The 144,179-nt window shown below is 42.1% G+C and overlaps 1 protein-coding gene across 1 annotated transcript; it reads left to right on the top strand.

Moving 5' to 3' along the window:
* The first annotated feature begins 61,649 nt into the window (after nucleotides 1-61,649).
* MACC1 (MET transcriptional regulator MACC1) lies at nucleotides 61,650-128,913 on the top strand. Its single transcript, XM_030201616.1, has 5 exons — nucleotides 61,650-61,764; nucleotides 82,406-82,528; nucleotides 93,326-95,355; nucleotides 105,780-105,968; nucleotides 125,551-128,913. Exons 2-5 carry the CDS (start codon nucleotides 82,414-82,416, stop codon nucleotides 125,761-125,763), a joined length of 2,547 nt encoding a protein of 848 aa, XP_030057476.1. The 5' UTR covers nucleotides 61,650-61,764; nucleotides 82,406-82,413; the 3' UTR covers nucleotides 125,764-128,913.
* Nucleotides 128,914-144,179: the final 15,266 nt, after the last annotated feature.

Raw genomic sequence — 144,179 nt, 5'->3', positions numbered from 1 at the left:
CACTCACCAAGGTCTCATGTCCATTTGATATTTACTCTCTCTCCATGTCCACTATCCATCTTCTTCCATCTCTGTACCTCTGTCTTCCTCCATATTTAGTATCTCCCTTTCTCTGTGTCACTATATTTCTCTGTCCAGCTTCTCCCCTCTCTTCATCCCCAGGGCCAATATATCTCTACCCTCTCTGACCCTACCCCATCCAGCTTCTCTCCCTCTCACTCCCTCCCCTTTCCATCATCTGGTTTGGTTGCTTGATTCCATGCCTTCCCACCCACCCCGCCCTCCCTCATGCTGTAGGTTTAGTATTTGTTCCCTTTTCCTTCATCTCCTTGGTCTGGTATCTCTGTTTCCCTTCCCTCCCTCCTTGTGCTGTACCTTGTGCTCCTTTCCCTCCATTTCTCCTCCCCCTCCTCCTCCCACATCCAGCAGCTCTCTCCCTTCCATCTAGATCCCCTCCTCCTCTTCCTCCAGCAGCTGTCTCCCTTCCATCCAGTCCCCTCCTCCTCTTCCTCCCATGCCCAGCAGCTCTCTCCCTTCCCTCCAGTCCCTTCTTCCTCTTCCTCCATTGTCCAGCAGCTCTCCAGCCCCTTCCTCCCATGTCCATCAGCTCTCTCCCCTCCATCCAGATCCCCTCCTCCTTTTCATCCCACCTCCAGCAACTCTCTCCCTTCCATTCAGATCCCCTTCTCCTCTTCCTCCCACATCCAGCAACACTCTCCCTTCCCTCCAATCCCCTTCCTCCCACAAGTCCGGCAGCACTATCCCTTCCCCCCAGCCCCCGTCCTCCCCCCACAAGCCCAGCACTTAGTCCTGCCTTCCTGATCCTGCCTCAACCCAACATCCCTCGCTGTCGCTGCCTTTTCTCTCATGGCTCCAGGTACGGCCATCCGGGAGAGTTCAGTGTTGCCTGCGTGCCTGAAATTCTTCTACTCCCTGCTGCTGTTTCCATCCAGTGTCGCCCCTTTCCCCTTCCATCCAGCATCTCCCTCCTCTCCCCTTTTGCAGCATCTCCCATCTCCCTCATTCATCCCCTTCCATCCAGTGTCTCCCCTTCCCTCCAGCATCTTCCCCTTCTATTGTGTTCCCTTTTCCTTCCAGTGTCTACCCTCCCCCTTCCATACAGCATCTTGTCCTCTCTCCCTCTTTAAGGCATCTCCCATCACTCTTGTTCATCCCCTTCCATCCATTGTCTCCCCTTTTCTCCAGCATCTTCCCCTCTATCTCCCTGCCATTGCCTCTTCTCTCTCTCTCTATCTTCTTCCATTTAATGTCTCTCCCTTCCGTCTAGAATCTCCTTTCTCACTCCCCTTTCCTTGCTACAGCCAAACAGGATTTCTTGTCCCCCACCTCGCCTCTTGCTCACTCTCTCCAGCCCATTCCCCGTCTCTCACTCACTCACTCTCTCCACCCCCTCTCACGGGCAGGGGCAAGGACATTGATATCCAGCCCAACCACCACTAGCTTCTCCTCCTGGCCACTGCTGTGGTGGTCTTGAGGAATCGCGAGCTTCCATGCTCTGCTCTGCCCTTCCCTTCCCTGCCTCTCTCTCTCCACCACCCCTGTGTCCCACCGTGGCTGGGGAAAAAAAAACAAAATGAAAAATGTGCGCAGGGCTGTAACCCTGCATGCTACCCTTGGTCCCTGCAGCATTCTTTTCTTCACCCGTCGCCGGCCATCTGGCCCTCTCTGATGCACTTCCTATTTACGTAGGGCCAGATGGACGCAGCAGAGGAGCTGCCTGTGTGAATGAATGGCAGTGCTGCCGGTGACGGGTGAAGAAAAGAATGATACAGGGACCGAGGCAGTGCCGGCTGGGAGGACATGCGAGGGGATGTTGGGTGGCCGACCTGAAGGGAAAGTGGCTGGGCCTGGGCCCATCCAGGCCCGCCCGTGGCTACGCCCCTGGTACCCAGCTGAGTTGTTGTTGCTGCTGCTGAATACAGCAGCTTGCTGATGGGCCACCAGAGAGGTGCTGTAGCTTGAGAAGAGCTCCTGCTACGGTATGCTGAGCCGTAATCTTTGCTCTTTTCTAGCTAACATGAACATGGCAAAAAGGATACCATCTGGTAAATAGTTCAAATAGGACAAGCACTGCAATTTGCACAATAATACTTATTGTGGGTATGAAAATGGACTGGAGGAGTGGCCTAGTGGTTAGGGTGGTGGACTTTGGTCCTGGGGAACTGAGGAGCTGAGTTTGATTCCCACTTCAGGCACAGGCAGCTCCTTGTGACTCTGGGCAAGTCACTTAACCCTCCATTGTCCCATGTAAGCCGCATTGAGCCTGCCATGAGTGGGAAAGCATGGGGTATAAATGTAACAAAAAAAAAAAAAAAGCCAGACAACCATTTGCATTTCTGGTATTAAGTGCTACAAAGTTTCTGTGTGTGTAGGAAACACCTACTAAAGGGCACTGCTAACATTAACAGCAACCACTAATATGTGATACCAAACACAAATTATCAAAGAAGCACATTATTATGAGGTGTTCTAACTTTCCAACGTCCCCCCCCCCCCAAAAAAAAAAACAGTGGAAGTTGTTACTGTTTTTCTGTATATGATGTGTGGAGAAGGGGTGAGTAGTCAAAGTCTGATAACACACTAAGAATACATAAGATCCATCGAATACATAAGATCTATCTATCTATATATGGCTCTGTATAGGAAGAACATAAATGAAAGTCTGTACTTCTGGGTCATCATAGAAACACACAACATAATAGCAGAAAAAAAAGACTGTATGGCTTAACTAGCCTAACCCTAGAGAAAAAGTACATACAGTCACGGAAAGAAATATGTGTGCGATGGAAAGATAATGTACACGTGTGAAAACTGTTATAAAATTGTTCCATTAGCAGCCATTATGTCTAATGTGAGCAGATTAAGTAGTAAACAGAGGAACATCTATCTCACCCAAGTGTAAATATCAAACCTCATCAGGTTAACCAGGGGAAAGTATAATGAAATCCCACTGTACGTAAAACCTGCCCTGACATAAAATATTCTCAGTCATCTGAGTCATCTTCATCAAGACAGGAATACTAAAAATAAGTGTATGAGAGAATTCACTGCTCACAGAGTACTTCATAGCATGCACTGTTAATTCTTCTTAGGCCTTCCCTCCTTTGGCAGGGAGTGAAGTTAAGCAGCAACTTACTGAACATTTGACTTGAAAGTTGGTTCATGGCAAAAGAAAATGTCTTGTCGCTCTCATATTGGACTTCAAAAGCATGCTGGATATTTGCAGCATCTTCTTTTGATATAAGACAGAATTGGGTTATAATCTTGAAGTAAAACATAACAGGTGAATATATATATTTTTTAAATTTTATATTTATTGAATATTTTCTCATCAAATCACAATATAGAATTTGAATGGCAAAGTGATAACAGAAAATCTCAAAAAGGCAAACTAAAACATATGCAAATAAAATATACAATTGCCCACTAGGAACTGAAATTAATGGAAGAAGATCCAACTAGAAAAAGGTGATTTATAAAAGTATACTTAAATCATAATTCCTGAAAAAGCCGGGGTTCCTCTACCTCAACAAACCAACCCTCTAAATAATCTGCAATCCCCCCATGGGATCAGTTAAGACTTCTCTGGCTCCATAACTACGTATATAGACCTCATTTTACTTTCAACAAACTTCTGAAATTGTGGTAGATCAAAAAAAGATATCTGTTTTTCAAAGGTAACAATACGTTTACAAGGAAACCGGAGAAAAACCTGCATATCTAAGTTACATGCTTTTTGGGCAGCAGCAATTTTTTTATGCCTATGCTGTGTAATTTTACACAAATCAGGAAAAACCCACGATTTCTGACATAGAATATTGGAGTATGATAATGATGTAGTGCGAACTGCTGCGAGAGGTCAGGGCAGCCATTTTAGAGAGGTCCCTGCAAGGGGCAGGAGCGAGAGGGCTGTGCTCCTGCCCCCAACAACCCCGCTGGACCACCAGGGATACAGGTAGGCCCAGGGGGAGCCTACTTGCATGGCTGGGGAGCGGGGGTCTTGATGCAGGCTGGAGGAGGGGGAAGGAAAGAGAGGACACTGGCAGGGGGGCAGAGGAGGCTCTGGGGCTTTGTTATTTTTAAAGGAAAAAAAAGTTATGTGGGCCTGGTCTGATATTCAACAGGGGCCGCATAAATCTTATACGGGTCTGGCAGAATATCATCCGGGCCCACATAAATGCCAGTGCCCAGCCTGCCCCTAGTGGGGATGGGACGACTTTCCTATGAAGAGAGGCTGAGAAGGCTAGGGCTTTTCAGCTTGGAGAAGAGACGGCTGAGGGGAGATATGATAGAAGTGTATAAAATAATGAGTGGAATGGATCGGGTGGATGTGAAGCGACTGTTCACGCTATCCAAAAATACTAGGACTAGAGGGCATGAGTTGAAGCTACAGTGTGGTAAATTTAAAACGAATCGGAGAAAATTTTTCTTCACCCAACGTGTAATTAGACTCTGGAATTCATTACCGGAGAACGTGGTACGGGCGGTTAGCTTGACGGAGTTTAAAAAGGGGTTAGATAGATTCCTAAAGGACAAGTCCATAGACCGCTATTAAATGGACTTGGAAAAATTCCGCATTTTTAGGTATAACTTGTCTGGAATGTTTTTACGTTTGGGGAGCGTGCCAGGTGCCCTTGACCTGGATTGGCCACTGTCGGTGACAGGATGCTGGGCTAGATGGACCTTTGGTCTTTCCCAGTATGGCACTACTTATGTACTTATGTACTTATGCCAAAAATTATCCTCCGATATTCAGTGCCAGTACCCAGACATGGCCTGGCATTGAATATGAGCGGGATACTTTAGCCAGCGACGATCAGCGTTTAAAAAAAAATGCTGACCACCATCAGCTGAATATCAAGGGGTTAGTGCACAAGCTGCATAGTGCAAAAATGCAGGAGGACATACACAGGGGGAGGTGCATGGGTGGGACATGGGAATGTCAAATATTTATGCCTGTAGATTATAGAATTCGTCATATACGTGTTAAAGTGTTATTTTTAGGTGTGCACATATACACCTGCTATTGACATGGGCCCAGATTCTATATATGGCGCAGTGAGTTACGCACATTAAATTGGGCACATGCCCAATTTATGCACATAACTTAATTAAGCAATGAGCCAATCAGTGCCGATAATTGGGTGATAGCAACCAATTATCAGCACTAATTGGCAATAATTAGGATTTACACACATATCGTATTCTATAATGATGTGCTCATAAATTCTAACATGTAAATGTTTGAGGGTGTGGCTAGGGGGTGTTTCTGGGGTGTTCCATGGATATTCTCAAATTTTACACACTGTAAGGAGGTTGGAGGGTCTAAGCAGGTCAGGAGGAGGTATGGGGCCAGACTACATTCCCCACAAGTCCCTGAGAGAAGGGATCGGGGGGGGGGGGGGTTAGGTCCCAAAACCTGGTATAGCCCCCATGTGGAAGGGAGGGGAAAAAGGACTGGAAAGAGCAGCTGCTATGGCAGACGAGGGCCAGAAGGGGGAGCAGGGATGACAAAGCTCAATTCCCTTGGTTTAGAAATCAGTACAAGATTCCTTCCACCTGGGAGGGGGAGGAGGTCTCCCACCAACAGCCTAGCAGAGAAGCAGAGTTAATGGAGTGCTTGGAGGAAGGAGAGTCTGGAGGGACCAGCACACCAGGTTTGGAGGAGCCAGTTGACATGGACTGTAATTGTACTTTGGGGCAGAGTTGCAGGGACTGAAGGCAGTGGGTGGTCACAGGAGTCAATTAGCTGTGTTGTGGGCGGTGTACTGCCATTCTGTAACCACCCAAGCGGAAAGACTTTTAAAACTGAAACCCAGGCTGTTGAACTGGGGAGAACTTGGATTTAAAGGGAAGTTTTTTTCTTGTTGCTTTGTTTTGGAAACTGAATGGGACTTTAACCCCCTTGAACTGAGATTTGTGGAGGAGGGGAAATAAACTGTTTGGAACTAAAAGCTGTGTTGTCTGGAAGGACTTTATTTGTGGACTGCTGAAGGGAGCTTACCACCCCCTGAAGGTTTGCTACCGGGATTACAGTTATTACAACACGTAGCTATAGAATATGGCCAACCCGTGCATAATATAAGCACCGGCATTATAGCAGGCCTAATTGCAAGCCTGATTCTGTAAAAAAGCGCATTAAATTTTCGGTGCTGATTTTTAGGCACTACTTATAGAATGTACGCCATGGGGTAAGTGGGCATGCTTAAATGTTACTGTGCAAATGGCAACTTATACTAGTATTCTATAACAAAATCTGGATGGCCAGAACCCGATATAGAATTTGTGTTCAGCATGCTGCATTTTGATGCCTAAATTTTAGTGCACTTTATAGAATTGATCCCATAGCACCTGATGTGATACCATAAAGATAATGCCAGGACAAGGATAGGCTGGAGCAAGGGTGGACTGTTCAACTATACAGAGAGTGATAATCTTCAGCCACTATTCATATACCTAATTGGTTTAATTTAGGCCAGAAAAAAAAGCTGTCCTAAATTAAATTACATAGCTATATGGATAGTAGCTGTACATCACTGCTATCCCTTAGATTCTGTATAGGTTGCCAATCTCAAAACCGTGCAAAAACTAATCAATTAGGCGCTAACAATCAGTTGTTAGACTTACCAAGCACTTAATTGGCAGTAATTAAGAGTTATGTACAGATCTGCCCTGCACCCTATTCTATGACATGGCACACCTAAATTTCATAGCATGCAACTCAAAAGGGGACATAGACAGATCAGAAACATTCCCAGAATTTAGGCATGATGTTATAGAATAATGTCATGTATGCGCCCAACTACCATTAGTTAGGCACTAGCATTTACACCAGCTTTTGTCAGGTTTAAGTGCTCACACACAAAGTTAAGTGCGAGATACACAGCAAGATAGTGTTCTGTAAAAGGCTCTCAGAGCGCCCTTTACAGAAAACTATCTTAGGGGGTCTTTTACTAAAGCTTAGCTTGACTTAACTGCAGCAGGGGCCATAAGAAAAATAAGACGGGCCCTGCTGCAGATAACTTGAGCTAAGCTTTAGTAAAAGACCCCATTAGTGTGGATCATTATAGCGCCTAACTTTGGGCACCATTTACTGAATCTGGCCCTCTCTATATATATTGCAGGTGGCAGTGACCATCTTATAAATATATTCATTGCCTCCATCTATTCATATAGTGGTGATGATTATCCCCCGGATTCTACATAGTGTGGCTTAAGTTGCGCAGGCAAATTCAGTCATATCCTAGATTTGCGTGCACAAATTAATTAGTTAACAAGCCAATCAGCAATGATAGTGTCAATTACTTGTTAATTAGCAATTAATTGGCATTAATTAGAATTTACACGCAGAACTGTCTAAGTGTATTCTGTAATGTAATACACGTAAATTCTAAGTCGCATAGTTGAAAAGGTGGCATGGCCATGAGCATGGAATGGGTGGGTCATGGGCGTTTCTAAAATCTGTGTGGCAAATCTTATCAAAATCTGTGAAAATCCATTGCAGATTTGTGGAAATCTATGTATCCACTGTGGATTTTGCTAGTTAGCCTCAAAGATAAGCACCTGCTCCTCCTCCTCCTCCTCCTCCTCCTCAATTGCTTCAGAACATCAGTGTTACCAATACTGCACTCGACTAGTTCTCCTCTTATCTGGAAAACAGACAATATGTAGTTCATTCAAATAATGCATCATCTCATCCTTTCACTCTTGCTTCTGGAGACTCCAAAGCTCAATACTTTCCCCACACTATTCAATATTTTCCTTGTGCCCCTCCTTACTTTAGCTCAATCTCTCGGCCTCTCTATGTTTATCTACGCGGATGATATCTAGATCATTTGTCCACTGGACCTTGTTGGCCTCCCAAGGGATCTCCACCATAAATTCTAAACTTATGCCTATTACAGCTTGGCTCAAATCCACAAACTTGTCCCAAATCCAAATAAATATAAGACTCTTCAATTCACCGACTGTGACCAATAACCCTTTCCTTCTCCATCCTCCCTAATGATATCCCTATTACCCAAGTACATACAACTCCTCAGAGTTATTCTAGATGCTAAATTTATTCTTCACAATCAAGTAACTCAGGTCGCACACGCTCTTTTTACAAACTACACCTGATCAGATCCATTTAACTGCTCCTACACCCTCCTACGCTAAATATTTTTATTCACTCTCTGGTGATCAGTCAGTTAGCCTATTGCAACTCTCTATACATGGGCCTCCAGATCAAAGACCATTACTGGCTAGAAATAATACAATACACAGCAATTAAACTCATTAATCATCTTAAAAAATTTGATCATGCGACACCCTATCTTAAAAACATTTATGAGAGAGATTTGCCTGCAGTGGAGGCAGTTTATGCAGTTTATAATATTGTATAAGCTACGTGTGTACCTGGGACAAATGCCATGGCCCCACCATGCTCTGTCTACATGTATGCTCCCCTTATAGTGAGGTGCAATGGCACAAAGGCACTGCTTTATAGATCAGTACCTAGTACATATAGGTGCCTACCTGCCAATGAATAGTACCTTGTGTACCTCTTGGTACCGCCATATAGAATTGCTCCCTAAGTACAAAAGAGAGTGCAGTCTTCTTAAAGAGTGAGTACTGTGATTCTCCCACTGGGGTGCCCCCCTTCTGACCCTAGGGATAAGGCTTTTACCCTTTGCTCTGGGGATTCCTCCCACCCCACCCAAACCCCTTTTGGGGCTACCCACAATAAGAACACAAACTAAAGACCAATTCAGTAATATGCAGGTTCTTTATACGTCCAAACCAAACAGCAAATAACAGAAACTGATCATCAAATACATCAGTGGTGTAGCTATGTGGGGGCCACAGGGGCCTGGGCCCCCAAAAAAAAATTTCCTCTGGGTCCCCTGGTTTTGCTGGCGGGGTCCCCAAACCTCCGCCAGCTGATGCTTGTCCAGCACCGGTCTCCGGTGCCACCATATTGCCTGCCCTGCTCTCTCTTCCCCCTCACATCCTGCACTCATCCTTTAGTGAAATGAGCATGCTGGAGAAGGCTTCAGCTGGCGGGGTTGGGGACCCCTGCTAGCCAGGTATTTGCTGCAGCAGTGGTTAGGGAGTGACAAGGTTGGTGGGGAAGGGGGAAGCAGTGCGGGCGGTGGGGAGTGGCAGACCAAAATGTGCCCCCCACCTTGAGATCTGGCCCCTCCCACCACGAGGTCTGGCTCCGCCCCTGAAATACATTCCACATATTCCTGACATCTCTTACTTAAATCTCCTGCCTGACCTTGCTCACCACTCACACAATCCAGGCCAGGTTTCTTACTGGTCTTATACAGCACAAGCTCTAGGCACCACTCAATTTATAAACAATCAAGGGACCTTTTCCCCATATCATTTACAATAAGGATTAAATCATATTCCTTTTCAATCATTCAGGTAGCTATGGGGTATTTCTTAGTAACAGACTCTTTCCCCACTGTGCTACCTTACAAACTTAGGGTTAAACACCACTTCCTTTCATCCTTTATGTTAGCTACAGGGTTTGGCTTTTCCTCTAGTCCTTCCCTCACTGTGTTACCACATAACCAGAACAGACACCGTTCTTTCATCACTTGAAATAGCTATGGAGGTTTGTGCTTTTCCACTAGCCCCTTCCTCTACTATGCTATCATAACCAGGGTATCTGTGCCCTTATCCCCACAGACTTCCATACAACATCTGATACCTCTCCCTTTACCACATCACTCAGCAGAGCAAACACAAAGCACTGTCTGGGAAATTACCCTAACTCATGGAACTCCTCTGGGTTAGGGTTACCATATTTTGTCCTCTGAAAAAGAGGACACATGTCATGCCCCCTGCCCCACCCACACCACATCCCTGCCCCATCCACATCACACCCCTTTTGCATCCTCGCCCCGCCCTTTCTCGCTCTCACCCCGCCCCCTGTCACATATTCCCCTCCCCCCGGGTCACATATTCCCCTCCCCTTACTTACTATCTACTGCCCTGGTGGTCTAGTGACCTCTTCGGGACAGGAAAGAGCCCCCTCTTTCCTGCGAGGGGGCTCTTTCAGAGGTCACTAGACCACCAGGGCAGTAGATAGTAAGTAAGGGAAGGGGAGGGGAGGCTAGGATATGTCCGCCGCCCGCCCACCCATTTGTCCAGAAATCCAGACAAATGGGCAGACTGGCAAAACCCGCCCAGACATGTCCTCAAAAAGAGGACATGTCCGGGTAAATCCGGACATATGGAAACCCTACTCTGGGTTGAGTGGAACTTCAACTCCCAACACTTAGCTCCTTGTCCCTGTTACAGCTTGACCCTCCTATCTCAACCAACAAGTTTGGTTCTGAATCCTGCTCCCTCGTCCCAGGCACTGAACCTTCCCTCGGTCACCCATTGGAGCACTGCCTCCTCTTTGCCTCTCTGTAGTCTGGGGCTCCTTTGGCAACAGAGTGTTATCAACCCTGGGGTCCACCCTTTACTGGGAAGAGTTCCCTCTCCCACTTCAGAGCCTTGCCCTGTCCTCGAACCTTAGGGTGCCCTCTCCTGGAGCCTCTCTAGAACCCAGGAGTGTTGTTCTTCCCCTTGGGTGTGTCCCCCTCTTAAACCTAAAACCTTCCTTTTAAATTCCCTTTTCACATTCCAGGAAGGCACTGCTAATTAGCCCAGCTGGAAGCCTGATGAGTCAGTAGCTTCTCCACCTCTGAGCACATCCCTCCTGGCTTTGCAATGCATAACCTTCTGGGAATTGTACTTAAACCCCTTTTAAAAGGGACCAAGCACAAAAATAGCTAAACTTGAACAGAGGATTTTTCCTGTTTTGTCTACTTTTGACCGCTTGCACAGCAGCCCCCAGGCTGTATACCACAGTACCCTTTCCTGATAATTCTCATATGTGTGCATGCATGATGCACCCTTTGAGAAGAGTACGCACACCCTTTGAGAAAAGTGAACCCTAGTTACATATAGTACACACTATGCATGCTCTTGATGACATTCATTCTAAAACAAATTTTTAAAAAATCCAGAAAAAAACAAAAATTTTATGGCTGCCCATTCTTAGGTTATTCACTCCCGCTTTAAACACACAAACTGAGAGAAAGCAAGGAAGAAACTGGAATTCTTCACAGGGTATCTGCCCCAAACAGTGTTTTTGTGGCTGGGAGTATGGATTTGTTTTCCACCCAAGGGAGAGAGTAAATCGATCAGATGGCCAAAACCTGTGTGTTGGTGATAGGTGAAGTGCAGAACTCTGCCAGGCCACTAAGAGCAGGTATATAAGGCACAGTAGGGCTTTTGGCAACAGGATGCATGCTGGATTCAGCAGGGTCTCTGTTTTCAAGATGTGCATGAGGTTCAGCAGGGCTATTTTTATCAGGAAGTATAGGGGGCTCAGTAACATGAAAGTAGAGGACACTTCAGCAGCCTTGTGAAGTCCATCCTTACAAAAATGTACAGGGCACAGGAAGGCCATGCATTGCAAGAAGGGACCTGGGCCCTACTGAATTGTGGGGTATGAAAACACATTCCAAGAAGTGGTGTGATGCTGTGAAAGAGGGCAGGGAGAGGTGGGATCAGTTGGAGAGAAAAGTGCAAAGGACAAGGAAGTTAGGAAGAAGGTGGTATAATACAGAGAGAGAGGAGAAAGTGAAAGAAGGAAATACAAAGAAAAGGAGGAAAGAGTGGAACCTCTCTCCTGTCCTGCCTTTTTCTCCTTCGTTCAGATCTGCACAACCTCAACCATAAACATCTCTCCCTGGCATCCTGCCTTCTGGAACATCCAGAAAAGTGAGGTTTCAGCCTTAATATCAGAATAAATGTAAAAGTGTAACTACAAAACAAAAATGTCTTCCTTTCACTCTTTTTTGTGTAGAGTAAATTGGGTACCTTTATCAGATAGCCCAAGAAAATGAGTGAATGACTCTGACTCTAGGTGCCAACTAAAGGCCAGCTGCTCCTCAGGGTATTCTTGTTGTCCCGCTGATGCCACCATGTGTAATCTATATTCTTGATCTGCCATCTACTTCTCTAGCCCTTTCAGGCAGAATGTCTAGAAACATCAGTTCTAGCCTTCTGTCAGATTCTGCCCTGGTTTTCTCACCTCTTCCCAGTTCTGGTTTCTGCTGAAGACCTCATTCCATCTTGGCACAGTATCCAAGTCCTTATTGTCCTTTTCAGCATGCTTCCCTTTTCTTGTCCTGTCTGCCAAAATTTCTTCTCCTAGGAATCATCAGAGGCTGGAGCTTCCAAGAGCTTAACCCAAGGTTCTCCTTATTTATTTATGTATTACTTTTCTTAACTGTGGAGCCCTTTTACTATGTGCCTAACACAGTAAAAATGGCCTAACACGGGACATGCTAAAGTGTTCTATGTAAATGTTGTCATCTGTGTGCACTAAGCGCATGTAATTATTTTATTTGTATTTTTTGGGAAGTAGGCATATCAAGGGTAGAGAATGGGCATGGATGTGTTAATCATCTAGCATGTGTGTATTACCACAGTGCTAAATGGTTAGCACATCCATAACATGGGAGCCCTTAACACCACCTAAATAGGAGGTGGTAAGTGCTCCCCTGGTATTATTTTAAATGGCCGCACACTAATGTCAACATTAACACGCAGCCATTAATTAGAATAAAAATAGAAAAAAGCCCTGTTTGATGGCTGCATTAGAAATGGGCTTAGTGCACAGGAAAGGCCTGTATAAAGATGCACTAAACTCATTTCTTAGCTCAGCTTAGGAAAACGAACTCCTGTACTTGTATTTTTCTAGTTATAATCTTAGACTGTATGCTGTCTTCTTTCTTTTTCTTTGAGTCAACACAGAATGGTTGTGATCACTGAAGATTATTATTGTTATTAACAGGATATACTTTTCTTCAGATCTATCGATTAGAATATTTTAGAAATTGGATTAAATAAATATGTGGCCCTTTTCTTGCAGCTCGTTTTTATGACAGACATGACAGACCTGAAAGACTTACCAACTAGAAACACATGAGAATCAACACAAACATATCTAAATCTGCACTACCCAAGATGCAAAGGCCTCAAATACAAATCAACTTACGCATCCAGCTTTTCCTACATAAGCACACAACTGTGGAACACATTACCAAAAGCCTTGAAAACGACGCACGACCACCTAAACTTCCGGAAATCACTAAAAACCAACCTATTCAAAAAAGGCATACCCTGCTGATCCAACCTAAATGCCTGAGCTCTGCGACACAACAAAACTAAAGTACGTAATGGACATAACTCAACTCTTCCGTTGTATGATTCTCTTAATTGTGACTGTGCCACATGAACGTCATCCTACCACAACATCACTTTGTATTTGTTCTCACCGGAGCCGGCAAACATCCTCTGGTAATATGTAAGCCACATTGAGCCTACAAATATGTGGGAAAATGTGGGATACAAATGTAACATATAAATAAATAAATCTATCTGAGGTAGATAGTGCAATTATCCACTTCGGAACATAAGAAGAAAAGGATATATGTACCACAAAAGCTTGGACAAAGCAGTGGTCTATTGAGCCCAGCAATTTCCGCAGTTTGAGTATATCTGTGTGCTACTCTGGTTGTCCCATCTCCAAAAATATGGAGCAGAATGGGAAAAGGTACAAAAAAGGACAATGAAAATGATAAAGAGAATGTAATTTTCCCAACAAGAAAACTAAGTAAATTAGCACTTAAAAGATGACTAAGAGACATACCATATGTTAAAGAGTGTGAGGGAGTGTATAGGAAGTTGCTTGTATCCTATGTTAACATTCCTTCACAGGATCACCGTAAGAGGAAAGAGACTGCCATATATAGTAAAAGGGAATGGTTCAAGCAGGCACAGCTAGTCTGCTGAGCCAGGAGGGTTGGGACCTAGACTGAGACAAAGTTAAAATCCCTAAAGGGGGAATAGAACTGGGAGGCCCAGAATAGGGAAGAAGGGTTTTCCAGGGTTCCTATGAAGAGCTGCAGTGTTGGAAGATGGGCCCAGGAAAGAAGAGACATGCTTTTCCATATGTTCCATTCAATGTATGTATTAATTGTGATCTGCCAAGAACTTTAGATTGCACAGAGTATAAATTTTGTAAATAAATACATTAAAATAAATATGCTTCCACCATATTTGTGTCCTGCCTGAGAATAGAAGACTGCCAAGGACTCAGGAGTATTCCCAGGCTAGGGATACTCCTGAGTTAGAGTAAAGCTGTTTTTATCCTGCTGTATCCTGTGTTTGGGGTTGGGTAAGAAGCAAACCCTGGGAGGACTTTTCAGTGGCTTTAAAAGCAACTTTATATGCAAGACAGCCTGCCTGTACAGTAAACAGTCTTCAGCATACAGTATTTTGGTTTAAGAAATAAGGGGATCCTTTTACAAAGCAACACTAAAAAGTGGCCTTAGCGCACCTTTACGCAGGTCTTTCCTGCATGGTAAGGCCATTTTTAGCACTGCAGTAAAATGGTGGACAATTTTCTATTTTTGGCCACATGCAAATGTTGCTCTTTTTTAAGCCACCGGATACCTTGGAGAAGTAGGAAAATATAATGATTATGAATTGTTGATTTAAAAGGCAATGGTCTTGGGACTCTAAAAGGCAGTCAATATGTATAATTTTTGTTAGTCATTCCACCCACCGGCTGGACCAGCCTATATGCAGATGATATCATATGCTATGTTTAGGGGACCTGACCAAGAGCCAGATGAATAGAGGATAGGCTATGTAAAGACTGAAAAACAATAGAGGTTAAAGGCTGCAGCTGGAGATAAATAAAGAACAATGGAACAGAACTACACTGTATGTTCTAGAAACAGAATGAGATTTGTCTGACATCCTTTGCACAAATTCTGTTAGCTCAGACTAGATTTTCCATTCTTCCCTAGCTAGACTGCTAAGCCAAATGCTTTTGTTGGCCCTGTCTTTACAAAAAGATGATTTGCTTAGACAAACAACTCAAATAAATGGATAAAAGTCAGGCATGTGCAAAAGCCTGAAAAAGATATTCCGAGCTTGCAGGAGAAGCCACTAACTTTAAAAATGTACATTCAGTATGAATTGGCAGAAAAATGCAACTAAGCAGGCCATTCTGGTTTGTATGATTTCAAAATGAAACAAGAAATCATCATGGAGATCTGCGAGAATTTTTTTTTTGGCTTTCTATTTATAGTGTGTATTTGCCTTTATCCCCTCATTCTACATAGAGCAATGTTAGGTGCCAATTTGGCTTGTAACTTCCATGTTATGACAGCTGTTTCACCCCCAGTCAAAATGGGTGTGAAATGGAAGGTATGCACATAAATGTACAAACTCATGACATAAATATATCAAACTCATGTGTATCTAACTCCAATCTGCTCATAATAGGGGACATAAACCTACACCTAAAGGACCCCAACTCTAACAATGCATGTGAATGCATGGAATTCCTCCAACTATGGGGCCTTAAGTGGCCACATATGCAAGCAACCCATGTCAAAGGGCACACACTCGACCTTATTACACACAAACTGTCTTCTGACCAGAACCTTATACTATTAGATACAAAATGGACTGACATACCATGGTCAGACCACCACAAGTTAAACCTATCCCTACAATGGCGAAAGAAAGGCTCATACCACATACAAGAACGTACAACCTACACCACGAGAGGTCAAGTAGACCCAGATATATTTTGGCAACAGATATACAACAACGACAGCACAAACGGACTCGATACACTATCTCCTAAATTGGGATAACAGAAGCAGGAGCATATGAGACGAGATAGCACCACTACAAACAAGAACCTCACGTAGACACAACTCGATACCATGGTATAATGAAGAACTGAAAAAGCTAAAAACACAAGCCAGGAGGCTAGAACAAGCATGGGCAAAAATAAAAGATGTATACGCACTCAACGCATGGAAACAAATGCAAAGAAAATACAAATATGCAATAAGACAAACCAAAAGGTCTTATTATAAAACCAAAATAGGGCCAGATTACAAAGACATGCATAAACTTTACCAACTCGTGAATAAATTACTAGATACCACATTGGTTACCACAACCAACACAGACATACTATCTGCAGACAAACTTGCTAAATACTTCAATGAGAAAATTGCAAACCTACGCACCATACTACCACAGAACACCAATGACATCGAAAAATTCATGGACTGTTTGGACCCAATGCTCGGTGAATAACCAGCAGTCTGAATCTGGACAAACTTCACTTTCCTTACCAAGGAAATCATAGCCCAAGCGATTAACAGGTTCACCAAATCCCACTGTAAACTGGATACATGCCCCAACTACCTAATAAAATCAGCCCCTCAATGCTTCATAGCAGACCTCACATCACACTTAAGCTACCTGCTGCAACATGGATTCTGTCCTAAGGACAAAGGCAACATACTACTCACCCAATACCTAAAGATTCAAAGAAAAAAGCAAATGAAATCACCAACTACCGCCAGGTAGCATCTATCCCTCTGGTAGTCAAACTGCTGGAAAGCATGATAGCCAAACAACTTACCGACTACTTAAACAAATTCTCAATATTACACGAGTCACAATCAGGATTTCGTTCCAACCACAGTACCGAAACAGTAATAATCACTCCTAACCAAATTCAAACAAGAAATTGCAACAGGCAAAAATGTACTCCTCCTACAATTCGACATGTCTAGTGCGTTCGACATGGTAAACCATAAAATATTACTAAACATCCTAGAATACTTCGGAATTGGTGGAAAGGTACTTGGTTGGATCAAGGGTTTCCTAACCACAAGAACATACCAAGTGATATCAAAATCGAATATATCACCACCATGGAAACCAGAATGTGGTGTACCACAAGGGTCACCGCTATCACCGACCCTCTTCAACCTAATGATGACCCCACTAGCCAAATCCCTATCCAACCAAGGCCTTAACCCCTATATCTATGCAGATGATGCCACGATATACATCCCATTCAAACACGATCTAACAGAAATCACAAACAAAAATCAAACTCAGCCTTCAAATCATGAACTCTTGGGTGGATGCATTTCAACTAAAACTCAACGCAGAAAAAACACATTGTCTCATCCTCTCATCACAATACAACAAGAACAAACTCACCACTATAAACACCCCAAAATACAGCCTGAAAATTCTCGGAGTCACAATCGACCGAAACCTTACGCTAGAAAGCCAAGCAAAAATTGTAAAAAAAGAAAATGTTCCATTCAATGTGGAAACTCAAACGAGTAAAACCTTTCTTCCCAAGGGAAATATTCCGAATCCTGGTACAATCAATGGTGCTAAGTCACCTAGAGGCTCATTTTCAAAGCACTTAGCCTCCCAAAGTTCCATAGAAACCTATGGAACTTAGCCTCCCAAAGTGCTTTGAAAATATGCCTCTTAGACTACTGCAATGCAATATATGCTGGATGCAAAGAATAAATGATTAAGAAACTCCAAACTGCCCAAAACACCGCAGCCAGACTCATATTTGGAAAAACGAGATATGAAAGCGCCAAACCCCTATGTGAAAATCTACATTGGCTCCCAATCAAAGAACGAATTGCGTTCAAAATCTGCACCCTGATTCACAAAATCATTCACGGTGAGGTCCCGATCTACATGGCAGACCTCATAGACCTACCAACCAGAAACGGAAAAAGGTCATCACGCACATACCTAAATCTCCACTACCCAAGCTGCAAAGGACTAAAATATAAATCAACATATGCATCCAGCTTCTACTACATAAGCACTCAACTATGGAATGCACTACCAAACATCATGAAAACAAAGCACGAACTAACAATCTTTCAGAAATTATTAAAAAACAATTTGTTCAAAAAGGCATACCATAACGACCCAACCTAAACACCGGAACCCCATAACACAACGAACCTCATACAAGAACTGGTCAAAACTTAACCCTTCCTCCTTGACTACCCAATGTACTCTATCACTTATTGATCCTTAATGCAATTACCATTCCGTATTTCTCATACCAGAATTGGTGATCGCCATCACGGTATTATGTAAGCCACATTGAGCCTGCAAATAGGTGGGAAAATGTGGGATACAAATGCAACAAATACGTTAGATCATAATGGGATTGGGAAACATCAGATAGCAGCAGTTTCACAAATGGCTTATTTTTAAATTAAGATTATTAAAAGAGTTGAAGCTATTCCTGGATACTGAGGCATTATGCTTTATTATAAGTGTATTATAATATGCTGTATTATAAGAAATTATAGATAATTCAAAATGCAGTAGCTAGACTATTATTAGGAGGACATCATTCGGAGAGTGCTAGGCCTCTCTTAAATAAGTTGCATTGCCTCTCTATGAAGGAAAGAGCTTATTTTTGAGGCATTAACTTTGATTTTTAAAGTATTACAATGTCAGAGACCTGGATACCTGAAGGAGAAACTTATTCCCTAATTTCCAAATCAACCTTTGTGATATCCACAGGGTAATTTACATCAGGATCTGGGTGTGGATATTGTTAGGAAAGTTGGATGGTGGTCAGAGGTCTTCCAACTTATTATACTACCAGAGTTGTGGAATAAATTTCCCATGGATTTAAGATTAGAAACCAATCGGGGAAAAAACTTGCTATACTGCTAAAATATAGCGAACATAAGATATGAGTTTAAAATGATGATACTTTGCAAGTAATGAGAAAGGACTTAACAAAGATCTGGTATTTCTATCATATTATAAATCATACAATTCTACAACTTTGTCAAGCATCTCTCCCTCCCTCTGTTCTATAGCCTTCCCCTCAGAATGCTTGTTTCTATTATTGTCATCTTTGCTTATCCTATCCAGACCTGAAAGGCCATGGCCTTCAAAAGTTAGTCAAAGAATGTTTTATTAGTCCAATAAAAAAGTATTACCTTATTTTCCATCTTTTAATTTTTTTTAAAGTGGACTAACATGGCTACCACACTATTATACATCTTGGTACCCAATGAACTCATTCAAACAAGCAATTGCAACTGGTAACAACATACTCCTCCTACAATTCGACATGTCCAGTGCCTTCGACATGGTTAATCATGGAATACTATTACATATACTAGAATACTTCGGAGTAGGAGGCACAGTTCTCAAATGCTTCAAAGGATTCCTGACCACAAGATCATACCAAGTAACAACGAACATGGACATATCACCCCCATGGATACCTGAATGTGGAGTTCCCCGAGGATCCCCCCTCTCGCCAACCTTATTTAACCTAATGATGATACCTTTAGCCAAACTTCTAGCCAATCAAAACCTCAACCCCTAAATATATGCAGATGACGTCACAATTTACATCCCGTTCAAACATGACCTGAATGAAATCACCAACGAGATCAACCAAAGCCTCCAAATCGTGCACACCTCGGCGGATGCATTCCAACTAAAACTTAACGCAGAAAAAACACAATGTCTTGTACTCACCTCTCAACATAACACAAAAAACTTCTCCACCATAATCACACCATACTGCTCTCTTCCTGTCTCACAAAACTTGAAAATTCTTGGAGTTACCATTGATCGAAACCCCACTCTCGATGCCCATGTGAAGAACACAACAAAAAAGATGTTCCATGCCAAGTGGAAACTCAAACGAGTAAAACCCTTCTTCCCGAGATACATCTTCCGTACCCTGGTACAGTCGATGGAAATAAGCCATCTGGACTACTGCAACGCACTGTAAGCTGGCTGCAAAGAACAGACTATCAAAAAACTCCAAACAGCCCAGAATACTGCCGCCAGACTCATATTTGGAAAAACTAAGTATGAAAGTGCAAAACCCCTAAGAGAGAAACTTCACTGGCTCCCACTTAAGGAACGCATTGCGTTCAAGATCTGTACGATTGTACACAAAATCATTCACGCAGACACCCCAATCTACATGCTAAACCTCGTGGACCTACCTCCCAGAAACGCCACAAGATCATCCCGCAAATTTCTCAATCTGCACTTCCCCAGCTGTAAAGGTCTAAAATACAAGCTGATGCATGCTACTACCTTCTCTTACATGAGCACACAGTTATGGAATGGACTACCTACAGACCTGAAAACAATCGACAAAATAACTAACTTTCGCAAATCTATGAAGACATATTTCTTCACCAAGGCCTACAAAGAGAACCTATAGCCCCAACAATCCACCTCAGCAACCCATCCAGTTATGAAAGTCCACCTTCAATACTTAACCCCTAATCACTTCTTTCTTTCTTCCTTTACTTAATCTCTGCACATCACTAATTGTATCTGAAATCCTGGAACAACAATGTCATAATAAAACTATGTAAGCCACATTGAGCCTGCAAATAGGTGGGAAAATGTAGGATACAAATGCAATAAATAAATAAACTCTAAGTGGTATTCCTATTCAAGAATAGGGAGAAGATTGAATATGTTTATTTAAAATGCTAAATAACCACCTTTGAAAGTTAAACAACGAAGTGGTGTGTAATAATATCCACTATATTCATCTTCTATGCATGACATTCTGCAGAGGCTGAAAATATGGGTAACTAGTAAAAAAGGCCCGTTTCTGAAAGAAATGAAACGGGCGCTAGGAAAATGATGATGTAATTGCAATTATGTTGTTAACAGAACCATTACCAAAAATCAGGGTATATAATGAGTAACATTGTGGGGTTTTTTTTGAAATTTTGTATAGTGTATAGTGTTTTTAAAAATAGACAGTAAGCAGAATGTAAATAACTTTAATTGCAAACATAATGCTGGTTTAGATTTTTTAAATTTCGTTATAAACAATATTTTTTGTGTAAACTTTGTCACAATGACCGTTTCATCAACAATGAAATGGTCCCTAGCAAGGCTTTCATGTAAGCATTTTTTTCTCTCTCCCCTGCCCTCCATGTCCAGCGATTCTCTTCTTCCCTGCCCTCCTATTTGTGTCCCGCGATTCTGTCCTCTTCATCCATGTCCATCGGTATGTTCTGTTTATGTGTGAGAGGCAGGTTCTGGGGAGAGAGGCATGGTATGAGAGAGAGAGAGAGAGACTGTGTGTGTTTCCAGCAAAGGTTTGAAGCCTCATACAGTAGCTGACAGCAGGAACGGACCATGCTGACACCATCAAAGCTTTGCTCTTAGTATCTCTATTATTGGAACAGCTCTGTTAAACAAACCTATTATCTTCCCCTCCCATTTGCTTGTTCAACTTCAGAAACCGAAACCTACTTCCATAATGGCCCACAGACAACATTTTACTCGTCCCAGCTGCTAGCTAAAAGAATTGTTTACTGTACATTTAAAACGCCTGGGAGGAGGAAGTGGGAGGTAACTTGCTGATTTGTACCTGAAAGCTCTGGCTGGCTTCCGTAACGTTCCGTTCGTAACATCTCCTCACGTCAGCCAGCCTCCAGCGTTCCCTTCCCTCTCACTGTTTCGCCTTCTGACGTCATTACGTTTTGACACAAGGGCGGGGCAGTGAGGGGGAATGGAACGCTTGAGGCTGGCTGACATCAGGAGATGGTTACGAATGCAGGCAGAGACATTGGAACTTTGCAGGAGCAAATTATTATATTAGACATTAGATAGTAACTATTCCAATATCAACCAGTAGTGTAGCCAGACAGCTGATTTAGGGCGGACCCGAGAGCAAAGTGGGTGGACTGAAAAATTTCACGACCTCCCCCCCAACTTATTTCCATCTCTCCTTCCTTTTTGGTACCCCCCCAAGTCCCACCAGCTGAACACTTCCTCCCCGCCAAATGAACTTACTTCTTGGGCGACCACCGACACTATTCCTAAGCCGCTGCTGCCAGCTGCAGGCCTACGCCCACCTCATGCACTCAGTTTCACACGTGTACAGTGGAGGGGCCTATGGCTGACAGCAGTAGCTTGGGGACAGTGTTGGCGGCCACATAAGAAGTAAGCTTGATTGGTGAGGAGCAGGTCTTCAGCTGGTGGGCCTTTGGAATTCCCACCCAGAAAATCTTTGGTGGGCCCTTCCCCGCTAAAAATTTATTTATTTGTTACATTTGTATCCCACATTTTCCCACCTATTTGCAGGCATACTTCCCCCAAAACAAAACAGTGACAGTAGATAGATTTAGAGTCTATAATTACAGAGTTCCCATTGGAGCATAGGATACGGTTCCCAGCTAAAGACCTCCTTTTTTGGTGGTGGGGGGGGGGGGGGGGGGGAGAGGGATGTCAGTGTCTGTACTCAGACTCCACTGTCAGCCCAGCAATTATGGTCTCTGAATCTGGCTACTGGGTGTCACTATTTTGTCACTGGAATGCCTTCCCCTTAGAGTTATGAATACCGTCTTTGTTGTCCTAGAGATTGGAAAACTCTGCTTGGTAGTGTGAAGACCTCATTATACACATTGTATTGACCTGAAATAAAGGAAATCTGTCTTTGACTTCCCTGCAATATGTGATGCCCATTCCAAAATTCATCCAATGATGTATGACTAGTTAGGACAGGAAAATCCTCACCTTGGTTTTCTTCTTCCTCCCACATTCTAGGGATTGATAAGGTAATATTAGGGTGCAGGGCTGTTTATAGGCAAACCAATCTGTCAAGGTCAGTCAACTTTATTTAGCTTGCATTCTTCCTGTAATCTTGGTAGTGGCTGATTTCCTACTCTCTATCACATTTTCCTTCTAAAGTTTTGTCTGCTATTGTATGGGTGTAAAACACAGCAGATTAAAACAGACAGTATGAAAGCAGACCTGGACCACAAGGCTCATTCAGCATGTCCTGTTTCCAACATCTTGCAATACCATACACCTTACTTGACTTCCAGATTTCTCCTCTGTTCTTTGCAACTTAGAATTCTCTTCCCTCATATCATGCTTTCTTGAATTCTGTTACATTTTTGCTTTCATGAAGATACCACTTGGCAGCATGATTTCTAAGAGGCAACTAGCAAAATACTAGTTAGAAATTGACTATGTTGATGAGCAATGGATAAGTGGTATTTGCACTCTAGGGAATATAAATTTAGTAACAATAAAAAAAAGATTTCAACATAAGGGGGTCTTTGACTTAGGCGTGCTGGTGGTTTTAGCGCATGTTAAAAAGAGGCACGCACTAAATGCTAAAGACGCCCATAGGAATACAGTGGCTTCTTTAGCGTTTAGTGCGTACCTATTTTTAGTGTGCGCTAAAAACGCCAGCGTGCCTTAGTAAAAGACCCCAGTAGTTCAGTAATTGGATCTGAAATGTACAAGATATGCTACTACTACTACTACTTATCATTTATATAGCGCTACCGGACGTACGCAGTGCTTCACACTTGAACATGGAGAGACAGTCCCTGCTCAATAGAGCTTACAATCTAATTATGACAGACAGACAGGACATATCAGGGATAGGGGACAGTTGAAGGGTTAGGTTTAGGTTTAGGAGTTAAAAGCAGCATATGCTACATGCTTGAATATATATATATATATGTGGTGTTCAATAATGAATGTTTTTATATTAAATTCTGCCTAATATCACAGCTCTTCAATATTTAAAGCCTTGCATGGCAATTCTGTAACTGAGTTCTCAGGTTGTCTCAACTTTCCTTAAGGAACTCCCCCCCCCCCCCCCCCCCCTCCATTTGTCAGGTGTTGCTGCTCTTTGTTTTGCCATACTATTGGCATGCAGAACCCCGCCTCTTCTTGGTTTGCTAATTGCAAGGTGAGTGTATGAGTGCTTCACCAAGTGACAAGTGCAATTAATAGAATACTATCAGGTACTTGTGTTGCATGGTGCCCTTAGACATGACAGTTTACACCAGTCATTGATCTGGCATACATGGTCTAACCCAGTGTGTGTTTTCTAGCAAAAAAGGTGCCAGTACTCAAATGCCAGGCCACCCTTCAGGGGTGGGGTGATCACTGAGGGACCCACCCCACAACAGCCAGGCTCCCTGCAACCAGTGGAGGAGTGGCCTAGTGGTTTTGGTCCTGGGGAACTGGGTTCGATTCCCACTGCAGGCACAGGCAGCTCCTTGTGACTCTGGGCAAGTCACTTAACTCTCCATTGCCCCAGGTACAAATAAGTACCTAAGCCGCATTGAGCCTGCCATGAGTGGGAAAGCACAGGGTAGAAAAAAAATCTATGAAAAGGCAGAATTGGTGTGTAGAGCCTGAGCTCTTTCATTATAACTTGGGTACCATGAGTCAATTTTAGCAGACTATGAAAAAGGTGCCGGTACTCAGTACCCCCAAGTACCTCCTCTAAAAAAGCCCTGGTCTTACCTAAAGTTCAGCATGCCAAAGTGGCTTCTGCTAATAGTTCATAATAGCTCAGGTGCACCCAGATGCCCTTAAAGAATTGGCACTCAGTGCTCACTATTGTAAGCCTTGTGATGCCTACATTGGGGCACCAAGTTATAGAATTGCCCTGTTGAAGCCCAATGGATACCAGCCTTCTGCAACAGATAGTGAAGAATATACAGCATTACCTACCATTAGCGAAAACAAGATGATGATGCTGCAAAATACATTTTCTCTATTTCACACTGCACCATGGTTGCCAAGCTGAAGAGGAGAAAAAGGATATTTAGGGAGGTAATTGCTAACATGATTTTTGCCCCTTAAAGTGGGTTAAATGACAAAATAGAGCATTATTTTTCTGTCAGTGCAGGCTGCATATTAATGAGAAGCAAAGCATGCAGATGAATGCAAAAACTTCATTATTATGCAAATTGAACAACACAGCTTGGGTTGAATTCTACATGCTGTGTTATTCGTGGAAAAATAAACCCAGCTCAAAGCTGCCGTTATTTTTCCTGCCCAGGAACATTGGGTCACTAACACATGGCCTGATGCTCCTAGATGCCATCTTAAAATGTCTAGAACTGTACTAATTAAACAGTACTGCTTTCTTTACCTCAAAGTCCCTAACCCAACCCATAGGCTCCCCAGGCCTATCTCTGTCATCCCCTGGTGGTCTAGAGGGTCTGAGGCAGAAACATTCTCTAATCGCTCCTGCCCCTACCAGTGCTGGATTCAAAACAGTGCAGGCAACACCTAGCAATAGTCTTGTGACACTACTGCTGGGGTTCAAACCACCATATAAAGGGGCTTTTGCCCTTATGTGGTGGTTTGACTCCCTAGCAGTAGTACCTCAAGACTTCCGCAAGGTGTTGCCAGTTCCATTTTGCACCTGGTGCTGGAAGGGGCAGGAATGACTGGTGATCACTCCTGTCTTGTACCTTCTAGACCACTAGGAATTGAAAAAGACAGGCCTGGGGCATCTACAAGGGGTGGAAGTCTTCGAGGATTCTAGGGAATCCTATAGGAGAAGGTGGAGAGGGCACTGTTCCAATTCTGGTCCCTTTAAGAAAGACTCCCTGGGAGTATCAGGTCACACTTCAGTGGTTCCATGTTTTCAGGAGACTGAATAAACGCAGTTTGTGAGGCTGTTTGCAAGTCAGGTTATTCATTTACTGCAGGAGTCACTAACCTACAGTACTGAGTACCACCAGTTAAGCCAACATTCAGCGTTAACCAGTTAAGTGCTTAGTGATTAAAGATAGGCCTGCTGTTTATGTGGCCTATTTTAACCACTAAACATAGCTGGCTTGATGCTGAATATCCGTGCCTAACCATCTATGAGGCGGGGTTATCGCCCACTGAATAGCCTTGGTTAGGCACTAAAACACTATTTAACTAGCCAGGAGCCATTCCAGGATGGTTACAGTTTTTAATATCAGACCCAATGTCTCTTATGCTTTATACCAGTGGTTTCCAAATCTGTCTTGTGAGCTCCCCAGCCAGTCATGATTTCAGAATATCCACAATGAACATTCATAAGAGATTTGTATGCAGTGGAGACAATGCATATACATCTCTCTCATGAATATTTATTGTGGATATCCTGAAACCCTGACTGGCAGGGGAGCTCCCAAGACAGGTTTATAAGTATATAAGTATTGCCATACTGGGACAGACCAAAGGTCCATCAAGCCCAGCATCCTGTTTCTAACTGTGGCCAATCCAGGTCACAAATACCTGGCAAGATTCCCAAAAAGTACAAAACATTTTATGCTGCTTATCCCAGAAATAAGCAGTGGATTTTCCCCAAGTCCATTTTAATAATGGTCTATGGACCACTGGTCTATAGCTCAGAGAAAGACCAACTCTCCTTCCTTGAATAAATACCTATTACTGTGGATAGCATAGCAGTGTAGTTCAATAGACTATCCACTTACAGTTAGGTGATAGCTGCCATGAGACTCAGGGGTGCTGACGTTCTGTGGCAGTTCTTTCAATGCATGCTCCACTGTGATGTTAGTGACTCCTCAGGATCTATGTAGCTTTAGATGGTAAAGTTTATCCTTCAGCCCAGTGGATGTTCCTGGAAAACTAGTATATAGAATTTAATCCAGATTGCCATATTGGAGGAAATGCATATATAGCCCAGTCTCTCCTTCCTCCATAGTATCTCAGAAGCTTTCCCATTCCCTCACACAATGAATAGGGCAGTTGCTTAAGTGGCTACTGTCATCTATATACTCCTTGGTTACTCTGACTTTAGTCTACAGACTTTCTTGGTTGTAAGGCTAAACCTTATGCTTGTAGGACTCTTCTCTCATGATTAGGATAAATGGCTGTGAAGGTAGAAAATAAAGTCAAGCCAGGTAAGAAACAGGTATTTATACCCAGGAGAGTGTCCTTCTGAACATAACTTCCTCCCTCTGATTGTAATAGGTAGAAACATGGAAAAATGAAGGCAGATAAAGCCCATATGGCCTATTCAATCTGTTCACCCATGCCATCAACGCTCCCTTTCATTCCCTTAGGGATCCTATGTACCTGTCCCAAGCTTTTTTTGAATTCAGATTCTGGACTCCTAGCTTCTCCTCCTTTCTGGAAGAGACCAGAATGTTTAAGTGTTAAACAATACTTTGACTGCTTATCACTGAGGTCATACAAGAGGTAAAAATCCTATTGGTTATAGTAGAAGCAATGGGAATCTATGCAAGCACCCATGCTGCTAGATTCTCAGCTGCTCTACACACAAATAACACACTTGTAAAGTTAATCACAAGTTGAATTATTAAATTTTCATAATAAATTAGGTGCTTTCCATCACTTTATCCCCCAGATTCTATAAAAGGAATGGCGAATAGCGTGCATTAAATGTGCATACAACCAATTTATGCGTGCTACTCAATTGAGTAATCAGCCAATTAGTCTTGATAATTGGCTAACAACCAATTATCATCACTAATTGGCAATAATTGGAATTTACACACACTTTTTAGGCATAAATGTGTGCATAAATTCTAACATGCATAGCTGAAGAGGAGGCACAGCCATGGGAGAAGCACGGGCATGTTGGGGGTGATACTCAAATGTATATGTATTTTGAATTTGGGGGAACACGCCTTCATTTAGGCGCAGGTATTTACACCAGATTCAGTGGCATAAATGCCCTGTTCCCTGGCCCTATATGCTATTCTGTACAATGTGCCTTACTTTAGGTGCGTTATATAGAATAGTGCTACGCGCTTTTTTGGACACATCTAGATTTTAGTCGCCATGTACAGAATCTGGCCCCATGTGGCTTGTGTCGTGCTGCCAAAACATATGTTGAGGGCAAGTAACACACGGTTTTGTATTTTAACACACATTAAATAGCAAAAATGTTGGGTTATTTCCATAACACTGTAAAGAGGTCCTATACTTCCGCTCCGGGGTTGTAGCTGGAAGTCCTGTTCCACTCACAGGGTTCAGGTGAGGTTCAACACTTTAATTAGGGCTTAGGGCAAAAAGTTTTAATTCAAACTCAGTTCCACACAAACAATCAAAATTCAGTTCCAAAAAGTTCAGGCCCAGTTCAAAAAGCACAGGCAAAATTCAGTTCCATTGCGCCCCCACCTCCAAAGGCCAGGGGGGGTGTCCCCTTCTTTCCCAGAGGAAACTTTCCCCATTTAAGAAGGGCTCATTAACAGTTCAGCCCCCTTTCTCTATTTTGTAAACAGTTCAAACTCCCATAGAAATCTTCTTCAAAGGAAAACAATATTTAATTCACCTTTCCTCCTCTTTGCACTGCTGGTGCCCTGCAGTGAGCAGGGCTGGCAGTTCACCTCCCACTTCACAGCACCTCAATGTCTGTGGCCTCCCACACTGCCTTTATGTGCTGGAAAGGACTGAGTTTGTATGCTGCCAATCCATGGTATCCTGCTCTTCTAGGCAGGTAAATTCGAGAGGCAGGTCCTTTCCCTCCTCCATGTACTCCATGGATTCCTTCTCTGAGTAAGTCTCCCCTCCCTCCTGATGGCTGGGAGCTTTCAGAAAATTGGTTCCTCCCTTCTCACACAACCAGAATTCTAATCCATACTCTTATCACCTCTCGCTTAGACTATTGCAGCTTGCTTCTCACAGGTCTCCCACTTAGCCATCTCTCTCCTCTTCATTCAAAATTCAGCTCCATGACTTATATTCCACCAGTGTCACTATGCTCATATTAGCCCTCTCCTCAAGTCACTTAATTGGCTCCCTATCCATTTCCGCATACAGTTCAAACTCCTCTTATTGACTTACAAGTGCATTCACTCTGCGGCTCCTCAGTACCTCTCCACTCTTATCTGTCCCTACACTCCTACTTGGGAACTCCGTTCACTGGGTAAATCTCTCATCTGCACCCTTCTCCTCCACCGCTAACTCCAGACTCCATTCCTTTTATCTTGCTGCACCATATTCCCAAATTAGACTTCCTGAGCCGGTACGTCAAGCTCCATCTCTGGCTGACTTCAAATCTAGGCCAAAAGCCCACTTTTTGCATGCTGCTTTTAACTCCTAACCCTTACTCACTTGTTCAGTACCCATGTTTTGTCATTCCCACCTTAGTAATTCCCTTATCTTTTATTTGTCCTGTTTGTCTGTCCTAATTAGATTGTAAGCTCTGTCGCTCAGGGACTGTCTCTTTATGTCCAGTGTACAGCGCTTCATATGTCTATTAGCACTATAGAAATGATAAGTAGTAGTAGTAGTAGTACTAATAAGACTGAGCATAACATCTGATGCTGTCATACAGCCTGGTATGTAATGTTTTTTTCACACCTTTGTGGGGGGGAGGGGTGGGAAGGGGTCAGTGACTGCTGGAGTAGTAAGAGGGGGTCATGCCTTAATCCATGATGTTGTCATCTGGTCATTTAGGACACCTTTTCTGACTTAGTCATGATAAAAACTGATCTAGGGCCAAAACGTCTAAATTGTACCCTGGACGTTTTTGTTTTGTTCCATTATGGCAGAAAAATGTCCACGTTTTCGGAATGCCCAAATCCCGCTACCCACAGACACACCTATTTCTCCTCTTCTGTTGCAGTTGCACTGGTTATCAGTGGAGGCCAGATTAAAGTTCAAGATCTTGGTCTTGACTTTTAAAGCATTTCATGGAGATTCTTCGTGTTACCTAATTGATTATTTTGCTTTTCTAAACAGAAACCCATAGTAGATCTCAGGGGCGGACTGAGAGTGGTCTGGGCCCCCTGCCCGGCTGCTGCCTGGTGCCCCTGCTACCGCTGCACTGCTGTCATCCCTACTGCTGCAGCCACAGCCGACGCCCCCACTATCCCGGTCCTACCTGAAGGGCCCTGGTGGTCTAGTGGCCTCTGCGGGGGTGAGCATGTTCTTTCCTGCAAGCTGCACTGCCGCTATTCCCCCGCCCGCTGGCGCCATTGTGTTTTCAAAATGGCGGCCGAGACTTCCTGTGGTAGTCTCGTGGGTCTTAACAGCAGATGCAAATTTCAAAAACTGACATATTTCAATCACTATACTATAGGTTAACAAATACAAATAAAACAAAAAATGGAAAGTATGATGATATCATTTTATTGGACTAAATACATTTTTCAATTAGCTTTCAGAGATCAGAAAAGTTTTCCTCAAGTCAGGACAGTATACTGCTGTTAAGGTATTCTATTCTGACATGAGAAAGGAGGCTTGGGTCTCCAAACCTTAGTCAAAAATGTTTTAAAATTAGTCCAATAAAGATATCATCTTATTTCCATTTTTCTGTATTTATTAACACAGCTACCACACTACTTCATCCTAAACTAAAAATAAAATTCATTTTTTCCTACATTAGTTGTCTGGCCACTTACTTTTTCTAATTGTGTTGGTCCCAGTCTTGTGTTTCTTCTTTCCTCTATCTGCCCCTCTATCTCCCCCCTATTTCCATCCAGCATCTGCTCCCTCTCTTTCTCTCCCCTTTCCATCCAGCATCTGCCCCCTCTCTTCCCCCTTTCCATCCAGCATCTGCCCCCTCTCTCTCTCCCCCTTTCCATCCAGCATCTGACCCTTCTCTCTCCTCACTTCCATCCAGAGTCTCTCTTCTTTTTCTCCCTCCTCCATCCAGCATCTGGCCCCTCTCTCTCCTCACTTCTATCTACTCAGGCCCCTCTCTTTCCCCAGGTCCATCCAACATCTGCATCCTTCTACCCCTTCCATCCGGCATCTATCCCCCTCTGTCTCCTTCATCCAGTGTCTGTTCTTCCTTCCCCCATTTCCATCTGGGATATGTCCCTTTTCTCCCCCTCATCCAGTGTCTGTCCCTCCTCTCCCCCTTTCCATCTGACATTTGTTACCTCTCTCCCTCTTATCCAGCATCTGGCCCTCCTCTTCTCTCTACATCTTCTGGCCCTCATCTTCTCCCTACATCCATTGTCTGCCACCTCTCTCTCCCATCCAGCATCTGACCCCTCTCTAGCCTCAACCAGCCTCTGACCCTTCACTTCTCCCTACATCTAGCATCTGCCACTTCTCTCCTCATTTCAATCCGATGTCTGTCCCCCTCCCCTAGCCCTCCCCCTCCATCCAGCATCTGTTCCATCTCACCTCCATTCCATCTGGCATCTGTTTCTCCTCCCCCATTTCATTCTCCATCTAGTGTCTGTCTTTTTTTCATTCCCCCAACACCTAACCCCTCTATTCCTCTCCCCCCCCCCCCCCACCAGACACTTCCACTGCCACTGGCACACCAGGCTCTCCCAGCTCCCACCCAAAACCCCCCTGCCATAGTCACCACTGCAGCTGCTGCTGCTGTTTCAGCAGTGGCAGCAAAAACAGTGAGAAAGATCATGGGGCCACACTGTTCCCACTTGCGGCTGACCGGCTCTGCCCCGGAACAGGAAATTATGTCAGAGGAAGGTGGGACTGGCAGCTGTGAGAAGGAACAGTGTGGCCCCACAATCGTTTTCGCTGTTTTTGCCAGCACTGCTGTAACAGGAGCAGTAGCAGTGGTGGCCACGGTATGGGGGTATTGGATGGGAGTTGGAAGAGCGACGGGCATCTGGGCAGAGCCTCTGGGCCCCTACAGCCTCTGGGCCCTCGGGCACTGCCCCCAAATGGTCAGTCTGCCCCTTTCAGATCTACTAGAAATTTGTTAATATTAAATTTCTCTATTATTCATAGAATAAAAGCTTTATGTCCTTTACAATCCTCACTAACATATGAGGCAGCCTCCATTTGGAATCCCCTTCCCTCTTCTCTTAGGCAAACAGGGCATTATTGTAGAGGGCTAAAATGATGAATGAGAGATGGAAACGGCTGTGTGTGTGTATATATGTGTGTGGAGCAGGGTGGGTGGTGACTGCCCTCTTGTTCTCATTCAGATAAATAATCACTATACTCTAGAATAGATTGATGCTATTGCAGCATTTGGGGCTACCTTAGGATCCTTCTGCCACAGAAGAGTCCTTATTGCATTCTGACATCCCTGTTAGAAAAAGCTGAACACACAGAAAGGTCAGTAGTGAAAGTTTCTCTCTTCAGAAAGTTGGCTATGCTCATGCTGATACATAAATAAGAAAAAGTTATTAATGTACCATCAAGACATCCAGTGAAACTCATAAAATAACTTATGTGAAGCAGCATTGGGAGATGAAATTAATTGGACATAAGACTTGGAGCTTTTACAGGTTTTACCCTTTGTATTCCAAAGTTTAGGCTTTTGGAGAGGCCTGGAGTATGTCTTTTACAGAGGGGATTTACACACTGGAAAATTCTGACACAGCTGATTCATCCATTGCAGGAATGTAAATCCTTTCTGTGCAGGAGACATTTTATGAAATGTGAATGTGGCCAAAGCTGATTTTTTGGGAGTTAATCCTAGTGTATTAACTGGAAGCGTACAAAAGTTGTTACCTTGTCTGCATAGATGGAAAACACTGTTTCTAACAGATTGACATCCATTGAGAAAAAATATTGAAAACAATTCAGCACATAGAAACAGGCCCTTACTATAAAGTTCTGGTGACATCATCCTCACCCCGTTCACAAGATCTGGCAGGTACTGTATCAAAATGTACTTGTGTTACTCTGTGTGTATTGCCTGTGACAGTAGGATTGTTTCCTGAATTATTTTTTCTGTGCATACGCCTTACCATTTAATGATGTATTCCAGGCATTTTTATCTTTTCTGGCAACAGTTTTCTGTAATCTGGAGAAAGAAGTTGTTAATGGAAATCATACATTACCTCACTGAAGTGAAACTGCAGGCAGTAAGTAATTGAATGGCACCTCTTCTTCATTAGAATCAAGTAGTGTGGTTGCTACGTCAATTATAAGTAGAAAAATATTAATAAGTAAAATTTAAAAAATATCAGAAAGAATATAAAGATTCTAAAATTCTCATAGGGGGGAAAAGAAGTTTCCATAAAAAATAAGATAGATAGATAGATAGATAGGTAGATAAATACATACATCAGTGGTTCCCAAACCTGGTCCTAGAGGCACCCCAGCCAGTCAGATTTTCAGGATATCCACAAAGAATATTCATAAGACATTTGCATGCAGTGGAGGCAGTTCTCTTTGGATTCTCCAAGGGTTCAATACTGTCCCCCTCCCTACTTTTTAACATCTTCTGGATCCCCTAGCCACTCTTCGTCAGGATTATAATACTTGCTTTTTCTTTTATTCTGATGATATTCTCATCTTTCCTATAATACCCTCAGTTCCAAATTTGAGTCTGTTACAAATGACACTTCATGATCTATCACATTGGCTCTCTGCCCATAAAACTTGTCCTTAAAAATACTAAAACAACTGCCTGCTAGATCACTGGTCTCCATAAAGAGGCACCTTTGACTCCAGTACTATTTAACTGTAATCCCCTAAGGGGTTAAATTATTTTTTTTTTTTTAACCTTGGGAAGGGGTTACAGTATTCAGGCCATTCCCGGCCCTCTTGGGAGTCCTGGTGGCCAGTGGAGGCATTGGTTGCCAGTGCTGGCTTACTGGATGGTCTCCAGGGGTGCTTTGGGGATCTCTGGAGGGAGATTGTGCTTTTCACAACCTCCCACAATGCTGTCTGGCCTGGGAATGAGGTTTCCTGGGGTTGGGTCACTAGGAAAATGTCCGGTCCCCAGGATATACATGAAGTTTAATTATACATGAAGTTTAATGCATGTGCAGCAGTGGCATACTGAGGGCGGGGCGGTGGGGGTGATCTGCCGAGGGTGCACGCTGCAGGAGGGGTGCAGGGAGCAGCTGTGCGGCTGTCGACTCCGCTGGTTCTCTGCTCTCTCTGCTGTTACTTCCTGTTTCGGGGCAGAGGGAGCAGGGAACCAGCGCCGACAGCCATGCGGCTTCTCCTAGCACCCCAGCAGGTAAGATGAATGGACCCGGGGGGGCTTGGAGGTGATGCGTGGGGGGTTGTGCAGCAGCGACCCACCCCGGGTGGCAGCTGACCAAGGAACGCCACTGATGTGCAGTAGTGCTCTGGGGATCTGACTGGGCCCAAAGTGAAGCTGGGTGCTTGATTTTTCAGCTTTCTGGTTAGAGTTCCGTGAGTTTCACGATTTCTCCCCGCTGATGTCCAGGATCGCTGGGGGTCTGACACGAGGAGTTCATTTCCCGTGCACATTAATTGATATGATTACTTTATTTTTTGTCTATTAGATTGTAAGCTGTTTGAGCAGGGGACTGTCTTTCTTCTATGTTTGTGCAGCGCTGCGTACACCTTGTAGCGCTATAGAAATGCTAAATAGTAGTAGTAGTCATTTTATTTCAATTTTTTTTTAAATTCTAGGTTCTTAACCTCTTGGGAAGTGCTACGGGGTTTAACTTTGGGTAAAATTTGTTTTAATAGAGAAAACACAGGTGGTCTGGGAAAGCCTTATGGTGGGTTTTTGTGAAAATTCCTTGACGGAGGGGGTGTATAAGAAGTTTAATAAATTATTCTGAGGAAAGTCAAATAGTTTTAGGATGTTTTAAATGGTTTAATTTGAGAAAAGGGTAGGACATCTTTCAAATATGATTATTTTTGAAGTGTAGGACCATTAAAGTTTTGGTATAGTAATACTACAATTTGGGTGAAAATTTGTGTTTATTTTTTTCACAAAAATGTGTAAAAATTTATATTTCCTATGGGAAAACTTTAAACCAAAATGAAGTTTAAAAGGGGTGCTATGTGAGAGAAAAAAAAAAACAACCTAAAGATTCTAAAAAGGCGACCTGAGCCGATTCAGCATTTTCTTGGAAACAGCTCTCCTGGCATTTGCTCAGAAGAGCAGAAAGAGCTGAATTAGTCAGACATGCTATGCGGGCTGAGTGCACAAGTGTGAAAGAAACTTTAAATTTCTTGGTTAAAAGTTGGTGGAGGGTGAAAGAAATTATTTTAACTTAGACTTTATGTATGTCCTGAATGTGAGTATTAGAAAGATTAGAAATGTTTTGTCATATATGGTGAGTGAGTGACCTTATATGAAATCAAAGGTATTATATGTTTAAAAACAGGGACACACTGAGCGGCATAATCGAATGGGGCACCCAAATTTTCCTGGGGCCGTCCTTGCAGGACGGCTCCATGAAGGGGCAGGGAAACCCGTATTATCGAAACAAGATGGGTGTCCATCTTTCGTTTCAATAATACGGTTGGGGATGCCCAACTCTCCACATTTAGGTTGACCTTAGAGATGGTCGTCCTTAGGTCGTCCTTAGTGATGGTTGTCCCCGGTTTTCGGCGATAATGGAAACCGAGGATGCCCATCTCAGAAATGACCAAATGCAAGCCATTTGGTGGTGGGAGGAGCCAGCATTCATAGTGCACTGGTCCCCCTCACATGCCAGGACACCAACCGGGCATCCTCGGGGGCACTGCAGTGGACTTCACAAATTGCTCCCAGGTGCATAGCTCCCTTACCTTGGGTGCTGAGACCCCCAAACCCCACTCCAAAACCCACTCCCCACATCTGTACACCACTACCCTAGCCCTAATGGGTGAAGGGGGCACCTACATGTGGGTACAGTGGGTTTGTGGTGGGTTTTGAAGGGCTCACATTTACCAGCACAAGTGTAACAGATATGGGGGATGGGCCTGGGTCTACCTGAAGTGCACTGCACCCACTAAAACTGCTCCAGGGACCTGCATACTGCTGTCATGGAACTGGGTATGACATTTGAGGCTGGCAAAAAATTAAAACTACCTCACCAACCCAGCCAGTATTATAGTCCACCTTCTATCCTATCCTGCATAACATCCTCCTTCTCTCTTCCCTTACTTAAACCTTGTACATTACCAATTGTATCTGATAACCTGGAATGACTACGTCATAACAAAACTCTGTAAGCCACATTGATCCTGCAAATAAGTGGAAAAATGTGGGATACAAATGCAATAAATAAATAAATAAAAAAATTTTAGGATGGGAGGGGTTGGTGACCACTGAGGTCATCCCCGATTCCCTCCGGTGGTCATCTGGTCAGTTTGGGCACCTTTTTGAGGCTTGGTCGCAAGAAAAAATGGACCAAGTAAAGTCGGCCAAGTGTTCATCAGGGATGCCATTCTTTTTTCCATTATTGGCCGAGGACGCCCATCTCTTAAGCGCCCCAGTCCTGCCTTCGCTACGCTGCCGACACGCCCCCGTGAAGTTTGGTCGTCCCCGCGACAGAAAGCAGTTGAGGACGCCCAAAATCGGCTTTTGATTATGCCGATTTGGGCGACCCTGAGAGAAGGATACCCATCTCCCGATTTGTGTTGAAAGATGGGAGCCCTTCTTTTTTGAAAATATGCCTGACTGTCATTACAGAAGTAAGTGTGTCTGAATTTTGACTGGCACAGGTGGGGAACTGGCATATACATTAATGTTAGCCTCAAAAGGTTTAGAGTTAAGAGTGAAAGAAATAAATATAATTTGATTGTAAGAGAAAGGTTTCCCAGTTTGGGTTAGGAAAATTGGTTTAAGTCCTGAGAGAGAGTACTAGAAATTTTGGGGAAGTTTTAATCATCATTTAAGAAAACTTGTTTTAGAATGATTGTGGAGTGATTGAGAATGAAAAGGAAGTAAGCTTCTTTATAGAAGGTTATATTTGATTTGTGCTGGAATGGTTTGTAAAAGAAGTTGAGTGAATTCATTGAAGGTTAAGATTGAGGGGTTGAGAGTAACTGCAGTGTGATACTCAAGGTTCTTCATAGTAATAGGGTAACAGTAAAAAGAATAAGGCCTGGAAGATATATGTGCTAACAGTCAGTCTGGCCAAAGTATTTTTTAAATATCCCAGATTACAAACAGGTTATTTTTTGTTAAGGAGGAAGGGTTTTGCTTCCTATTTCTTTTGAGTTCAGCTAGGTTTAGGTGATAGAGGAAGAACACCAGAGGCCATCCCAAAAGATCACCTGAACAACCAAGAGCCCCCATGCAAGAAAGACCAAAGAGCTTGAGTCACAACAGTTTAAGCTAAGTAAACCCACACCACATCAGAGAAGGACATTTCTAAAAGAAATTTAATAAAATATATTTACCTGAACTGAGTCGTGAGCTGGGTTCCAGCAGGGTAAATTACCCAAAGGGGAATAAAAGAATGCACAAAGAATCAATTCTTTTTAGTACATGAGAATATTAAAAAAAAACACTTTGCTAAAAGTTTGGGGTTGAAGTTAAAGGGGAAAAGAAAATTTAAACTTATCTAATATTTCCTGTGATAGTAGCTCCTCTCAGTGTGTCACAGTCATAGAAGGAATTTTTTACTGGCTCAACTGCATAAGCTCCATCCAAAAGTACTTTTAGTTTTTCTTCTATGCATACACTCATTTATTCATTCATTTATCATCTCTAGACTTGATTATTGTAACCCCATTTATGCGGGTATTTCTCAGATTCAGTTATGACAACTTCAGTCACTTCAGAATTCAACAGTATGTCTTCTCTTTCAAGCTAAAATTTGACAGTGTTACCCCATTATTTCTTCAAGCTAACTGGTTGCCCATAAAATATTGAATCTGGTTCAAATTACTTACCCTTACCCATAAGGTATTACATACATGTTTCCTCTTTACCTTTCTTTTTCAGTTATTCCCTATATGTCAACTCATTCACTCTGTTTCTTGGATGCACATCGATTGGTCTTGCCTCCACCTAAGAGTGCCCAATATGAATCCATGTGGTCATCTGCATTCTTTTATCTGGCTCCATATCTATGGAACAATTTACCACCTAAAATCAGTGCAGAACTTTTTTTTTTTTACACAGTTTAAATCCTTACTGAAGGCCCACTACTTTCAAATAACCTTCAACATTTCTCCTGACTAGCCTTACAGCCTCTGCTTGATGAAGTAACACTGAGATATTGCCTTTTATGTTGTTTGACTCTGTTTGGTATGAATGTATTCTTTCCTATTATTGTAGTTCCTTTCTTTATATTAATGGATTTTATCCTTTTATGTGCACTGCCTTGACCTTTCAATATTAAAGGAAGTATATCAAATTTTAAATAAACATTCTTTAGCAATGTTCTACCCATTGTCTGTTACAGAATAGCCAGAAACAATAGTTCTCTTTCTCTCTCTCTCTCTGGTTTATCTGCTAACTCTTCAACATTGCCCTTATTTCTACAAAGGTATGGGTATCATTAATCACCTGAATGTGCAGAACAGCCCACCTGTACTTCAATGCTACAGCCTGCTCCTTCCTCATCTAGCTGCTACCACTGTGTCATCATGAAAAGGTAGGTACAAATGGTCTTCTGACTAGTCTAGATATTGCTAGTAAAATGCGCATCACTACCCCCCCCCCCCCTTGTTTTGGGCCAGCTGTGCCTACAGCTTAGCACAACACTAGTTACATAGGCTAGGGGATCATCTGACTACTAAAGTTGTCCTAGAGGGCACTTGGTAAATGAGAGCTAAGATGCAGTAGTGCTTAAACACCACAGGGTAATATGCAGACTCTGGCATCTGAAATTGTACCCAAATATTCACCACCCACTATCTGGATATCAGGACTGAAAATCTGGATATAACAGATGGTGCTGCAATTATCTGGGTAACAATATTCAGAGCTATGATGTGGATAACCATCTGGATAATTTAGCTGCACCCTGAGACCATTCTGCTGCTATCTGGATAGCAGCACTAGGGTAGTCTGGTGATTTTCTGTGGAGGAGTGGCCTAGTGGTTAGGGTGGTGGACTTTGGTCCTGGGGAACTGAGGAACTGAGTTAAATTCCCACTTCAGGCACAGGCAGCTCCTTGTGACTCTGGGCAAGTCACTTAACCCTCCATTGCCCCATGTAAGCCGCATTGAGCCTGCCATGAGTGGGAAAGCGCGGGGTACAAATGTAACAAAAAATGATCCAGTTTTGGCCTCAATTGGCAACAGCAGCATAACCACAGGTGGGCCTGGGTGGGCACAGGCCCACCCACTTTGGGCTGTAGCCCACCCAACAGTGACACACTCGGCAGTTGGCAGCTGCTTCCTGTGCTACTGATTCTAGTACTCTCAGTTTTTCTTATACACAGAAACTGAGTATGCACAGGGATGCCAGCAGATTAGGAAGCAGCTGACAACTGCCAAGCTGAGAACAAGTTTTTCTGGTACCTTCAGGGAAATCTTTAGCTAGTGGGGCTTGGGGATTCCCAGCAGCTCAGGTACTTACAATTTTGTTTTAATTTTAAGTCTGGAGGGGGAGCACAGGTGGAGAGTACATTTAGTGCCCATTCAAAATCTGCTCTCTGATTAAGCTACTGGTCGGTGGTTAGTGGCACCTGCTACCTGGGTAAGAGTGGAGGAGTAGCCTAACAGTTAGTGCAACAGGCTTTGATCCTGGAGACCTTGGTTTCAATTCCCACTGCAGCTCCTTCTGACCTTGGGCAAGTCACTTAATCCTCCATTGCCCCAGGTACAAAAACCTGTGAGCCCTCCAAGGACAGAGAAAGTACCTGCATATAATGTGTACAGCACGGCATAGGCCTAGTAGCACTATAGAAATGATTAGCTGTTGTTGTAAGAGTGCTACTGAATATTGGGCAACAAGTTCTCAGCCTCTTGGAAGGGCTGGTCTTCCCCTGTCATCCTTGACGCATCTTATCCCCGTGTTTGATGTTGCCTTCTGCTGCTTCCGCTGAGACAGTAATACCAAACACTATGTTCTGTATGGTCACTTGCTAGACAGGAGTCAGAGCTGCTCACCTGCCACTTTACTAGAGATAGAAATTGCGGGCTCAGCTTGGGGTAGGATTTGTTTTGTAGCTTTTCTGCTGCTGCTGCTACTTCCTGCACTCTAGGATAGAGTTCCTCACCTGATATCAGCACGCTCCCTGGAACCTAGATTGAAATGGTGTTGTTTCTGCAAATAATTTGAAAGATAGCCCATTAGCTTTAAAGCATATGTATGTTTCTTGCTATCCTCTTAGTATTTATATCCCACTTACAACTATAAATAAAAAATAAATAAATAAATAAATAAGAACATAGGGCCCGATATTCAGCTGGCATTGAGAAGCTTTGACTGCCCACTGCTGGTGTTACTTCTGTTAAACCCAGATATTCAATGCCAGGCCATTTCCAATAACTGCCGTTGAATATCTGTTTTTTTTTTGGCCACTAAACACCCAGTTTAGCCGATATTCAGTGGCTGAATGGCTAAGTTATAGCAGGTAAAGATAGGCCTGCTCTTTATGTGGTTTGATGAAACTGCTATTCTTAACAGGGCTGGCGCTGAATATCTGTGCCTAACTTGATAAGTCATGCAATAGAGTCATTTTAGCGGTATGCACTAACTGTGCATATTAACCGGTTAACTCCTGCTGAATATTTGAGGTTTGCAACAAAAATGCTATTTAACCAATCAGAGACGGTCGCTGATTGATTCAATAGCGCTGAATATCGGAGGAAGGGGGGATAAGAGTTACCCTACTGAGTCACACCAATGGTACATCTAACCAGCATCCTGTTTCCAACAATGGCTAGTCCAGGTTATAAGTACTTGGCAGAGTCCCAAAAAGTAGAAACACTCCATGCTACTTCTTGATCCCAGGGATAAGCAGTGGCTTTCTCCAGGTCTTCCTTAATAACAGTTTATGGACTTTTCCTTAGGTATTTGTCCAAAGCTTTTTAAACCACAGCTACATTAATTGTTTTTTACCACTTGTTCCAGCAGTAGCAGGCCCATGTCCAGAACTGACGCGGTAAGCCAACAGAACAGAAACCTAGCTCACCAATGCTCAAAGGAAATAATATTAAAATTAAATGTACACTGTAAAAGAGAAAGCAAAGGGGGCGGGGGGGGGGGGGGGGCATGCTTGCTGCATGTGCAAAAGTATTTTGCAGTAAGCTCAGCTCCTGTGCACATGCACCTGGCAAACCTGAACATGGAGCAAACATTGGTGTCGGTTTTCTGTGCCTTTAAATATAAGCTTTTCAATTTTTTTAAAACTTGAGAATGCTTATATTTAAACACAGGAAACAGGTGCCGATGTGTACTTTCATTTTTGGGCTTACTCTGACTCACACACATTCATTTCTCACTTCCAATGCTTAGGGGCTTGTACAAGCATCCTTCTGCTTCCAAATTATATTTTAAAAATTGGCATATTTTAAAGAAAGAAAGGATGGGAAATCCTTTCTTCAAACACCCTAACGCCTGCTCTGAGTTGCCGTTATTTTTTTCAGTGGTAAGGTGGCTTTGCTTTGTGCACTGTTCTCTGAGCATTGGGAGGGGATAGGAATTGACCTCATTAACATCCATTTGACTGCATCAGCATGCAATTTGTGCTAATCTTTGGTGCGCTAGAGCCTCTGAGCATTCTGTGCTCACTAATACAGGCGCTAGTCTGGCACTAATAGCCTCTAGCGCCTGCGTTTGATTCTGAGCATCAGGGCATAAGTTCCAAAGCTTAACTAGCAACAATCCACCTAGGTGGAGAACTCTGAAATCCCAGAGTATAGTAGAAACAAAATGGTAGTGAGAAGAGGACCACAGACTCCAGAAACAAGGGAAGCAAACTCGATGCTTTGAAAGTTTACTGATCAATATATAGAGATGAATCAGAGAGACAAAAATTGAAGAAGAGACAATATTGAAGGAAATGCACAGAAATCAAGATTTGGTATTGAGGTTTGTACTATGAATACTATCTGCATTAGCTACTTATTAACCACACCTAGTTCCTGAGAAATGATGGGTCCATTGGCTGAATCTCATTACCTGACAAACTCTTTGTGTTGGGTAGTAGCAGGCCCTTTTAATAAAGCTTAGCACATGCTAATGGAATTAGCACACTAAACGCTGCTCGTTCTATTTTATATGTATCGGTCATGTGACCTTTCGCACACACTAATGTCTGTTAGCACGCACTGAGGGGATCTTTTACTAAGGCACGCTTAGGTTTTTAGCACGTGCTAAAAATAGGTGCCCGCTAAACGTTAGAGACGTCAATGTATTCCTATGGGCATCTCTAACATTTAGAGCGCCCCTATTTTTAGCGAGCGTTAAAAACATAAGCACGCCTTAGTTAAAGACTCCCTAAGCTTTAGAAAAAGGGCTCCGAAAGTCTTAAACTCTTCCATCAGTTTACAATGGAAAAGAAGCAAACTGTACTGTTAAATAAATTGTACTTAACTACAAATTCAAATATTAATGAACATTTATAAATAAATGCTGACTGTAATACCTTTTGTAAAACTGATTTTAATATAAATAGAAGGACATAGAAATAATTCATGCATTACTATGTGCTGCAGTAATGTTTAAAAACGTTTGAGAAATAACACTATAAGCAGCTTTATTTTTAGACTGTTAAAACTGTGGCAAGGATTTCGTTTTGCTAGCATAGTATATGTGTTTCACCTCCTTGAACAGGGATTGCTTTTATATAGAAAAAAAAAGAGACTGTATATGAAAGGCTATATCTGTTATTTTCCTAGGGACACCTGTATCCTTCGACATTAGGCAGAAAAAGCTAGATGCTGCTATTGAGCTTTCAATGGAATGAAATCACGTGTCAAGATTCTGGTGTAATGCTGATTCATCACTATTTTTGCTGGTGTTGGGTTCTATAAATAGACATTTCTCTTTTGACTGTGCTGCTGCTGCAGATGACAATGAGTATGATATACTTGATGTGGGGGCTGCAGAATAAGGAGTTGTTTTTCAGATGTACTAAGCATTTTCACTGTAGATACACATGCCATATTTCAGCCTTTTCTTAATCCTTCATCTTTTTTTCTACATGGATACTAATCACTTTTAGGCAAGACTAGTCAGTCACTTAAGGCAGCAGCTTTGGGGGGGGGGGGGGGGGAGAGAAAAGGGGGCACCAAAGAGTAGCAGCAAGGAAAGCCAAAAAACAGGTCCAGGCAAGCATTCAAATTTAAAAACCACCACAACGTACTTTTACTAGTAAGAAGGGGGGGGGGGGGGCAGTTTTCAAATAGACCATTTACCTAGATTAGAGGTTGTAGTTATAGTGGAAGTTTCGGCAGCCATTCTAAAGAAGCAGCGCAGCGGCAGCGAGCGGTTCAGTGGCAGTGGGGCAGGATCTTTCCTGCCCTGAGCAGACCATTAGATCACCAAGGTGTATAGAGGTACATGCGCAGAGGGCAAAAGACAGTGAATTTTCATTTGTCCTTGGGGTAGTTGCTTGCAGAAATGTAGAGGGAGAGATGGAGACAAGGACATGGGTGGTGGGTGGATGGATTAGATTGATTGGATGAATGGAGTCGTTCATGGGTGGGAAGGAGCTGGAAAAAAAGATTGTGAAAGTAGGTGAGAAGGGGCTGTAAAAAAAGGTGGGTGGGTGGGTGGATGGATGGATGGAGGGAAGGGGCTGGAAAAAGGGTGGTAAGTGCAGGACTTTTTTGAGGGGGTACTTGGGGGTACTGAGTACTGGCACCTTTTCCATTGTCTGCTAAAATTGAACCATGGTCCCCAAGTTGTAATGAAAGAGCTCAGGCTCTACACACTAATTCTGCCTTGTCATAGATTCTGTGAATGTTTGCAGAGGACCTGGCTATTGTGGGATGGGTCCCTCAGTGATCACCCCACCCCTGAAGGGTGGCTTGGCATTTGAGGACCGGCACCTTTTTTGCTAGAAAAAATGCACTGGGTAAGTGGGACATACATGGAGGGGGAAGGGAAAAGGGGGGAGAGCACATAGGATAGAAGGGGATAGGAGGAAAAGGAAAGGGAGACATGCTGCTCATGGATGTTTGCTTTTATGAAAATGTACATCTTTTTTAATGTATTTAGCAGAGTATGCAAGAAAATGCATTTATGTTACTTTTACTAGTATTTTTACTGCTTAAAGAATATGGAATTCTTGGGTGGTGGGGGGGATCAAGGTGACTGTGCGGCAGGGTGCTATGCGTAGTGGCGGGGCTGGGTGAGCCAGGGATGGAAGAGATTACTTGTGGCAGGGACAGGCTAGATTCCTGTGGGAATGGGTTAGATTTCTGTCCCTGTGTAACTCTCTAGACAAGAGTTCACCATTTGTCTGTAAGGAAGCCAGAATAAGATGCCAAGCTTAAAGCCTACAGAGATGTCTCTCTTCCGAGGATGACTTGCACCCTTGGAATAGTTGATCACTTATTACCTCATCTCAGAAGACTTTCCCAGGACTGAGAACAGGATTTAACTCTTATGTTAGTAGGAGATAAATCTTAAAACATGTAGGAAAAGCATGCAGATGCAAGGCTTTTGGAATTCTCTCCAACAGAGTTGTAGTAGAAGGGGGTATATGTGGAGTGTGTGTTTGTTTAGAAGGTATGCAGATGGTTGTTGAGGTGTTTAGGGGTATGGCAAGTGTCTTAGGTATATGGAGTGTGTGTATGTTGAGTATTATAGGTGTATGGAGCTATATATATAGGAGGATGTGTGTGCGTGTCTGTGTTTGGATAGGTAAGGGATTTTGTAGGAGGGGTGTGATTTTGTGAGTACAGGAGGGTTGTACAATATGTATCTTTTGGGATATGGCTGTTTGTGTAGGTAGGGGCATGGTTAGAATAATTATATGAGGGAGTTTATGTGTATGGAGGGGGTGGTTTTGGGGGTTGTGTATATACAGGTATGTGTGGATTTGTGCTTGGGGGCATGGGAAGTATGGGTGTGGAAATTGTACACGTCGGGGTTGTATGTGTAGGTGGATTGTGGGGAATGTGTTTTTTGGGCAGTATCAGTGGTGCTCAAAGGTAAGAATGGAAGTCAATTTCTTGATTGAGACCTGAAGGTGAAACAGTATTAAAGTCATAAATCAGATGCTGAAATATTGATATTGTTCCTGCGCCAATGTGGCTTTAAAACTTTGAAGACCAAAAATTTTAAGGTCGTTGATGGAGTGGTTTGTGCTGTGCCAGTGATTTACTAGTGGGGCTATCTCAATATTGTGGTTAATGCAACTTCGGTGTTCAATGAGTAACGTTTTTTATTTATTTTATTTATTTATTTATTTATTGCATTTGTATCCCACATTTTCCCACCTATTTGCAGGCTCAATGTGGCTTACATTATGCCGTAGTGGCGATCGCCATTTCCGGAATGAGAATTACAAAGTGGTTTTGCTTTAAAGTTCATAAGTGATAGAGTAAATTAAGCAATCAAGTATAAGGAGTTCATTCCAGCATGAGGAATAAAGTGGTATTGCGTTGAAGTTCGTTAGTGACAGAGTAAATGAAGCAGTCAAGTGTAAAGAATTCGGTTTTGTCCAGTTCTGGCATAGGTTTTGTTGTCTGGTATTTAGGATGGATCATTGTGGTATGCCTTATTGAACAGGTTGTTTTTTAGTGATTTTCGGATGTTTGTTAGGTCGTGCATTGTTTTTATGGCATGTGGTAGTGCATTCCATAGTTGCTTGCTTATGTAGGAGAAGCTGGATGCATATGTTGATTTATATTTTAGTCCTTTGCAGCTGGGGTAGTGGAGATTCAGGAATGTGCATGCTGACCTTTTTATGTTCCTGGTTGATAGGTCTATGAGGTCTTTCTTCAAGCAAAGTTTTCCATTAAACATTTTTTTACATGAAAAAACTGTGTTCCCTTTTGTTTTTAAAGGCCCTTTGTGCTGTTTTCTTTGCTAGGTCTATGAGGTCTGACATGTAGACCGGGGCCTCGCCGTGAATGATTTTATGAACCAGGGTGAAATTTTGAATGCAATACGTTCTTTGAGTGGGAGCCAGTGTAGTTTTTCTCTTAGGGGTTTGGCGCTTTCGTATTTCGTTTTTCCAAATATGAGTCTGGCTGCTGTATTTTGGGCAGTTTGGAGTTTCTTATTGATTTTTTCTTTACGTCCGGCATAGATTGCATTGCAGTAATCTAGGTGGCTTAGCACCTTTGATTGTACCAGGCTGCGGAATATTTCCCTTGGGAAGAAAGGCTTTACTCTCTTGAGTTTCCACATTGAATGGAACATTTTCTTTGTTGTATTTTTTTCATGGCTTTCTAGTGTAAGATTTCGATCAATTGTGACTCCGAGAATTTTCAGGCTATCTGAAACAGGAAGGGTATAGCCTGGGATGTTTATAGTAGTGGGTTTGTACGTGTTATATTGTGATGAGAGGATGAGACATTGTTTTTTTTTCTGCGTTGAGCTTTAGTTGGAATGCATCTGCCCATGAATTCATTATTTGGAGGCTGTGTTTGATTTCATTTGATCATGCGGTTGTTTGCCACTTTTACACGTTGCACAAGTCATGTTTTACTGTTAGTTAATTGGCGGTTTTAGGTAAATCACTGTGGTGTTCACTTAAATCCCCTTTTTTCATTGACACACAACAAACGCAGACTCAACCTTTTTTTTTCATCAACACATAACAAATGCAGACTCAACATTTGGTATTTTTGTTCCTTAACAGCAGCATCTTCTTTACGTTTGAAAAGTGCAGCATTCATCTATGCATGGTCTTTTTAAAGGTACGTCCCCTATCATTTTTCCCCCTTTCTTCCCTTCTGTATTTTTTATTGCATGTTTCTACTATGGTGCTTCTCACATTCTTTATTTTGTCTAGACCTTCAAACATTGTTGCATTTGGCTGCATTATTTTCAGTTCTGCAGCTCATATCATTGTCAGGTCAGTCCTATGTTTTCCATATACACCCTTTCACCGTACCATTGTTTATACATTTCATTCACTGCCAAGAGTGTATCCATATACCACTTTTAAAAGCCATTTATATTATCCTTACTTTTAAGTAACAATAGAAGTACTTTTTGTATAAGTTCCAATTATTGTTTTTATTATTGTTAGTGTTTTGATGTAATAACAATAGCACATATTTATTTGTCTCCAATATCCACTGGTAATGTACATATAATGTATATGTAAGTTTACTTTTCACTCATTTTTATTGTTTAGCAATTTTTAAAATATTTATTCTTTTATTTCATTTATATTTGTTTGTTTGTAGACTCCTGAAACAGGTACTAAAGTGATGAAATGCGGTGCTGTGAAAAGTCTTATATACTACCCATATACTACAGCTATTAAAGTTGTTTGTTTATCCCATTATCTGTCAAGCCTTTTTCCTTTTCCCGCTTCTCGTTTTGCTATTAAAAATTTCCCAGCACACCACTGGGCAGTATGGATATATGTTGTGAATGTGGTTATAGGGCTCGTGAAGGGGTTTATAGGGTGTGGTTGAGGCACAGACCACATGGAAGACTGATACTTTAGCAACCTCTATGGGGGCCTGTTGTTCTTAAAGGAGCAACCCTAAGGATGTCATCCATTCTGGAGTTCCTTCAGGAATGCCCAAGGGCTGGGACTATGATAGCTATTTAGGATTGGTGGGTTGGATGTAGTATAATATTATGGAGTGGGTAGTTTATTTTGCTATTGGTTTTTTAATTGCATTTATAATTTCATTTGATGGTTCATATTTATTATTGTAACCTGTCTTATCCATTTATTTAAGTATGGATTGAGGTTAGAAATAGGTTTGTATGATATGAAATGTTAATATTTTGCTTATGTATTTGTATGATATAGAAACATTCATCTATCATGTTGTTAGCTGCTTTGAGCAGTATCTGGGGTGGGGGCAGGGGAAGCAGGATATCAGAACAGAACAAAAATAAGTAAGTGTAGAAGGGTGTTTGAGGAGTGTGAAATGAGAAATGTGGGGGAAGGTGACTTGAACAACTGCATGTTATTTTCCCTATAACTGATGAGTAGGGGTGTGTGATATGTGTGTGTGTGTGGGCTGACTGTGTGCATACTTTTAAAGAGTTGAAAAAGTGACTTGGAAGGTGTTATCCTTCATCAGTACTGTGCTGACATTTTAAGAGTTTTCATTTTGAAAATACCCCCAAGTCCAAAAAAACCATCTTGATCAAAATGTAAAAAAATAGAAGTCCATCTCACAGTCCAGCGATCTCTTCTCTCCCCCTGCCCTCCCCTCCTCTCCTATCCAGCGATCTCTTCTCTCCCTCTGCCCTCCTCTCCAATTCCAGCAATCTCTTCTCTCCTTCTGCCCTCCCCTCCTCTCCTGTCCAGCAATCTCTTCTCTCCCCCTGCTCTCCTCTCCAATTCCAGCAATCTCTTCTCTCCTCAAGCCCTCCCCTCCCATCCCATCCATTACCAGCAATCTCTTCTCTCCCCCTGCCCTCCCCTCCTCTCCTGTCTAGCGATCTCTTCTCTCCCCCTGCCCTCCCCTCCTCTGCTGTCCAGTGATCTCTTCTCTCCCCCTGCCCTCCCCTCCTCTCCTGTCCAGCGATCTCTTCCCTCTCCCTGCCCTCCTCTCCAATTCCAGCGATCTCTTCTCTCCCCCTGCCCTCCCCTCCCATCCATGTTCAGTGATTCTCCCTGCCCTCCCTCAGCACCCCGACAGCCCTCCTCTCCGTTCCTCTCCCCCTGCCCCGTGCGTTTAACACTTTTACTTTCAGACGCAGAGACAGCAGTGAAGAGGACAACACAGTGGGCTGCCGGGTTCGCCTCCAGTTTGTCCCTTCCCTCCCACAGTGTCCCGCCCTCACGGAAACAGGAAATGCATCATCGCAGAAGACGGGACACTGTGTGAAGGAAGGGAGAAACTGGAGGTGGGCCCGGCAGCCCACTATGTTGTCCTCTTCACTGCTGTCGCTGCGCATGAAAGTAAAAGGGTTAAACACACGCGAGGGGGGGAGGAGGAACGGAGAGGAGGGCTGTCGATCGGGGAGCTGAGGGCGGGAAGGAGCGGAGGGACCATCCGAGAGCTGCCTGGCTGCAGTGCTGTTGCGCCAGGCAGCCCTGCGTTTGGGGGGCAGTAGCTAGGGGAAGGTCACAGTTGGGATGGGGAGGCTTAGTAAAAGCATACTGTAACATAGGGTTAATTAAAAAAAATACTTACCTGGGGCCTCAGGTGGTCCTAGATGTTTCCGGGTCATTTTTGGGGGCGGTGGCAGCAGGCTCCGAAACGGGGTCTTTGGGGCCGTTTTTCAGGCCGGATTAAAGAGAGGGGGTTTTGTGGAGGAGAAGCGCCACTGTTTTGGAGTGCTGCGGTAGCGCTGAGGGAGACAGCGCCCAGTGTTTCTGGTCCCAGGGATGATTGGACACGTCCCCGGGAGGGGTGAGCGGCACCGGACAGCTCCAGTATCTTCGGGCCCTGTTTTGGGGCCGATTTAAGGCCCGTTCGGGGAGGAGAAGCCGACGGGTCTGTCGTTGTTTTCGGGCCGCAGTGGGCTGATGGGGAGGACGCTGCAGAAGGCAGCGTTGAAGTTTTCCGACTCCCAGGGACGATTGGGCACGTCCCCGGGAGTGAAGAAGCGGCCTGCTGCCGTGTTCGCCGCAAGAGCAGGCAGCGAAGAGCGGACGAGAGAGGGAAGAAAGGGGGCACGCATCGGAGGAGCTCCGGTGGGGTCTAGAAGCCTGGGCCTCAATTTTTAACTGGAGCTCCAGAAGATTCGGTGGTTTTTGGGGCCGTTTTTTAAAAATGTTTAGCTCCGTTTTTGGACACAGAGCAGTGGGACGGGAACCGAGGGCAGGCATCATGTGTGGGGAAATCCAGGATGAAGGTAAGGGGTGTTTTGACCCAGAATTTTAATTAGTTTATTTTTAAATTGTGAATGTTGTTTTTCATTTTTAAAAATTAAACGGTTTGCGATATTGGAATTATTTTTGCATATTTGGGAGCGGGGGATTTTTTAGGATTTTTCGGGTGTGTCAGTTTTTAAATTTAAATATTTTTAGGGGGTGATTCTGGAGGGGGGTTGATTCGGAGGGGTTAATTAAGGGTTAAATTTTTTAATTCGACGTAGCAGGTAGAGGGGAAGGTAATTGAATTTTTAGTGTGGGTTTTAAATTATTTTGGGGTTTTTTAAGGGGTTTTTGGGAAGGAAAAGGTTTAGTGTTTATTGAAATTTTGGGGTAGTTTGGATAAGGTTTAATTGGGTTTTTATTTAATTATATGATTTTCCCATTATTTTCTATGGGAAGTTAAAGGATTAAAATGGAGATTTAGCACTGCTGGCCAACAGTGCTAAATTGGTCAGCAGTGAAATTCAGAACTTTGAAAAAAGCTGGGGATTGGCTGGAGGGTCTCTGGAATTCTGCCGGAGGTTCTGTTTCCTGGGAGACGGAGTCTCTGGCAGTTGCCAGAAGGAGTTGGGACTGCGGAGAGAGTGGATGTGTGCTGGTGAAGTGGGTACTGATTGAGGTGGAGAAAGAGTTAACTAGGCTGAAATAGGATTGGGAAAGGGGGTGATTATATGGGAGGAAGTGTTTAGAGAGGGGCTACATAAGGGAAAAGGGTGAATGTATTACTGATTTGAGCATACAGGCTTTTTAGGTAATTAATGGTGTAAAAGGGGGATTGAGAATGAATTCATGGATTAATGGTTAATAGGGCTTGATTGAGTGGGTGGTCTAACACTGGGGAGTCTGTGCATTGAATGTTTTAGAAGATTGTGGGTAATGAATGCATTATATAGTAAGGATAAGAACTGAGAAGTAATTGCTAGTATAGAATTTAGTGAGAGAGTGTTGTATAAAAAAGGGACATTTGGGTTCCTGCACAAACCGTGACCCTCCTTCTGTAGAGTAGGGCACATAAAAAAATAGTATAGGGTATCTAAGGAAGGGAAGTTTGGTTACTTTTAGTTGGAGCTAGTTTGGGCCCTGTATTGTTAATAGTAAATTCTTATGGTCACCGAAGTGAGGGAATTTTAAATATAGTCAGGAAGACAGGGTTTTGCTTCCTTTTAAGTTCTTTAAGATAGGTGTAGGGAGAAGATCTGCTGGGAGGAGAAAACCTGATCATCGTTCATGAGGGAGGAGCACCTGGGCCCCTACGCAAGAAAGTGATTGCTGCCTTGGATACCAAACAAGCAGCTGAGTGACTGGAATCTTGTTAAAATAATTTTGGGTTGAACAGAGAAATAGGGGAAAAAGATACTTACCACGACATCCTGATTCGGAAAAGGTAGAACCTGAAAGAGAAAAATTAACCACAAAGCATCAAATTCTAATATTTAACTTCAACATTTAAGAAGAAGTAAATAAGATTTAATGTTTGATTTAATTCATAAAATGTGTAATAATTTACTCATCTGATAGAAATCTGTGTTTACTGAAGAAATTCGATTCTGTTGAGAAACAAAGAAAGTTAAAGTTAATTGAAAGTAAGTGTTATTTGAAATTCACGTAGGAAATATCCTTCATGATTGCTAATTATTTAAATAAACCAGTTGTTGCACTATAAGATTGAATTTGATTCTTTCTAATCAGCACCAATCCTGAAATTAGTTTTATTTCCTCACCTATCCTTTGAGGGTAAGTGACGTGGTTTGTTTTTGTTGCTTGCTCCTCATTCCTGTGTGCTGTTTCCGAGAAGTTGCCACGACTGCTAACATCTGGCTTCCTGGAATCCTGCTCCTACATAACATCAACCACAGGCGTGAGTGGGGCATAGCTACAATACTCCTACTCCAATTCGACATGTCGAGCGCATTCGACATGGTAAACCACAATATACTACTAAGTCTCCTTGGCCACTTTGGGATTGATGGAAACGTACTCAATTGGTGCAAGGGTTTTCTAACCACTAGAACATACCAAGTAAAATCAAACTCAAACATATCACCACCTTGAAAAGCAGCCTGCGGAGTACCCCAAGGATCACCATTATCACTAATACTCTTCAATATAATGATGATCCTACTAGCAAAATCCCTATCCAATCGAGGCCTCAACCCGTTCATCTACGCAGATGACGTTACAATCTACATTCCCTTCAGACATGACTTAACAGAAATAACCAATGAAATGTTCTTCTCAATGTGGAAACTTAAACGATTAAAGCCTTTCTTCCCGAGAGAAATTTTTCGAAACCTAATACAATCAATGGTCCTAAGTCATGCAGATTACTGCAACAGAATCTATGTGGGATGCAAAGATCAACTCACAAAAAAACTCCAGACCACCCAAAACACAGCAGCCAGGCTGATGTTTGGTAAAACACGATTTGAAAGTCCTAAACCCCTCCGAGAAAAGCTGCACTGGCTCTCAATCAAAGAAAGGATCACCTTCAAAATCTGCACCCTGGTCCACAAAATTATTTATGGCATAGTCCCAGGAAAGGTAGGGCTTTTCAGCTTGGACAATAGACGGCTGAGGGGAGACATGATAGAGGTATATAAAATAATGAGTGGAGTGGAACAGGTGGATGTAAAGCATCTGTTCACGCTTTCCAAAAATAATAGGACTAGGGGGCATGCGATGAAACTAGTTTGTAGTAAATTTAAAACAAATCAGAGAAAATGTTTCTTCACCCAACGCGTAATTAAACTCTGGAATTCGTTGCCGGAGAACGTGGTGAAGGCGGTTAGCTTGGCAGAGTTTAAAAAGGGGTTAGATGGTTTCCTAAAGGACAAGTCCATAAACCGCTACTAAATGGACTTGGGAAAAATCCACAATTCCAGGAATAACATGTATAGAATGATTGTACGTTTGGGAAGCTTGCCAGGTGCCCTTGGCCTGGATTGGCCGCTGTCGTGGACAGGATGCTGGGCTCGATGGACCCTTGGTCTTTTCCCAGTGTGGCATTACTTATGTACTTATGTACATGATAGACCTCATAGATCTACCAACCAGAAACAGAATCCGATCATCATGATCATACCTAAACCTACTCTACCCTAATTGCAAAGGACTTAAATACAAAACAATTTATGCATCCTACTTCTACTACATAAGTGCACAACTATGGAATGCACTCCCAAAAGCTGTGAAAACAATCCATCAACATTCCGGAGAACCTTTTCCGGAGAGGGGAAGGCGGTAGAACTAGAGGACATGAAATGAGATTGAAGGGGGGCAAACTCAAGAAAAATGTCAGGAAGTATTTTTTCACGGAGAGAGTGCTGGATGCTTGGAATGCCCTCCTGCAGGAGGTGATGGAGAGGAAAACGGTAACGGAATTCAAACATGCATGGGATAAACAAAAAGGAATCCTCCTCAGAAGGAAGGGATCCCCAGAAGCTTAGCCAGCGGTGGGAGGCAGGGCTGGTGGTTGGGAGGTGGGGATAGTGCTGGGCAGACTTATACGGTCTGTGCCAGAGCCGGTGGTGGGTGGCGGAGTGGGTGGTTGGGAGGTGGGGATAGTGCTGGGCAGACTTATACGGTCTGTGCCCTGAAAAAGACAGGTACAAATCAAGGTAAGGTATACACAAAAAATGACACACGTGAGTTTATCTTATTGGGCAGACTAGGTGGACCATGCAGGTCTTTTTCTGCCGTCATCTTCTATGTTACTATGTTAAACTTCAGGAAATCACTAAAATCCAACCTCTTCAAAAAGGCTTACCCCACCGATCCACCATAAATCCCCAAACCCAGCAACACAGCATAACCAATGATCTTACTGGACAATACACAATCTACATTCCCTTCGACCTTCTTGTTGCCTGATACACACCTACCTCATCAGACCACAATACAACCTGTATTTGTTATCAACCGAATCGGCGAATGCCATTACGGTACTATGTAAGCCACATTGAGCCTGCAAATAGGTGGGAAAATGTGGGGTACAAAAGTAACAAATAAATAAAAAAATATACCTATGGATCCCAAGAATGGCAAGAGTATGTAAACCAATCATAGAGCATGTCAGTTACATAATAACTTTTGCATGGGGAAGGTAATCTTCACTGTGCAGCAAGAACAACTACAATGATCTTTCTGGTAGACTTGATGGGTCATGTTGATCTTTCTGTACCGTAATTTACTGTGTTATGTTAAATTAGTGCACATCTGCCACTGGCTTTTTTCAATTCTCAAATGTCATTTGTATATAAAAACTGTGGTTGAATTATTAGACAGGATGTCCTATACTAACTAACTACAGAGTATTTATCATTCCTAAGAGCTAGTGATCTGGATCCGTTTCCAAACAGTGAGTCAAACACAGGAATTTATTGAAGTTACCAGTGTGTTATAAACTGCTTTTCACAATAAGGATGATTTTAGTGGGCACTGATTTTACAAGTCTATTAAAAAAAGCACCTGACAAATCATATCTATTTTTAGAGCTATTCAAGTATAACGTTATTTCAAAGAGCACAGCTGTCTGTTATAGCACATCAACTTAGATGATGTGATATTTGCAAAATATTAGCACATGATTTAGGAAAAAAAGACTGCATTTATTTTTCTAAAAAGCTGAAGAGAAAGGAGAGGGTTCTATAAAAGAATGCTTTGGGCATTCACCCAAATTAATTTGACCCAAATTTGACCCAATTCACCCAAATTAATTTGACTTAATACCATGGACCAAAAAAAAAATCATGTTACAGCAGTTGTAGAAGCTGTTTGGTATAATCCAAGAACGTTTTGGAGTGCACAGAAGCTATTATATAGGCATATCATTCCCTTTCTTTTTGGCCCCTGCACAGACCATGGAGTCACAGCCATAAAACGATTAATAAGCACTGGCGTAGGAGGATGAACTAAAAAACATATCCCATGGACCATGGCGATAGCAGTGCTGGGCCTGCAGGGATCCTGATTTGCAGCCACAATTGAGGCCAAATTGGTGTGGGGCAGGCTGAGGCAGGCAGCTATGGTAAGCCATGGTGATGGTGCCACTGGGGCTGCAGAGCTGCCAAGGGGTCTCAATTTTTAAGAGATTTTAGTACACGCCCCAGCCCTGCCCCATTCTACCTTGGCACCACCTACTCTACATGGCTCCACCCCCTGGCTTTCCTCAATCCCACAGCCATTACAGAAAATATTTATTTACTAGCCTAATACCCTTTTCAATTAGCTGAGGAAGGAAGTGCTGGTCTCTGAAGGCTAATCAAAAATGTATTAAATGTATTAAAATCAGTCCAATATATTTTCTACTTTGTGTTTTATTTGCATTTATTAACCTTTACTAATGCAGTTACCACATTACTTTATCCTAAATTAAAAATAAAATTATTTTCCATACCTTTGTTGTCTGGCCACTTACTTTTTCTAATTGTGTTGGTCCCAGTCTCTTGATTCTGTTTTCTTTCGCCAGGATTTCTGTCAATTTGTCATTTTTCTTTCCTTTTTTTTGTTTTCAGTTTATTTTTCTGCCTCCTTCTCTGTCCAGATTTAATTCATTCTTACTATCCATTCTTTAATTTCCCTCTTTTTACTTCATCTACCTATGGCTTTTCATCATTTCTTCACTTTTGTTCTCCCCATGCCCCTTCCTCTTATTCTCCAGTCTTTCACTAACTACTACTACAACTATTTAACATTTCTAAAGCGCTACCAGGGTTGCGCAGCACTGTACAATTAACAAAGAAGGACAGTCCCTGCTCAAAGGAGCTTACAATCTAAAGGACAAAAAGTGCAGTCAATCAAGATTGGGGCAGTCTAGATTTCCTGGATAGGGGTACAATGGTTAGGTGCCGAAAGCAACATTGAAGAGGTAGGCTTTGAGCAAGGATTTGAAGATGGGTAGGGAAGGGGTTTGGCGTATGGGCTCAGGGAGTTTATTCCAAGCATAGGGTGAGGCAAGGCAGAAAGGGCGGAGTCTGGAGTTGGCGGTGGTGGAGAAGGGTACTGAGAGCAGGGATTTGTCCTGTGAGCGGAGGTTACGGGTAGGAGCGTAAGGGGAGATGAGGGTAGAGAGTTAGTGAGGGGCTGCAGATTGAGTGCATTTGTAGGTTAGTAGGAGAAGCTTGAACTGTATGCGGTACCTGATCGGAAGCCAGTGAAGTGACTTGAGGAGAGGGGTGATATAAGCATATCGGTCTAGGCGGAAGATAAGACGCGCAGCAGAGTTCTGAACGGATTGAAGGGGGGATAGATGGTTAAGTGGGAGGCCAGTGAGGAGTAGGTTGCAGTAGTCAAGGCGAGAGGTAATGAGAGAGTGGATGAGAGTTCGGGTGGTGTGCTCAGGGAAGGAAAGGGCGAATTTTGCTGATGTTATAGAGAAAGAGGGGAGATGTTCCATCCAACATCTCCCCTCTTTCTTTCCCCATCTTTCCTGTGTCTTCTCCTCTTTCTCTCTACATCCTTCCATCCAGCGTCTCCTCTTTCTCCCCCTATCCTTCCATCTTGCATTTTCCCTCTTTCTCTCCTATCCTTCCATCCAGTTTCTTCCCGCTCTCTCTTCCCATCCTTTCCACTCATCTACCCTCTCCCAATCCTTCCATTGTCTCCATATCCCCTTCCTTCTAGCCAGTTCTCTCTCTTTCTGCCTATCCCTAGTTTTCTGTGGTTTTCACTATTTAAAATGTGAAACCCTGGTCCTGTCTCCAAACCCCAAAGGTGGACGGGGCATCTCTCCGTGTATCCCAATTAAACTTTGTGCATGTTTATTTTTATTTATTCCTATTGCCATCAGAGGATCTGGGGATAGCTGTCTATTTTATGCATATATATTACTGGGTCTTGTTAACAGTGTAAATGACGGCTATAGTGAGCATAAAATTTAAAGGTATACCAAGCCTTGATGCCAGTAAATATAAAGTTACGCATTATCCATAGCTTTCTGTCCTAAGATTACAGTATTACTGGAAACGTGTTTGCACTTAGTAGAGATGTTCATACTGGTCTATACGTAACCCTTTATTTGCAGCTGTCTTATTGCAACCCTGAGTTCTGAAATAATAAAAATTCTGTAATTTTACCTTGGTGTGTTTAATGGTTCCCATGCAAAGGGGTTGGGTACACTACTAGGATATTGTTGTCAAGATCAAATCCTCTCAGAAGCCTTTTCTTACAGAAGGGAATCCATCCCACCTTGGGTGGGGGCTACCTTGAGAAGATGAGCTCATAGTACAATAATGTGAGACAGCTTCTATTTGTATGTCTCCTATTAGTATAGTATTAGTAAGTGAGATTTGGCAATAACAACTCCTATTACATAGTAACATAGTAACATAGTAAATGACGGCAGATAAAGACCTGAAAGGTCCATCCAGTCTGCCCAACAAGATAAACTCATTTTACATGGTATGCGATACTTTATATGTATACCTGAGTTTGATTTGTCCTTGCCTTTCTTATTTATAATCTTGGAGAGTAATAGATAGCTCTTGGTTCTATTTACTAGCTAAAATTTCATAGTTAAACTCCCCTAAGTTATCGCTTAGCCCACCATGATAATATCTAAGTGGGATGGACAACTGAGCATTCAATCCAAATATGGTAAGGAATTTCTCCCAGACTCCAGGAGTCAACGAAATTGAGGGGAGACCCCTAATGTAGTGACATACTTGAGAAAATGAGAAGGGATCGCTCTTCCCCAACCTGTATTCTTTTTTCAAACAGTCCAGAGCCTTGAGGGATCCATCTTCTGTATATAACTGATGTATATATAATAGACCCCTGGCCTCCCAATCCAAAAAAGTCTGTGATGTAGAGCCTACCGGGAAATCTACATTGCTTCTCAAAGGCAACAAAGGTGAAGACACTGAAGGAGACCATAGGTACGGCACACCCAACGCCAAACTTGCCTCAAAGGTAGCAAAAATGCTGAAAAAGGGTCCGGAGTGCGCACCTGACCGGGTGGTGCATGAAGCCAAGAACTAAAGTGAAAAGAAGAAAAAAGATGCGTCTCCACCTCTGTACACAAAAAGTATGCTGTATTACGAAACCAATCCGTGAGGTGTCTCATACCACTGGCTGGCTGCCGAAAACAACAACACTCAATAACTCCATCCCACCTTAAGTCTCAGGAGAAAGAGCTGAGAAACTGGCATCCTAGCATGTTTACCCTGCCATACAAAACATGAGCATACGAGTCAGCATCCTGTTGTCTCTATACTTAAGAAAAATAGGTAACATTTGCAAAACATATGTCCACCTCAGGACCAACACCATATTATACAACGCAATATATCCCGAGATGGACAAGGGCAACGATTGCCATGTCTGAAATGTCTGACAAGTTGAAACAAGCAAAGGAGCAATGTTCGACTCATATAAATAAGTGAGAACCGAGGGAACGAGAACGCCCAAATATTTAAGTGGCACGGTTGTCCATGGAAGAGGAAATTCTCCTACCCAAGACTCACAAATCGAGGACTGAATAGGGAAGGCCAGAGATTTATGCAAATTCAATTTAAAACCAGAAAAGAAGCTGAACTCCTCTATTACATTAAGCTAAATAAAGATTGCTGAGGATTTGTTAAGGCCACCAACAGGTCATCTGCAAATGCTAAAGTTTTGATCGAGAAAGAAAACAGAGTAATACCCGTTATATCCACATCAGACTGGATGGTACGCAATAAAGGCTCAAAGTAAAGGAGAAACAATAAAGGAGACAGCGGACAACCCTGTCGTGTGCCTCTATCAACTGCAAATGGAGAAGTTCTTATTCCATTCACCACCAAGGATGCCCGTGGATTAGAATAAAGTGCTTGAATGGCCTGAAAAAAACAGCCCCCAAGACCCACCATAGTCCAACACAGAAAAAAGGTAATCAATCCCACCGCACACTGTCAAAAGCTTTCACTGCATCCAAACTCATCAAAAGTAGAGGCTCGCTAATGTTATAACTTTGGGAGATGGCCAGCAAACGTTCTGTACATTAATCAAGGCTTGACAGCCCCAAACAAAACACACCTGGCCCTCTCCCATTATAGATGGGATATAACAGGCAAGCCTATCTGCTAACACCCAAGATAAAATCTTTAAGTCCACATTAATAAGTGATATTGGCCTGTACGAACCTGGACTTGTCAAGGTTTTACACGGCTTAGGCAATAAAGTAATCAAGTCTTCATTCAAAGTTAGTGGAAAGGAGCCAGATGATATTGAAATCTCAAAAAGAGCCAACAAAAGGGCCACACAGTTGCAAACTCATCATTTGATAATATTCGGCCAAAAAAACATCAGGTCCTGGTGCAGTTCTCCTCAAATGCAACTGTTTTATGCAGGGCTTTTGCCCACTGCACAGCGCTTTAAATGCGCCACAGAGGACAATTAATTATTCCACACTTCCTGGAGCTGCTGGAAGATCAAGCTTCTCTGGAGTGACCTCAACCAGTATTTAGGGCATGTCCTTCATATGACCATTTCTTTAGTCCCTCAGACTTACCTGTTGGGGGCAGTGAATATTGAGACTCTGGGAGGGAAAGGGAAACAACTGCTATTTCAAAAATTGAGATTGGAGGTGATTAAATGTATAATGCAGGCCTGGGTATCTGCGGAAGCTCCATCACTCTGGAGTTGGAGGAATCAGACATATGCTCTGGCCCTATGGGAGGTTCAGAATGCATCCTCATCTCAAATGCACACAGAGTTTCCTCATTGGGAGGATTTTATTAACACATTGATACCATTGGGTCATGGCTCTCTGTTAAATAAACTACACTTATAAAGGACTGGCAGAGGCAACATATGTGCTGGGGGTGGGATAAAGGGGTCATGGGAGAGAGAGAGGAGGGTGGTACAGTTGCCCCCCCCCCATTTGAGTTTGGTTGGTTCCAGAAGACCAAAGGAACCCAGTCTCCTGGTATTTATCCTTTCGGGGACAAAGCTTACGCCCACCCGGGCTTCATAGGGGTTTCCCCCCCCCCCCCTGGTTCCATGGATAAATGCATTCAAGGGGGGGCAGGGCTAGGGGAAATGGGGTGTTTTTTTTCCTTTATATAAGTAATGAAATGATGAAGAACAGGTTTTTCCTTTTTTGTACGTTTGTATGATTATGTTAAGTACTGATACTATTCTATACAATTATAATGTATAATCGCATTGTTTGTCCTCTGTGCCATCAATAAAAATTGTTGAAACTAAACCAGCTGTGAATTCAGAAGAGAGCCCCTTTCAGCATGGTTTGCCCACTAACATATGCACCGTGTCTACGGTAACTGCGCACTTCTTCCTGCGGTAGCTTTCTGAATTGGCCCATCAGTAAGCAGAAAAGACATCTAACAGAAGAAAATTCCACTTTAAGTTGCTCATTTATTCCAAGGTAAATGGCCAGTGCATGGACAAGAAAGATCATTCTTAGAGAGGATGGCATATGATATTTGTATATTAAAATAAGGCAAAACAGACCAAACAAAGGGGTAAGGGAAGACAACATAAGTTGGAAAAGGTTAACATATGACTATAAAGTGAAAGAGGAAATATAGGAAATCACAAAAATACGCAATCTGACAAACAGGACAGGCGTACACATACAGCGTATTTTATTCCTTCGTATGCAACAGTGAACAGCATTGAAAACACAGAATAAAAGGCAAAACAATACACACACCAACAGATGTGAGTAGCAGGCATGCAGTATTTAGACATTTAAACTGCGATGCACAAATTAAACTACTAAATAACACTTGCCATAACAGCATATCAGAGATACTCAGCAATAAAATATATGTTCATCTCCACTGACAAGCAGTATAGTAAATAGTCCATAAGAACAACAAACAAGATGCTGTGCTGGGAAAAAAACCCCAGATGGGCTAAGCAAAATTCTCATTAGGTGGACATGCAAGATGTACCACAGATGTACTTGTACCCATCCAAGAGCCACTAGGGTACTGGACCAGTACAATGTTGGTGGTGAGAGAAGGGTCAGTCTGAAAAAAAAACAGTGAAATGAGTTGGTCCCTGGCCTAACTAGTATTTTGCCCAGCACAGCATCTGCAACTGGAATATCTCCTGCAATCCTTTTCCATGGGGTAACCTCAACACCCTGGTGATGCAGTAGAATGGACCAGATTCCCAGCCCAGACAGAAAGCTAAAATGTTTTAAAGCCCTTCTGAAGCCCCACCCCAACCCCTTTCAAGAAAACCTGCCTATTCCCAAAGAAATATGCTAACCCGAAGCCCCCCTCCTCTCTGCATCACTCCAGCATCTCCTGGCATCCTGACTCACCCTAGGGGTCTGGGGAGAGGAGAAGGAAGTGATGGGGGCTGGAACAATCCCCACTTGTGTGTGCCCTGGCAATTTCCTTCTTAAAATTACACCAGCTGACCCCTGATTTGGAGCCTCATTTGGCATCTCAATAAGGGCTGAAAAGCAGATGCATGTGTGAACCCCCCTCCCCCCCCACTTGCTGAATGGGAGGGTAGACCCTGCTTCTGAGCACTCATAGGATCACAGCTCAAAGTGCTATAAACAGCAGTTCTGTAGACAGGGATTCAGCCATTACAGTTTTCCAAATGAACATTTACACCCCTATTCATAAAGATATGTTAATGTGGAAATTATGCATTATTAGTGACTATGCCTTATTATTAATATAAAATTAGAGCTGCAGTAGACAGCATGAATTTTTGCACAATACTGTGTCTTTCTGAATAGGGCTGAACGGCTTTACAGTCTAATTATTGACCCTATGCAGTATTTCATTTTCATTAAATATAATGTAATTGACAGGATTTAGTAAAAGAACTATGACTAAAGATTTATACCAGATATACCTAAACCACATCCTGGCACACACATGAAACGTGATGCTCGTCTTCCACCCTTTCTAATCATGTTTTTATTTGATTTTCACAGTAACACAATTTCAGTAGAAGTTTTCTCCATTCCTTAGTCCTGGAGCATAAGGGGTTTCTTCTGGGAGGCTTATTTCACCCTCTAACCACCTTAGGGGGGCATGTCCCTGCGATCTGCAAAATATGTTTTGCATTTTAAAACCTGTAGTGCAAGTTTTCATTAGCACAGTCAATGGCTGATCTTACTGCTGCTGTGCATGAACTTGACCTTTAACAGAATGTTCTTCACACAGTTAAACACTCTTTGCAGCTGTTTGAGAAACTTCATTTCTGGGGGGAGCCACCCCCCCCCCCAGAATATCTCAACAGTTCACGTTTAGATTTTTTCCCCCTCCCCCTTTTCTACGGATCTCCCTAGCCGAAACCTTCTGGTTTCAGGTGTAATCTTGGGCGGTCACTGAGGCATTGTGGATAATGCAGTTTTTCCTTTTTTCAATGTGCATGCCCTGGATTGCAGCGTGACTTCTGGCTCCAGCAAGCATTGCAGGAGGGTGTGCCAAAAGCTGGGTGTGTGTGTGGAGCTCACCTGCACTTCTCCCACTTCCTGCATCAGTATGATTGATCACGTAAACAGGAGCCGCTCAAAACTTGAACAGAGGCAAAGAAATGTGTTTAAGTTGAGCTGAAGTATTTATAGTTTGCATTGACCGTAAGTTTCTGTTCTATTAAATATGCTTTTCAGGAAACGTGATTGAGCGATCTCCCAGAAGACTCTAGTCTAGTCTAGTCTGAGTTAACTTGAAGTTCAAACAGTTCTTAAATTTTCTGTTTGCTTATGTTTTTGATTAACTCTTGTAATTACTATACAGTGAGTGTATAGTAATCTTCTTGTGATTTGTGGATGAATGTACCTCTTAAGGATTAGTTTAGTTTGCATTTTATTCTCTGTGTCATTTACTAGTAATAACCAAAATATACAGGTTAAATGTCAGTTGAATAATGAAAGAACTTGAATATCTTCGGGCTATTTACCACTGCATTCATAGGAGCTGGCTATGTGGTTGCTTGAGCACCCCCAATATTGAGAAAATTCCTTGTATATGTCCAGGAAGGGGTTATTTCCACTGGGCTTACCCCCCCCCCCCCCCCCCCAAAAAAAAAAAAAAAGTTGGGGCCCATGATTGCATTTACTCTCATTCTGCAGAAGGAGTTGCACAGTTCAATTTAGCAGATATTTGTAGGGCTGAAGCAAGGAAAAAAGGTATCCTTGGCAAATATCTAATCTTGTGCCTCAGATCTTCCTTGTAATTTATCTACTTACCAGCTCAGCTTGTCATGAAGAGGGATATATCAGCAGGTTTTGTAAATACTATTATGTTGTACTTGAATACTGTCAAATCCTTTTAATTAATTTTGGGGGCAGTAAACAGGAAGTGGACAAATATTTTAAGTTCACTTTCTTCCCTAGAGGCCCCTAAAGCAGCACTTCTCCTGGTTGCTGGGTCCCTGTGGGTCAGTAAGGGTAAGAGTAACATCCTCTACCATGCAGAACCATTCTCAGTATGAGGCTCAAGTTTAACAGATCTAGCGGCTCAAATAGGGAGATTTGACCCTGTACCGAAGAGGAAACGGTGCTGTTAAGTGCATCTGTTGTGTTAGTTGTGGGGGACCAAGCTGAGGTAGGGCTTCTGGGAAGAAATTTGAGAGGGGAGTAACTTAAAATGATTGCCTTCTGCCACCTCTGGGCCCTGATGTTCAAACCTCTGGCGATGAAGTGAAAAGTACTAGCCCCATACCGTGGAAACAGGGCAGAAACATAACCTTCCAATGCTCAAAGCTAATGGCATTCAAATTATATGCATGCTGTAGAAGCAAAGGCAAGGGGGAGGAATATGCTTGGCGCATTCGCAGACGAATTTCGCAGTAAGTGCAGTGCGCATGCACCAGGCAAACCTGAAAGCAAATCACACCGGTGGTGCTCTTGTGTGCCTTTTAAATATCTTTTCAAATTTTTTTTTTCATTTGAAAGGCTTATATTTAAGCGCAGAAAACAGGCATCAATGTGTGCTTCGCTTTCGGGTTTTCTCGGACTCGCGCACATTTGTTTTTCAGTACTGGCACTGAGAGTTTTGCACAGGCTTCCTTCTACGTCCAAAACAAATAATAATTGTCAGATTTTAAAGAGTCAGTCGCAAGAAATTCTCTTTTCATACCCCCCAATGACAGCTCCGAGCTGGTGTTATTTGTTTTGCTTGTGCACTGTTCTCTGATCATTGGGAGGGCATAGTAAATTTGCCTCATGTACATCCATTTGACTACATTTAAATACAGTTTTTGGCCATCTTTGGCACACATGTTCTTTCCTGATCTAGAGTCCTCTAAGCATTCTGCGCAAAGCAGCACCAGCACTAAGTTTTGAGCATTGAGGCCCTAGAACCTCTACATGCCTGGTGACAGACATGTTTGACTAATGGAAATGCCAGTCCTGGGTGTTTGATTAGGCCCTAGATTTACTTCTGTAAGTGTAACTTATTTTCAGAGAATACAATTTGTTTCAAAATTGTCTCACATTGTTACGAGTTACAAAAATAAAAGTATATCTTTTTGGGCAGACCAGGCAGTTGCCTAGGAAGACATTCGTGGGAGTGGCAGAGAGCATCTACATTCAAAGCAAAATAGTAGGTCTTGACAGGCCAACAACTTTAAGAAACTTTTTATTAAGCTACGTTAGGTGCTAATGCACACCTAATATGGCTTAAAATAGCCTCCTGTCGTATGTGCCAAATGTGTGTGTGCTAACCGCATGCTAAAAATATTTTAAAAAAATTTTTTTGAGGGGATGTATCTGAGGGCAGAGAGTGGGCGTTCCTGTGCCAATTAATTTTCACATCTACATTACTGCAATTTTTAAAAAAGGGTTCCAGGAGTGATCTGGGAAATTACAGACCGGTAAGCCTGACTTCAGTGCTAGGGAAAATGGTGGAAACTATTATTATGGAACTCATAGACAAACATGGCTTAACTAGTAAAAAAGGCCCGTTTCTGACACACATGAAACGGGCACTAGCAAGGTTTTCCTCGGAGTGTGTATGTTTGAGAGAGTGTATGTGAGAGTGACTGTGTGTGAGAGAGAGAGTGTGAATGTGCGAGTGTGTGTGTGAGAGAGAGTGTGTGTGTGAGAATGAGAGTGTGTGCAAGTGTGTATGTGAGACACAGTGTGAGAGAGAGTGTGTTTCATACAGATACAGTGTGTGTGAGACACAGACTCTCTGTGAGACTGAGTGTATGAGACCAAGAGAGTGTGTGAGTGACTGTGTGACACATAGAGAGTGAATGTGATACAGTGTGAGACAGAGTGTGTGAGAGACAGTGTGTGAGAGAGAGAAAGACATTGACTGTGAGAGAGTGAGTGTATGTGTGACAGAGATGCCACCTCTCCCTCCCTCTCTTTGGTGTCAGGCCCCCCCCCCCCCTCTCTCTCTTTGGTGTATGAGCGTTACTGTGCAGGACGCTGAGCTCTGGCTGTGTTTCAAGGAACTGACCAATCCTATTTAATAGAATGCACCTCCAACATTCTGAAGCCGAGACACCTGGTGTGGTTGGCCACTTCTGCTTGTGATGAACCCGGAAGTACGTGATGTCAATTCAGGAGATGGATTCAGAGAGCAGGAATGCCTCAGCCATGCAGTCAGCTTCAGAATGTTGGAGGTGCGTTTTATTATATAGGATGGGACAAAGTCAGTATGGTTTTAGTCAAGGGAAGTATTGTGTTTCCAATTTGCTTAATTTCTTAGAAGGTGTGAATAAACGTGGATAAAGGTGAGAATCTGGATTTTCAGCAAGTTTTTGACAGTTCTTCATGAGAGACTCCTGAGAAAATTAAAAAGTCTTAGGATAGGAGGCAATGCCCTTCTGTGTGTTAGGAATTGGTTATTGGACAGAAAACAGAGGGTAGGGTTAAACGGCCATTTTTCTCAATGCAGGAGGGTGATTAGTGGAGTGCCGCAGGGATTTGTACTGGGATCGGTGCTATTTAACATATTTATAAATGAACTGGAAAATGGAACAAGTGAGGTGATTAAATTTAATCAACTCACTTGTTCCATTTATCAAATTTATCAAAATGCATGTGGACTGTAAAAAACTACAAGAAGACCTTAGGAAACTAGAAGACTGGGCATCCAAATGGCAGATGAAATTTAATATGGACAAATGCAAAGTGATGCACATTGGCAAAAATAATCCAAATCATAGTTACCTGATGCTATGGTCCACCTTGAGGGGCATAATCGAATGGGGCGCCCAAGTTTTCCTGAGGGCATCCTCGCAGGACGTCCCCACGAAGGGGCGGGGAAACCCGTATTATCGAAACAAGACGGGTGGCCATCTTTCGTTTCGATAGTATGGTTGGGGACGCCCAAATTTCAACATTTAGGTCGACCTTAGAGATGGTCGTCCCTGATTTTCGGCGATAATGGAAACAGAGGACGCCCATCTCAGAAACAACCAAATCCGAGCCATTTGTTTGTGGGAGGACACCACATGCCAGGACACCAACCGGGCACCCTAGGGGGCACTGCAGTGGACTTCAGAAAAAGCTCCCAGGTGCATAGCTCCCTTACTTTGTGTGCTTGCCCCCCCCCAAACCCACTCCCCATAACTGTATACCACTACCATAGCCCTTAGGGATGAAGGGGGGCACCTACATGTGGGTACAGTGGGTTTGTGGTGGGTTTTGGAGGGCTCACATGTACCACCACAAATTTAACAGGTAGGGGGGTGGGCCTGGGTCCGCCTGCCTGAAGTGCACTGCAGTACCCACTAAAACTGCTCCAGGGACCTGCATACTGCTGTCATGGAGCTGGGTATAATATTTGAGGCTGAAACAAATATTAAACATTTTTTTTTACGGTGGGAGGGGGTTAGTGACCACTGAGAGAGGGGGAGATCATCCCCGATTCCGTCCGGTGGTCATCCGATCATTTAGGGCACATTTTTGTGGCATGGTTGTAAAAAAAAAATGGACCAAGTAAAGTCGGCCAAGTGTTCGTCAGGGACGCCCTTCTTTTTTCCATTATCGGCCGAGGACGCCCATGTGTTAAGCACGCCCCAGTCCCGCCTTTGCTATGCTTTTGACACGCCCCCCGTGAACTTTGGTTGTCCCTGCGACGGAAAGAGGTTGAGGACGCCCAAAATCGGCTTTCGATTATGCCAATTTGGGCGACCCTGGGAGAAGGACACCCATCTCCCGATTTGTGTTGAAAGATGGGCATCCTTTTCTTTCGAAAATAAGCCTGCTTTGGAGTCAACCTGGATTGGCCACTGTTGGAAACAGGATGCTGGGCTTGATGGACCTTTGGTCTGTACCAGTATGGCAATACTTCTGTATGTACCCAAGAAAAAAATCTAGGTGTCATTGTAGACAATACGCTGAAATCTTCTGTCCAGTGTGTGGCGGTGGGCAAAAAAGCAAACAGGATGCTAGGAATTATTAGGAAAGGGATGGTAAATAAGACCTAGAATATTATAATGCCTCTGTTTTGCTCCATGCTGCGACCTCACCTTTAGTATTGTGTTCAGTTCTAGTTGTCGTGTATAAAAAAAGATATAGCTGAATTAGAAAAGGTTCAAAGAAGAGTAAACCAAATGATAAAGGGGATGGAACTCCTGTATGAGGAAACACTGAAGAGGTTAGGGCTCTTTGACTTGGAAAAGAGACTGATGAGAGGAGATATGATTGAGGTCTACAAAATCCTGAGTGGTGTAGAACGAGTAGAAGTAAATCGGTTTTTTACTCATTCCAAAAGTACAAAGACTAGGGGACACTCAAGGAAGTTACATGGAAATACTTTTAAAACAAATAGGAGGACATTTTTTTTCACTGAATGAATAGTGAAGATCTGGAACTCTTTGCTAGAGGATGTGGTAACTGCGGTTAGCGTATCTGAATTTTAAAAAGTTTGGACAAGTTCCTGGAGGAAAAGTCTATAGTTTTCTATTGAAACAGACATGGTGAAGCAACTGCTTGTCTGGGATTGGTAGCATGGAATGTTTATACTAATTGGGTTCTGCTTTGGCCACTGTTGGAAACAAGATACTGGGTTAGATGGACCATTGGTCTGACCCAGTATGGCTATTCATATGTTCTTATGCTAACTGGATAGCTCAGGAAGAGTGCATGAGCCCTTACCCCATATAAAATGGGTGGCAGAAAGTGCACATGCGCTAAGCTGTTTTAAAATGGCCATGTGCTAATAGCAGCATTAGTGCATGGCCATTAATACAGAAAATAGGCTATTTTTAATGCTGTGGGAAAAACCCACACAAGAGCATGCTAAGGCCACTTTTGCCACAGCTTATTCCTTAAAGGTCCCCTTTAAGAAATTTCAGTACATACTTTTGCCCACAGTGCTATAGACACTTTTCAAATCGCCCTTTAACATGCATAAAGAAAACCCATAAGATCAATTATGGGTGCATAATATTGTCATTGTTGCAGTAATACCTATATATATTTTGTTATGGTGAAAGGGTAAAAGAAAAATGGGTGGTGGCGGGGGAGATATATACTCGATAAGAAGATAATTTATTTTACAATGGGAGTCTTTTAAAGACTTAGGAATTAAAATTAATGAAATTTTGATGTAATTAATTAGCAAAAAGGGGGCTCATGTACACTGTCTTCTGCAGCAAACAGTCCTTATAGAAAAACAAGATACTTACGGGGTCTTTTACTAAAGCTTAGTTCGAGTTATCTGTAGCAAGGTTCATTTTATTCTTATGGGCCCTTAGCTGACTATCCAGCTTATTTTTGAAAGAGAAAAACGCCTATAGTGCGACCTAAATCGGGAGATAGACGTTTGTCTCGCAAAGGCGCCCAAATCGGTATAATCGAAAGGATTTTGGGCATTTCCAACTGCACTCCGTCGCGGAAACGAATAAAGTTGACGGGGGCATGTCGGAGGCATGGTGGAGGCGGAACTGGGGCGTGGTTATCAGCCGAGGAGAGATGGGCGTCTTTAGCTGATAATAAAAAAAAAAAAAAAAAAAGGCGTTTTTGCCGCGATTTTGAGTCACTTTTTTTGGACCCTTTTTTTTCATGAACAAGTCCCAAAAAAGTGCTCCAACTGCCCAGATGACCACTGGAGGGAATCGGGGATGACCTCCCCGGAATCCCCCAGTGGTCACTAACCCCCTCCCACCAAAAAAAACCCCACTTTAAAAACTTTTTTCCAGCCTGTATGCCAGCCTCAAATGCCGTACCCACCTCCATGACAGCAGAATGTGTTCGATCCTCTCACAGCCTGTCCCTGGGTCAGATGTGGCTCTCGGGTGCACTACAGGGTCACATCAGCATTGCATTGTGGTGGGTGTAGGGTATTGGGCTCCGTGATTTCATTAGCTTGTGTTAGTCTCACGATGTTGGTAGTTGGTAGGCTCTTCTCCCATGGTGCTTTTCCCCCTGCCTACTGGGTCAGAGTGTGCCCTGTTGTGTTTCCTGTTGTAGTCCATGCGTTCAGTAAATCCAGACTGCCCCAATTTGACCGCCCCTATCGGACTGTCCGTTCACTTGTCTCTTAGATTGTAAGCTCCTTGAGCAGGGACCGTCCCTCTATGTTAAATTGTACAGCGCTGCGTAACCCTAGTAGCGCTTTAGAAATGTTAAGTAGTAGTAGTAGTGGCCATTTTGTAAGCCAGTTTTAGTTCCCTTTCCTGTGTTAGCCACGGTAGAGAACTTAGTTCGTCCCTTGAATGTGGCTGAAAGAGGGCATTGTACAGCATTCTGCCAGCTCTGACCTACTGCTCATCTCAGTACCAGGGAGACTCGTTGTCAGTGGGGCACAACCTCTGATCTGCAGTTAACTGTGAGTAAACGCAGTTATTCCAATAAAGGACGTTTTCGGAGAGATTAGTCTTCAGGTGTCAACTGGTGTGCCAATGTTATATAGCAGCAACAAGTCCTAGAGGCCTGCGTGTATGCAGGTCCCTGGAGCACTTTTAGTGGGTACCGCAGTGCACTTCAGCCAGGTGGCCCCAGGCCCATTCCCCCTACCTGTAACAATTGTGCTGGTAAATGGGAGGCCTCCAAAACCCACTGTACCCACATATAGGTGCCCCATTCACCCCTAAGAGCTATGGTAGTGTTGTACATTTGTGGGTAGTGGGTTTTGGGGGAGGGGGGTTGGGAGCTCAGTACCCGTGGTAAGGGAGCTATGCATGTGGGAGCTTTTTCTGAAGTCCACCGCACTGACCTAGGGTGCCCAGTTGGTGTCCTGGCATATCAGGGGGGGCGAGTGTACTACGAATCCTGGCCCCTCCCATGACCAAATGGCTCGGATTAGGACGTTTTTGAGCTGGGCGTTTTTAGTTTCCATTATCGCTAAAAAAACCAAACGCCCAGCTCAAAAACGTCCATTTTTTCGAAAATACGGTTCGGCCCGCCCCTTCACGGACCCGTTCTTGGAGATAAACGCCCATGGAGATAGGCGTTTCCGTTCGATTATGCCCCTCTATGTACACCAATGCAAAGCTTCCTTGAAGCACTGCAAATGAAAAGTCAGATCGAGATGAACTAGAAAAAAGACGATTTGTACTGGCAAGACACGAGCAGGAAATGAGAAATCATTCTCATTATGTACTGTGTGTATGTATATATACATATCTACCTAGAGATGTGTATATGAATATATACACAGACACAATAGAGTTTAGCATTTGAAAATATTCCCCCAAATTCTATAAATAGCACCCAAAGTTAGGTGTGTATTTGGGCACGTAATTATAGAATAGAGCCAGTTATTTATTTTTGTTACATTTGTACCCCGTGCTTTCCCACTCATGGCAGGCTCAATGCGGCTTACATGGGGCAATGGAGGGTTAAGTGACTTGCCCAGAGTCACAAGGAGCTGCCTGTGCCTGAAGTGGGAATCGAACTCAGTTCCTCAGTTCCCCAGGACCAAAGTCCGCCACCCTAACCACTAGGCCACTCCTCCATGCGTGTAACATAATGAATTGTCAATAAATTGGTGATAAATACCAATAAAATATATTTTATTTTACACATTTATAGACCTCTTAAATCAAAGGGGTTTAAAAACAAACAAACAAACAAACAAACACATAGAGCAAAATACATACAGCACCAACAATAAAATCAATAAAATACTTGGAAAGCAAATACTACCATTGTCTCATATCCATGACTTACATCAGAACTGTGCCACTGTAACAGCCATCTTTGGTGTTACCAATCACTTATTAGTGTAGATTTGCCATTGTGTGCATAACAGACTTAAAATACAAAGGGGGTGTTAATATGGGAGGGGCATGGACACGTCAAGTGTTCCAGCTATGCTTGTGTCCACTTTATAGAATAGTTAAATTTAGGCATAACTGTTTACACCAACCATAGATATGGTGTGAGTGGTCGAGCCTAACGTTTGGCATGCAACTGCAGACTAAGCTAGTATTCTATAATGGATTTGGTGTACAGCTCTACTGTTATAGAATACTAGCTTGACACCTAACTTTTTAATTTACTCCATGATGTCTAATTATGCTTCTTTACACGATTGTTCTTGGGGGGTGATGATGATTGTTGGATTTAATCATCAAAACCTCAGAGGAAGCTCTTGGAACCTGGAAGTTCACTTAAAGCACCTAACAACCCTATACTGTCCCTGTTTTTAGGTGTGTAAGTAATGCGATATAAGCAGCATACTAAGCTATATTATACTTTGGTATTTTAATTCTTTCTTTTCCCTGCTGGAATTGCTTATTGCCTATGGTCAGGTTAAAAACAGAATCAGAAAGAGTACTGTACTGTATTCCTAGTAGCAATGGTACTGGTAAACATAAATTATAAAACAGTTTTGTAAAATTCTGTGATGATTTCCCATTTCACTTCGCTTCCCCAATGCAAGTTCACTCCAGCGTCTCAATAACATTACATCAGTAGCTATCGCTTCCTCTTGTTGTTCCACATATGCCAGTGCAACCTTAATTGTCTTGATGCCTTCACTATTACTGACTTTTAGAATTCTAGGTTTAGCTTTCTGTTCCCATTCACCACATCAATCACATCATTGTTAGCTCTTCTTGCTCATCTGCCTGCATCCATTCTTGTATTACATTCAATTCTTGTATACCGCTAATATCCCCTTTCCAGAGTTCAGTGCGGTTTACATACTAGGTGAGACAAAAGCAGATGGTGTTAGTGTGAGGTGTGAGAAACATTAGAAACCATTGGTGTAATGCATGAGACTAAAGACATTAAAGGAAAGGATAATGGATGATATTTGGAGTACACACGATGGATTATTATGAAGCAGTCTTTGGGAATTGAGAGGTTTTTACCGTCTTCCTAAAGTTGAGGTAGCTGTTTTCTGTTCTGATGGGAATAGGTAGAGAGTTCCATATTTTGGCTCCAAGTACGGGGAATAGAAAGCTGTCTGATTTCAAATTGTCTTTTGAAATGGTGATGCTAGCATTAGTTGTTGTTTGTCTATTAGACTGGACCAGATATAGCTAAGCGGTCTTAGTCAGCAGTTCAGAGGTGAAGCCCTGTAAGATTTGAAAAACTAAACAAGCAGTTTTGAACCTGAGTCTTTATGCTATGGGAAGTCAGTTCAGTTTGTTTAGATGAGTTGAAACACCAGTATATCTATTCAGTCTGTATATTAGTCTTGCAGCTGTGTTCTGTATGATTTCCATTTTTTCTGATATTGAGACTTAATACCAAGAAATAGAACATTACAGTAATCCAAGTGAGGTAGGACTAAGATTTGGATTAGTAGTGCAAAGGCTTTTTGGTCAAAGAATGGTCTGATTAGACGTAGCTGTCTCATTTTGAATAGTGTTTTCTTCCATAGCTGATTAATATAGGAAGAGAAGGTGAGTGAAGAATCCAGCAAGACCCCTAATACTCTGGTTTCAGATTTGACTGTAAAGCTTTGACCATTGGACAGAGATATTGATGATGTAATGTTTCTGTATTATGTGACGATCTGAAGCCAAATTGTGACCAGTGTAAAATAGAAAATTTTTCCAGATAAAAAGAGAGTTTATTTATTTGCTGCATTTGTATCCCACATTTTCCCACCTCTTTGCAGGCTCAATGTGGCTTACATTGTGCCGCAATGGCGATCGTCATTAATGGAATGAGAAGTACAGAGTATTAATACAGTTAAGGTAAATAGAGTATCAAGTAAATTAGAAGTAGATAAATAATACATATGTATGTGATAACAAGGATAAAGTATAACATTCAGTAATAACAATGTGATTAAAGTATTCAAATTAAAAGTTCAATATTAGCTTGAGCTGGTACAGTTTAATGTTAAGTCTTTTATGAAGGATTCTTTTTGTAAGTTTCTTTATACAGGTTAGTCTTTAGTAGCTTCTGGAAAGATATCAAATCGTACGTTGTTTTTATGGCATTCGGTAGTGCATTCCATTGTTGCGTGCAGATGTAGGAGAAGCTGGATGCATACACCGATTTGTATTTGAGTCCTCTACAATTGGGGTAATGGAGGTTTAAGAAAGTGCATGAAGAACTTTTTGTGTTCCTTACTGGTAGCTCTATAAGGTCTGACATATAAATCGGGGCCTCTCCATGAATAATTTTATGAACCAGAGTGCAGATTTTGAATGTAATTCGATCTTTTAGTGGGAGCCAATGTAATTTTTCTCTGAGGGGTTTTGAGCTTTCAAATTTCACTTTTCCAAATATGAGTCTGGCTGCAGTGTTTTGAGCTGTCTGGAGTTTCTTAATGATTTGGGGTTTACATCCGGCGTAGATGGAATTACAATAATCCAAGTGGCTTAATACCAGTGATTGTACCAAATTGCGGAATACCTCCCTTGGGAAGAATGGTTTTACTCTTTTAAGCTTCCACATTAAATGGAGTTGTTTACTAATGTAGGTTTATAATGCTTTACTAAAAATGGGTATGCTTGCCACTGGATGGTAGTTTTCAGGCAATGTTACGTCTAGACCATATCCCTTCAGTAGTGGAGTGAGAACTATTTTACCCATATTAGGAGGGAGAGAGCCAGTTTTTAACAGCTCATTGAGATCGAGTAACCAGTTTATTGAGTAGGTGTTTGGACATTGATCCAGGGAGCAGTTGGCTCGAGAGCATTTCAACAGTATTGATCTTACATCCTCAGCTGTTAGTGGTTGAAAAGATTCCCAGGTTTGGTCAGTTTTGAGTCCTTGGGTTTTAGGATCTCTGGCAATTAAGGCTGAACTATGGGTTGGGCTATTTTCCTCTGTTGGAGTAGCCTTAGATAGTTCGGACCTAATCTGGAGGATCTTATTGGCAAGATGATCAGCTAGGTCTTGGGCATGAGAAATGTTTTCTGTGAATGTTCATCCTTATTAGTGGAAGCTAGTATTTTAACTAAGGAGAAAAGTTTTTTGTTGTCAAGATCATCTTGATCTATTAGGCTGCTATAGTATAGGCATTTTGAATCCGCTATCTTCTTTTTGTAGCATCAGAAGGCTAACTTCCATTTGAATTTATCAGTAGTATCTTTGTTTGTTCTCCATTGTTTTTCAATGCGTCAACATTCCTTTTTTAGGGTAGATACTTCCTCTGTAAACCATAGTGAATTTCTGGATAAACCATAGTGAATTTCTGGATGTCTTGACCTTTTTAGTGGTAAATAGAGCAATTTTGTCTAGTATGGCTTTCACCTTGGTGTCCCAGTGGGATTTGATCGAACCATGTGTAGGAGATGCGGTAGTTAGCTCTGCCCAGAGCTAACTACCACATCTAACTACCGTAGTTAGCTCTGCCCAGAAAATGGCCTCATTGATTTTACCTTTGGTGGAGATGAATTTGGATGACTTGTGTCTGGTTGAGCTTAACATACAGATATCAATGGTGAAATTCAGCTGGAAATGGTCAGACCATGGTACTGGCTTCCATTTGAATGAACTAATCAAGCTATTAGGATAGGACGTCATGAAGTCTTAACATATGTCCTTTTTCATGAGTTGCACTTTCAGAGAATGTAGTTAGTTCGCAGTTCCTTCAGGAATGATTTGAAGTTGTGGACGTTGGTCTCCCAGGAAGATGATCCTTGATAATTGTGACATGGCAGAGGAAGTAATCTCTACAAGTAGTGGTTCTGCCTTGGACCAAGCTCCCGGAGGATGGTAAATGAGGAGCAGTGGGATTTGATTTGCCTCTTTTTTTTTTTTTTTTTTTTTTCCTTTAAATCATCACAGAATTTGCATGTCGTGTATTCCAATTCAGGGAAAACCCCAGAACTAATTAAAGACACGTGGAAAAAATTCAAAGATAAGAGCAAGTCCGTCTCCTTTTTTTTACCCTGTAATGGAGAATGAAGAATACCATAACCTGGTGGATAGACGTGGGATAGTGGGGCAGTATCAACTTCTGTGAGCCACTTTTCTGAGATAAACAGCCCAGATCTGAAGATTCTAGCAGATCTACATAAAGCCGACACCTACACAAGACCACAATGTATTCTTCTACCACATACATATGCACTTGATTGCAAAACCACGTGTTAACAAGTACGCAAGCAGACAATGCATTCTTCTACCATGTATGTACGCACTTGATTGCAAAATCATGTGCATATCTAAAGTCCGGAAATGGCAATCGCCATAACGGCAAATGTAAGCCACATTGAGCCTGCTAATGGGTGGGAAAATGTGGGATACAAATGCTACAAATAATAATAATAATAATAATAATAATAATATAATAATAATAATAATCCCTGAGTAAGAGAGCCTTGTTCCACACAGATCTAGCATTGATATAGATGGCTGGGACAGGAGTGAGCTGAGACCTATGTAGAAGTGGAGACATGGCCTCATAAGCAGTGGGACTGGCAAGGGTATTAAGGCTCTAGGAGCCCTAGAAGAAGTAAAGCAGCAGGCCTGGTGGGGCTGTCAGACTCAGCCCATCCAGGAAGTGCAGTCACGGTAGAATGGTCAGGGCTGGTAGGGTTTACCAGGTCCTGTCAGCCCAAGAAATGTAGCTGTGATGATGGAGTAGTGGATCTTGTAGCGTGAAGGACACAATATGTGGTGCAGATCAGCTTAGCTGATGGGGATTATTAAGCCCGCCTAATATAGATTACCATAGGTTTATCTTCCTGTATACATAGAAACATGACGGCAGATAAAGGCCATATAACCCATCCAGTCTGCCCATCCTCTGTAACCCCTAATTCTTCTTGTTCCTAAGCAATCCCACATGCTTATCCCATGCCTTTTTAAATTCTGGAACAGTCCTCGACTCCACCACCTCCACCGGGAGGCCATTCCACGCCTCCACCACCCTTTCTGTGAAATAATACTTCATTAGGTTACTCCTAAACCTATTCCCTCTTAACTTTGTCATATGCCCCCTCATTCCAGAGCTCTCCTTCATTTGAAAAAGGCTCTCTTCCTGTACATAAATGCCCTTGAGATATTTAAACGTTTCTATCATGTCTCCTCTCTCCCTCCTCTCTTCCAGCGTATACATGTTGAGGTACCTAAGCCTGTCCCTGTAATTTTTGCATTCAAGACCGCTTACTAATTTCGTACCTGCCCTCTGGACCGACTCCATCCTGTTTATATCTTTCTGTAGGTGCGGTCTCCTGAACTGCACGCAGTATTCCAAATGAGGCCTCACCAGAGACGTATACAACAGCACTATCACTTCCTTTTTCCTGCTGGTCATGCCTCTCTTTATGCACCCAAGCATCCTTCTGGCTTTGGCCGTCGCTTTTTCTACCTGTTTGAAAGCTTTAAGGTCGTCAGACACAATCACCCCCAAGTCCCGCTCTTCCTTCGCACACTGATGCACTACACCCCCTATACTGTACCGTTCCCTCGGATTTTTGCGACCCAAGTGCATGACCCTGCATTTTTGGGGATTAAACCTTGGTTGCCAAATTTAGGTCCATTCCTTTAGCTTTGCTAGGTCTTTCCTCATGTCATTCACATCCTCCAGGGTGTCCACCCTGTTACAGAGTTTAGTATCATCCGCAAAGAAACAAACCTTATCAGACAGCCCTTCTGCAATATTGCTCACAAAGACGTTAAAAAGAGCCGGCCCTAGGACCGATCCCTGCAGTTCTCCACTGATGACATCTTTTTCTTCAGAGCAAGCTCCATTTACCACCACCCTCTGTCTCCTACCATTCAACCAGTTTTTTACTCATCCAATTACTCTAGGTCACACACCGAGGGCACTCAATTTATTTATCAGTCGCCTGTGCGGAACTCATAGGAGTAACCCTTGCCTATGTGTTTTTTTCCAAATTGGCAGCTGCCTTCAAGAGTTAGTATTGTTTTTTTGACTACAGTTTCAAAGATATTTACCTTTTGAAATGTCAGTTTTTCCTGTGACCTGGCTTGGGGTTCTTTTGAGATCTAGTGTTAGTTAATAACCTGTAGTTTACCTTTCCCTTCCTCTCCTCCCCCCCCCCCCCCCCCACTCCGATCAGACAGTTTAGCAGTGTTTTCATGTTAATATCTGACTAAAGGAGGCAGACAATATACCTAGTTTTTAAGCAAGTAGACCCCAAGAATGTTGTAGGGAAACTAAAGCCCTTAATTCATTTTTCATATTGTCCTTCAAAGAATATATTTACCTCTTCAAACAATCCACACTAAATTCATTTGTTGATGGGTTACTGACCATTCTGAAGATACCCCATGCAATACGAGTAACTTTCTCTGTAAAGAAAATGTTTTGTAACTTAGCTAAAGTTTCAGCTCCAAATCGTTTTATTCTCATGTTGATATGGGATTGCAAGCAAAAAACAAACAAACCAAAAACCCACAAAACAAAACTATATTGATCCATGCATAAGTTGAGGTTAAAATTTGAAGATTCATCTCCACATCCTCCTCCCCCTCCTGGATGTCAGTGTGGCAGACCCTCTGCTCACTGGTACTTTCAGCAGTGTTGCTGCACTGTCTCCGGTTCTCACACTGAAGCCTGTGGTCGCAGACATGCTGAAACATGTCATCCTGCCATGCATAGCCAAGCCTCATAGTACACTGTACAAGTAAGTAGAATTGTCTGCTGTGCTGTATACGGAAGGGAAGGGGAGATGTTGGACATGGGGGCTGGAGTAGGGAAGGCGAGATGCTAAACATGGAGGAGGATACAGAAAAGGCGAGCCAACCCTCAATTTTAAGCTGAAAATATATGCCAAATACTATTTTTATACTCAAGTTTGGGCATAAATTCCTTGAATTATTCAGGGTGTAAAGAAAATATGATGCACTTAGCTGAGAACCATACTGAATTTCCCTAGTGATGGCCAATCAGTTTATAGGTACATTTAACTGGCCAACAGTCAACTTCATCTTTGTAGGAAAATGCTAATTTGTCATATGTACTTGCTTAAAACATTTTATAAACAGCAAAAAAAGAAGCACAAATGGGCCTTCAAGTAGCACAATCAAGAGTCCTTTAATGAATAGACCTGACATGGGCCATATTTCAGTGTATGTACACCTGTATCAGGGGTCAATTAGGGTATGAACTCTTGAAAACCACACAATCAAAAGTTAATGTTCCTCAATAAAACATGCAAACAGTCTTATACAGAGCAATTAAAATTTCCGCAGTGCACTAGATACAAATGTCAGCTCAGATGCTGGAAATAAATCCAACAGGATAGCAGACAGAATGAACCGCGTCTTGAACCACAGTGGTTCACTGCAAAAACCGCCAATGTTCTTTTTTGTGTATTTCTGAACCCTCTTCTGCTTCCTGTTAAAACATTTTAATAACGTTAAATATTTGAAGGTATTATACTGTTACTACATATGTCTTATTTGCATGGGCTTTATCTAATCTAGGACTTCCCATCCCTGATCTGGGGACCCCACACCCAGTTGTGTTTTCAGGATATCCACAAGGAATATGCATGAGATATATCTGTGCACACTGGAGGCCCAGCATAATACAGGTTTATCTTATACATTTTCAGTATAGGTATCCTGAAACCCAACTGAATGTGGACTACAAAGGACTGGGTTGGGAAGCCCCGATATAGGACTTTGATACGTTGTTATCCCCCGATTCTATAAAGGTTCTCCAAATTTATGGGCCAAAATTTGGGTGTGATCCTGAAATGCATGTGCAACTTAATAGCAATAATTTGGTGCTAACAATTAATTACATTAATTGGCACAAATTAAGATTTGCGCATGCACAACTGCCTATGCGCAATTCTTTAAAGCACCGTGCCTAAATTCTCTTGTGCGCAGCCCAGAAGGGGGCATGGCTATGGGAGGGACATGGATGTTCCCAAAAGTTACGCACAGTGTTATAGAATTGGGGGGGGGGGGGGGGGGCGGGGGATGTGCTGCAACTCGCACACGCCGGGATTTACACCTGGTTTTTAACAGGTGTAAGTTCTGGTGCTTTATTTTAGAAATGGGAACTGGTGCTACATGTTATTCTATAAAGGACATTCAGGAATGAGCGCTCTTTATATAATAGCCCTGAGCTATTATATGGGTAATATATACTGAATCTAGCCCTGTATGTGCAGCTAGTTAAAAATCAAATGACTAGGAAAAAAAGAGGAAATATGCGAAAGATTTAGAAATGACTCGTTGATAGGATTCACAAAGTACCAATAATGGTATATTATACCCATTCTGGTGTAAAGCTGAGTACCAAAATTTTATGTTTTTTTTTCAAAAGGATCTGTACTAAGAGATTGTTGAAGAGCAGGCCTCAACAAATTTTTCATGAAATCTGGGAGCCAGCCTCAAAACTTAAGATCCAGCAGCTGAGATCCCTCTTGCTTCTCCATCCCCACCCCTGCAACACTGTCCCAAGTGAAGTTGGTGGGGGGGGGGGGGGGGGGGGGGGGGGCGGGGGGGGGGGGGAATGGAAATCTACTCCTAGATCAGCAGTAGTTTTTTTAGAAACTGATTTACTAAGACTCTTTTCTTATTCTGTGCGTGTGGGTAAAATAACTTTAGTTAATCAGCCCTTAAGGTGCTTCTGCAAATCATTGGCAGAAGCCAGTTGTCTCCCTTTCCAAAGCATGCTGTCAGCTGTGTGAGAGCACTCCATTTATGGGTGAAGCAAAAAGGCAATTTCCTCTTTTTGTTTTCAACATATCACCATGGCCTGAGTCCCCAGCAGCCTCTCCTCATCCCCCTCCCCCCTCCAGCATTCATTCACCCAGTCTTTCTAGCTATGTAAAAACAGCATTTGAAAATTTCCATCTCCTTTCCCTTTGGGACCAGTGAATTTTGAAGTATGAAGTACCTGCTTTTCTCTACCAGGGAGTTTCCATTTCAAAATGAGCTTGCAGCCTGACCTGGCAGTTTGTAGATTGCCTTCTCTATTGGCAAAGAAAAAAGCACAAAGGGCTCTCAAGAATAGGATAAATATACTTTTATTTATAACCCTCCTGTTTTAACAATAGTTGAATCTATGTGCCCCCCCCCCCCTCCACCCCAGCTAGGGTTTACTGATGACCTTGAACACAAAGAATCTCAAATTTGCAAAAACATGTGAAAATTCCAATCAGTGCTGTACGAGGGGAGCACTGAGATTTTCCATTTGCACATTACTTCTTTGTTCATTTTCCTTATGGTTTTCCCAACATAAATGAGAGACCAAGGACAGACAATTATATAAACAAACAACCCTCTCAATTTTGCAGTCTGAGTTATATTTCAGGTGGTAAGTTTTTTTTCCTGTCTGTGGGTATGTAAAATTGTCCATGGTCAAAGAAAGTGTGCAAACCAAACAGGAACCACAGGGACAATGACCAAAACAGATAACATGTTGCACTCTTGTGACAGGCAGGGCAGACGGTGCTATGATCTCCTTAATATTTCTACCTCTTGTGTATGCAACCATCAATTATTTATTCTTAAAATATGAATGTCCTTCTAACAGATGCCAATGTCTTCTTAAAATCTTCTGTATATCCTTGGACATTGATGAAAACTTCAGGTTGCAATCAATATCTGGTGTTGTCTTATCAGTCCTTGGACATAGCAGAATCTCCCGGTCCTCTGTCCTTGCCTTGTTCAAACCTTCATCAGTACAATGTGAAGGATATCCTCTTTCCTCGCCACTTCTAATCATAGTGGTAGTTTGTCTCTCAAACTCATTAAAGGTTGTACAAAGCCCTCACAATCTTAAAAAACTGTGAAAGTGGAAGATTCTCTTTCATATTTCTGTTGTGGAAACTCTTGAAATGTAGAATTTGATTTTTGTCTGTTGGTTTTCTAAAGATTGTATTATTGAAACCATATGTTTCTTTGATAATGAGTATATCCAGAAAAGATATCTGTTTATTATCATAATGCGTAGTGAATTTAAGGTTGAGATCCAATGAGTTCAAGCAGGCACGACATTTGTGTAACCTTTCTTCACTGCCTTTCCACAGCATCAAAATATCGATGTACCTTTTCCAAAAGCAGACTTCCTCTGAAAATGGATATTCGTTCACAAATAAAAATTCAATATGAGCAATGTACAAAATGGCAATACCTGGTGCCCTATCACATTTCTCTTAATCTGCTTGTAAAATTGATCTTGGAAACAAAAAAAAGTTTTCTTTCAAGGCCAGAGTGGCTAACTGGAAAATAAAAGCTGTAGGTACTCTGTGGTCTGAGTACAAAGATATACAGAAGATTTTAAGAAGACATTGGCATCTGTTTTTAAGGACATTCATATTTTAAGAATAAAAAAATTGACGGTAGCATGCACAAGAGGTATGGACAGATTTACAAACCCACACACAGGAAAACCTTACCACCTGAAACAACTCAGACTGCAACACTAAGAGGGTTGTTTATATAATTGCCTGCCCTTGCTGTTTCATTTATGTTGGTAAAACCATGAGGAAAGTGAAAAAAGGATTATTGAACGTAGAAGTAATGTGTGGAGGGAGAATCTCTGTGCTCCCTTCATACAACACTACTTGGAATTTTCACGTTTTTGCAGATTTGAGATTCTTTGTGTTTAAAATCATCAGTAAACCCTGGCCGGGGGACGGAGGGGGAACGCATCGATCAATTATTGTTCAAATAGGAGGGTCATAAATAAAGTGTACTTATCCCATTCTTGAGAGCCCTTTGTGCTTTTCTCTTTGGACTATTTGTGCTGTGTACTCTGACCCTCTCTCCATTGCATGCTTCTCTATTGGCAATCATCTGTGCTGATAAATATAAAAATATTAGGGTGCCCATAAGGATGTTCCTTGAACCTTCATACTTTTTATTAATAAGTTGATTTAATGCAAATTTGTTGTATTATGGTTCTGTATTCTACTCTGAAATAATGCTAATAAATATATTCCAGTCAAAATTCACACTTAGTGATTAGTGTTTCTTCTAGATGTTGGCCATGATATTTACGCAGATTTTCTATGCCAGTGTCAGCATAGTGGCTGGCGCTGAAAATCTGACTATAGACATATCTGCCTTCATTATCCAGGTATCGGCAGTATTCAGCACCGGTCCCTAGATAGAATTCTTCAGATAGAGCGGGGTGGTCTGTCAAGATTTTCAGTGATATTTTTTGGGATATTGCCCTGGTTAGCTACATTTATCCAGGTAGGAGATGCTCATGTTTGTATAAGTGCTGCTGAATATCAAGTGACAATTTGTTGACTCCTCTTTTCTCTGCAGTTAGGCCATTTCTGACCTATAGTCAACAAGGTTAATGTTTTCATTAGGGCTATTGGATGATTAAAACTGTTAATCATGATTCATTTTTTTAAATCGCAAGATTAAATCTTGAGTTAACTGTACCTCTGAGTCCCGTCCCCCCCAATCCAGTACTTCTCTCTCTTTTGCTCCTCCTCCTCCTCCAGCTATTTTCTAAACTTGCCTCAGTCACAGACAGTGTCTGCAATGCAAACAGGTTTCCTCCGCTGGCCCTGAGAACCTTCCTGAAGCCGCATCCTACCCTCATGGAAACAGGAAGTTGCATCCGAGGAGGCAGGATTCGGCTACATTAAGGCTCTCAGGACTGGCAGAGGAAGCCTGGCTTGTGGGCAGTGTCTGCAATGCAAGTTTAGAAAATGGCTGAAGAGAGAAGGGATAGGGAGTATTACTGAACCTTGGGGGGGGGGGGGGGGAGGTACAGCACTGGCCCCAGCTGTTGATTTTATCACGATTAAAATTTAATTGTGTTAATCGTGTTAGTTAACATGGTTAATCAACAGCCGTGGTTTTCATGGCCACTACTGCAAGACAAGAAGCCAAATATATGTATTGCAGTTGCCAATCTGACTTTTAACATGCCAGTTGATTTTGCTGATAATGTATGGGTCAGGTGAGCATTCTGATTAATAAAGGCTTTCATGTAATTTACTAGGAGGAACAATGTCATCAAACAGATCACTTTCCTTTCGCTCTGGAGGGATTTCGCGAAGCAGATCTGAAGGAACATTAATTGATCTTGAAGACAGAAGACTTTTATCAAATAATAATTTAACAGGTACAGTATATTATACTTTATACCAAAAGGCTGCCTTCAAATAGCTGGCAGATTTCCATAGAAACCTGTGATGATTTTGCAATCTCTGAGAAGCACGTTTCTTTCTTCTAAGTGCACTAGAATGTTGAGAGAAATCTGAACATTTTTAGAAGTTTGCACTATATATAATGGTGGGTGCCTCTTGTGCACAAGCACTCATCTAAATTTAAACAAATCAATATAAAATATCCATAACAGATACTGGCAGATAATGACCATTTGACTCGCCCAGTCTGCTTGGCTGCCCCTGTCTGTGCTTCACTAGGAAAGGATATCTGCTGTGAAAGCTTTATAATTGAAGCAAGATACCGAAACATCCCCAAAATGACATATTGGCGCGGAATGACACATGCCCTGTTAAACAGTAGCACCTAAGTGTTTCTGTGCAGATCTGATAAGAGGGCATAATGATGTTGGGGGGGGGGGGGGGGCGAGCATGGGTGGGCCGGGGTGTTCCCTTAAAACGCTTGCAGTGTTATAGAGTTTGGGGGATCTGTGCCCAAATTGCACGCTGGGATTTGCATCTGGTTTCAATTGATGTAAATGCCTGTGCCCAAAGTTGAATATGGATTCCGGTGCTATGTGTTATTCTGTAAAGGATGCCCATCTCAGAGTGCCCTTTATGGAATACCATTCAGTGCCAATTTTTTTTTTTTTTTGGCACTATATACTGAATCGAGCCCTAAATGTGAAATTTGGTTTTACCTGATAATTTCCTTTCCTTCATTCTTACTATCATTCTACCTTCTGGACATTAATATAAAACTCTGCTGACCAGAGTTAAAAAAACAAAACAAGACAGTTGGCAAAAATAACCTCCTGATCCTGAATATGTCTCACAGGGTTCCCCTAATTATATGGACAAAAAGTATGTGCAAAATTTGCCAGTGGCTTAATCTGACCCTGCCACGGCAACAGATGTTACTAGTCAATATACATAGCAACCAATGAGAAAACTGTGTGCTTCTAGAAGTTGTTTTCAGAATAGAATTAACAACAAAGAAAAAAAATTAGAGATGGGAAAAGTAGTAATCGTCAGCACATGTACACTGGCAATTACCGCCCGGTTAGTGCCACGTGGTAGAAAATAGAAATTATTTTCTGACGCATGTTTTGGACGCACATCAAAATTAGAATTACTGCCCAGGGCACGCAGTAGCCTGGCGGTAGTTCTAATTTGACACGCGTTGAACCTTATTAAAAGGGCTCCTCAGAGAGGTATTGGAAAGAGAAAAGGAGTCTTGCCTTTCCAGTGAGATGTTACCTAGTATGCTTTAATAAACTACCAGACAGTAGCATTTTCCAAATGAGAAGCTCAAAGACAAGTGATCATCCTATGATGCTGTAGGTGGCGAAGTTAAGAAGGAATGTGAGAGAATGAATTGTTACAGAGGTAGTGGTGAACACCTGCAGCAGAGTTCCATCAGATGTATTAGGAGACCAAACCATACCAAAATTCAAGCATGCATGGATAGAAACAAAATATAATCAGACAGAGGGATGGAGAAGACCTGTAAGAGCACTGCAGGTAGGCAAAAATGAACAAATTGGTCAGTTTTTCACTCTTGAGTAAATAAATTTATGTATTTTAGTACTGAAGCTGCTTCCAAACTTTCAACCATTCAGTCAATTTCTCTTTCTTTTTCACCTTTCTTTGTGTCCCGTTGTTTTGAATTTTTACTTAAGGAAAATACTGTCCGTTTCCAGTTAAGTCCCCCTATAATGTTGCTTATAAAGGTGTTAAACAAACTAAAGCCCAACCTGCTAACATCAAGGCACGTATGGTCACTTTCCCTTCAATATTATGATCTCCATTGAGTTCCACTAAGAGTTCAGCTACATAACTCACTTTATTTTCTGCTTTAGTCCCATAATATGGCCGATACTTACAAGGGCGGCCTTCAGCAGAAGTCTCGCGAGTCCGCCATTGGAAGTCTTAGCGGCCATTTTGAACAGTGTTCCGGCAGCGGGTGAGCCCCAGCGCCAGCAGCGGGCAGGCAGGACCGGGGATCTTTCCTGCATGCCCCAAATAATTGGTTACACAACCTGGGTGGATGAAGGAGGGGCAGGTGAGAGAGCAGGGTCGTTGGACATGGGTGGCTGCAGGAGGGGCAGGGGGAGAGTAGGGTCGCTGGACATGGGTGGCTGCAGGGGGAGAGGAGGGTCGCAGGACATGGGTGGCTGGAGGGGAGGCAGTGGAGAGGAGGGTCATTGGACATGGGTGGCTGGAGGGAGTGCAGGGGGAGAGTAGGGTCGCTGGACATGGGTGGCTGCAGGCGGAGAGGAGGGTTGCAGGACATGGGTGGCTTGGGGTGGGCCAGGGGAGAGGAGGGTCGTTGTTTGATGCGCCGCTCCCTGCCACTTGCTCCGCGTGTTTCCCTACTCCTCCCCCTGCCTGGGAATCAGCTGTGAGTGACGTCAGCCTGGGTGGCTGGAGGGGGGCAGGGGAGAGGAGGGTCGCTGGACATGGGTGGCAGTAGGGGGGAGAGGAAGGTCGCTGGACATGGGTGGCTGGAGGGAGGGGGTGAGGGGGGCCCTGAGACCAGAGAGGTGGGGGTGGAAGGGGGAGCCTCAGACCATAAAGGGAGGGGGGAGGGGGCACACTCTCTCTGACACACTCTCTGTCTATCACACTCTCCATCTCTCACACACACTCTCTCACAAACATACACTCCAAGGAAAACCTTGCTAGCACCCGTTTCATTTCTGACAGAAACGGGCCTTTTTTACTAGTGTATACATAACCCCTTTCTTTGAGGGCATTTTCTGTGTAATGGCGTATTGACTATGTAATAATACAATTGTATTATTATATGTTTCAGGTTTTAAGAAGATTTTTTAAAAAAATGTTTCTCATTTATGCTTTTTATTGTATTTTTACGCTTGATACAGATTTTTACCCTTGATACAGGCATACTACAAAAAAAAAAAAAAAAAAAGAAAAACGGCCATATTGGGTTTGCCTTGATTACTTATCACATTTTATTGTACTTTTTAATTTTTTGTTCAATAATTTTTATTTATTCAAACATATTTTACTGTTTTCTCATTTTGGCTTCTGTGTTACTGTGGTGATGTTCCTTGGTTTGGTAGCAAGCACTCAGCAAACAAGAACCTACTTTTATTCTGCATGCACAGGTGTAAATGAACAGTTCAAGGTCCCAGGGATAGTTCCAGTAACTCCCTGACTAGAACCTTCCTTTTGATTCTGTTTGGTCTTCTCATTTCTTAGCAATTTTTGCTCTCTCTTTCCTCTCTCCTGCAGTATAACAGGGTGAATTTATATTTGCTTTCTATTTTATATTTCATTGTCCTCAAGCACGGTGTAATGACTTTCTACATTTAATAGAAATATTACAACAAAAACAGAACCAGTTATTATGTTGGATGGGATATTTAGTGGGGTATGACTTTTATTCTCGGGGACCCAGATTACAGTTTTTCTGCCCTGTTTGGTGATCACTATTATATTCCTAAAATAGTTACTCCTCTTCCTTTTTCTCTGTCTTTCCTGATTTCTATTAAACAAAGACATGGTGATCACATTGACATCAACTTTGCCTCTACCATGTTGTCCTTCAGGTCAATGATTTTAACAAGACATCAGGCATTTGCATACACACATGAATGTCCAAATGGATGTTTTCATTGCCTTCTCATTGATTTCTTTCAAACACTGCAAAAGTTAGACGATTTAAAATTTTCCCAGGAGTCCACTGGTAACCAGTGAAATTACTTAAGTAATGGAGTTGTTCTCTCTCTTATCTAAAAATTCACCTTGCTGCTGTACCCAGTTTCTTATTCCACTCATGAGAGAAGGTATTTTTTGTTTAAGCATTGTGGACACACTTATACCACATGCTAGTATGCATCAATTACTGTAATTATATTTAGATGCAGGAAACGTACGCCAATGTATGCTTTCACTTGGGTCTGCTATTTCTCACGACCAGTGTTTTTCTGCTTCCAAAAGCAATCAAAACCGTCATATGTTGCAGAAAGAATCCTGAGAGAAGCATGAGAATCATGAGAAATCCTCTTTTCTAACACCCCAACTCCTGCTCCAACCTAGCATTATTTTTTCCAACAGTAAGGCAGTTTTGTTTTGAGCTCTCTTTTCTGAGCATTGGGGAGGAATACAAAATGACCTCATTTACATGAACTTGACTACATTTGCACGCTATCTGCACTAGTGCCTGGCACGCTCATTGTTTTCCACGCTAGAACCCTGAGAACATTTTGCACAGGTAAATGCGTGCACCAGTGCGGTGCTAATATCCTCTAGCACCCGTGTTTACTTTAAAGCATTGGGCCTAACTTCACTTTGGCACTGAATGCACTGTACTTAGCACGTGCTAAACACACTGCACACTCATTCTCCACCCATATCTCACCCAGTTCCACCCCACTTCCAAAATATGGCCTTAACATGCGACTTACTATGTGCTAATTTGAAAGAAACCACATTGACTGTTAATGTGTTTGTGCATTACCTGTTAATGTGCTCCAAATGACACATTAACAGCCTAACACACTTTATTTTAAGATCCCCTTAGTGTGTGTGTTAAATTTATAAATGCTGCAACAAGACCACCGGAGTGGACAAAGAACAATGGTATCCCATGAATATTCTCAGGAGCAAAGGAGGAGTGGGAACAGAACCAAGCTCTTCAGTAAACAGACCTGAGATGGTCCGAGTTCGAAATGAAATGTATTAATTGGAGACTCTACAAGGCCTTCTTCGGGAGTCTGTGCAGAGATAAAAACACACAATAACATTTAAGTAAAAAAAACAATATAAATAAACATATGTAAATTATTATTAAATAAGTGAAAAACATATTTAAATGGTTGTAAAAAAATGCAAAAAGATAAATAATAAAATAAATAATAAAATGACGAAGGGCTAATGTATTCAAAGCATATGTAGTAATATGGAATAAAATGGCTAATATATACCTATTTCCAAACAGTGGAGGAGTGGCCGAGTGATTAGAGTGGTGGACTTTGGTCCTGGGGAACTGGGTTCGATTCCCACTGCAGGCACAGGCAGCTCCTTGTGACTCTGGGCAAGTCACTTAACCCTCCATTGCCCCAGGTACAAATAAGTACTTAAGCCGCATTGAGCCTGCCATGAGTGGGAAAGCACGGGGTACAAATTAAAAAAAAAATCTTTAGCTGGATCCCAATAGGCATATATAAATTCGATATTCACCCAATCTACTGAATGTCAATGTGTCCAGCTTCCTATATATCACCTAAGTGGAAGGCGGTGCCCTCGGTGATGCTGCTCAGCAACTGAACTCAAACGCTGAGACTTACATGTGTTGTCATTGGACATCCACCTCCACCCTAATGTTCTATTATTTAATATTTTGTGCATTACTTATATTGCTTAGTCTGTACCCGTATGGCCGACAGACATAAAATGAGTATTAGTTAATTTGATACTAAGCAATATAAGTAATGCACAAAATATTAAATAATAGAATGTTAGGGTGGTGGTGGATATCCAATGACGACACAGGTGTATAAGTCTCAGTGTTTAAGTTCGGTCGCTGAGCGGTATCACCGAGGTCACCGCCTTCCACTTAGTTGATATATAGGAAGCTGGATGCATCGACATTCAATAATATATACCTATGCCATTTAAAATATACAGCATAGTAAAATGCCTGTATGAATGGTTATGAATAGATGATGAAAAATGACATAAAAAGGCTGATAGATACCTATGACATTTCTAATAAACCTTAGACATTGAAAATACAATCAAAAGTAAATAATAAGTGAGCTACTGTGGTGCTCTAAAATGCATTGTTTGAATCATGGAGAAATGTAATGGGATGGTGTTTAACATATGACTTAAATATCAAAACATAATCGGTAGTGAGCGGTACTAAAAATATATTAAGGTGCCAACATTTTTAAGGCACACTGACGAACGGTTTATATCTTTTTTTTTTTTTTTTTTTTTTTTTTTATTCTTATGTACATTACGGGATCCTGCCAGGTAGTTGTGACTTGAATTGGCCACTGCTGGAAACAGAACGCTGGGCTTGATGAACCTTTTCTCTGACCCTGTATAGCAGTTCTTATGTTCTATATACTGGTTTCCACTTCAGTTTAGCAGTACAAGCAGCATTAATACTAACATCTCCCAGTGATTCCCAGCAGAAAGAACCATTTAGTCTGACTGCATCTAGTTACTTTTCACTACAGGCAGACTGAGATAAAAGCTGACATACCCCCCACCTATCTACTGGATCGCAGATAAGCTGTATGCCATGTCAACCTCTGATCCTCATGTTGGTTCTTCATACAGTACAGATAGCAGTCGGTCAATTCATTCTCCTGGTTTGAGAAAAAAAAGAAAATCAATAAACTCCCCCTTTCAAATCTGACTTGGATTTATTCTGAACATGTTGGCAGTGTTAGGCTACATGTGCTGCCATTTGAACGGTTTCACAAAAAGGTTTGAAAAGAGAGAAAATGTCTTCATCTGATGTATAATTTACAGGAAAAACTATTTTGAGGGGGGGGGGGGGCAAAGGTAAACTATAACCATTTTGGTCCATTACTGTTATTTCCTTCTAAATATGAACAGTTTATGTATTCTGTCTGAAGCATTTACTCAGTGTTTGCTGTTTGTTTTATACATATTCAAATGCAGGGCATACATTACGCTAACATGTTGCTGATTCTGTGTATTTTACTAACTTATACAAGATGCTGTCAGAGTATATAAAAGTTGCCAAAATGTGTTTTCCAAATATAGTACTTTTTTTGAGATTGCTCAATGATGACGAACTTGAGGTTATATTAGTATCAGATTTCTTTTCATTTGAAGTCACAATTTTGTCTTTGTAAACAAGTACCACTGAGAGGGAGTCATTTCTCTTTTCTGCCTCCCCCTCCTTTCTGTGTGTGACAAAAGACCTTGATGAGTAAGACTGTAAGTAGAGCCACTGAAGGGGAAATTGTCAAAGCTTCCCTCCAGCTTTTTGTAGTACAAAAGTTGATTTCATATTGATCAATTGAATAGTCCATTTATTTTAGGAGGAAAAATGATGGTGCACATTTGGAGCTAAACTTCACCACCATGAAAGAGAAACCACATTTCCTAAAACTGTGGAGACCTGCCCTTCCTCCTTCCTTCCCAGATTCCCTTCCAGCTCCTCTGTCCTAAAATAGCAGAGGTGGGAAAGGACAGGCTACCATACTGCTACTGAACAGAGAAGCAACATGGTAACAAAAAGAGCTCGCCTTGAGCTGCTATTGAAAGAGGTGGGGGGGAGGGAGTGGGGGTTGACCGGCGGCCACTGGACCACCATGGATTTCTTCAGAGAATACTGTTTGAGAATCCTGAATCCTGTTCCAGCCAAGCCTGTTTGAGAATCCTGAATCCTGCGCCAGCCAAGCCTGTTTGTGAATCCTGAATCCTGCTCCAGCCAGGCCTGTTTGAGAATCCTGAATCCTGCTCCAGCCAGGCCTGTTCGAGAATCCTGTTCCTGCCTTGTTTATTGTCTTGCTTCTGTTATTCTTGTTGCCTAGCTCCTACCCTGTTTTGCCTGTCTAGGTGTGCTTTGTCTTGTCTCTTTCAGTCTAGTCCTGTCCGGATCTTGTCCTTGTCTTGCCCTTTTCTGGACCCAGTTTTAATCACCTTCCGTGTTTTGCCTTGTCTTGCATTTCTGGGTCCCAGTCCCAGTTTTAATCCAGTTCTGAGTCTTGCCTTGTCCTGTCTGGGTTCCAGTTCTGGCCCTTTGCCTTCTTTTCCTTGCCTTGTCTGGATCAGGTTCTTGTGTTGTCCATTGTGTTTAGTTACCTCTGTCCTGCCTTGTTGAGTTTGTTAGTTTATCCTAATCCAGACTGTTCTGATTTCTGCCTGTGCCAGCCCCAGTGATTTGTCTGCCAAAGCTCTGGCTTTGGTCCAAGGGCTCACCATTCCTGACAGTTGTGACATCCCTGAAACAGTTTTCTGCAGTTCCCACCTATGCGGAGATGGGAAGTTGCATCAGAGGAAATGGGAGCTGCAGAAAGAAAGCTTCCAGGACTGGCTTGCCTTGATCACTGACTTCTGGTACTTAATGAGAAGGTTGGAAGAGCATTGGGGGAGGAGGAAAGACATAAAATTTGGTGGACCTTGGTGGGTGTGTGTGTGTGTTTGTGTGCAGGTGAAAGATGCTGGATTGGGTGGGGGGTGGGGCATGGGTAAAAGATGCCGGTTCGGGTGAAGGGCATGCAGCACAGGTGGAAGATGCAGCATATCTCTGGGATCCCTGTGTCACACCTGGGAAGTAGCTGTGGCACATCAGTTGAAAAACGCTGAACTAAACTATGTTATTTTCTCCTTGTTCATGTTTTTACATTAAAGAAGATTTGCTTAAAAACTGAGACTCTATACTGATGATGTTGTATGCTTACACTACTTGGGTTTAAACTGCATACTAATCATTCTGGGAGTGAGGTAGCAGAACAATAAGGTTTGCCTGAAACATTAGACACCTAGATCTTTTTCTTGGGTTCTGATTCATACGGTGGAACCTAGCATCAAATAACTATGACTTGGATTATCTTCCCAATATGCATCACTTTGCATTTCTTCCACATTAAATTTCATCTGCCATTTGGATGCCCAGTCTTCCATTTCCTAAGGTCATCCTGCAATTTTTTCACAGTCCATATATGCACTAACAACTTTGAACAGTTTTATGCCATATGCAAATGTAATTGCCTCACTTGTTATTTTGATTTCTAGATCTGAGCTCTCTCTTCCCTCTCTCCCTACCACACCCACAGTCTGGCTTCTCTCTTCTTTCCTTCCCTGCATGATCTTTTGTGTCTCTCTTTCCCTTCCCTTTTCCTCCCCTCCTTTCCCCCGCCCCCTCATGGTCTTTCATATCTCTCCTTCCCTTCCCTTTCCCTCTCCAGCATCTCTGTCCTTCCCTTTTCCTCTGTCCCATGGTTTGGCATCTCTCCCCTTCCTGTTCGGAACTTGAATCCATATCTCCTATATGCCAACTTGTACACCTACTGTCTATATGTGTATATTCACTTTAAAACAGAAGGCATTTCATGAATACACATAGTTGAAATGGCCCATCTATTGTTTGTCAGACTGCAGTGCTTTATTGTCATGAGTTGTTATACACACTGATGAACTAATGATTTTACGGTTTAGTTTATGCTTGGAGGGAGTTTGACAATCAGAAGTTATTTGGGAAAAACATTCAGTAGTTCAGTGTGCTGAATTGTCATTGTTTGTTTTATTGGATCTTCAGTCATTTTCAGGGACTTTATTGTAGATACTAGAATAGTTTAACAATTGAACTTTAGACAAGTCTCAAAAAATCTGAATAGTTGAGACTTGCTGCAGAGAGAATAATTGGGGGGGGGGGGGGGGGGGGAGAATTAAAGTATTGACTGTAGTTTCTTACCCTTGAGACTGGATGGCGTAGGGGAATGGTCACAGCATTACAAAATCAAACAAACAGCAAAAACCAAGTGCAGCCCCCCTCTTCATTTTTCCCACTTGTGTTGATGGTTGTATGGCATCTTTTGATATGGAGCTGGAGTGATCCCTGGTCACTTCTTTCCCACAAATGCTGAAAGGAAAAAATGGCATTAGCTGATAGACCCAAAGCTGGTGCCGTTGTATATTTCTGCTGCAGAAAATGGCTTTATCAGAAGGCACCATTTTGGATGGCAGAAATTAAGGACAGTGGAGACCAGACATTTGTTTTATTTTTTTTTTTTCTTAATTTGTCTATGTTTTCCCCTATTTTAAACAAATCAATAAGGGGTCCTTTTACTAAGGCGCGCTAACGATTAGCATAAAACTTCCATTATGTTCTTATGATCGGCTTATCATTTAATGGTACTTTTACAAAGGCATGCTAGAAATATATGGGTGACTCTAATATTTAGCACACTCTAAAAACGCTAGCGTGCCTTTGTAAAAGGACCCCTTAGCGCATGCTAATCAGCACGCCTTACTAAAAGGACCCCTAAATGAATCAAAACAGTCTCTTTCTGTATACACCCTTAGCATATGCAAATTATATTCAAAGTCTTGAAGCCAATGGAAGAAGTAACTAACTTGCTAGTCACATACACACACACAAGGAGTGACATCAACCACACATACTATAGCAGGCTATGTTTATTCACTCCTACCCTAGCTAAGATAATTTCAAGAAACACACTGACCTCTTGTGCAACTTGCTCTAGATTATTCCCCTTATTTTCTTACTCCTGTTACTCCATCTATATGTTCCATCTTTGCTTATACCCTGTTCTATCGCATATTATGTTGATATTGTAATGTAGCATATTATACCATACTTTGTAACAGTATTTGAATATTGCTTATGTTTGACTTAATCTTGCTGTACATTGCTTTGAGTGAAATCCTTTAAAAAGGTGGTAAATAACAACTAATAATAAATTTGAATCTCTTTACTAAGGCAGCTAATAAATCTCAATAAATAAATAACATAAGCCTTTGTATCATGGCTCCTGCCAGACTGATATGAATCTTTGAGTGCTACAGCATGCCTCACACTAACTTGTGATAGGTACAATGTGCAAGAGAGATTTTGTTTCTCAAATATTTGTTTGTTAAAAACATTACCTGATGTGTATCTATTAGTACATTCATTACCATGTCTAGGAACCGAATTGTGCTACATGTTAGAACGATTACTTTCATAGCTTTCTTCACTGATTTTTTTTATTATTATTATTATTATTTTACAGATAAACAGGAGAAGGAAATTGATCTGCTTATTGACTGGTCTGATGTGTTCCATCAACATGCACAGAATGCCACTAAGAATACAAATCCTTTTTGGAACCATATGTCTGGTTCCAACCCATTCCTAGATGATGTTGCACAAACAAGTAACAGTACAAGAAATAGTGAGCGTGTTTCAATTTTAAAAGAAGACCCTCATCTCTTATTTAGAGATACCAACAGAAGAGATTCTTTCGCTTCCTCTGGAGATGAGCTGGATATTGATTATCTGCTAAAGAGTGCAGCCTCAAAGAAATCTGGAAGATCTAAAAGTGTTTCTGATGTTTTAGATATTCTAGATGGCAAGCAACCGAACTCATACAAAACATCTGCTGTAGAACACATTTTGACATCTGATCTGGAATGGCTTCAAAACGACCGTGAAGCCTATAAGATGGCCTGGCTGAGCCACAGGCAACTAACTCGGTCTTGTCTGAATCTTGATGTGATGAGTCAAAGCCCAGGATGGGCACAAACACAAGCTACAGATACTCACATCGTTTGCAGGGTGGATCATCAGGGGGGTTCTCTCCAGCTGCCCAACTCTGATATCTCTGTTCATGTTCCTGAGAATCATGTGACCCTGGGAGAATTCCAAGAGGTTGGCTTGAAAGCTATTCTTGACCCCCCTTCATCGCTTAACCATGACCTGTCAAGCTCTGTTAGTCCGCTGCTAGAAATCACTTTGAGCAATCTCAACACAATGGAAGCCCTGCTACTGGAAATGAAAATTGCAGCTGAAGTAAAACAGGATCCATTTAGCCAAGTTATGGCTGAGATTGTTTGTTTACATAGCTACCATAAAGATGGACCTTTTGAAAAACTACAAAACTGTTACATTTACAATGATATTATACAAGTGAAACTGCCTAGTTTAACTCGTGTAATCTATGTAATTACTGTAGCGCAAGCTAATGCTAAGCAACTACCTCCAACCAGTGTCTGGGAATGTATCAACAAAACTGTAACAGTTGGGATTTATGGACCTAAATACATCCACCCTTCTTTCACTGCAGTGTTCACAGTTTTTGGGCACAACTATACACCAGAAAAACTTACTATCTGTGACATTAAAAAAGGCAGAAAAAACCTACCCCCAGTTGTATTTCAGCTTTGGGGGAAGTATCAAATCTTACTTAACAAGCTACAAAACCTAAGTATTTCCTTCATCTCATCTGATTTGGATTTTAGAGTGAAGTCGGCGGATCAAAATAAACACATTTCCGAGGAGAGTTTGAAAGCTGGTAAAATGGTGTACATGCAGTTTCCATTTTCCTCATTTGGTAACAGGGAAATTAAACCATTCTTCTTTACTGTTCAGATTCAAGATCCCCAAAATAACCTGGTGACAGAATTCAAGATTAAAACTCCCAATTCAGCCCTAAGCAACAAACAAGGACGCTTAAAAAAGCGTAAGGAGGTTAAATCTGCTCCCCTGCCATTGACTACGAAATATCCCAAATTTCAAGACAAGACTTTGAAGATTAGAAACTATGCAGTGACCTTAAAAACTGTGTTACGTCAAAGTAAGATTGACTACTTGCTTGAATACTTCAAAGGTGACACCGTTGCTCTTCTTGGAGAAGATAAAGTCAAAGCCATCGGTCAGACAAAAACAAAAGAGTGGTATGTCGCTGCTCTAAGAGATAAAATTGGTCTTGTACATTGCAGAAATGTGAAAATAATTTCGAAAGAACAGGTCATTGGTTTTTCAGAAGCTCATCTCACAACAAAGAAACTTTTGGAGCAAAGTGCATTGCCTTTTAAGAAGTTGACATACATCTATTCATCAGTACTATCCACTGTATCTGAGAAGGTTCATGACTGGAGATCCTTAGCTGATGTACTAGGATATTCACGATTGTCACTTGAAGAAATTGATCAAATGCAAGCTGAAAAAGAATCAGAAAGGGTTGCATATGTTGTAAGGAAGCTAAAGGAAGACTGCCATTCTGATTCAAAGAACAAGAAGTTTCATTATGAACTTATTGCTGTAAGTATTGTTAAATTTACTAATGTAATTTTAGGAGGGGATTGTTATTCTTTTTGCACATTTCATGAATCCTCTTTGTATTTGTTTTTAGAGGTCTCTTTATTGAGCTTATCAACATTATAACCATCCAAGGGATACAACTTAAGAATACAAATATTATGTATAGAGAACTACAAAGTAAGAACCTCAGTTTAAAAGAGTTCCCCCCCCCCCCCTTTTCCTCCTACTCTTCCATCTGATACATCTCCATTTTACTGGCCAGCTTGTTTGACATCCATGGCCCTGATGCTCAAATGTCTGGTGCTAAAGCCAACAGCTCAGACCACATGGCGCAATAACAGCGCAGAAACCTAACTCTCAAATGCTTAAAGGAATTGATATTCAAATTATATACATGCAGTGAAAGCAAAAGCAAAGAAGAGGAATGTGCCTGATGCATGTGCACAAGACCTGAACTTACCACAAAATCTATGTGCACATGTGCCAGGCAAGACCAGAAGTGCAAGCACACATTGGTGCCATTGTTCTGCACCTTTAAATAGGAGTGGAGGAGTGGCCTAGTGGTTAGGGTGGTGGACTTTGGTCCTGAGGAACTGAGTTCGATTCGCACTTCAAGCACAGGCAGCTCCTTGTGACTCTGGGCAAGTCACTTAACCCTCCATTGCCCCAGGTACAAATAAGTACGTGTATACAATATGTAAGCCGCATTGAGCCTGCCATGAGTGGGAAAGCGCGGGGTACAAATGTAACAAAAATAAAAAAATAAAATAAAAGCATTTCAAAAATTGTTTTCACTCGAGTAGCTCATATTTAATCCTTTAGAGCCGGTGACAAGTTTCTAGCATTAAGAGCATTTTTTTCTTCACTTATTCACTGAGCATTGGAAGGGAATGACCTCATAACCGTTTGAGTACATTGAAATACAATATGCAGCCATCTTTGGCGCACATGTTGTTTCCCGCTCTAGAGCCCTCTGAACATTCTGCACACATTAACATGCCCACTAGTCTGGCATTAATTGCCTTTAATGCCGGCGTTCGGTTTTGAGTGTCGGCCCCTAGGACTTTAGTGTGAATGCACTTTGCCTTAGATGAAACCCCCCTGGACATTAAACACAGTTTTCTCCATTCATGAGAACTAAATCCAGTGTCAACTTTTCCCTGGTGAGTTATGCTACCATTTGTCTGAGCAATGCTCTTTGTAAGGCATCCATGCTCATTTTCTTCCCTTCCAGAATTGCAGGAAGGATACTCTAATCCACATCTGGTAGATTAAAGCCACCCGTTGTCACCTTTCACTTCATTCCCATCTATACAATATAATCCAGTCTTTGTGTTGGAGGTCTATAGACTATATACCGTGTTTCCCCGAAAATAGGGCATCCCCATAAAATAAGACCTACCGAGGTGTTTGGTGCCCTTAGAAAATATAAGGCCTCCCCCGAAAGTAAGGCCTAGCAAAGTTTTTCTTTTCCCGGTAAGTAGGGTCCCCCCCCCCCGAGATCGCCGGGCCCCCTCTCCGTCGCTCTGAAACTAACCCCCCACCCGAGGATGGCGCCCCCACCCGAAGTCGCCGGACCCCAACCCCCTCTGTCGCTCCGAAACTAACCTGAACTTAAGCCTCCTTTCACTTTCCTTCCAGTTCGCAGCAAGCAGCAGCAGTAGGAGGGCAGGCCACTCCTTCCTTCCGTGTCCCGCCTTCGCCTGACGTAACGTAACGTCAGGCGAGGGTGGGGCTCAGAAGGGAGGAGAGGCCTGCCCTGCCCTGCTGCTCCTGCGAACTGGAAGGAAAGTGAAAGGAGGCTTAAGTTCAGGTTAGTTTCTGAGTGACGGAGGGGGGTGGGGTCCGGCGACTTCGGGTGGGAGCGCCATCTCGGGTGGGGGGGGGGCGACCTCGGGTGGGGGGTTACCGGTAGTTGCAGGAGCGATGGAGGGAAGGTGGGCGGGCCAACCGTGTTTCCTCGAAATATTAAGACATCCCCTGAAAATAAGACCTAGCGCCTTTTTGGGCGCAAAAATTAATATAAGGCAGTGTCTTATATTCGGGGAAACACGGTATATGTGGATGGGCCTATCATCTCCTCTTTGAAAGATGATCTACTGAACTTCCTCTTTTCTTACACAAACAGATTTAGATCTTTGGAACAGGTGTGAATTTGAGTGCAATTAGGGATAAGTTATAAAGACATATGGGTGCCCATGTTACCTTTATATAACATATCGTTTATAAATACATATAAAATAAGTGCTTGACATTTTTTTTAGATGCCATGTTATTCAATTGTCCACCACATGTGGTATAAGAACCCCTAGTGGTTAATGCAGTGGCCTGGGGAACCGGGTTCAATTCCCACTGCAGCTCCTTGTGACTGGGCAAATCACCTAAACCTCCATTTCCCCAGGTACAAAATAAGTACCAGTATATAAGCTTGAAGCCTCATTAAAGGTTTGATGCTTATCCATTCTTGGTGCTTTTTTTCTGGTTTGTTGGTCTATTTTCCACTTTAGCATGAAAAGCCATTTTGTGAAGATTTTCCCTTTGTGTATGAGATTTTACAACATTTTACTATGAGCAAAATGAGTTGCTGTAATGGAAAATCATGCAAAGCAACTGTTTGTTTGCGTGAAAAATTAGCTATATATGAAATTTGGTTCATAGATGAAGTATTGCCAAAAAAGAAGTGTACCTCATTAAAGTTGCATGTATGCAGTGGTGTAGCTGTGGGAGGGGGCACGTGGACCTGGGCCCCCCCAAATTGGCTCTGGGGCCCCTGGTTTGGCTGGCAGGGAACCCTATCCCCCACCAGCTGAAGTGTTTGACTAGTGCTTGTCTCCGCTGCATTGCTCGCCCTGTTCTTCCCTTTACGTTGCGTTCATGTTCATTTTAATGAAATAGAGCTTGCGTGAAGTGTTATGTGTGCTCAGTTTCACTAAAACGAGCATGCACGTGATGGGGGAAAAGCAGAGCAGACAATGTGGTGGAGACCAGCGCTGCACAAGTGCTTCATCTGGTGGAGGTTGGGGACCCCTACCAGCCAAGTCATGTTTGGAGGCAGTGGGGGAGAGCGGCAGGGAAGTGGGCCAAAATGTGCCCCCTCACATTGAGCTCTGGACCCCCTTCGTGTTGAGGTCTGGCTATGCCAGTGTATGTATGTGTTTGTTTTTTTTAAATCATAGTTAAACTTCACCACTAGTTTTCTATGCTGTTTATGTGCATGAGTAGTATAGCATACATAATTCATATTCTCCGAGGACAAGCAGACTGCTTGTTCTCACATGTGGGTCGATGTTCGCGTCGGCCCGGGAATCGGACAGCATTTTGCAAACAAAATATAAAGAAAAGTTTTGCCAGAGTCTTCTGGCGCGCGTGCGCGGACTGATTTCCCGCCCGTCGCATGAGCGTGCCTCTGTTTTCTTTTCTCCGCGTTGAGGTGCGGGAGAGTTTTTTCTGCGCTCCTCTCAGGCCCGGGAAGAGTCTTCATCTGTTTTGTGGCTTTTTTGCCTTATTTTTCTTATCTTTTAACAATTTACCGTTAAAAAAAAAAAACCCCAAAAGATATCCGTAGTTTCCTTTATTTTTTTTGTCCCCCTTTAAAGTTTCCTTTGTTAAGCCAGCCGCGCGTTTGGGTTGTTCCCTTCTTTTGTGCCCTTTTTTCTTTTAACAGGCACAATCGCGTCTTTTGATTTTGCCTAAGCAGTTTTTCCTTCCATGTCATCGAAGACACCCAGCGGCTTCAAACGTTGTACTCGGTGCAACCGGACCATCCATAGCCCAGCCGCTTGTAGTCTGTGTCTTCGTATGAAGAAAAGGACCCAAGCGTCTCGAGAAGCCCAGTGAGAAAAGCTTTTTGGGGCTCGGTCCGGTCCTTCGACATCGACATTGCTACCGAGGTCGGCAGCTTCGACATCGACTTCGAGGGAAGCATCGACATCGGGAGCAGAGGTAATGGCTGCTGAAAGACCTGTTTGCACTGGGAGCAGTGAGGCATTGAGTGGGTCTCCACCTGCCTCGAGGCCTCCTGTTATGCAGGCCGAAGGTCGGTCCCGGCCCCAAGGAGGCGTGAGGATTCCACGTCCTCCTTGGTACTGAGGAGTCTCGATGATGGGCGTCGAGTGAAGGCAAAGAAGCACCGTCATGGTTCTCTTTCGACACACGGTGCCGGAAGCTCCGAGGTGTCGAGGGAATTGGCACCCAAGAAGCGTCGGCGCTGAGAGGATCGCTCCCCCTCTATTCAGGAGGTGCCGATGTGTCGGTCTTCTGGCAGCCCCGTACCTGTTCCCGAGCCTCGACAGATTCTGCCACCGGCTCCTGTACCGACCCTGTAGCCTTGTCCGACGGTGGCTCTCGAAGAGCGCATCAGGGCCCTGCTTCCAGAGCTTCTGGAAGGATTGCTGTGCCAGTCTGCTTTGGTGTCGGGGGTGCTTGCGCCTTCCATACCATCTGCTGCAGTGGCGTCTGGCCCTCCGCCTGCCACCCAGGTCGACTCCCCTTCGACGTTGGTGGAGGAAGCTTCACCGGAGTCCAGGCGGCCATCAACTTCTCAGCACCGCCATTGAGGACGTCGTTCCTCGGCGTCGAGGCAGGCTCAGTTTCGGACTGCTCTGAGGGATGTCTTGTCCGATACTGAAAATGAGCATTCCTGGGAGGAAGAGGAGGATCCCAGGTACTTTTCTTCTGACGAGTCCTATGGGATTCCTTCTGATCCTTCCCCTTCACTGGAAAGGAGACTTTCTCCACCGGAGAGTCTATCCTTTACCTCCTTTGTCTGGGAAATAGGTGCGGCTAGTCCCTTCCCTATGGAGGTTGAGGATGAGCCCAGGGCTGAGATGCTCGAGGTCCTGGATTATCCTTCTCTGCCTAGAGAGGCTGCAACAGCTCCTTTGCATAATGTACTGAAGGAAGTCCTTATACGAAACTGATCGTTCCCTCTGTCTAATCCCGTGATCCCGAAAAAGACTGAATCCCAGTATCGGATTCACGGGAGCCTGGATTGATGAAGTCTCAGCTACCTCACAATTCCATGGTGGTGGACTCCACTCTCGGAAGATCCAAGAATACTAGGGACTATGCCTTGGCACCCCAGGCAGAGAATCTAGAACTTTGGACTCTTTTGGGAGGAAGGCGCATCAGGCCGCTATGCTCGCTGCCAAAATCCAGACATACCAGCTCTTCACGAGCATCCACTTGTGGAACTTGGTGAGGCAACTGTCTATCTTGGTTGATGCATTCCCTCCGGAGCAGGCCGAGCCTTTTCGCTAGGTGGTCAGGCAGCAGAAGGCATGTCGAAAATTCCTGGCCAGGGGTACGTTCAACACTTTTGATGTAGCATCCAGGGTCGCTTCCCAGGGTATAGTGATGAGCAGACTCTCATGGTTGCGTGTCTCTGACTTGGATCATTCGGTCCAGCAGCGGATGGCGGATGTTCCTTGCCGGGAAAATAAACTTTTTGGTGAGAAAATAGAGGATCTGGTTGACCAGCTCAAGAAGCACAATGATGCTATGGATTCTTTCTCCCGCCGGGCGTCTTCTGCTACTACCTCCTCATCTATGAGGTTTTTTGGAGGGAAGAGGAGTGCTCCCTATTCCTATGCTAGGCATAGGTACACTCCAGGCTCAGTCCCAGTGCGCTCATTCTCATCAACAGCGTGCGCCTAAGGCCACTGTGGCTCCAAAGCAAAAGCAAGGGACGGGCTTTTAACTGGCTCCAGTTCAGCATAGCCTCAGTAAACGTGTCCGTACCGGACGACTTGCTGGTTGGGGGGGGAGGTTAATGTTTTACCACTAAAGGTGACCTCTTATAACCTCCGACCGGTGGGTTCTTCAAATTGTCTGGTTAGGATACACCCTCAGTCTGGAATCCAAGCCTCCAAATTGCCCACCGGGAGCTCAGTCCTTCAGCTCCCAGCACAAGCAGGTACTTGCAGAGGAACTCTCCGCCCTTCTACAGCCCAAGCGGTTGAACCTGTTCCACCGGGGAAGAAGGGTTGGGATTCTGTTCCAGGTACTTCCTTGTGCAAAAGAAACAGGGGGGATGCGTCCCATCCTAGACCTAAGGGCCCTGAACAAATTTCTAGTCCGAGAAAAGTTCAGGATGGTTTCCCTGGGCACCCTTCTTCCCATGATTCAGGAAAACGATTGGCTATGCTCTCTGGACTAAAAGGATGCTTACACCCATATCTCAATACTTCCAGCTCACAGGAAGTATCTTTGATTTCGGCTAGGAACGCAGCACTTTCAGTACTGTGTACTGCCTTTTGACCTGGCGTCTGCACCCAGAGTGTTTACCAAATGCCTAGCTGTAGTCGCAGCGTCGCTACGCAGACTGGGGGTGCATGTGTTTCCTTATCTCGACGATTGGCTGGTGAAGAGTAGTTTACATACCTTGGAGAGCATTGGCCTTTTACGTGGAGTGGACGAAGCCCTTCAAACAGTCCGCCCAGTTGTTTGTTTCTTTCAATCCCAATAGGAGGGGAGTTGCCATCGGAAAACGCACAATCTCCAATTAGCTAGCAGATTGCATTTCTTTCACTTATGCCCAGGTTGGGCTGACTTTACAGGGTCAAGTCACGGCTCATAATGTTAGAGCCATGACTGCGTCAGTGGCACACTGAAAGTCAGCCTCCGTTGAGGAGATTTGCAAGGCTGCAACGTGGTCATCAGTCTACACATTCACATCTCACTACTGCCTCCAGCAGGATACCCGACGTGACAGTCGGTTTGGGCAGTCGGTGCTGCAGAATCTGTTTTGGGTTTAGAATCTGACTCCACCCCCCTAGTCCCATTTTTGTTCTGTTCCAGGCTGTACTCTCAATTAGTGGTTTATGGTTTCAGATCAATCTATGTTATGTCCTCACCATTGCGAGATCCAGTTGACCAGTATTCATTGTTTTGAGTGAGCCTGGTTGCTAGGGATACCCCACATGTGAGAACAAGCAGCCTGCTTGTCCTTGGAGAAAGCGAAGATACATACCTGTAGCAGGTATTCTCCGAGGACAGCAGACTGACTGTTCTCACAAACCCGCCCACCTCCCCTTTGGAGTTGTTACTAGTTTGTTATTCTTTTTGATTTAACTGAGAGGCACGCTTGCCCAGCGGGCGGGAAATGAGTCCGCGCATACGCAGTGCGTGCTGCACACGCACCAGAAGACTCTGGCAAAACATTTTTTAAATATTTTGCTTGCAAAATGCCGCCCAATTCCCAGGCCGACGCGGACGTCGACCCACATGTGAGAACAATCAGCCTGCTGTCCTCGGAGAATAACTGCTACAGGTATGTATCTTCGCTATACTGTTTAAAAACCACACTACTTAGTAGCATATGTGAGTCTTGCATTTTTCTTTCTGTGAGCAATGGTCTTGTTGATTCATTTTCTGGTGTGATTTGATTAACCTAACACTTATTCAAGCACCATGGTGAGTAGTAATAATTTGAAAAATAATACACTGGAGGAGCATTTATTTAATAGAAATCATTTATTCATAGTAGCTTGCTGCTGCAGCTTTGTTAGAAGTGAGGATTAAGAGCCCTGTTCACTAAGGTGTGCTAGCATGTGCGAAAAATTAGCTATGGGTGTCGCTAGCATTAGAGTACAATAATATTTAACACACGCTAAAAATGCTTGCGCACCTATAGCACAGCTTAGTAAACAGGGCCCCAAGAGGCTTGGAGGAAGAAACAGTTGGAACACAAAAAATATGATGATTTGTGTTTATGGATTAGGAGACTGGTCTTTTGGTGTACAGTTGGTGTTGCAGGAGATGAATCCCTTGCTGGGACATTTGACAAGTTGGTGACTCAGCGGAGACTTCATGTGAATTTGTTCAAAAGTGATATATAATCTTAATAAGTAATACTTTTTGAGACCACCTGAGCAACAGCTTCTGGAACAGTGTTGAGGAAGACTTGGGTCTCTGGTGTTTGATGAAGTGCTTGGCTGCTGACTTGGCACACCAGGCTCTTTCCTTTTGCCACTGCATTTGTTAGTGGCGGAGTAAACTTGCAGCCAGGCAGGTGGTAACGTGTTGTTCCAGAAGGTATGGAGAGGCAAGAAGCAGCAGCACTGGCATTTAGGGCTAGATTTATGTTTATTTATGAAACTTGATTAATCTTCAAAATTCTATCAGCCAAGACAAGGTGATGTGCAATTAAAACAAACAAAAAAACATTAAAATGACAAGGAACTGCATTTTCAGACAGGAAAGACTTCACAAACATACCAGAAACAGAATTAAGGGAAGGAGGGGGCATCTTTCCTCGTTTCCCATATGCCTATCTTCCCCCCATGTTCATCATCTGCTCTTTTAGTGTCCCTATCCCCCCCCTTATATTCAGCATTACCCCTCTCTAGACCTACCCTTGTGATCAGCAGTGCCCCTCAGTGTTCCTATCCCACCCCTTTTCCACCACTGCCCTGTATCCCTGTTTCTATTCTTATTCCATGCCCAACATCTCTTATCTGTGTCCTGTCTCTCCCCTCTCATTGAACTTTCCAGTGATCATGAGGCATCCCCTAGATCTTTAACAAACTATTCTAAGTCCTCACCAAAGAGCGAACAGCCCTGAAACAGGAACTTTCTCAAGCAAATCTTGGAAGCCAAATCTGCTGACCAACTTTGCAACCAAAGCCAGTGACAGGTATCTGCCACAGCTGCTACTGACTAAGGGTGGACATGATTTAGATCAAATAGTACATCCAAGTTGGAAGCTGCTGCACACAGCAAAGAACCACCCATGGTACATAGCCACCACAGACTGATGCCTGAATCCCAAGCTCCTAGGCGACAGCCTTCTTGAGCAGTACTTCTGCCTTCTTGTCATGGAGTCCCTCAGAGCTAATTCTTCTCCAGTGGAATAGTGGTTTTCTTGGTGACAGCTTTTACCAGGGTGTCTACCTTGAGCACGTGAAAAAGTTTGCCTATATGTTTCCGAGGAAGGAAACAGAATCTGTCCATCGGAACTAGAGTTAGGGCTTTCCACTCAGCAAAACCAACTAGGGAAGAGCTCTATGAAGTGGGAAGGCCTTAGACGGCTTCTGCAAACCTAAGCATAGGATCCCCATTCGATATATGCTGCAGTGCCAACAGAAAGAAACAAACCAATGACACCTGATCAGTTGGAGATTAGAACTCAATCCTAGCAGAACAGCTGCATCATCAGAGAGCCACAAGAACATAAGATTCAGGACATGGTGCTCAAAATTAGGTGCCAACAAAAAACAATTGGCACTTAGTGCTATCCTAAGATAAGTGTCCATTATAGAATAGCAATGAGTGCTGATCTTGGTGTCTAGATTTGGGTGCCAGGACTTAGACCTGCTGAAACCAGGTGTAATTCCTGCTGCCCAATTTGGGCATATATCCCCAGTATTTCTATAAAACTGTACACACATTTTTAGGAATGCCCCAGACCCACACATGTACCTTCCATGGCCACACCCCTTTGTGGGTTGCATGCTATGGGATTTGGGCGCACATTGTTACAGAATAGCGTGTAGCAAGATGTGCACCCAAATTCAACTTGTGTCAAATAGCACCAAATTATTGCCATTAATTGGCTCATCAGCCAATTTAGTTGGGTCCAAATATCAGTGCCCATTCTTGGCCGCCGTATATAGGTTGAAATCATTGATCACCTGATTCTCTGTGCAGCATTTCCTGGACTTCTAGTGAGACCTAATAGTTTATCTGGGTTTGCTCTATTTCCTTGTCTGTCAGACATTCAGTAATTACCCTTGAATGAGTAAGACTGGATGTTAAAATAACATTCTGCAGCAGATATGTCTGTTTTTATCTCCGGATATTTGAATATGCCTGGAAATCAGGAGGCTTTATTTTTACTGCCCATTAGTTATGGATTGACGACTTTGAGAAGAATGTGGCTGAGATTAAAGCAGCTAATGTTAGTCTGATAAAAGTTAAAACTCTGTTGTACCTCAAATTGGAGATATTGGGATTTGTTAAAAAATATATATCTGCAAGCGATATGTCTATGAGTAGAAGCTATATCCCTAGTCAATAAGGCCATCTATTTCTTGTCCAAGGGCAAGGAAAAGACCTGAAGGCTCTGGAGCAGCACCATGCTCTGTTGTCTTTGGAGTAACAGGGCTTGAAGAGCAACATAGGGCCGGCCACCTTCTTAGTCAATTTTGCCTTTTCACAAAATTTAAATATAGTTCTACGGCTCTATTTTCAAAACAGCCTTTGTTTTATGGTCAAAATATTTGAAATTTTCCTGACCTATGTGGGTCTATGTAGAAGAGTAGAAGGTTTTTTTTTTTTTTTTTTAATGATGCACTATGCATTTATTTATTTAACATTTACTATACTGCCTTAACTGACTTGCAGGACAAGGTGGTGTACAGATTATATAATTAAGGAAAAGAACTACAGCATAAAAGCCTGAATAGTTTTTGTTTTTTTTCTAGGCACTGTTGAAGATGGATTGCCAAGGATTAGTGGCTCGTCTTACGCAGGACACAGTAATCCTGACTACTGCTGTCCAGCTCGGTATTCGCTGGAGAGAGCTGGCAGAGAAAGTGGCCAGGCTTACAAAACAACAAATTGAGGCATATGAAGTCCCTCATCAAGGAAAAAGTGGAGAAGTTAATTTGCAGGTAGGATCCTGAATACTTCCTTGCTTAGCTTTGTCATGAGATGTCTACCTTCAGGAGTGTACAGTTAGTACAGTGACTCACTTTCCTCTCCAGGATGCACACCTAGCCAGTCTGGTTTTCAGGATTATCAGAGTAAATATGCATGACAGATATTTGCATATAATGTGTCTAATATGTGCAAATTTTGTCTTGTAAATATTCATTGGGGAAATTTGGAAAATTTGATTGGCTAGGTACTTCACTAGGAGAGGATTACAAAGCAAAGCTTAGTATCCAACCTCACCCTCACCCTCACCCAGCCGTGTTTTCAGGATTTCCCCAATGAATATGCATGAGATCTATTTGGATGCAATGGAGGCAGTGCATGCAAATAGATCTCTTGCATATTCATTGAGTAAATCTTGAAATTCTGACTGGATTCCATATGTTATGTGCAAACTTGCATTACTATATGATTAAAGGTTTGTTTTAAGAAGTGAATAAATCATTTCAAAACCACCAGGCTGGAATAGATCTTACACAGGGAGAGGACATATAGATACTAGGGCAGTGCTTCTCAACCCAGTCCTTGGGTCACACCTAACCATTCAAGTTTTCAGGATATCCACAATGAATATATGTGTGTGAGAGTCTTGTATTCACTACCTCTTTTGTATGCAATCATCTTATGCATATTCTTTTGTGAATATGCTGAAAATCTGACTGGCTGAATGTCCCCCAGGGATTGGGCTGAGAGCCACTGTACTTGGGGGTGTTATATTGGCCACTAGATTGTAAGCTCCTTTGAGCAGGGACTGTCCTTCTTTGTGAAATTGTACAGCGCTGCGTAACTCTAGTAGCGCTTTAGAAATGTTAAGTAGTAGTAGTAGTACTCTGGGCTTGAATGATCAGAACTACCAGTTTGCCTAAAGAGCTAGGAACAAGGAAGGGTTTCTATATATGTTTCAATATATATAGAAATGTAGAAAATGATGGCAGATAAAGACTGACCATATGGCCTACCCAATCTGCCCATGCATACCAACTGCTAATCTTTGTTATCCCTTCCTCTCTCTTAAGGTCCCTTTTACTAAAGGGTTGCTGTGCTGCAACCTGGAACTACCACTGGCCCAATGGGAATGCCAGTGGTAGTTCCACCCCCAGCATGTGCCATTTATGGCGCTAGCAGAAATATTGAAAAAATATTTCCGCAGGGGATTACCTGGCGGTAATCAGGCAGTGTTACATGCTGCCCGGTTACTGCAAGGTTTGCATGGGAGCCCTTACCACCACCTCAGTGGATGATGGTACGTGCTCTCCCCCTCCCCGAAATGGTTGCGTGGCAAATGGGAATTTACCACACAGTCATTTCATTTTTGGTTATTTTCATCCACTGAGTGTTCAGATAACCTTCATTGAATTTGTAAAGAAAAAGAAACATCAATATTAAAGAAAAAAAAATAAACCATACCTACAGATATATCCGGATACAAAACATAATAGTTATCCTATATAACCCTTCATATATTGATCTAATTTTTCCTAGTAGTTAATCTGTGATGTTCTCATATTTGTGTATTAGGTATACCCAGTTCCACCATAAATAGAAATTCAATCCTGAATTATCCTTTCAGTGATTGACAATAATCTACAGATAATAAGAGATCCCATAGCAATAGTTCTCCACCAATCATTATGACTGTACTACTAATGATTTTCAGATTATAAAGGAAAGCACTTGATCCAATTTTATATTCCACCAAACTTCAGACCAAAATGAGGTTAAATTGGTACAAAACATCACGTGGAAGAAAGTACTAATATCTTGGCTGCAAGACGAACACGAAATATGACCCAAGTCGGCATGCAGATCCTTTTTTAAATTAAGTAATGCTTACATTATAGCATAACAGTTACAAGTAATTAAAAATATTAAAAATATATGAAACATAAGTGTAGATGATTTGAAGACTGATGATGCAAGCGAGTTATGAGGTTAATATCATATGAAATTAGTCACTTCTGAGGTCTGTGAAGTAATTTTTCAAGCGCTGAACGTTACATTAATTGTTTGATGGACTAAAGTGATAGTGCAGGGATACATTTGATTTTATTGTTGCTGATGCCCTCTATTAATGAGACATAATAGTCTGACCAATTTAATTGGAGCTATCCAGACAAACAGCAGAGTGGGACTAATTGGTATTTTCAGACAGTGCCAGGGTGATCCAGGGGTCGAGCTGATGCAAAGCCAGAAGTTACCCAGTTAATGGTAATATTAAGTTGGGCAATTATCTAGATGAAACTGCGACAGCAAAAAGCCTGTCCAAACTTTTATCTGGATAACAGTTTGCATATCATCTCCACCCAAATAAGTGCCAGCAGCCGCAGCCAGCACTGATATCCAGATACAGGCACTGGATATCTGGGTTGCAAAGCCCCACAGCAGCCAGCGTTTTGAAAGAATGCTGATTGCTGCAGGTTAAATATTAACCCATTTGTTGTTGTTCTGTTAGGCTTTTGGGTAATTCCTGTCTATTTGACTCAGTTTCCTCTTATTAAGGTTTGTTGTATGTATAATTCAAAGTTCTGCATTTTATTAATGATTTAATTGTGTTTGTTGTACAACAGTATTGTAATTCAGTTAAATCAACCTTGCTTGGGCCATGGAACTTTGTAAATGAGCCCCTAAAGGCTAACAGAGAGCAAAATTATTCTATTCATTTATCTATGTTGAAGTCTTTTTCTTTTCCTGATGTTTTCAAAATCTAATCTTCCTTCAAATTCTGAGAGTTATGCAATTTATCATTTTACTTATGTCTTGAGCAATGAGTTTGAATACTGCACTTATTCATCTGTATAGCGCTTTGGCATAATATTGCCTACGTTTTGTGCAGCTGCATCATTTTAATGATCTGCTAGAGTAGTCTTCAGAACTGAAAAATGCACACAATTATGTTCAGAATTTGAAGACTAGTCAAGTGTTGGTAAAAGTAATATTTTTTTCTTCACTAAAATGCGTGTTAACAATTTATGCTGTACATGAGATTTGGAAAAGTCTGTCTCCTGGGCAGCATTTTGAAATTTTTTATCAGAGCACCCCAAGCTAGGTATAAATTGAAAATGTTTCTGCTTTACCTGATTGAATTGTTTTATTTCCACCCAGGAAATTCAAAAAATAAGAACATTGAATCAGTAATGCTTTCATTTAAGGAGGTGCTATTAGTTGCAGCAGCTTCTCTGTAGCTGAGATTTAGGTGACACATCATTGTATGACTAAATCCAGAAGAAATGGTCTCTCATGGTGGTATAAGCAAAATAACTTTTATTTGTTGTTTCTCATCTATATGGGGTGTTCTGCCTCCATTGCATGGGGCAGTTTGAGCTGTTTATGTCAGGGGCGTAGCTAGGTGGGGCCACAGGGGCATGGGCCCCCACAGATTTAGTCCGGCACCCTCCACTTTCAACCCCCCCTCCCCCGCCGCAAGGTATCTTTGCTGGCAGGGGTCCCCAACCCCTGCCAGCCTTAGACTTCTTCAGGGGCCGGTCTCCCTTCTCCGGCACGTTCGTTCACTTCGCTGATCTGTGCTGTGAGTCCTGACATTCAGCACGTCCTGCACAGAATGCTGGGAGGAGCAGAATTTCCCTGCTCCCTCCGATTGCTCTTTTGAGGAAAAAGAGAGATGAAGCTGTGCCTAGGTTATAGATCCTGCATGTTGAGAGACCTGAATCTTTCCATGCTGAAGCAGTAAACTACTGCTGGTTTTTGTTTCCTCTCAGGTTAGCATTTCATAGTGAATTTTTATCTGTGTGGCTATACGGTTAACTGTGCTGTACTGTGCTGTGTTTCAGTATTTCAAGCACCAGTCACTGACAGTTTTCCCTTCTGGAGAGGGGCTGATCACAATCTCAGACTCAGTCTGTATGTATAGAATCCTAATCCATATCTTTGCAAATGTAAGTGATTAGTACCCAGATGCACAAATGTCCTGTAAAGAATCGCTCTGAATTTCCACCTCAGTAAAAATTACCAATTTGGAAATACAGAGCGATTCCAAAATTGAATCGCATGCAAATGAGCTGGCCGCAGCTTTTGTGATCAGCTCATTTGCATGTGATGGGGGGAAGCCAGTCGGCCAGCTGAGCATGCACAGAACAGCCAATCGCTAAGCATGGCTGCTCTGCGCATGCTACAGATGGCTTTCAGCATTTTTTACATAAGTATTGCCATACTGGAACAGACCAAATGTCTATCAAGCCCAGCATCCTGTTTCCAGCTGTGGCCAATCCAGGTCACAAGTACCTGGCAAGATCCCAAAAAAGTACAAAACATTTTATACTGCTTATCCCAGAAATAGTGGATTTTCCCCAAGTCCAATTTAATAATGGTCTAGGGACTTTTCCTTTAGGAAGCCGTCCAAACCTTTTTAAAACTCTGCTAAGCTAACCACCTTTACCACATTCTTTGGCAACAAATTCCAGAATTGAATTACACAGTGAGTGAAGAAAACTTTTCTCCGATTAGTTTTAAACTTACTACTTTGTATCTTCATTGCATGCCCCCTAGTCCTAGTGTTTTTGGAAAGCATAAACAGACGCTTCATGTCTACCCGTTCAACTCCACTCATTATTTTATAGACCTCTATCATATCTCCCCTCAGCTGTCTTTTCTCCAAGCTGAAGAGCCCCAGCTGATTTAGCCTTTCCTCATAAGGAAGTCGTCCCATCCCCTTTATCAGTGGTTAGGGTGGTGAACTTTGATCCTGAGGAACTGAGTTCGATTCCCACTTCAGGCACAGGCAGCTCCTTGTGACTCTGGGCAAGTCACTTAACCCTCCATTGCCCCAGGTACAAATAAGTACCTGTATACAATATGTAAGCCGCATTGAGCCTGCCATGAGTGGGAAAGCGCGGGGTACAAATGTAACAAAAATAAATCATTTTCGTCGCTCTTCTCTGCACCTTTTCTAATTCCACTATATCTTTTTTGAGATGCAGCGACCAGAATTGAACACAATATTCGAGGTGCGGTTGCACCATGGAGCGATACAAAGGCATTATAATGTCCTCACTTTTGTTTTCCATTCCTTTCCTAGTACTACCTAACATTCTATTTGCTTTCTTAGCCACAGCAGCATACTGAGCAGAAGGTTTCAACGTATCATCAACGATGACACCTAGATCCCTTTCTAGGTCGGTGATTCCTAACATGGAAACTTGCATGATGTACCTATAATTCGGGTTCCTCTTTCCCACATGCATCACTTTGCACTTGCTCACATTAAACATCATCTGCCATTTAGACACCCAGTCTCGTAAGGTCCTCTTGTAATTTTTCACAATCCTCCTGCGATTTAAGTACTTTGAATAACTTTGTGTCATCAGCAAATGTAATTATCTCACTAGTTATTCCCATCTCTAGGTCATTTATAAATATGTTAAAAAGCAGTGGTCCGAGCACAGACCCCTGGGGAACCTCACTAACTACCCTTCTCCATTGAGAATACTGACCATTTAACCCTACTCTCTGTTTTCTATCGTTTAACCAGTTTTTAATCCACAATAGGACAGTACCTCCTATCCCATGACTCTCCAATTTCCTCTGGAGTCTTTCATGAGATACTTTGTAAACGCCTTCTGAAAATCCAGATACACGATATAAACCGGCTCACCTTTATCCACATGTTTGTTCACCCCTTCAAAGAAATGTAGTAGATTGGTGAAGCAAGATTTCCCTTCACTAAATCCATGTTGGCTTTGTCTCATTAATATATGCTTTTGAATATGCTCTATAATGTTCTTTTTAAAAATCGGCGTTACATTGGCCACCCTCCAATCTTCCGGTACCACGCTCAATTTTAAGGATAAATTACATATTACTAACAATAGTTCCACAAGTTAATTTTTCAGTTCTATCAGTACTCTGGGATGAATACCATCCAGTCCAGGAGATTTGCTACTCTTCAGTTTGTAGAACTGCCCCATTCAGTTTTTCCGACTCGTCAGCTTTGAATACCATTTCTGGCACCGGTATCTCTCCCAAATCTTCCTTGGTGAAGACCGAAGCAAAGAATTCATTTAATCTCTCCACTATGGCTTTGTCTTCCCTGATCACCCCTTTTACTCCTCGGTTATCTAGCGGTCCAACTGATTCTTTTGCCGGCTTCAAATGGGGAGAAAACAGAGAGCTGAGAAGAAGAGGATTTTCTCTGCAATGTCATCATTTTATAGTGGCTGTATGAAAGGTCAGTCACTGCAGCCTGAAAAAGCTGGGGACTTGACATATTTAAATGGCAGTGTGGATCGAATGTGGCAGCAGCCTTGCTGTATAATGAGGAGCCGCAGGCATGAATAAGGAAGGCTCTTCCCCCTCCATCCTCTTACCCAATGACTTTTCTATTTCTGCCACTATAGAGGATCCTGCAGCTGGGGAGTACTTGCAAGAACTATCAGGACCGACAGCTCCAGACCTCCCGTACACATTTTAAATGGTAAAGGTAGGAGTTACTTCTGTGCATTGCTTTGCATCCACATTTGTATAGTAATTAGCTCATTATAATAACTTTGTATTCCATTTTCGTTAGCTGCTACAGTGACAGGAAAACAGCTCACTGAATCCTTTTTTGCATGTATCGCTAAACTCTATGCTTGCTAAACAGGCTAGAACCAATGTAAAAACCATGTTGCTGGTTCGGTTTTGTAAATTATGTTTCTGCAGTTGGGTAGGTGGAGAAGTAGATAACCTTTGGTTTTTGGGCTTGCATTTCTTAAAGATAGTTAATTCCAAATAGTATCTTGTAGATGAGGGTGCTAGCTTTAAAGAGTAGCCTTACCTTGATTGGTATCCAATGTAGTGTTTCGAATAGGGGAGTAGCTCTTTTATATTTCGACTTTTTGAATATAGGTCTTTCTGCTGTGTTTTGGACTGTTTGCAACGATTTTAGTGTGTTTTCCTTGCACCCTACATAAACCGCATTGCAGTAGTCTAATTGTGATAGTATTGTCAATTGTACCATTATTCAGAATGATTTTATAGGAAAATAATCTCTTATCCTTCTCAGTTTCCATAGTGTTCTGAAGCATTTTGATGTAATTGCTGATATTCGGCTGTCCACTGATAGAAGTTTATCTAGAATAATTCCCAGACTTTTTAGTTGTGTTTCGATTTGGTATGTTTGATGGATGGTTGTGAAATTTTGGTGAAATGTGGGGTTGTGCGGGCTGGATATAAGTACATAAGTAATGCCACACTGGGAAAAGACCAAGGGTCCATCGAGCCCAGCATCCTGTCCCCGACAGCGGCCAATCCAGGCCAAGGGCACCTGGCAAGCTTCCCAAACGTACAGACATTCTATACATGTTATTCCTGGAATTGTGGATTTTCCCAAGTCCATTTAGTAGTGGTTTATGGACTTGTCCTTTAGGAAACAGTCTAACACCTTTTTAAACTCTGCCAAGCTAACCGCCTTCACCACGTTCTCCGGCAACGAATTCCAGAGTTTAATTATGCGTTGGGTGAAGAAACTTTTTCTCCAATTTGTTTTAAATTTGCTACACTGTAGTTTCATCGCATGCCCCCTAGTCCTAGTATTTTTGGAAAGCTTGAACAGACGCTTCACATACACCTGTTCACTCCACTCATTATTTTATATACCTGTATCATGTCTCCCCTCAGCCGTCTCTTTTCGAAGCTGAAAAGCCCTAGCCTCCTTAGTCTTTCTTTATAGGGAAGTTGTCCCATCCCCGCTATTATTTTAGTCGCCCTTCGCTGCACTTTTTCCAATTCTACTATATCTTTCTTGAGATGCGGCGACCAGAATTGAACACAATACTCAAGGTGCAGTCGCACCATGGAGCGATACAATGGCATTATAACATCCTCACACCTGTTTTCCATACCTTTCCTAATAATACCCAACATTCTATTCACTTTAATAGCCGCAGCAGCACAATGAGCAGAAGGTTTCAGTTTATTATCAACGATGACACCCAGATCCCTTTCTTGGTCTGTAACTCCTAACGTGGAACCTTGCATGACGTAGTTGTAATTCGGGTTCTTTTTTCCCACATGCATCACCTTGCACTTGCTCACATTAAACGTCATCTGCCATATAACCGCCCAGTCTCCCAGTCTTGTAAGGTCCTTCTGGAATTGTTCACAATCCTCTTGCGAATTAACGACTTTGAATTACTTTGTGTCATCAGCAAATTTAATTACCTCGCTAGTTACTCTCATCTCTAAATCATTTATAAATATATTATAAAGTAGCGGGCCTAGCACAGACCCCTGAAGAACCCCACTAACTACCCGTCTCCATTGTGAATACTGCCCATTTAACCCCACTCTCTGTTTCCAGGAATTTGGTTTTGTCTTTGTTTAATTTGAGTTTGAAAGTTGTTGCCCAGTTTTCCATAAGGTCCAGGCATGTGTTGACTTTGTCCAGTATTTCTGTAATTCTTTTGTTAAAAAGTATGTAGATTTTAAACCTCTTGTTATGAGGGGGGGCGTGTCAAGATGGCGCCGTGAGCAGGTGTGTTAGAAGCGAGCTCCTGCCTTTTGCTTGCGGAATTTAAAATTATATACCTGTTTTTTCCTGTAATGCCGCATACCAAGCGTAAAGGGACGACTCGGGGGATTCCCCTTCACCCCGCGACGTCCACACCGGCAAGCGGAGGTTTGGAACGCTTCTTCCCTGCATTGTCCCGAAGAAGCGGAGCGGAGTCCTTAGCGAGTGGGGCCGGTGAAGCGACCTCCTTGCAGGAAATAGAAGTTTCTCTCTCCCCGCCTTCTACGACGCCTCCTTGCCCTGCAACTGCCTTGAGCGAGTCGGGGTTTCTCTTGGAGCCCGGAAAGGGCTTTCCTGGGGAGCCCAGAGGGGAGCCTGGCTCTGTAAAGATAACTGCAGCTGCAGAGGAGACGGAGGTGAGCCTGGGCAAGATCTGGCTGAAGTTATTGGAAATAGAAAAAACCTTGAGACAATCTTCGGATGAGGTAAAGACTTTGAATTTCAATGTACAGGAAGTGAAAGGCTCCCTAGATTTGGCAAAACAAGATTTTACTTTAAAGATTGAGGCCTTAGAGAGAGAGACAAAACAAACAGAAGATTTCAAAATGGCAGTGGTAAAAGACAATATGGAAATTAGAAGAAAACTGGAACAGGTAGAGAATTTCAATAGGAGATTAAACCTTCGAATGTTGAATTTTCCTAGAATACTGGGAGAATCTCCAAAAGATCTGTTCCAGAGATATCTAAAAGAAAATTTAAATTTTCCCCAAGAAGTATTTCCTCCTCTGGATAAAATATATTATATTCCAAGCACGATGAAAAAAGTTGGGACAGAAAATTCTATTGATCTACAAAATATCACAGCCATTTTGGAGCAAACAATTGAGGAATCACCAGAAAGGGGGACATTGATAATTTCCTTTGTATTTCAACAGGATTTAAATGCAGTTATGCGCCTTTACTTTAAATCTACTAATCGAGAATTTGCAGGTCAAAAGATTTGGCTTTATCCGGATGTGACTAAATCCACGCAAGAAAAACGTAAAAAGTTTCTATCTATGAGGTCTAAAGTATTGGAAATGGGAGGTTCTTTCCTCCTGGCTTACCCATGTAAATGTGTCATCAGGTTGAATCAAGCTAAATACATATATTATATGCCTGATCAGCTTCAGACTTTTCTAGACACTAAACAACGATAGAATTAGAATTATAAATGGGACTGACGGTACCATAAAAGTTTCACTAATATGTTTTGATTTTGTATATCTTCACTATTTCCTGCCTCCCCACTATTGAGGTCTAAGGAAGCCAATATTTGTCTTTATTTAGATGATTTGTTGTATTTAATGACTGTATTACACTTTTGCAGTATGATAATTTCTGTAATAAGTATATAAAAATTAATAAAAATTATGAATCATAAAAAATATGTAGATGGTGAACATCATCTGCATATATGAATGGGTTGAAGCCCATTGATTCCATTTTTTTTCCGAGTGGTGCTGTTAGATAGTATATATTCTATTCTCCACCAATTACATATAAGGTAATATAAGAATATGTAAGAAAAGGAATTAAATACTATGTTTGTTGAATTACATTAACCTGCACTGCAAGGTTTAAGGACATGTGCTTTAACTTTAAAATGTTTATTTACAATACAGGTCATGTAATAATGTTACAAGAGAGAAGCAGTTTTTCAGAATATTTCACAAGGGAAATGTGCTTTTCAAGATATCGAGTCTGAATTATAAATTATGCTGGATAATGGTAACTCACTTCGATAGAGGCTGCTGGGTGGAGTGATGAAGATCCTTGCTGAAACAGAAGTCTTTTGTTGCAGAGTTGTTGTTGTTCCCTGGAGAAATTCTTATCCAGGGGGGTGTGTGAAGTCCAGCAGAGAGGCAGGAAGCAGAGCGAAGAGAACCAGATCCCCATGAGCGCCAGATCCCAAGAGAGAGAGAGCTGGGCATTTTCCAGGCTTTTTATATTTTCCTGCTTGACCCTAGGCTGAAGTCAGGTAGGGTGTCTGAGAACTGGCTTCATCTGGTTTTGAGATGGGGCATGGTAACTGGTCACATGTTTAATGACATCATAAAATTTTCTGTCTGGACATCTGCTATGATATACACATCCATAAGGCATCTGACAGGATTACAAGAGTCTTTGTCTGAGACTAGGTAGAGTTTCACTGTCTCTGTGATTACTGTCCATCTTCAGAGTTTTGTTCTTTGGCGATGTGTTGATGGGCTTAGGTATCCACCCAGCTAGTTTTTGTTATCAGTAGTTTCCGGGGGGGGGGGGGGGGGGGGAGGGGGGGGGAGGTGAAAGTAAAGTCTTTGTAGCTGTATATATTTTATATATACATTTGTATCTGATCCAGCAAAATCAATAACTCTGACAAATTAAACTCATATCATGCTACAGTGCCATCATTATACTGAATAGTATTGGTGATATTAGTGAACCCTGTGGTACCCCACATTCGGGGATCCAAGAAGCTGATAGTTGGTTAGGCATCTTTAAAATGTAGGATCTGGTCCTTAGGAAACCCTTGAACCATGTTGCCACTGCACTGCTAGTTCCCATGTTGTCGAATAGGGCCATTAGTGTTGTGTGGTCTACTAGGTCGAAAGCACTTGACATATCAAATTGTAGCAGTAATATATTCTGTCCTTGGCATATTAATCTTCTGCTGTGTTGTGATATGAAACCTGATTGGGAGTTATGATAGATTGAAAATTGTGTCAGGTATTGCATTAGTTGCTGTGCTACCAGTTCCTCCATCAATTTGGTCGGTAGTAGTATTGAGGCCGCTGGTCTGTAGTTTGCAGTGTCGCTGATTTTTGCTGGTTTTGTTTTTGGGGATTGGGGCGAGTACGAGAATTGTCTTTTTGAAAACATGTACGTGATGTGTTTGGTGAAGCATTCAATGAACCAGTCCGGTGGGTCTTTCATCATATAGTTAGGGCAGTTATCTTGCAAACAGTATTTGTATTTTGTCAGTAGTATCTTTACTGTGTTTGGGTGATTTTGAAGGAGGACCAGATTCTGTCTGCTGCGATGTGGACGTCATTTTTTTCACATTCTTGTAAAAAGTCTGTGATGGAGGTTTGTGATTTATTTAGGTCTGATCTTGCCTTTGTTATTTTGTGTTCAAAATGTTGTGCAAGCTCATCTGCAGTTGGTGGTGTTTCCGTTGATGTAGCTGGCCAAAACCTTTTCTGCTTTAGAGGGTGGATACGTTTTTTAATTCACTGGGTCTTCACTGCATAGCCGTTTATTCTGACCATCTCTCATTTAAGCAGTGCACATAAATAGCATGCCTAATAACAGACTTCTGCACTGTGTGAACTGTACAATCCTATTCACATTACAATCTTAGTTAAATATGTGTAAATACTACACTTATCAAACACAGAAATAGTCCTATAAAACCTCCCCTCTCTTCAGCAAAATATGCATTTTCTTAAATTATCACACATACAGTGGGGGAAATAAGTATTTGATCCCTTGCTGATTTTGTAAGTTTGCCCACTGACAAAGACATGAGCAGCCCATAATTGAAGGGTAGGTTATTGGTAACAGTGAGAGATAGCACATCACAAATTAAATCCGGAAAATCACATTGTGGAAAGTATATGAATTTATTTGCATTCTGCAGAGGGAAATAAGTATTTGATCCCTCTGGCAAACAAGACCTAATACTTGGTGGCAAAACCCTTGTTGGCAAGCACAGCGGTCAGAGGTCTTCTGTAGTTGATGATGAGGTTTGCACACATGTCAGGAGGAATTTTGGTCCACTCCTCTTTGCAGATCATCTCTAAATCATTAAGAGTTCTGGGCTGTCGCTTGGCAACTCGCAGCTTCAGCTCCCTCCATAAGTTTTCAATGGGATTAAGTCTGGTGACTGGCTAGGCCACTCCATGACCCTAATGTGCTTCTTCCTGAGCCACTCCTTTGTTGCCTTGGCTGTATGTTTTGGGTCATTGTCGTGCTGGAAGACCCAGCCACGACCCATTTTTAAGGCCCTGGCAGAGGGAAGGAGGTTGTCACTCAGAATTGTACGGTACATGGCCCCATCCATTCTCCCATTGATGCGGTGAAGTAGTCCTGTGCCCTTAGCAGAGAAACACCCCCAAAACATAACATTTCCGCCTCCATGCTTGACAGTGGGGACGGTGTTCTTTGGGTCATAGGCAGCATTCTCTTCCTCCAAACACGGCGAGTGAGTTCATGCCAAAGAGCTCAATTTTGTCTCATCTGACCACAGCACCTTCTCCCAATCACTCTCGGCATCATCCAGGTGTTCACTGGCAAACTTCAGACGGGCCGTCACATGTGCCTTCCGGAGCAGGGGGACCTTGCGGGCACTGCAGGATTGCAATCCGTTATGTCGTAATGTGTTACCAATGGTTTTCGTGGTGACAGTGGTCCCAGCTGCCTTGAGATCATTGACAAGTTCCCCCCTTGTAGTTGTAGGCTGATTTCTAACCTTCCTCATGATCAAGTATACCCCACGAGGTGAGATTTTGCGTGGAGCCCCAGATCTTTGTCGATTGACAGTCATTTTGTACTTCTTCCATTTTCTTACTATGGCACCAACAGTTGTCTCCTTCTCGCCCAGCGTCTTACTGATGGTTTTGTAGCCCATTCCAGCCTTGTGCAGGTGTATGATCTTGTCCCTGACATCCTTAGACAGCTCCTTGCTCTTGGCCATTTTGTAGAGGTTAGAGTCTGACTGATTCACTGAGTCTGTGGACAGGTGTCTTTCATACAGGTGACCATTGCCGACAGCTGTCTGTCATGCAGGTAACGAGTTGATTTGGAGCATCTACCTGGTCTGTAGGGGCCAGATCTCTTACTGGTTGGTGGGGGATCAAATACTTATTTCCCTCTGCAGAATGCAAATAAATTCATATACTTTCCACAATGTGATTTTCCGGATTTAATTTGTGATGTGCTATCTCTCACTGTTACCAATAACCTACCCTTCAATTATGGGCTGCTCATGTCTTTGTCAGTGGGCAAACTTACAAAATCAGCAAGGGATCAAATACTTATTTCCCCCACTGTATTATAGAAGAACACAACACTTATCTTCTGGCTGCCAGGTAAAACTTCATACCCAGCAACTGTGTATTGTTGTTGACGCATGGGTGCAAAGTTGTTGGCTAGTCTTGTCAGTCTGTCTCTGTGTGCGGTTGGCCTTTGTAAATGACAAAGATGAGTAAATGGATGAGGTAAGGGTATGTGTGGTGGTGCCTGAGGGTAGGGAGAAGAAAAGGGAGGGTAGGAGGAACAGGTGAGTAAGTGGGAAAATACCCGGAAAATTGGTATCAGAAGTAGGAGAGGATCAGGAAGCTCCAACAGGAAGTTTTTTTTTTTGGGGGGGGGGGGGGGGGGGGGGGGGAGCGATCAAGAGCCTGTGATGGCAGAGATAACTGCCTTGAGGTCTTGCCATTGTTGTCACTGGGTAGCAAATTTGTATGTAATTATTAGTCCTGTTCCTCATGGTGCATAGTACCTGTTAAGGTCATTGTGTGGATTTGGGTTGCCCCATTCTACCAACTGCAGCCACAGTGGTTTGGAAGTGCCTGAGCCAGATAATAGAGTGGAGGAGTGGCCTAGCGGTTAAAGCTCCAGGCTTTGCATCTCAAAATCTGCATATTGGAAGAGAGTGGCTTCTGACAATTAGTTTGACAGCATCCTGTCAGAAGCCATTCTCTTCTGTGATATGAATACTGAGATATAATGAGCTGACGCATTAATAACTCAGAATGTTGTATTTGGCATGTCATAGTTTGAGGATCCCTGACACAGGCATTTCTGGGAAAACACAATCGATGGTCTTTTACGTATGCCTTTATAGTAAATTTTCTTGTTTGTGGACAACCGAGTTTTGCATCATCACCTTCCTTGGTCATCTCTGCTTCACTCTTCTCATAGTGATTCCTGCAGGAATTCTCCCTCTTTGTTTTTTCTGTGTGTTTTTCACAAAAATATTAAAGTAGACAAGTAAGTAATCTGTCACACACAGACAGCACAAGCTGCCCAATCAGTGGGGGCAGACACCCTGTGGGGATGGAAACAGCGAATGAAAAGTCATTTTGCTTGTACAACCATGGGAGACCATTTCTTACAACTGGGTGTAGTCGCACAACTGTAGATCTTAAAGAACTACAAGGATGCATCACCTAAACTTCGGCTACAGAGAAGCTGCTGCAACTAATAGCGCTCCTTAAATGAAAGCATTACTGATTCAGTGTTCTTATTTTTTTGAGTTTCCTGGGTGAAAATAAGACAATTCAATCGGGTAAAGCAGAAACTTTTTCAATTTGTACCTAGCTTGGGGGAGCTCTGATAAAAACATTTTCAGGATGCTGCCCAGGAAACAGACTTTTCCAAATGTTCTCTGGCTGTAAAGCATACAACTGCCACTTTATTGCCCATTCCATGGTGGTAAAAATGTGTTACTTTGCATGCACTAACTGCTAATGCACATAGTAATGTGGTAGAACCTTTTAGCAAATCTAGCTCTAGATTAAATGGAAATGGGACTTGATATACCGCCTTTCTGAGGTTTTTGCAACTACATTCAAAGCGGTTTACATATATTCAGGTACTTGTTTTTGTACCAGGGGCAATAGAGGGTTAAGTGACTTGCCCAGAGTCACAAGAAGCTGTAGTGGGAATTAAACTCAGTTCCCCAGGATCAAAGTCCACTGCACTAACCACTAGGCTACTCCTCCACTAGCAGCACTCCATGTAGCAGCCTGCCCTTACAGATCAGCAACACGGCCGCGCAGGCTTCTGACGTCCTAGAAGCCTGCACGGCCGCGTTGCTGATCTGCAAGGCAGGCTTCTACATGGAATATTGGTAGTGGAATAGCAACATTCCATGTAGAATCTCAAATAGTAGCAATAGAATCTCAATAGTAGCAACATTCCATCTAGAATCGCCAGTAGTAGCAACATTCCATGTAGAATCTCAAATAGGGAAAGGGAAATGGGACTTGATATACTGCCTTTCTGAGGTTTTTGTAACTACATTCAAAGTGGTTTACATATATTCAGGTACTTACTTTGTACCAGGGGCAATGGAGGGTTAAGTGACTTGCCTAGAGTCACAAGGAGCTGCAGTGGGAATCGAACTCAGTTCCTCAGGATCAAAGTCCACTGTACTAACCACTAGGCTACTCCTCCAAATGAAATTACCAGTAAAATAACGAAATCCTCAAATATTAGCAGAACATTTTACAGCAAAAGGAGGATTTAAAAAGTAAGCAGCCAGGTTTTAGCTACCTTTCAAAAACACAAATAATGTATCTAATTATGCTTCTAGAAGTAGTCGGCACAGCACAGGAGGATGACGTGCTGACATTTAACTAGTCAGGTAATACATAAGAGTAATGAGTGCCTTACATTTCAAATAATTTGGGGCTATTATGTGTGCAATCTGCCTCATCTCAGTTCAGGACTGCGACTAGGAGTAGGTTAGAATGACTGAAACATAGCACAGGAAAGCAGTAGTTGGAAAGCCAGGCAGACTTCCTACCGTCTAATTAGAGGGTAGAGAGAGCAGGAAAGAGCACAAGGGATTAGAGTGGAGTGGAGATGGTGGAAAGAGAGGAGTGAGGGTGATAGCCCTATTAATATGTTCACTTGCCCTGTTCAGTTACAGGTCTCTCCCAAGTACAGTGTTTAAAGGGTGGTGAACTCTGTTTAGATGGTGAGATGGACCCTCGATGATGGCCAACAAGGAATTATATTATAGTTGCACCCTAGAAACTGGGCAGTGTTTTCCTAAACAGTTCAGTCCAAACATTGGTATGCTCCTTTCTTCTCCCTGCCCCCCTGTGTGAAGTTGCAGAGCGGAGGAATAACCTAATAGTTAGAGCAGGGCGCTAGAAACCAGGGTTCAAATTCCACTGATGCTCCTTACTATAGAGTGATTTTGTGTTGTTGGATTGAACTTGCATGCAACAGTGGCACCTTTCTTGGCACATATGCATGCCATTGCACATTTATTTAAGGGAACATATAAGTGCTATAGCACATAACTGCAAAGGGGTGTACATGTGGGTGGAGCATGAGCAGGATGTGGGTGTGTCTCCTATAACTGAACATGGCAGGTAAACATATTAATGGGGCTATCATCCTTAACTTATGGCATTTTAGCACAGGTCCTACTTTAAACGATGAGATCTAGCTACTAATAACTGGGGTTAATAATACAATAACACATCTTAACAGTGGCCCATGTTGATAACTTTCCCCATTAGAGAGGTTTTCAGCCAGCTTTCTAACCTGTCCAGTTAACCACATCCAACCACAACTTCCAATGTCCTTTCTATATGCAGTCATTTCCAGTAAAATCCTGTGTCAAGTCTGGGCTGACTTTGCAAACCATTCTAGAATATATATCAAGAAAACGCAAACCTGGTGAAAAAATGTTGTGAAATCCTAGGGTCACCCAATACTTTCCGCTTTTTTTCTCTGTTGCAACTTTACTTTTCTGGGACTAATAGTAGACCTCTGCCTTGTTGCCAGTGGAGCTCGGCACTTTTGCCAGGTTTTTTTTTTCACAGTCGTTCACCGATCTTTTTGTAGGGCCTGAGGGGGAAATAAGTCTCAAAGATCTTGCTATACCTTTTTCAAACCTCAGGCCTCCTGTCCCTGCAGCCATAGTCCCTATAGTCGAGCAGCAGCTTCTTCTGAGGTTTTTCAACGGATTCTGAGAAAATGGGAAGATCAGACTATCCAGATAGGGAGGTTATAAATATCTAAGTTATGTAGAGGACAGATGTAAAGGATTGCAGATTGCCCCATCAGCTGTTACTCAGATTGTGAACACAAATGATGAACACACTTTGAATATTCTGTATGCCTAAGTCAGAAGTCTGAAAAATAAAACCATAGAGTTGGAATGTATGATGATAAATGAGAACGTAGACATACGGGGTTGAATTCTATATATGGTGCTGAAAAAAGAACTATTCCATAAGCTGCACTTAAGTTGGCCATGTATTCCCCATGTTCTATAACAACGCACATAAATGCTAGGAATACCCCGTTCCACCGATGACCATTTCCACACCCCTTTTCTTTTCCTTGCATGTAAAATTTAGGCATGTAAGTTCCAATTAAATCTAATTAGTTACAATAATTGCTTGTTAAAATAACAATTGGCACTAATTAGCTCGTTATTCAGTTAAATGGCACACGTCTAAATTTCTGCACACAAGTTTTGGTGACTTTTATAGAATTAAGGGAATAGTAACACAGTAAATGATGGCAGATAAAGACCCACACGGTTCATCCAGTCTGTCAGAGCCATGCTCACCATTCTGTGTGGGCCCCAGTCACCCATGCTTAAATGCTGGTTGTCAAAGTCTCCGCTATTCCAACCATAGAAGCAGCCAAATATGATGTGGATTTTATGTAGTTATAACCAAGACTCCCAAGTATTGCTGACGTCTCACATGCAGCAAGTGATGTGCAACCCTGCAGTTGTCAAAGCTTCACCTGTCTCTTGCCATTTACGGGACATAAACAGTAGAAGTCTGTCCAGTATTCATTTCCCATTACTCTTGCCCAAGATAACACCCATGTTGTGTTTCCATCCTCTTTCTATTTAGGCTTCCCCTGTGTCCGTTCCATGCATTTTAAAATTTGTTCACTAATTTTGACTCTACAGCCTCTCCTGGAAGGGTGTTCCAGGCCGCATAATAGGCTTCTTGGACACCTAGTGGAAGTAGGACAGTGCAGATCAAGGGGTCCTTTTACTATAATCGCAGGTTAAAATGTACTACCATGGGGGGGGGCGCTCGGGCATCCCACAGTAATTTTTGCATGTGTGTGCTACCCACGTTCTAAAAAATAAAATGTGTTGTTTAGCACTGGGAGCATGTTTGAGGGTGGAGAGTAGGCATGGCTATGCTAATTGGTTGGCATGTGGGCATTGCTACTCGCTTACTGATTAGCACAGGATTAGCATGTGAGCCCTTACCAGCTACACAATAAATAGCAGTAAGGGCTCAAACTAATGACCACACTCTAATGGGGAAATTAGCATGTGGCCATTATTGGAAAAATAGAAAAATCTGCCTTTTACCTGCAGCACTAAAAGTGGCCTTGGCGTGCAAAATTCTGAATCTACCCTCTTTCACACTCATCCTATGATCCTTTGCTCCAGAGCCATCTTTCTATTCAAAGAGAGAAATGCAGAAGAGGTGAATTACCTGGTGATATTTAAGTGTCGCTATCATCCCCCACCCCCCCCCAAAAAAAAAAAATCTTCCCTTTCCTCCCAAAGTGTGTATATTTAGATACTGAGATCTTTGATTTTCCCACATATGCTTTATGATGAAGACCCTTGGCCATCTGAACCTTCTGTGTCTGGCTCCTGCCCCTTTGAAACTGTGGTCTCTAGAATTGCACACATTATTCAAATGACTTCTTACCAGAAATTTAAACAGACACACTATTATCTCCTTTTTTCTCCTGCTGGCTATTCCTCTCCCTGTGCACTCCTTGAGCACCGAAACATCCTTTTGGGCTTTTGCTGTCACTTTTCTACATATTTGGCTCACCTTAAGATCATCACATATGATTATCCGTTGAACCCACTCTTGCTTTGTGCACAGAAGTTATCTCCTATTCTCTACTGCTCCCTTCAGTTTTTGTAGCACAAATGCATGACCATTCCCCAAACTTTGCTAGATCCCTCCGCATATTTTCATTATCACAGATTTTAAGAAATCAATTTTAGTGATATGTAGTGTGTGTAATTTAGTTTTTATCATGTGACACTTTAAATGTTTATTTATTTGTTACATTTGTATCCCACATTTTCCCACCTATTTGCAGGCTCAATGTGGCATACATAGTACCGTAAAGGTGTTCGCCAATTCCGGTATGAACAAATACAGTAATGTTGTGGTAGAAGAAGGTTCATCTTGAAGCCCTCTGATAGCCTTAGAATCCCTGACAGCATTGAACACTCCTTATAAGTGATAAACATGTAACCACGCACAAAATCTATTTACCAAACTAATTATTTTCTGTGTGTTTTTATTAATTATTTGTGACAGATGATGTGGAAGCCAGCATATGATTTTCTCTACACGTGGGCTGCTCACTATGGAGAAAGTTACAGAGATGTCTTACAAGACCTACAATCAGCTTTGGACAAAATGAAAAACCCAGTGACCAGACAGTGGAGGGAGTTAACTGGGGCTTTGATTCTCGTGAACTGTATGGAGATATTGCGAGCCACTGCTTTCCCCAAGTTGGAAGATGAATAGAAGACACACAGAACTATAGGTTATAACTTGGTATACTCTGTTCTGTAAAGACTTATCCTATTTTGTGCTTTCAGAAATATATGACCATATGTAGTAATGTATTGCTGCTGTTCATGACCTGGTCTTTGAAACCAGTCTGGTTTTCAGAATATTTACAATGAATATGCATGGAATATACTGTATTTACATGCACTGCCTTGGTTATATCATGTATATTTATTCTGGATATCTTAACCAGAGTAGCTGGGCTGTAGCTGAGGATTGTGTTGAGAGCCACTGATGTATTGAATTCCTCTACAAACTCATCGGAGATAGTTACTGTGGTTGTGATAAAAGTTGGCCTTTATCACACCTTAGTTTATCACTGGAGTCACATGAATAATGTAACATGTGATCAACCTCGCAAGCTATTTTATTCATCCTTAAAGAGGTTAGAGTAAACTATCATTTCCCCTCCATCTGAAACCCTCCTCTGTGGAAGCCTTTCTCCTTAGAGGCTACCCAGAGATCCCTCCCTATAGAGCCCCCACCCCATCTCAAAGACTTCCAACACTTGGAAGTCATAAGCTCCCCATGGCCTATGGAAGAGATCTTTAGAGGTTCAAAATGGCATTGCAACTCCTAGAAGTAGTCTTATGGTACTACTGTTAGGGATCAAGTTGCCCTCAGTTATATGCTCCTGCCCCAGCCCCCCCCCCCCCCAAGACCATCAGGGATTGGTAGTCTTAGGGGAGCCTATGTAAGGGGTTTTGGGGAGACCTTTTTGGGTGAGTAACCACAATTCAGCTGAGGCCCCTTTAAGATGGTGCCTGGAAGCACAAGACCACAGGTTAGCAGCTTCATGTTCCTAGGGTGGAAAAGTAATGCCTGCTTTCCTGGAAGAAGTCAACTTGTGGTTTATACCTCAAGCTGCATTATTCACTTTATATAATAATGAGGTGTGTTTCATGCTTTCCATTTCATGTTTTCAGCGATAACCTGAACTAATGTGCTTTACAGTAATGTAATGCACATTTATTGCAGTTTAACCTGTTTTAAGGGCAAATAACTTGCCGTAACCATTTTAGTAACTACCCTCCTAAATAAATTAGTTGGATTAGTGATTTCAGGGCTTCTGTTCTATATGCGCAAATACTGCTGGGTATTCTTTGTTGTTGTGGCGTTATTTCCTGTGTTTCATTTTTTTAAAGCATGCCCAAATGGCGCTATTGACCATGATTCTTCCCTCGCACCCAGAGATGGAATTTTACATCCCCTGAGCTGGAGTTTTTAAAGTTACTTTCCTTTTTATAAGCTTGTTTCAGATAGCTAGTGTTTCAGGAATGGTGACATGTGAATAACTTTCTGCATTTTCAAATGTGAATGAACATTTGTCTTTTTAAAAAAGAAATGGAAATACTTTGTTCTGATGTACTATGTAGTGAAAGATTTCTTCCTTGCATAAATTGTCATGAACATTCATAACATGAGGCCACTGTTTGGAAAACAGGATACTGGGCTAGGTGGACCATTGGTCTGACCCAGTATGGCTACTCTTATGTTATTATGCTTTTTTTCGTGTAGTATCATTGTGTGGAGCACTAGCACTGTTACTTTGTACCCCACTGGCCTCTAAAATTCAACTGTGTGAATGTGGCTGAAGATAGTGTTTGACAAAATAGATGAAGTCCAAGATCGAAAGCACAACATCCACAGTAACCAAGTTGATATCTTCAAACTGCCCACTTGCATTGCTTTGCTGTCGAAAAACACTGGTGGAAGCATACGAGGAGGCACAGCTCTGTGACCGATGGAACACTGCTCACAATCCTTTGTGACACACGAGAATCCCATTAACCAATGATTATAGAAGACATGTTGTCCCATCTCTTGACTGCTCCCCACATCTTTTACTGCTTTACTTCATAGTGAGCATAAGAACAGCAACATATTCTGCAGTGATGAACAACAGACTTCATTGATCAAGGTCTTTTCCCATAGGCACAGAATGAGAACAAGCCTTAATAAATTGCCCGCAATAATGTGGTTTCAAGGATCACATAATTTAACTACACAATTCATAAACATAAACCACATGAATCTGACTTGGCACAAGTTTAAGTTGATCTCAAGCTCTTCGATATTTTAAGTAACCTTTCTACTACATGCATCTTATTCAGAAATACTACATTTCATCTCATTCAAGCGTTACAAATCATTCTAGAGGATGAATACTGTCTCCTTTACAAGAAGGTCTGTTACATTTTACAGATGGGAAAGAACCTTTACAGCTGTGTCTAACTGCTGAGAGAGAACTAGTAAAAATTATTATTACTTTTCCTTCTGTCATATTCTGCATATGTGGACACATGGAACAAAAGGACCTGGACTTTATTCCTGGCACATATGTTTGTGGGTCAACATGAAAAGAAAAAAATATATATTTTAACTCTTGGAGCCAATAAAAGAAAATACAACGACAGGACAGTAAAAAATGTCAACCTGTAATAGGCCTTGAGAGAGAAAAATGCATGGTGATGGTTACTAGTATCATATTTCAATTAAGTTAATTTAAATTAAGGTCCTGGTTCATAAAGTTGCTACTTTACTGACTTCTAGAGCTGTCAGGCTCCAGGGTGCCTCTTCTTTCAGATGACATCTGCTTGCCCAAGTCTGCACTGAAAACAAGTGTAGAGTGTTATATTTCCTAGGTGACCTTTTTTGTGTTTATTCCAATCCACCACAAGTGCCTAGTATGTAGCTGGCAATTTGAAAGACCATATGAACAATATGGTGGTATAATCATTGTAAAATCACCTGCCTATGAGACAAATTCAATGATTGATAACAGTGCAATGAAATTCTAAATGTAACAAATAGAGCAATCTTAATTGTATCGATTTATAAACAATTCAATAAGAAATTTGAATTTTAAAAATCAGCATCATATGTAAACAAAACTAATTGCCATTGATGACTTTTACTGTCCAAATAATAATTGCAGATACAATTATACCAGTGAGGATGGAGAATTGGTAAAAGCTTAGGTGGAATAAAACCTACTCAGTCTGATTAATGAGTCAAGATCCTAGTACATAGATGTATAAGCATCGCCATACTGGGACAGACTAAAGGTCCATCAAGCCCCATGTCCTGTTTCTAGCAGTTGCCAGCCCAGGTCACAAATACCTGGCAATACTTTGTAAGTCTATATGCTTTGAAACTGAGCCTCCATATCTACAACAGGACCCATTTTATTGCTATGGGCCCTGTTGCAGATAACTTGCATTTATCTTTAGTAAAAGGCACCCTAAATATTGATTGGAATGGTGTACATCCAAAGGAACAAATCCAGCACACATCAGAGTGATCTTCTGGACTCACATAGAAACCTTAAGAAGTAAGGCAATACCTGAACAATAAATAGGGAATGCACCTAGCTACAATAAGAACTTCTGTGCTTTCCCTATGTTGTATCAATATTAAAAATGCTCGCCTGGTATGGAAATAATCTGCCAATGTAGCAAAATCAACTCAGTTCTGAATGACAGCTGCCAAGTCAACACAGGCTGCTTTAAGATAGCTAATCACAACTATTTGGATGAGGAGTAGAGCTATTAGCCATGTGAAAGTTATGGCAAGTCTGATTAAAGCGGTAGTACCGGAGGACACTAGAAACCCTCTATACATTAAAATGCACAGTATAAAATAACTGAAATTGCACAAGAAGTTCTTATGACACTGGAGTTCAGTTAAGGAAATGTGCAGGTGTGACTTGGAAAACTTGTTTTTGGGATTAGCATGGACAGAAGAGCAATGGAACAGCGCCTTGCAGGGCCAGAGGAGAAGTGGACAACTTGAAAGTCCCTAAAATATCGCGGAAGTCAAGTTGACTTGCTAGAACAGACTATGCAAAAAGAGATACTCTACCAGACTGAGGCATATGATTGTTGTGAGGAGAAGCATAAATCTCCTTTTGGTCTACTCATAACCCAAAAATGACCCTTGCATGGTGGAGGATCTTGCTAATGTTGAAATATGCTTGTCAAAAGAAAGACAGTTTTGGTAGATACAAGAAGAAGAGCAAGGGTGTTTTTGTTTTTGGCTTTTTTTTTGCCTTTGTGTCTAGTGGAAAAGACCACGATGAATGTGGCTCTAAGATTCCTGTTTACTAGTTCATGCTAAGGTTTTGCAGACAACACATTAGCAGGAAAATGTCTACAGGAACTCTTGAGAGTCTTCCCAACACTTAGGGAAGGCAGCCATGTTGCTAATGTTTAATGCAATATAGCTCTGGAGTTGGTATCTGTTCTGAGTTATCTGCAGCATTAGCAGTTAATATACATTAACTATACTCACGTAAACTGCAAGGTGTACTCTCTATGCCTTCACTTCTTCCTAATAAAAGTTTCTGCATTAGGTGATTTTGGAGGATGGTTAATGTAAGCTAAGGGTTAGTGATAAGTGGGAGGTCAAAAATGGGTAACTTGTGTTAAAAAACCCTCATTACATTTCTAATATGGCTTATTAGAGTGGTGTAAACCTACTAACCAGACTTATTTACAGGTTGCAACCAGCTTAAGGATCAGCCAGAGCTGTTTTGCATGGCCTAGTTCCCACTGCGGACTCCATACAGAAATGCATATTCCACCACTGCTGTTTTCTGAGGGATGAACGTTGTAAATCAAAGATGTAGAAACAATGGAGGCAATTCTATAAGTGGGTGCTTCCGTTTAGGTGCCTTGATTCCGTGCAGCGAGAGCCTATTGTATAACAGTGCTGGGTGCTCAAATTCTGTGTTAGAATAGCCTTACGTTTAGATGCCTTGAGTTATTCCAGCCACAGACCTGGCATAACTGTGGTTACATAAATGTGGCAAAGGCATGTGCAATGCATGTAAGAAGGAAGCCCTACCCATTGCTCACCCATGCTCTGGCCATGTTTATGCCCCCTGCATGTACACATTATGGGGTGAATTCTATATATGATGCCAAAGAAATCAATGCTGAAAAAATGCTATTCTATAAGCTACACTTAAAGCTGGGTGTGGTTTATAGAATAGTGCTTATGCCTGGGAATTGCGCCTAACTTTAGGCGTGGCCATTTGCACCAACTGAAACTTGGTGCAAAGTTAGACGCATATCTCCTTATTCTATAGCAACATGAATTAATGCTAGGAACATCCCCGTTCTGCCCATGACCCTCCCATTTCCGTGCTCCCTTTTTATTTACACACATGTAAAATTTAGGTGTGGATCCTGTACCTAAATTTACATGCATAAATTCCAATTAAATCTAATTAGTGCCAATAATTGCTTGTTAAAAAGCCAATTTTTACACAATAACACTTATGCATCCTAATAGCACTTGTGTAAGTGTACACTTACCCACAAAACTGTGTGTAAATGTAGGTACCCTGTTAGAGAATTGCCCGTCATGTTACTACTAGATTTGACATTTCAGGCTGCTGTACTTAGTGAGATTTGTCTGCCTTTGCCTGTCCAGGAGAAAATACTTAGTAAATCAGACACCTAGCATATGCATTTTCCTATCTAGAAGGCAACAAATTTTACCAAATGTTAATTGTAGACTACAAGACTAGCTTACAATACCACTTATATTTTTGTTGGGCCAGTGTTCACAGCTGCACATGCTCATATGTGAAATGAAAAATGTACTAGTTTTGTTTACAGAAACCAGTCAGCTTATGCAAGAGTGATTTTATGCATCTGCCATTTTTGCTCTTGCAACGACTCTTTCTTCCAACATCTCCCGTTTTGCCTTTTTACCCCTGAAACTAAGGATTGTTTCATGTGTAAACAAATATATGATTCCAGAAAATGTGACTTTAATGTGAATCAGATGATTATAGATCTGTTTAGTTAAGATTCAGTTTAGAACTAATAGTGAGGAGATATTTAATTACTCTGCTCTCTCTTTTTGGAACACAGTCCTTTTTGGAAATGGGCAAAAGAAAAGTTTGCTTGTCTTTCAGGAAATAAGAGGTCCTTTTACTAAGGAACGCTAATGAATTTTGCATGCACTAACGATTAGCATAAGCTAAATAATAAGATGCCCATAGGAATATAATGGGCATATTAGCATTTAGCACATGCTAATTGTTAGTGCACACTAAATCCATTAGCACACCTTAGTAAAAGGACCCCTAAATCATGGTTAATCCATCAACCTTTTAGCTAGCATTTTATAGCTGGGTCTATTCTGTTGTGGTGCTGTGTTTTTGATTTGTTTTGTTAATTTGAATTTTTTTTTCTGTCTGAGGAGGAGGAGGAGGTTGGGAGTTGTAGATTTGTTGTTGCTTCTTTTGTGGGTTGATTTGTTGGGCATGGTTAGATGTTCTATTTTCTTGAATACTGGGTATAGGTTGCTGGGCTCATTCTTAGATAAAATGTATTTTATTTTTTTGTATTTCTAGGTGAAACTATACTGTATTATACACTTATATTATTATGGTTATAGTTTTCCCAGAGCCTTCTCTGGCAATACTAGAATGCTAAGTAAATAAATTAAATGAAAATGAAATGTACATTATACACATTTGGAATGTATCCTATGTATCTACTTGATATTGATGAGCTTACATTTTTATGCAGTGTTCTCTATCACTTTCACTTTAATCTTTGCTTTATAGGATGATACTATCAGTGGCATATTTGATTCTGTTTTCAAAAAGGGATTCACATTCAGTCTCTGTGTCAAAACTCTATTGAAAATAGTCCTATGATGAATAGACACTTTATACTTTTTTTTGTAGGTTTTTTTAAAATGCAAGTTGCCTTTTTTGTATACTACTTATATAATGATTGACAGTCCCCCAGATTCTATATAGCGTGCCTAGAGATCCACGCCAAAATCTTAAGTGTTTTCTATACTAATGTGCATAACTTAATTGGCTTAACAATCTAATTAGTGTTGGTAACAGCACTTAATAATGAGCACTAATTGGCAATAATTAGAATTTACATATATAACTCACTAAGGGCCCTATTTACTAAGCCAAACTAGTGGTGTGTTAGCCTTTTTAGTGCACATTAACTATGTAGATGCCCATAATAATCTTATGGGCAACTACACAGCGCAATGCACTAAAAATGCTAGCACACCTTAGCAAATAGTGCCGTAAAGATCTGTGCCTAAATTCTAATGCGTGCAGTTCAAAATAGGTGTTTCGTGGGCATTCCAAAATTTACATACGCAGTTAATAAAATATGGCCCAGTGCATGTAAATCTATTTGCAGGGATTTAGGCCACGTTTGTGTTGGCCTAAATGGATGTGCATTGTTTTAGGTGCTAATGTATTCTATATACCGCTCCTAAATCTAGGCATCGCATATAGAATACGCTTAGGTGGAAATTTTTACCCAGCAGAATTTTTAGGCAACATACATAGAATCTGGCCCAGTGTGTATAAGTAAAATATTTCTGAGTTGCACAATTGGCTGAATAGATGATTCAGCATGTCAGATTGTGTACTTATCCTGAAAATATGTATATCTTGATTTGGGAGAGGCATTACTTTATCAGATATTTATTCCTATGTAAAAATAAATAAATTATACCACCTCAACGTTTATTTACCAGAACTAATGATCTATATTTGGAAGGGTGGCATGATGGTGTAATTTCTAAATAATTAATTGTGATAAATTTAGACTGTTTTCTGAGTTATTTCGCATTGTTAGTATTTTCTTTAAAATAATTTACTGGGGGAGATATTTTATATAACTCATAGATAGATATAGAAATATAATTAACCAATCAACTCATAGATATAGATATATAATTTACCAATCAAAACAGTATACATTATGAATTTGTATCTTATTGCAGAAGTTGAATGTTAATTTGTGTCAATACATTTAACATTTATGCAACTTTGGAGAATTTGTATCAAACTACTAGAGATTATACTGGATTCACAATAGAATTCATTTCAATTGTATGGATATCAAACATTGTGTATACTTTTATATTTCATTCACAAACTTTTATATAAAAAAGTGTTTTGTGTCATTTCAACTGAATTTTTGTTTCTCTATTGTATGCATAGATATTTTGCTTTTATGTCCTATCTCAGGGGTTCTCAACTGAGTCCTCGGGACACACCAAACCAGTCCGTTTTTCAAGATATCCACAATAAGTACAAGTGAGAGAGATTTGTATGCAAATTATCTCATGCATATTGATTTTGAGTATTCTGAAAATCTGACTGCCTGGATGGGTCCCAATTACTGAGCTGAGAACCCCCTGTTCCCATATTGATGGAACTTGGCATTCAGTTTATATTAATTAGTTCTTTTCTTACCTGCATCATTTCAAAGCTAACTGTTCTCAATTGGTTCTTCATTAACCAAACCTTCAATGTTCGTTACTTGTGCAACCTTGTAGGATAAATCTGAATTGAATTATTCACAAAAACTATTACAAAATTGCCTTAACGTAACATATATGCAGTACATCATAGTTGGGCTGTGTGTAATTTAAAAACCCTTCTGTGTGCATATTTTAACCCACTCAGTTGCTGGCACGCAGGAGAAGCTCCTGAACCCAATAATTCTTAATCTATGCAGTACAGGGGTTTTCAACCTGATCTTCAGGACACAGCCAGCCAGTCTGGTTTTCATGATATCCACAACATGAAAGAGATTGATTTGCATACAATGGATTCTGTATATGGTGCCTACAGTTGCACATGCAAATTTGGCAGTGCAGCCAAAATACATGCAACTTAATTTTGTTAACATGCTAATCGGGGCTGATTATTGGCCACTAGCTAGCAATTATCGGGACTAATTGGAATTTATGCATGCATATTCTAAGCATATTCTGTGTATTTGGTGTGCATAAATTCTAATGTACACATCTCCAAAGGGGGTGTGGCCATGGAAGGGGCTGGTACAGAATATTCCCGATCTGCGCCTAAGTTAGATGAGGCATTTACACCAGGTTGTAGCTGGCATAAATGGTCATACCTAAATTTTAGTTGCAGGAACAGGCGCTATGCGTATTCTATAAACTGCCAGTTTTTTTGGTTCCATATGTAGATTTCACCCCATTATAGATATCCAGAAACCTGACTTGCTGGGTGTGTCCCAAGAACTGGGTTCAGAACTTCTGATATACTGTATGCCAAGACCTTTTGTGGCTTATATAAAACTACTTTTAAAATGTTTCTTAGATCATTGTATATTTTCAAAGCCTACGGAACTTTGTACGTCAAAGTGCTTTGAAAATGAGCCCCTTTGTAAATTATAAATTGCAGTAAATAAAAATAACCAGCATATGGGAGTTCAAATTATTTAAAGAAAAGTACAGGAAAACACACATTTGGGGAGCCCATTTTACATAGAACAGGGGTGGGCAACCACGGTTCTTGAGGGCCACAACCTGGCCGGGTTTCCAAGATTTCCACAATGAATATGTAGGAGATTGATTTGCATATAGTACTTCCATTGTATGTAAATAGATCTCATGCATATTTATTGTGGAAGTCTTTTTAAACTCAACTCAGTTGTGGCCCTTGAGGACTGTGGTTGCCCACCCTTCACACAGAATGTAGAGATCAGAATTGAGATGTCCCAGTCAGGATGTACTCAGTTCTGTTTGTTGTTTTTCGGTTTGTTTTCTTTTTCCTAAAATACCTACAAGAATGCACATGTATTGCCATACATACATGGGAGCAGCCATTTTTTAATTGAAAAAATGAACAGCAGCTTCCATTACTACTACTACTATTTAGCATTTCTATAGCGCTACAAAGCATACGCAGCGCTGCACAAACATAGAAGAAAGACAGTTCCTGCTCAAAGAGCTTACAATCTAATAGACAAAAAATAAATAAAGTAAGCATATCAAATCATTAATATGAACGGGAAGGAAGAGAGGAGGGTAGGTGGAGGCGAGTGGTTACAAGTAGTTACGAGTCAAAAGCAATGTTAAAGAGGTGGGCTTTCAGTCTAGATTTAAAGGTGGCCAAGGATGGGGCAAGACGTAGGGGCTCAGGAAGTTTATTCCAGGCGTAGGGTGCAGCGAGTCAAAAGGCGCAAAGTCTGGAGTTGGCAGTAGTGGAGAAGGGAACAGATAAGAAGGATTTATCCATGGAGCGGAGTGCACGGGAAGGGGTGTAGGGAAGGACGAGTGTGGAGAGATACTGGGGAGCAGCAGAGTGAGTACATTTATAGGTTAGTAGAAGAAGTTTGAACAGGATGCGAAAACGGATAGGGAGCCAGTGAAGGGTCTTGAGGAGAGGGGTAGTATGAGTAAAGCGACCCTGGCGGAAGATGAGACGGGCAGCAGAGTTTTGAACCGACTGGAGAGGGGAGAGGTGACTAAGTGGGAAGCCAGCAAGAAGCAGATTCCATGTGGAGTTGTTGGCATTTAAGCTTCACAATTTCCACATATAAGTGCTGCAGTGTAGCTGCCTCATTTTACAAACCTACATGTGTAAGCGCCACCAGTTGGTTTCATTATGGAGGAAGAAATAAATCAAATTGGATTAAGGAGAACAACTCCCTTAGGCCCCTGTGTAAACCCCAGAGCTTTGGTTATGGCTTCTGGCTGGGGACAGATATGTGCTGAAGATCATTGTTCTGTTCTGAAGGTATTCAGTGTTAGTGGCCGGGTTGGCCTGTATTGTTATATGCCTCAAACCGTTAATAAAGGTCTCACTACCACTTACTCACTGATGAAATTAAATGTGGACAAATGCACGGTGATGCACATTGGAAAGAGTAATCGGAATCATACTTACCTGGTGCTAGGGCCCACCTAGGGGGTCAGCAACCAAGAAAAAGATCCTAGGTGTTGTCGTAGGTAGTATGCTGAAATCTGCTCACTGTGTGGCAGCAACCAAAAAAGCAAACAGGAATTATGAGGAAAGGGATGGTGAATAAGACTGAAAATACAATAATGCCTCTGTATCATTCATTGGTGCGCCCCCCCCCCCCCCTCACCTTGAGTACTGTGTTCAGTTCTGGTTGTTGCATCTCAAAAAAAGATATAGCAGAATTAGAAAAAGGTTTGAAGAAGAGCAACAAAATAATAAAGAGGATGGAACTCCTCTCATATGAGAAAAGGCTAAAGGAAAGGGCTCTTCAGCTTGGAAAAGAGACGGTTGAGGTCTACAAGATCCTGAGTGGTGTAGAATCACCTTGCATTTCTCCACATTAAATTTAATCTGCCATTTCGATGCCCAGTCTTCCAATTTCCTAAGGTCTTCCTGCAATATTTCACAGTCTGCACCTGTTTTAACAACCTTGAATAGTTTTGTATCACCTGTCAAAATTAGTTAAATATAATTAATGGGTGATTAATGCTAGTGAGGGTAGCTACTAAAGACCTTAGTGGTCTCAAAGTTGTGTAAAAGGTTAGTACTCTGATCTGTTCTGTCTGAGGACTTTGAAAATAGAGTTTTAAATTTAGCCCTGTAAGGTACTGGTAGCCAGTGTAGTTTTTGCAGGAAAGGTGTGATGTGGTCATGCAACTTGCAGCCTTCTACCAGTGGTTCTGAAATAGACAGTAGTCTAGTCGTGATGTTATCATGGCATGGACCATTGTGATCAGACTCGTTGTTTCAATATGTGGAGAGAGATTTCTTAGCTACTACAGGTGTGATAAGACAATTTTTAAAGCTGGCTTGAATTTGTGGGATCATATCCCAATATTCCTGACCTGTTATTTTAGGGGACGTTCATACTTCCTAAAAGGTATTTTGAAGTCCGGTATTTATCTACTTATGTTAGGTACCCAAAGAATCTCTGTTTTGCTTGGGTTCAGGCAAAATTTGTTGTTGTTTGCCCATTCCTTAGTTGCTGTTAGGCAGTCAGTTTACTGAAAGCTTTGGGTAGCTGGTTCAGTGGGTATGAGTGGTTGCACATTATCAGCATAGATATAGAATCAAAGCAGCTCAGCCAGAGGCTTGAGGTAGATAATAAAATGAGATAGTATGGATCCCTCAGTGGCGTTCCTAGGGGGGGGGTGGTGGATGCGGTCCACCCCGAGTGCACACCGCTGGGGGGGGGGTGCCCACGCGCCTGTTGGCCCCACTCGTTCCGTGCTCCCTCCGGCAGAGGGAGCATGGAACGAGCGAAGCCGACAGGCGCGCGGCACCCCACCAGCAGGTAAAAATGCGCCGGGGGGGGGAGCATCGGCAATCCGCCCCAGGTGTCAGCCGCCCTAGGAACGCCACTGGGATCCCTGTAGCACCCCACAGTTCAGTGCCCAAAGTAATGATGTGGTGTTGCTGAACAGAACTGATTATTCAAGAAAGCACAAAGGCAGACGGTCTGCAAACTCCAAGGTGGAAAATAAAAAGAGCAGATCGTTTAAAAGTAAAACATAATTTATTTTTTTTAAAAAGTATAGCAATACTTATATAAATACAAACAGCCCGACACAGGCCGTGTTTCGCCCAACTGGGCTGCTTCAGGGGCTATACAATAGTCCTTTGCTACCAAATATGGGGCAAATGGAGAATGCCCTGTCAATAAATGTACGCAGCAACCTCGGAGATATGAGACCGTAGTACTGGCTTCAAGTCAGCGGATTATGTTTTGGCATCTCTGATTAAGCTGTTTTTTTCAAATAAATCCTGCGTACATTTATTAACAGGACATTCTCCATTTGCCCCATATTTGGTAGCAAAGGACTATTGTATAGCCCCTGAAGCAGCCCAGTTGGGCGAAACACGGCCTGTGTCAGAACTGATTATTGTCTGTCGGATAGATAGAATTTGAACCATGTAAATACGGCGCCACTGACGGCCTTGTAAGCTTTATATAATGATCCACAGTGTCAAAGGCTGCTGAGAAATCCAGCAACACAAGTATTGAGGCAGATCCCCTATCACAGTTTCTGTGCAGATCATCAAGAAGGGACAAAAGGACTGTCTCTGTTCCATAGCCAGGTCTGAAGCCAGATTGACATGGGTTTAGCCAATTACTTTCAATCAGCAAGTCATTGAGGTGAATGCAGACTGTTTGTGCTATAAGTTTTGCCAGGAAAGGAATGTTAGACTGGTCTGTAGTTTTCAAGTTTTTCCTGGTCCAGTAAGCTCTTTTTGTGTAGGGGACACACCACAGCTCTTTTTAGTGTTGTTGGCAGCTGCCCTTCCATAACAGAGGAGTTAACAATTTCAGTGGTCCTGTCAATGAGACCTATGCTCACTTGTGGTACTATCTTTGCTGGGCGGTGGTCAAGGGGGGCAGGTTGTAGGCCATAGACCTTTCAGGATTTTTTGAAGCGCTTCCTCTGTGACCTGGTTGGATGTGTCCCAGATGGCTGTGCATGGTGGGGGAGAGGGAGTATTCTCTTCAATAGCTGATGGAGGCTTTAATGGGACTGTCTGTAGGTCCTGATGGAAGCCTTTATTTTTGTTGGCAAAATATGTGGCAGTTTATTTGCTGTAGGACTTTATGCTCTTTTTAACATATAGCACTACTCCTCCAGCAGTCTTATTCGCCCTATTATTTTTATATCATTTGTATCCTAGTATCAGTGTCCCATTAGCTGTCCTCCTTCCACCTGGTCTCTGAGACACCTATTATATCTGTCTTCGTTTAGTGCCATGCATTTTAACTTTCTAAAGTTATTATTTAGACTTTTCGCATTTGCATGCAGACAGTTCAAAGAATGTTGTTATTATTATTTGTGTTCACAACCAGCCTGACAGTTCATGAGGTTAATTTGGAATCATTGATTTATCTTATTGATTTAAATACTCCTGGACTATGTCAGCCTTCACCACAATCTCTGTGTAAGGATATTTTAAAATAAGCATTAGCATTTTGCCAGTACCATTTGAAGGTACTTTATCGTCATTCATGTGCTCCTATGTGATTGCTGGCTTTCCCCTAGACCTAGTTTAAAAGCTGTTCTGTTTTCTTTTTAAGCAAGGGTACTATATAAAGCCATAGGCTTCCTCACAAATTACTAAACATGGTGTATTCGTATCTGTAAATTCTAATTCGGTTCTTTCTGCTGATCTTGCTTATATCCTAATATTGGGATAATTAGGTAACTATAGACTATTCTAAATATAATTGTATTCTGTATTTTTGATGACTGCTGGAGTAGTAATGTGATAATTTGTGCCTTTTACTTTAAGTTTAATGAGCATTATTTGGATTTAAGAATAATTTCAGGGGCCCTTTTACTAAGCTGCATAAGCACCTATGCTTGCCCAACATGCACCAAAATAGTTACTGCCTGGCTACCGCGTGGCTTTTGTGGTAATTTCATTTTTGGTGCACATCCGATATGTGCGTCTGAAAAATAATTTTTATTTTCAGACACGCGTATCGGACGTGTACCAAGTGGCATTTTGACGCATGTAGATCATTACTGCCTGATTACCATGTGAGACTTTACCGTTAGGTCAATGGCTGGCGGTAAGGTCTCAGACCCAAAATGGACACGCGGCAATTTTCATTTTGCCATATGTCCATTTTTGGCAAAAATAATAAAAAAAAAAAAGGTGCAGGTGTGCTGAAAAATGATTCTGAGCTCCCAAAACACATTTTTCAGCACACCTTGGTAAAAGGACCCCTTAGTTTGTGCATCTGTTCTCCCCCTCCCCCTTTACATAAGGATCATTTCTTTGTCATGGAAAAATGGGATACGGAGCGTATAAAAATGAAATAGACTTTTTCTATTAGAATCTGAAAACTACTTCCAGGCCACTGATGGAGACAGGATACAGGGTGTGATGTTGGTCCCATGCACATAGCAGTTCTTGTATTAACTGGCCATCATCCTTCTTGTGGCTGGTCTTTTCAGACATATGAGAACTATGATCATTGTGGTACTGTTTGTTTAAAAGCGGTGAGAAACAGATCCCCACCCAGGCTTGTTATGCAACATTTTCTCTAGACTTTTGCTATTCTGTTTCAATGGAATCTGCCAAAATAAAAAGAAATAGCATGGGATGATTCTCATGAGTATCGACATGAAGAAATTAAAATTGTTTTAAAAAGATATATATTTCCATAGGAAATAAAGGAAATGATATGATGAAGAGACTTTATTCTTGTTCTGAGCTGAAATTTAATCAGATTAGAACAGTGCTTCTTGACACAGTCTAGTTTTCAGGATATCCACAATGAATATGCACATCTTTTCTGGGTACTTTTTGAGAGTTTGAAAACACAAGTGACAAAGAAGAGCATAATCGAACGGGGCGCCCAAGTTTTTCTGAGGGCATCGTCGCAGGACGTCCCCACGCAGGGGTGGGGAAACCCGTATTATCGAAACAAGATGGACAGCCATCTTTCGTTTCGATAACACGGTCGGGGACGCCCAAATCTCAACATTTAGGTCGACCTTAGAGATGGTCGTCCCAGGTTTTCGGCGGTAATGGAAACCGAGGATGCCCATCTCAAAAACAACCAAATCCAACTCATTTGGTCATGGGAGGAGCCAGCATTCGTAGTGCACTGGTCCCCCTGACATGCCAGGACACCAACTGGGAAACCTAGGGGGCACTGCAGTGGACTAACTAATGCACTAACTGAACGGAAAAAACCCTTCCCTTAGCATCCCTTAGCAATTTGGAAAGGAACGGGCATGCATGAAGGAAATCGCATGCAAATGAGCTGCTCACTGTTAGCTCATTTGCACACAATTTCCTTCCTAAGGAGGGGAAGCCAGTGCAGAGCAGCCAAGCATTATGCATGGCTGCTCTGCGCATGCCAAAGACAGTTTCATACATGCAGACAAGCTGCGTGTATAATTGCCGTCTACAACCTTAAATAAATTGCCATCTACAACCTTAGAAAAATACAAGTCCAGGTGAAAATGTTCAAGTGCTCGTCAGGGACGTCTTTTTTTTTTTTTTTTTTTAAGAGTATGGGTAAAGGATGTCCCTGCGACAGCAGTTGAGGACATCCAAAATGTGGATGTTTCTGTGAGAAGGATGTCCATGCCTTTGCTATGCCTCTGACACCTCCTTTATTTATTTGGATTTTGGGTCACAAGTAGCAGCAGTGGGATTTGAACCGGCCACCTCTGGATTGCAAGACCAGTGCTCTAACCACTAAGGCCACTCCTCCACTGCACTCCCTTGAAATTTGGCCTTCCCTGTGGGGGGGGGGGGGGGCAGTTCAGGACATCCAAAATGTGGATGCTTCTGTGAGAAGGATGTCCATGCCTTCGCTATGCCTCCGCTGACACACACATATCTCCCCCCTCCCACACCCAGGGACCTGCATACTGCTGCAATGGACCGGAGTATGAAATTTCAGGCTGGCAAGAAAAGTTTTTAAAGTATTTTTCGGGGTGGGAGGTGGTTAATGACCACTGGGGGAGTCAGGGGAGCTCATCCTTGATTCCCTCCGGTGGGCATCTTTTTGAGGCTTGGTCAGAAGAAAAAATGGACCAAGTAAAGTTGCCCAAGTGCTCATCAGGGATGGCCTTCTTTTTTCCATTATTGCTTGAGGACGCCCATCTGTTAGGCAAGCCCCAGTCCCGCCTTCACTACGCCTCTGACATGCCCCCGGGAACTTTGGTCATCCCCGTGACGGAAAGCAGTTGGGGACGCCCAAACTCTGCTTTCGATTATGCCAATTTGTGCGACCCTGAGAGAAGGACACCCATCTCCCGATTTGTGTTGAAAGATGGGCGCCCTTCTCTTTTGAAAATAAGCCTGAAAGTGTGTCTTTTTTTTTTTTTTTTTAAATAACAGTAGATATTATAGAAAATCTAATATTTGGATGCTATTGGTATCCTGGAGATAAACTACCCACTTGAATTGTCTCCCTGCATGAGAAATAATTACACCCAAAAGTGTGATTCAAACTTGTAAGCTTATCTGTTTTTCCAGTTTGTTGTCTGTATGATGTCCTTTCTTCATGGGAATAATTTTGCATATGCAAGGTGATTACAACCTGGCAGGTATTCATAATACATTCATACATAATACTTCCTGTATTAGATCTATGATCAAATTATCACAAAGGGAACTCAGCTTAACAGCTGACCTCAGATATGTGGGAGAGGAAAGGCCAGAACACAGGTAAATTTAAATATGAATATGTTTTATGAATTTTCTTTTTCATACTTTTATTTAATGGTACTCCCTTGCCTTACTTTGCATATTTTCTTTGGTTATTGTGTTTGATATATTTTGCCTTAATGCTTATTTTTCTGTAACAAGTGTTTTGCTTGTGAAAAATTTGATAAATCGTATTAAATAAAAAAAATGTTTAAAATACATAGTCGAGAAAGAATCAAATATAAATGATATGCTGATTTCAAAACAACATTTCTTAAAGTTTCATATAGTGAAGCAAAAAGATTTTCTTTGGCCATTTTAAAATAAATATGCCATGTGACATATATCATTCTTGACATGCAAGTCGTATCTAAAGGATCTTTGCATAAGCCTTTCTCATTCTCATTTGAAAAAAAATATGTTTGGACATTTTTTCCAGCATGAATGTATACTTTCTGTGTTGTATATGTTTGCTTGAAATGTTCCAGCTGATATGATAAACATTTTTTGGGTCACAAAGGGTTATTCCTTCAAGGGGATATGAGGTTTTTGAAGCATTGGCAGGGTGCTGTGCGGTCAGACCATTCTCACGTCTGTACAATAAAACCAGCCCTGCATGAGGATAATCACTGACTCACTGGTAGTTTTTTGCCTATTTTGTGTCTCTAGGAAAAGACCTTGATGAATTAGGCAGTAAATCACAGTTGAAGAATTATTTTTCCAGCATAATCTACAAGATTTATAGCAAAATGAATTCCATTGAGAGAGATTTCTAAATACAGATTTATGTTTCTAAAATGTCCCATCTGCCTGAAGGGTTGGATTACTCTAATGGCACAGTGGGAATTATTTCTGTTGCTTAGAGCTAAACCTTGAAGCTCTCCCAGTCTTTACTTCAAATTGTCAGGAAAACTCTCTAGTATGCAAGCCCTAGACAATGATGTTGTATTGCTGATATGTTACCCCTCCCCCTCCCAAGCATTGTAAAAATCCAGCAAATATGACACTTTTAGTACAGCATGAATTATGGTAAACCACTAAACAAAACTATGTTATCCCACTCTATATACCACTGGTAATAAAAAAAACACTTAACTACTATGAACCAGGGTTCCCTTAAAACTCAACGCTGCTAACTAAACAGGTATAAATAGAGAGCCAAAAGTTGCAAGCAATTCACTTAAAATAATAAATCATACATTTTTTGTATGAAAGGAGACATTCTCAGAGGATGTACTCACCCAAGCGGACAGCCCACTTTAAGTAGGCTATTCCTAGAGGGTGGATGGGTTTCTCTATCATAGAATGTCTCAATATATTTGTTACACCCGTGAGCAAACCTTATGCTCCCAATCAAATCAAATAATCACCACTCTAAAATTGTGTATATCATATATTAAATCACAAACAAGCTCTCTATTTATATCCT

The sequence above is a fragment of the Microcaecilia unicolor genome, chromosome 1 (assembly GCF_901765095.1).
Source record: "Microcaecilia unicolor chromosome 1, aMicUni1.1, whole genome shotgun sequence".
Taxonomy (NCBI): domain Eukaryota; kingdom Metazoa; phylum Chordata; class Amphibia; order Gymnophiona; family Siphonopidae; genus Microcaecilia; species Microcaecilia unicolor.
Note: the sequence above shows the minus strand (reverse complement) of the source record. Positions and strands in the feature narration are given on the sequence as shown.

Excerpts from the sequence above, each read along its gene's own strand:
- MACC1 (XM_030201616.1), top strand. The coding sequence starts at position 82,414 with ATGTCATCAAACAGATCACTTTCCTTTCGCTCTGGAGGGATTTCGCGA. Across the intron at positions 82,529-93,325 it reads ATCAAATAATAATTTAACAG|ATAAACAGGAGAAGGAAATT; the intron begins GTACAGTATATT and ends ATTATTTTACAG. Across the intron at positions 105,969-125,550 it reads GTGGAGAAGTTAATTTGCAG|ATGATGTGGAAGCCAGCATA; the intron begins GTAGGATCCTGA and ends TATTTGTGACAG.